The 144,179-nt window shown below is 41.0% G+C and overlaps 2 protein-coding genes across 2 annotated transcripts in view; both read left to right on the top strand.

The window, feature by feature from the left end:
* Positions 1-43,053, top strand: part of LOC120531864 (acetylcholine receptor subunit alpha) — a 68,303-nt gene extending 25,250 nt beyond the window's left edge. Inside the window, exons 2-9 of the mRNA XM_039757674.1 lie at positions 4,471-4,613; positions 4,936-4,980; positions 9,848-9,957; positions 10,067-10,262; positions 14,889-15,126; positions 17,119-17,342; positions 32,196-32,435; positions 42,183-43,053. Coding sequence (XP_039613608.1) covers positions 4,471-4,613; positions 4,936-4,980; positions 9,848-9,957; positions 10,067-10,262; positions 14,889-15,126; positions 17,119-17,342; positions 32,196-32,435; positions 42,183-42,314 — 1,328 coding nt within the window. The 3' untranslated portion in view covers positions 42,315-43,053. The remainder of the gene's footprint in view (positions 1-4,470; positions 4,614-4,935; positions 4,981-9,847; positions 9,958-10,066; positions 10,263-14,888; positions 15,127-17,118; positions 17,343-32,195; positions 32,436-42,182) is intronic.
* Positions 43,054-66,971: 23,918 nt separating this feature from the next.
* On the top strand, positions 66,972-142,105 carry LOC120531863 (acetylcholine receptor subunit alpha-like). Its single transcript, XM_039757673.1, has 9 exons — positions 66,972-67,153; positions 106,875-107,017; positions 108,968-109,012; positions 113,133-113,242; positions 113,352-113,547; positions 117,787-118,024; positions 120,531-120,754; positions 132,765-133,004; positions 141,235-142,105. Exons 1-9 carry the CDS (start codon positions 67,093-67,095, stop codon positions 141,364-141,366), a joined length of 1,389 nt encoding a protein of 462 aa, XP_039613607.1. The 5' UTR covers positions 66,972-67,092; the 3' UTR covers positions 141,367-142,105.
* Positions 142,106-144,179: the final 2,074 nt, after the last annotated feature.

The following is a 144,179-nucleotide window of genomic DNA, read 5'->3' as shown; positions in this document are numbered from 1 at the left end:
ATAACTCTAATGCAACATGAAACATAATTTACTTTGAATGTAAAATAGGTAGTACTACTATGCATATGTAACAATTCCCTTGAAAATAGTCTGTTTAAATAGTACATCCGCATCCCCATACGCGAGCGGCAGAGCCGCAAAGTGGCTAGCACATAGCGTCCGCCCGGGGGTAGACTAGACTTCAATTTCTGTGCACTGTCTTTTGTTGTCGATTTAATCTTAAATGGGTACATTTGCCAGTTTTTGCCCATCAATTTCACTTAATCCCCCAAAACTTTTTCAGAAAGGTTTGCAAATTTAGTAAAGATCAAAAACTGAATCTCTCCTTTATGTAAGCATTCAGACCCTTCCTTCAGTACTTCATAAAAACCCTTTTGTCAGCAAATACCAGCTTCAGGTCTTTCTGGCTAAGTCTCTACAAGCTTTGCACACCTGGATTTAGGCAGTTTATTCCATTCTTCCTAGCAGATCCTCTTAAGCTCTGCTTGATTGGATGGGAAGTGTCGGTAAACTGCCGTCTTCAGCTCTCCTCACAGATGTTCTGTGGGGTTTAAGTCAGCGCTTTGGTTGGGCCACTCATGGACAGTCTTCAGACTTGTCCTTGACACCACTCCGGCATTATCTTGACTGTATGCTTTGGGTCATTGTCATACTGAAAGGCGAACCGTCACCCCAGCAGATTTTCTTCAAGGACTTCTCTGTATTTGCCTACATTTATGCTTCCCTCATTTATAAACAGTCTCCCTGTCTCTGCACCCCCATAGCCTGATGCTGCCACCACCATGCTTCCTCTTAGAGATGGAGTTAAGCAGTGCCTGGTCTGCACCAGCCATAGTGTTTAAAGTTCTGCCCAAAGAGTTCAATTTTTGCCACAACAGACAAAAGTTTGGCAAACTCTTAAGTGGGCTGCCACGTGCGTCTGAATAATGGAGTGCTGCTGAGATGGCTGGCATTCCGACAGGTTCTTCCATATCAGCAGAGGACGTTCTTAACTCTGTTAGAGTGACCATTGGGTTCTTGGTCACCTCCCTAACAAAGGTCCTTCGTGCCTGGTTGGCTGGATAGCCAGCTCCAGGAAGAGTCCTACTTCTCCCAAACTTCTTCCATTTTCACAATTACTGAGCACACTGTGCTGATGATGATATTGTAATGGACATTGGGAAGCATCCCTCTTGAAGATCAAGAATTCAGATCTTGTCTCACCATCAGATTTGTCTATATGACTAATAAAAACATCATTAAGGCAATCTTAGTTCCGTGGAGCAGATGTACAAGTGTCACTTGGTCACCATATAATGTATATTATTCAGTAGTATTGTCATGTATTCAGAGTGTAGTCAGAGGCGGCCTTAGGTGTGTGTGGGGCCTTCGGCTGACCAACCCCACGCGGGGCCGTCAAACGCTGTTACTTGTATGTGTGGACTGTACAAACTTGTGTGTGAATTAAAAAAAAATAATGCTAACCTACACCGGATTTTTTCATTACAGTATTCAGCTAAATTTGTGCAAGACAACATGTGGACGTTATCAAAATATAATGATATAATCTATTTAAAAAGTGCAATTCATAATTCATGACAATACCACGACAGTGCGAAATGCAATGCGGTGTCATGTGGAAATTAGCAGAGCCTTTTGTAGAAAACGTACCCAAATTGCAAGTATACTCTGAATCTTGATATGCACGATGTCATCGTCATCACTCACGTTGATGTCATGTCGGCCGGTTACGTTTTTGTGCATTAATATTCTGACATGTTTTTGGCCTACAAATAAAATGTGAGTTTCAGTGTTTCGATAGGAAGTGTGAAATTAACGTGGAGGTATCATCATGAAATCTCTTACTAGTTTCCAGGTTCAGAGCTGAAAATCCACTTTTCTTGCCTTCCAATTGGAAAAGTCATTGATGACATCTTCATCGTCTAATCTGGATGCGATGTCTTTTTCTATAGATAGGAGAAGCGAACCCAGCGACTAATGAACTAGACATATTTTAGGAAGGGCGACCCTTTTCGAGCGATGAAGGTGGACTATGGAATGTTTTCAAAAATGTATGTGGACGGAATTTGACCTTGAAGAGGAATTTTAAAAGGGTTTCTCTTAGAAGCATCTCAAATATATATATACACTGGAGAATATAACTTGACAAATCAGCTCGACCGGGACACGTATACCTCAAAAGCGGGGCCCCCCTTAGGCCCGGGGCCTAGTGTGGTTGCCCCGCTTGCCACCCCTAAATGCCGCTCTTGAGTGTAATGAAATTGTTTCTTGCATGCTGTGTGTCAGAAGAGCCAGGCTTGTATTCTTCAAAGTCTGACTGCACTCTGATTTGATCCATGATCAGATGATCTCTGCAAATGTTTCCTGAAATTTTACAGTATGAAAGCATTTAGAGGCCTACAGAGAGACCAAGTGTCTTTCTAATCAGTATACAAGCACAACATCTTAAATTAAAAGTATGAATGGCTAGGAAGGAGAAGACGTGTATGAAAGACTTGATTCTTATATTGTGTTCTCATCTGCCCAGTGTCACACAGACTGGCGTTCCTTGCTTTGCTCTGCTTAACAGGCAGCTGCCAGACACTCATAACTCCAGCTCAAGTGTCAGCTCTCTCCTCAATGAAGGCCTCTCTTTGGGTGTCGGCATCTTATCTGATAAGACTGATCAATCATCCAGAAGTGTCTCCATGATGCAGCAGTTCAACATTTGCTTAGTGAAAAAGGGGCTGTAAATTATTGAATGGCAACATTGAGGGCCTAAACTTTGCTCGGATTAACAGAACAGACAAACGAACATCTTTCTTTCTTTCTTTCTTTCTTTCTTTCTTTCTTTCTTTCCTCATAACTCATCCCCTGTAGCTCTGAATCAGCCCAGTCGCCCTTCTCTAGACATTTTCCAGTACTGCTGTGTCCTTTTTGTAGCCTGGAGACCCAAACTGCACACATAATTCCAGATGAGGCTTCACCAGTGTGTTACAAAGCTTGAGCAGAACCTCCTGTGACTTGTACTCCACACATCAAGGCGCTATATAACCTGACAGTCTGTTAGCCTTCTTAAAGGCTTCTGAATGCTGTCAGGACGTCGATAGCTTAGAGTCCACTATGATTCCTAAATCCTTCTCATTAGCTGGACTCTCGATTTTCTGACCGCCCATTGTGTATTCAAACCTCAAATTTTTACTTCCTATGTGTAATTCTTTACATTTACTGACATTAAATTTCATCTGCCAGAAATCTGCCCAAGCCTGTATGCTGTCCAAGTCCTTCTGTGATGATATAACGGATTCCAAATTATTTGCTAATCCACTTATCTTGGTATCATCTGTAATCTTAACCAGCCTGTTACTTATATTCCTGTCTAAATCATTTATAAATATTTAAAATAGCAGCAGCCCCAGCACTGACCCCTGCTGGACCCCACTCTTAACATCGGCCAATTCTGATGAGGTTCCTCTCACCATCACCCTCTTCTTCCTGTGTCTGAGCCAATTCTGCCCCCACCTACACACCACACCCTGTTTTTTTAGTTTGATGCCTACCTCTCATGTGGCACCTCATCAAATACTTTCTGAAAGTCAAGATAAATAACATCATGTGCTCCACTCAGTTTGTATCCTTTTGTTGCCTCGTCATAGAATTCCAGCATGTTAGTAGAACATGACCTCCCTCTTCTGAGCCCATGCTGAGTGTTCCTAATAACTCCTGTCCTTGCAAGGTGTTGCTCAATCTTAGGCTTAATAATTCCTAACATCGCTAACATCAGGCTCTGTCAGGAAAAGGCAATTGAAATGAATCAGAATGAATGTAGTTGCAGCCATTAAGATGCTCACAAAGTCTCCCATCTGTCAGCTGAGGTACTGTCCGTGCTCAGACCGTTTTCTTCCCCAGGTGCTGTTGGGATGTGCTGAAGTGTGCTAAAGTCTGGAGGGTCACAATTCAAAGTCCCAGGGTTGAGCAAGACAGCAGTCGTGGTGCTCCAGCATGTCCAGGGTCTCGTGGTTGTTTATTTGGGTCGGGGTTTTGACGGTTTCCCCTCTCCCATTTTAGCGTTGCTTTTTTTAGACCGTAGGCATAAATCACAACAAGTGACAGAGTGTCGTAAACATGAGCCACTCATTCAGTCCCATCGACGTCCATGTGCTTAACATCAGGAAGACACTTTTAATTAAAGATCCCACAAAGGAAATGAGAGTCGGATCTGATCATGGATCACTTGAAATCTCTTCAATTCTTGTTTGCAAGATGTACATCTTTTGCTTATTTCCTTTGAAATATAAAATAAACTTTAACTGGATGCTGAAATATTAGGGAATGACATTTTTGATGACACTAGAAATTCAGTTTCATTTTGGAGCCGACCCCAATGGGAACTATCCTGAACACCAGAAGTCACCTTAATGAGTTTGGGAGTGCCATCAGGACACTCAAGTGGTCTACACTGACTACGTGTATTTGCTTCATCTTTTGTAGGCTTGGCTTGGTGTTCAGATCATGAGACTCGACTGGTGAAGGAACTGTTCAAGGGCTACAACAAAGTGGTCCGGCCAGTTGAAGACCACCGCCATGCAGTTGTGGTAACAGTTGGCCTGCAGCTCATACAGCTTATTAGCGTGGTAAGTTATCCTTTGTGAGGACCTGACATTTTTTTCCATAATGTTAATTGGGCAGCACAGTAGCTTGGTGCTTAGCACTGCTGCCTCAGGAATCCAGTCTTGCATTGCTGTCTGAATGGAGTGTCTAAGTTTCCCCCCCTGTTTGTGTGGGTTTTCCTTCAAGTTCTTCCTCATCTGCAAAGACGTGCAGGTTTGGTTGATTGGTGACTATAAATTTCCTGTGTTGTACCCAACACGCAAAAATGAATTTATATGGACTTGTTTATGAAATCATATATTCAGTGTGTAGGTAATTCAACCTTTCAAAATGCTCTTCTGACAGGATGAAGTGAATCAGATTGTAACGACCAACGTGAGGCTGAAGCAGGTAATGTTCCTTTTTCTTAATTTTGTTTTTATCTTTTATTGAATTTATTAAAACCATATAACGTTCCATGAAATCAAGTCATACTTAACAAAGCTTAATTCAAACCATGAGAAAGAGAGGAAGGCCAACAGCCACACTGTTGAGAGTAGTAAAGAGAGAAAGGAGTCTTTTACACCAACAACATTTATTTCTATAGCACATTTTCATACAAATAATGTTAACTCAAAGTGCTTTACATGATGAAGAAAGAAAAAAAAAAATAAGATTAGGCAGTACTTAGTAACAATCAATAAAGTAAGGTCCGATGGCCAGGGAGGACAGAAAAAAACAAGAAAAAAAAAAACAAAATCTGCAGGAGTTCTGAGGCTACGAGACCACCCAGCCCTCCACTAGGCATTCAACCTAACATCAGTGATCTCAATCAGTCTTCATGGTTTTCAGGCTTCACATGGATTACTTTGATGTGGACCTCTAGCCTTCAATCCATCAATGTAGGGACTACTTGGTGCCCTGATTAGGTGGTAGTGGCACAGATCGCCACCACAGAAAAACCAGAAAAAGAACAGAAGAGAGAGAGTAGGGGTTAGTACATGGAGCTACGAAAAAAATAATTCAGTGCATATATAGAATATCAGGGTTAAACTAAAATGAAGTTATGAGAAAGCCATATTACAATAATGCGTTCTTAGCAGTTTTTTAAAGTGCTTCACCATATTAGCCTGGTGAATTTCTATCGATCAGCTATTCCAGATTTGAGGTGCATAACAACAGATGGCCGCCTCACCAGTTTAGTTTAGTTTAGTTCTTGGAATTCTAAAGAGACCCTCATTTGAAGATCTAAGGTTACGATTTGGAGTGTAAGGTGAGAATAATTCTGAGATATAGGATGGTGCAGATTTTTGAAGGCTTTGTAAACCATTAGCAGGATTTTAAAGTCAATTCTAAATGGCACAGGCAACCAATGTAGTGACATGAAAACTGGTGTGATGTACTTGGATTTTCTTTTCCTATTTAAGATTCTAGCAGCTTCATTCTGCACTTGTTGCAACCGATTGATGTCTTTTTTGGGTGGTCCTGAGAGGAGTGCGTTACAGTAATCTAGTCGACTGAAAACAAAAGTGTGAACTTATTTTTCAGCATCCTGCAAAGTTATAAGGGGTCTAATTTTTGTTATATTTCTTAAGTGAAAAAAAGGCTGTCCTAGTAATCTGATTAATATGTGATTTACAATTTAATATAAATGTTTATTTTAAAATGTTATTGATTAGATCCGGCTAGGTTTTAAAAAAGTTTTGCACAGGTGCTCTAAGTGAGAATTTGATTGTTTCCAATTTCAAATAACATATAACATCAGTTACCCACTGACTTAAAAGTGGTGAGTTAGGGTTTTTCCAGCTGAGCGAGATAAGTCTACATGCTAATAGTGCAGTAAAGGCCATTACAGTTTGTTTGTCCTTCTCCACTTTAAGCGCCACTGTGAGCCCACCAAACAACAGCTGTTAATGGGTTAGAAGGGATTGGAACATCAAAGCTGTCTGAGAGGCATTTAAAGATTTTGGTCCAGAATGATGTTAATTTGGTGCAGGCCCAAAATATGTGACCCCGGTGAGGCTGGAGTTAGATTGAAACGTTTGCAGGTTGAATCTTGCCCTGGAAACATTTTGGACAATTTTAAATGAGAAAGATGTGCTCAATAAAAGAATTTAAGTTGAATAATCAAATATTTTGCTCATATGGAGCTCAAGTGAATTCTGTGCATTGCTGCCTTCCACTCCGTTTCGGAAGTAAGAGATCCATTTCCCACTGTAATCTGGAATCCTTAAAAAGAAGGGACTTCAAAATGTTTTTTATATATTATAGAAATGCTGTCGAGTCCCCAAGACTGGTCAATATCCCTTCTAGAATGGAAATAGGTGGAAGGTGAGGAAAATTGGGCAGATTTTGTTTAGCAAAGTTTCTAATTTGAAGATAGTGGAAAAATTGTGTTAATGGGATATTAAATTTGGAGTGTAATCTTTCATAGGATACAAAGACATTATTTATATACCAGTAACGGCTCACTGCATGATAACGTGCAGTGAATACACTTGACTTATAGTTTTCATCCTCTTTCTCTGTACGTTTACCATTCGTCTTCTCAGAGGTTGATGTGCTTGGTGCTTCCTGAGCGGCTATTCTTTTCTCCACCCTTGCGGCCCGCTTCTTCTCTTCTTTCATCGGCATCTTTTAACGTTGAAACTGATTAAGTCAGTGTTGCAATTACTTAGTACATTTTCTTAAATTTTTCACTTAAGCTGGTACTTAAGTCTTTAATCTGCCTCAAGAATGATTTAAAATATGAAGAGGTAGGGGAAGTGACGGCGAAGGTGGTAGGGGTGAGAAGCGTGCCTGTACTCTCTGCTGGCCACTGCACAGAGTTGATTCTACAATAAAATAAAATAAAAAGAGGAATAACCTTGGAGGTCAATCATCACCCCAAAAGCGGATAGCAGACATCACGTAGTACCAAAAGTCAGGTCAATAAGTCAAACGGTTTGTGAGCTACAGGTGATTTAAAATCCTGGACAGACAAATGGACAGCCACGGTAGCGTATTGTATAGAAAGACAAATGTTCATTAAACTAGACCTCCAATGTTAGGTGCTTTATAGGGAGCAGAGGCAGAGTCAAAGCTTTAATAATCTTAGAAGTCCAGAACATACCTAGTGGGTAGGTGGGGTATTATGTTTCTACTTATAATATGACTTATATTTCTCAGGGGTAATGGCCTGCATATGCATTTCGTTGGACTACATCCTAATTTTTTGAGCTACTGTATGTCACTCAAAACTGCCAGTTATTTTTATAACAACAACAACAACATTTATTTATATAGCACATTTTCATACAAACAGTAGCTCAAAGTGCTTTACATATTAAAGAATAGAAAAATAAAAGACAGAATAATAAAACAAAATAAATCAACATTAATTAACATCGAATAAGAATAAGGTTCAATGGCCAGGGGGGACAGAAAAAACAAAAAAACTCCAGACGGCTGGAGAAAAAATAAAATCTGTAGGGATTCCAGACCATGAGACCGCCCAGTCCCCTCTGGGCATTCTACCTAACATAAATGAAACAGTCCTCTTTGGATTTAGGGTTCTCACGGAAAGGCTTGATGAAGATGGTCACGTAGAATTCTGCCTTTTAATCCGTCCATCATTGTTGGAGCATCATGAAGCTTTGAGCACCACCACAAAGAAACCGGAAAAAGAAACAGAAGAGAGAGTAGGGGTCAGTACGGATTTTAGAGCCACCATGAATAGTTATTATGAGGAAATTGAACATATTGAGTATCAGGATTAAGTTAAATTAAGTTAAATTGAAGTTACAGAAAGGCCATGTTAAAGTAATATGTTTTCAGCAGTGTTTTAAACTGCTCTACTGTATCAGCCTGGCAAATTCCTATTGGTAGGCTATTCCAGATTTTAGGTGCATAGCAGCAGAAGGCCGCCTCACCACTTCTTTTAAATTTTGTTCTTGGAATTCTAAGGAGACACTCATTTGAGAATCTGAGGTTATGACCTTTACACAAATATTGTGTTTATAGAACATTTTTTAGTGCTATACTGTGCCCGCTGCAGAGAACAAAATTGGTATTCCAGTAGGATGCCCCAGACCTGCAGCCATGGTCATCTTCCTGTTACCTGGAATTTGATAGCCATGAAACTGAGATGGACTAGTGCAACAAAACAAGAAAGGATGGTGTAAAAAAATGGTTTAGTATATTTTATTCCAAATTAAACAGGCAGTGTCCATTAAATAAGTGAAGTGCAATCCATTTTTCAATAAATAAAGAATCCAATAAATATTCAATAAAAGCAAGTGCTCATTGGGAGTTAAACTCTATCTAATAAATAATCCAAATAAATGGATTAATAATGAAGTCGATAAAACAGAAGTAAAATCGGGTTCTTTCCTCCTCGTCTCTCATGTGCTTCACTGCATCTCTCTTTTGTCCTCTCCGCAGTGAGGCTGGGGCACCGGCAAGTGCAGTCATCCATTAAACGGCTTTTGGCCCAGCCACCTCAGCTGGTTATCACCGGGATACACAAAGCTTGTATCCATTGTCCCACCACATCTCTTAACATCCTTACAATGATCTGCAAAGCCTTTGGCTGGTCCTGCTACTTCAGTGCTCAGCAGGAGCGACTCGCTCATGGACTGCCTTTCTTTTTGCTCATCATGGAGCATCCTGTCAACTGCCTTGCCTCCTATCAACCACACCATCTCACACTCCCAGTTGCACTCTTTGTCGATTCCAATCTTTCACACTTCAGTTTCTTCCAGCTCTCTTTTTTTTCCCTTCCTTTCTTCCCTCCTCTCTGTCCTACCTAGACTCCTTATGAACTCGGGGGTGCAGGTGCCTTGCTTAATGACCCGTGGAGTTTTAATGCAAAGTTGAGAGCTTAGCAATCAGCCAGTTTCCCCACAGCACACCCCTTATATGACATGCACTTACACCTACCCAATCTGAACTGCACTGTGTATATTTAAAAATCCAACACCTCCATGTACCATTGTATGGCATGGACCATGTAGTGCCTCGATAGACATTTAAGCTTGGCTAACACATCAGGTAAGATATTTAACTACAAAGTAAAATTAATTTTGCATAAGGTCAAGTATAGTTACATAATGTATTCATAATAAACTGTGGATTTATGACCTAATAAGTCAGTTGTCCTAGCAGCTGCAACTGGTATGAATAAGTAAACAGTCAATGTTCCCGAGACCATGCTTACTAAGAATATCATTGATTCTTATTGATCTATCAACTTCTGTCTCCACCATCATGTTTGCTGTAATAATCTTTCTTTCTCCAGCAATGGGTTGATGTCAATTTAAAGTGGAATCCAGATGAGTATGGGGGGATAAAAAAGATCAGGATCCCTTCAACCGATATTTGGCGCCCAGATCTCGTCCTCTACAACAAGTAGGTGAAAATGAATGTGCAGCTGAACAACTACTGCAAACAGGCGAGCCATATGGTCATTTTCTTATACAAGTCCTCATTTAAATCCTGTTTAAATACTGTTTTGCAGTGCCGACGGTGACTTTGCCATTGTGCATGAAACCAAAGTACTTCTGGAACACAGTGGGAAGATCACCTGGACCCCTCCTGCTATTTTTAAAAGCTACTGTGAGATTATTGTGACACACTTCCCATTTGACCTGCAGAATTGCAGCATGAAGCTGGGTACCTGGACGTATGATGGCACGTGTGTCGTTATCAACCCGGTAAGGAAATGTGGGGACTAATCACTTGTCTGTATGTCCTTATAGCTCAGTAATTCAACAGTGTTTTGTCTTGGTAGAGTAATATATATTGCTCTACTTTCCTCTATTGTATTATTAATATGTAGCCTCTGTCAGAACGTCTCAAATCTCACAGACTTAATACTGCTTATAAGGTATTATCTATACTAATAAAAGGCAAAGCCCTCACTGACTGACTGACTGACTGACTGACTGACTGACTGACTGACTGACTCACTCACTCACTCACTCACTCACTCATCACTAATTCTCCAACTTCCCGTAGGTAAGGTAGAAGGCTGAAATTTGGCAGGCTCATTCCTTACAGCTTACTTACAAAAGTTAAGCAGGTTTCATTTCGAAATTCTACACTTAATGGTCATAACGGTCGACAACGTCCACCATGTTGAACTTTCTTATTTATGGCTCCATCTTTATGAAATTTGGTAGGTGGCTTCCCTGCGCTAACCAAAACCAATGTACGTACTTATTTCGGAGGGATGATGCCACTGTCGGCCGCCATATTGAACTTTTCAACGGTCTTTGTTACATATGGGCCCATCTTCAAGAAATTTGGTACGCGGGTTCCCAACACTAACTGAATCCTACTTACGTACATATATACGTCCATAGCCTGCAGCTCGGTCACCATGTGAGGCGACGTTGGGTCCCCCATCCCAATGCCTCCCACGTTGTTGGCTGCCTGCCTATATAAGGCCGTCCGTCTCTCCGGTCTCTACATTCCCTTCATTGCTTTGCCACGGGATTCACATCTCCCTGCTGATAACTACAGCCTTTTTATTTAATCCACGGCTTCTCCACTGTTTTATTGTTCGTTTATTACGATTATACTGTAGTTATTGTGTAGGTATTTTACACTTACTTTACATTGTTCAGGTACCCATTTCCTTTATAATTCCAACCGTACCCCCATTAACATGTCTATCGAGGTGATCACCATCAATCAAAGAACTGTCACTTACCGAGTGGTTTCCATGCCCGGAGATGGCACCTATCTTTTCCATTCTCTTTGTTACATATTGCACGGCCATATCAGGCTCACTCTTGATATCCGGAAGAACATTGTGTCTTATGTATTGAATGACTGGGACAGGTTCAAGGTGTGGACTGATGACGGTACAGGAGATAATTATATTACACAGGAGCACTATAAGAGTGAAATGCTTAAGCCCTTCACCTATGTTTCTGCATGTGAGTTGATGGCTGCCGCTGAACTGTTCGGTTGTCGCTTTCAAGTGTACCGAAATGGGCAAATATTTTACACCTTTCAACAACCGCCAATGCCTCTTAAACATCTTAGATTCACAGTTGACGATTTCAGTAGTGGACACTTTGATGTTTATGAATGTTTAAACTCTCAAAAGCTGGATGTGAAGTTAGCGATGAAACCGGTTGTATGCCTACAACGCTTGACTGATGCCGAATGTCACTTCAACACAAGTCCTGCAAATACTGTCGTAATTGAAACAAACCATGAAACTCAAACCGATTATGACAGCAGCAATCCAAGCTGTGAGATTTGAAACAAGATTACTTTTCACATGGCCAACTGCACGTTGCATGCTCAAGAGTAAGCTCAGCGCACAGCTTGGTCATATTAAAACCGGAGGGCTGAACTCAAAATGTGGTATACAAAGAGATCCTTAACAAATAATTTTTGGTATATTTTCCCTCAGTTTAATAAGGTTTAATTTTCTTCTTAATACAAATGTTAAGGCAGTACTTTGCTCCTGCGAAGCGCAGGTATTTTGCTAGTAGTATATAACTTCTCCCCACCTTCCCTCCTACATCTATAACCTCAGGCAATTAGGTGTAGTAAAAGACAAACAGTAACAATTAAGTTACAATTTAAATAATATATTATTGATAATATTCATAAATAATAACAATGTGCAAAGTACATTTGATTATTGGCAACCATACAACCTGATTAAATGGTGATGTGTAGTTTCAACCCCTACAGCCAATACGGTGTTGTGATACTTAAAGGCTTCTGATGCAAGCCAATTCCAAACAGCCATACTTCAGAGCAGTGGGGCACAGAATACCTTCACATCTGCCATCCCCCAAAACCATTTGTTGAGGTAATGCTTGGCAGTTAGGCAACTGGCTTTGTGTGGGGGATAAGAGAGAGACTCCAGCATAGAAACATTTGTTTCAAGCACTTCCCCCAACTCTGTCGTAAAATTAACTTTCCTGACTTAGTTTTGCCCAAATTACAAATAAAGACATACAAAATATTTATCAACTTATATGCAAAATCTCACATCACAACAAACAGGTTTAAGATGAAGATGTGCAGGCTTGTTGTTTGTTTGTCATGCATCCTTCTTCAAATTTAGAACATCTCACGGGAGGCCCCACACACTATAAAACAAAGAATTCTGCAGCAGACCACCACAGGCTGTCCTTCATTGCAAAATTCTTCCCCTTGGTGAACTTTTATTTAGTGACAATATCTGTGCATTATTAGTGAAGTGCCACGAGGAGGGACAGGTATTCATAGTTGCTCCCATTGGTGGGTTTTGTTGGTGAAAGTTTAGTTTGGTCTGCATGCCAACTGCATGTACTCCTTCAACTAATTAATTAAACAAAGCGTTTAATATTTCCTCTGGCCAGCTTTTCGAGTCCTCTGTTTTCTATTATTTAATTGATTTTTGCATATTGAACTCTCCTTTGGTATCAATAAAATTATCTAGCTAGCTAGCTAACTATTATATAGTGCCTTTCATGTCTAGTTAATAATTTGTTATTAGGTTTATTTTTCGTGTTTTGTTGTACATTTTAAGGCCTTTCTACTCATCCAGGATGTTAGCAGCAGAGATGCATGAATGTAATCAAATATTTCAATGCATTGGTATAGTATTGTTAATTCAAATATTTGGGGAGGCACCATATCTGTAATTGAAAATGTGAATAGTCCTTTGATTTATTTTAAACCATTATTGTTGTTATTCATATGTAGGGGGACACCAAATCAATATCCCAGCAATTCTAATAACGTTTACTCTAAACTATTAATAAGGCACTAAAGAAAACTTTTTTTTATTTGATTTTATTAAAATCACACAACATTCCATACAAATAAATCAATTTCTACAAACATAAGATCAAAAAACAAATCAACCCCCACCTCGGAGAAAGAGAGCTAAGCCAGCAAAGTAAAAGAAGCTAGAAAAATAAGTAAGTAGATGAATTAATAAGTGAATAATGATAAATAAAAAGGAGAAAAGGGAAGAGAATCTGCTTCCTCAGTAATGTAAAAGCTTATTCTAAAATGTTATTGATCAGATCCTGCCAGGTTTTGAAAATGTTCTGCACAGATCCTCTAAGTGAGAATTAGATTTTTTCCCTACATTGGTTCCATGTTCTGAGTGAGTGAAGCACAATTGGGTTGTTAGTATATTGGAGATAACTTGCCTTTATTGGAGTACAAAGAAAGGAATATAAAGACGTTGTGGAGGATGGCCGGCCGTTTATCCCGGCCAATACCCTCAAGCCGCCAGGTGGAGCCCTCCTTTCAGCATGGAGGTCCCCAGAAGACATGGACAATGGAGTTTTTATGCACAGCCCTGCTGGATGCCATGGGGGCCACTAGGGGACGCTGTAGGGAGGAGTAATGGATATTTTCACTACGCCCCGGAAGCACACGTGGACAAGAGGAATGACGTGCTTCCGGGGTGAATAATAGAAATTGTACCTGACCCGAAAGTGATTGAGAGTCACATGGACTGGGGATTAGGAACACTTCCGGGTCAGGAGATATAAAAGGACTGTGGGAGCTCTCAGACGGTGAGCTGATCTGGATGGAAGTGTGGCAACGCGTCTGGGATCTGGAGGATTGTTTATTAGTGATTATTGTGGTTGTTTATGAGTATTGTGGAGGAGAGGGTGTTTTGTACACTGTGGCTGAAGAATAAAGTCAATTTGAGGAATTTTACCTGGTGTCTGGAGTCGTGGACAGGGGTTCAAGGGAGCGAGAGCGGCCCCTATCTACCACAACGTACTGCTGGGTTTTATTTCTATTGCTGACCAAGCCAATGTATGTTTGTCTATTTTTGTAATTGTCCAGGTTTTTATGGCTGGTATGTTTGCTGCCCAGTAATAAAACTGAAAGTTAGGTAGAGCCATGCCACCTTCTGCCTTGGGTCTTTGTAGGGACACTCTTTGGATACGTGGATGTTTTGAATTCCAAATAAATTAGGTTATGGTTGAATCTAATTTCTTAAAAAATGATTTATTTATGTATATTGGAATGTTTTGAAATAAAAATAAAAGCATAGGAAGGATATTCATCTTAACAATGTTAATTCTTCCAGCTAAAGTGAGATGAAGGGTTGACCATCTATGCAAGTCTTGCTTAATTTTTTCCATACATACAGCGAAATTTTGTTGATAGAGAGCTTTATGTCTACTTGTAATGTTTACCCCTAGATATTTAGACTGATTTGCGATGATAAAAAGGGAAGAAAACTGTGTTTTAATAGGCTGCCATGTTTTTTTGCAGGTCACACTAGGTTATTTATTTAACTGTGAATTGTATCAAAATATACTGTTATTTTATTTTGCACATTTTAATTTTATTAGGAAAACGACCGTCCAGACTTAAGCAACTTCATGGAAAGCGGAGAGTGGGTTATGAAAGACTATCGCAGCTGGAAGCACTGGGTCTATTACTCCTGCTGCCCTGACACGCCATATCTGGACATCACCTACCACTTCCTCATGCTGCGCCTACCTCTCTACTTCATTGTTAACGTCATTATTCCCTGTCTGCTTTTTTCCTTCTTGACTGGACTGGTGTTTTATCTTCCTACTGACTCAGGTGTGTGGGTTGAGTTGGATTTTTTTTTTTTTTTTTGGTCTGTTAATGTACTTATTTTTAACATATTATGTAGGCACTACTTGGTGCAAAAACAGTAAATGTCACTTGTTTTTGCTGGAAGCCATTCTGTTCATCCATCTTTAAAAATCCTCTTTTTCCATTATTTGGCATATTTCTTCAAATAGTTTTTTTAATGCTTTGAAAGGATTCTCTGGCATTTAATATCATAAATAGACACAAAGTTTAGCATAGTTACCACCAAGTTCCAACGACCTACGCTTAAATCTCTTTGGAGTTTGCATGTTCCTCTTTTTCTATTTGTCCCCCAAAAATTATCCAGTTTTCTCCCACTTGGTAAAAACCTGAACATTGGGCTGGCTGGCAGTTCTACTTTGAGAGTGAGTGTGGGTGTGTTTGTGTGAGTGCAGCCAACAGTGGAATTGCATCACACCTGGCATCAGTTCCTGTATTTCATCTGATGCTGCCTCAATAAATCCTGGTTCCCTGTGACCCTATAATGGAATAATAAGATTAGAAAATGCATGAATGCACCGTATAACGTCTGGTTTCCTTCATTAATAAGATGAAGTTTGGTGCAAATTAAAAAAATGACAACATTAAAGAGTACGTACCTCTCTGATATCTGGGCTGCTTATAGCAATTGCCTGAGCTTGTGTTGATACAGCAAACAATTTTTATGTGGTACAGTGAATGTATCAGTGATAACAGGAAAGAGGAATAATCTCTGACCAAACCTGAAGTCAAAACGATTAATTTTATGCCTCCTCCTTCCCTCGGCCTGCAGCCTCTCTCTTCGCTTTGCACTTGCTGCAGGAGAACTCTGATACTTAGTGTGATGAGAGAAATCGCAAAATCAACCAGAATGTTCAAGCAAATTATAGACAAAAACCCGATCTAAATCTGTTAAATAGTTCTCTCGTGAAAAGCAGACAGACATACAGACCTGACTCAAGTGGAGGCTAGCTTGTCAGTGAGGAGGGCCCAGCCCAGCTCCCTACTCCTGAGGTCCCGCCCTCCACCTGCCCTCGGACCGCCTCTCTTTTTTTTTTGATTCGCACTTATTAATCAATACTACAAGCGAACTGTAATTCTTAGCGTGATGGGAGAAGTCGCAAAATCAACCGGTATGTTCAAGCAAATTATAGAAAAAAACCCAATCTAAATCTGTTAAATATTTCTCTCGTGAAAAGCAAACTGACATACAGACCCGACTCAAATGGAGGCTGGTGTGTGAGGGAGGAAGGCCCAGCCCAGCTCCCTATACCTGAGTTCCCGCCTCCCCCTCCTCTCGGCCCGCCTCCCTCTTTCTTCGATTCAAACTTATTAATTGCTGCTGCAAGAGAACTCTGATAACGTAGGATGATGAGAGAAGTCACAGTCAACCAGAATGTTCAAGCAAATTCTAGATAAAAACCTGATCTAAATCCGTTAAATTGTTCTCTTGTGAAAGGTGGACAGACATACAGACCCGACTCAAGTGGACGCGGGCATGTGAGTGAGGAGGGCCCAACCTGGCTCCCTACTCCTGACGTCCTGCCTCCCCTCCCCTTGGGCCACCTCCCCCTCCCCATGGCCCGCCCACCTTTCTTCAGATCATACTTACTAATTGCTGCTGCAAGCGAACCGGAATGTTCAAGCAAATTATAGTTAAAAACCCGATCTAAATCCGTTAAATAGTTCTCTCATGAAAAGCGGACAGACATATAAACAGATGTTGGATTTTATATATAGATTTGTATCTGCTAAGGAAAAAAAGAAAAAAACTGTTGGCAGTTACATGAAGAATAACTGAAGTTACTGATAAATGAACTCCTTCAAAATACAATTTCTGCAATAGCCATCACTAGTCACCTCCCACAAAAATAAATCCATTTCTTTTCTTAATAAAGCTCATTAGAAAAATGCTTAGTCCCCTTTGTGTCTCTTTATGGCGGGCAGACTGATAATGAGCCTCTCTTCTTGTTCCTGTAGGTGAGAAGATGACTCTGAGCATCTCGGTCTTGCTGTCCCTGACTGTCTTCCTCCTGGTTATTGTGGAGCTCATCCCCTCCACATCCAGCGCCGTGCCCCTAATTGGCAAATATATGCTCTTCACCATGGTATTTGTCATCACATCCATCATCATTACAGTGATCGTGATTAACACCCACCATCGCTCTCCCAGCACACACACCATGCCCCATTGGGTGCGCAAGGTGAGTTTAGCTATGTGTGGAAGAGGTAGGTTGATGTGGGCTGCTGCTTGGGTTTAATCTTTTCATTCAAGAAATCCTTCCCCTTTGTGGTTAAGTTGTTTTTGATGTATTACTGGATGGCACAGTGGTTAGCACTGTGGATCCAGCATCCAGGGGTCAATTAGTGCAGCTAATCATTGTCAGCGGTGAGTTTGCATTTTCTCCCTGTTGGTTTGGGTTTCTCCTGCATCCAAAAGATGTGTTCTTTCTGGAAAATTACTGATTCCAAATTGACCTCTGGTGAGTATGAGTGTATTTGAGTATGACTGGCACCCTCTCTAGGATAGTTTACTGCCTAGTGCCTAATACCTCCGACACCCTAAATTGTTATATGATGTTGTTGAGTCTTCTGGCTTACTGGCAATGCCTGGTTACTCTGTGGATGTTGTTTGTACTTTTAATTTCTTCTCTACCCCCTTGACATGTTTCATATTAGGTTGATTTTTGACTCAAAATCAAGGATCCTCAATCACAGTCCTGGAGGGCCGCAGTGGATGAAGGTTTTTATTCCAACTAGTTTCCCAATTAGAAAGCAGTCCATGCTGATAATGAGACTTGGTATTGAACTATTTAGCTTGTTAATGCTTGCATTCATCCAAGAGAAATTTTAATTGCACTGTAGAGTTTCCTTCTGTGAGAACATTATCCAAGTGTTTTGTGGACCAGAACAGATTTAAACTTAATGGTCCTTCCAATTCCCCTCTCATTCATTTCTAAACATTTGTTATCACTGACACATAATGGTAAGCCCGTGAGCTGGAGAGCTGCAGGTTTATTGGTTATCTGCATCTCCTTATTAACTAATGTCTGATTAAGAAAACAGGCAACAATTAAAACTTAAATGCAACTGCTAAAATCCAAAACTGGCAATTAAAGATTGTGAATTGTAACAGGCAAGAGAACTAAAATTAAGCCCAAAAACTTATTGCTTTAGTAGTAAATAAATGGGTACTACTTAAGTTGGTTAAAGTAAAACCTGCAGCCATAGCAGACCTCCAGGACTGTAATTGAGGACCTCTGATTTACAATGTAACTAAAATTTGTCTTTGATGAATTACTGCACTAACAAAGCATAGAGTTAAACACCAACTATCATTATCAGCAAGGACTGAGTTCTAATTTGGACACTGGCTGAAATGAAAACCTGTAGCCACTGCTGCCCTCCAGGACCGTGATTGAGGGCCACTGCTCTAAATTGACCCTGTGTGAGTGATTCTGGGTGTGTACAGCATCCAGTTAAGCTTGACTTCCTCATAATGCTGCTAAAACTTTCTAGCCCTGAAAGTGGATTAAGCAGGTTTAATAAAGAATTAATGAACAGACAACCAGCTCTGTTTTTCATTTCATATTAATAAACAGCAATAACTAAGAGTCCTGCCTCTAATCTAACACTATGATGTGTTGGGTATTGTCTTGGTTGTTGTAAAGCACTTTGAGCTACATCCTTTGTGTGAAAATATGTTAGAGAAATATAAAAAAATGCTTTTTAAAAACCATGCATATATTAAGTTAAAAAGTATACTAAAAATATAAAAGATAAGTCTGGGTGCTTTTGCTAAGATATTAAGAAGTGTTTTTTGAATGTTGATTGATGAAAAGCGCCCACGCTTTTATTTTACAAGTGATCTATGACAGACTTAGTTTTTACTTTTTAGTACACTTTTTAATTTAATATAAGCGTGATTTTTAAAAAGTATTTTTATATATTTATTGCAATAAATACAGACAACACGGTCAAAGGTTTGGGGTGTTTAGCCCCGTATACTGTAAAGTAAGGGTCAAAATAATTCAAGTAAATCATTAGACACACAAGGATGGGTGGACGAACAATTTATGGAGACGGACCGGAAATTAAAAAGAGGGATGGTGGGAAAGACGTGGTGATGGATGGATAACTGACGTCATCAAATGGGGACCAGAGGGTAGAAAGGGACCCGGAAGTGTTGCGGTTCTTATGGCGGCATTGCTTTGTCTTTTCTCAAGAAATAGAAAGAGAGAGGTTAGTACCCTGCCATTGTCCCCTGGCATGACTTGTTGCGTTGCACGTCGGGTCCTTAAGCTGCTCCCCAAGCGCTCGTGCATGACAATGTATAATTTTCAACTTTTAAGTCGTGGGTTTGTTTAAGTATAATTTTGTAATCAATATTTTAACGCTTCCTTTAATATTTCTATCCGTTACTAGTGCCATCTATTGGTGAAATCTTTAACTGTTCTTCATATGAAAATTTCATTTCTTAATTAACATGGATTAATCGATCAATTAGTGAAAATGATTATTGATTCATGTATTATCATTGGAAGTGAGTCTTCTTCTTCTTTCGGCCGTTTCCGTTAGGGATTGCCACAGCGGATCCTCTTCTTCCATATCTGTCTATCCTCTGCATCTTGTTATGTCATCAGAAGTGAGTAAGTGGGCAAAATTTCAAGTCATTTGGACAATAGGAAGTGAGTTAAATACTGATTACAAGATTTGTACCAGACAACGGACAGGTGAAATTAAAATAAGCGTGGTAAAAAATCTTAGTGGTGGTGGCGGCAGTGACTATGATTGTGTTCCATTTACCTCAGAAGTGTGATATTGGAGCTGGGAATGACGTAACGTAACCGAGTCGACCATGTTCCAGTAAAACGTTCAGAAAACCAATATGGACAACTCCAGAAAAACCTTTGTTGTGCTTGTTCTTTCGGAATACAAGCAACTGCTGAACAACGTATTACACTGTACTTTTTGCACCCAAACACAAAAGCAACATGTCCACAGATGGAAGTGGGAACAGTGCTGTGTGTATGTAAGATTTAACGAGACACAAATAAAAGTGCTAATAAACAGTATAACACTACAGTTTTTATTAAAGTACATCGTGCACCGCCATGGCCAAAAGTTTTGACAATGACCCAAGCATTTGTTTTCACAACGTTTGCTGCTTCAGTGTTTTTAGATCTTTTTGTCAGATGGCATACTGAAGTAGAATCACAAGCATTTCAGAAGTTTCAATGGCTTTTGTTGACAGTTACATGAGGTTTATGCAGAGAGACCATATTTGCAGTGTTGGCCCTTCTTTCTTTTTCAAGATCTCTACATTTCGCCCTGGCATTCTTGCAATCAACGTCTGGGCCAAATCCTGACTGATGGCAGCCCATTATTGCATCATCAATGCTTGGAGTTTGTCAGAATTGGTGGGTTTTTGTTTGTCCACCCACCTCTTGAGGATTGACCACAAGTTCTCAAAGGGATTAAGATCTGAGGAGTTTCCTCCAAAAATTTTGATGATTTGTTCCCCGTGCCACTTAGTTCTCACTTTTGCCTTATGGCCCAGTGCTCCATCATGCTGGAAAAGGCATTGTAGGTCACCAAACTGTCCTTGTTTGGTTGGGAAAAGTTGCTCTCAGAGGTGGCACAACTTTTTTAGATTTAGTTATTTTACATCCAATTACCCACAAACTCACCTACCATTAAAAAAAGGCAGTGAAGTACAAAACAGTCAAAAATGAGAGAAACAGTAGTGCCTACCTTGACTTTTAATGATTGTTTAACTTGGCACACGTAAACAGAGACACAGAGTGCATCATCACCATTATCAGAATAAGAGTCTCTGGTACAACAGGATCACAGGCGAATTCCATGTTTGATGATTTAGTTTGGAGAAGAAATCAAAGGGATGAATGGCTGATGAATTTCTTTAAATATAACGTAAATATGTTAACCATTGTGACAGACAGGCAGCCAGAAAGCAGCAGGTTTTGTTGGCTGCTCTTTTAACATCTCATTCAGATATAATACTTTTCTCAGAGACACCTTATTCCATTTCTTCCTCTCTCTCTCTAACCAGAATATTCTATCAGGTTCTTGATAATTTTAAAGATGTTGTATTTGACCTTTAGCTCTCATGTTTTTGTTTTTTTTTTTGCAATTTGTCTCAGGATGTGTGTGCATTTCAAAAGGGCCTTGTCTGACACTTCACATAGCAAATGATAGCCCTAGTGCACACTGAAATATGTGAATAAGTACAAGCTAAATCTATGATGGAATATGTAAATATAGCAAACAAAATCAAATCACAAAGAAGTAAGGTAACTCCATACTTTGTTGACTGTTGTTTTTTGTTACACCCCAGGCTCTTAATGAGAAGTCAGTTGATGCTGATGAAGTACTTAATTGCTCGAGCAACAGTTTAATGCTTCATTTTAGTTGTCATGCTTTTAACATTTCCCACCTTTAATTGTAGTAGTAGGGCGCTGTGCTATGTCATCCATTATGGATGCAATGAGAAGTCGAGCAAAATGAAACTTTTTAATGGCTAACTGAACCGATTTACAATGTGCAAACTCTCGAGGCAACTAAGGCGACTTCTTCAAGTAGGTTGTGATCTGACTGAAGAAGGAGCCTTAGTTGCCTCGAAAGTTTGCACATTGTAATCGGTTCAGTTAGCCATTAAAGAGTGTTGTTTTGCTTGAATTCTCATTGCATTCACCCTTAATTGCTTATTTTAGTCTTGAAAAGCTGCATTCACTGTTTTGAATTGCTCCTTATTGGCAATTCGATGCAAATGACAAAGGAAACCAGCAGTCCTCCACCTAACATGTCTCCGTTTACAGCTGTGTGCATTCATCATGAGCTACCTGATTTAATAATATTGGAAGGAAACTGAACAGAAAAAAGGGAAGGATTAAGAGTTCTTTATTCATTTAGGGCTTCAAATCATTTGGATGATATAATTTAAAAGGAACAAAAAATCTGCAAAAATGATCTGACATGGCAGAGTTAAAACACAAAAAAGCCATGAAATTACATAAGATCTGTTATTGGTGAGGATTAGTTTGTAATTAAGCAACTGGGTTGAACAAAAACCTGCAGTCACTGGGGCCCTCCAGGACCAACATTGCGCACCACTAATATAAAGCATAACTCTCAGTGGTAATGATTATCAATTGTATTTGCTGCACTGGGTATTGTACCAGTATGATTTTGATCTTTTTTTTCCAACCTAGACACACTTTTTTTTTTTTTACTTTTTTTTTAAATATTATTTATTTTATTAAAATCAACATTCCATACAAGCGAGTCTCAAGTTTAACAAAACTAGGTCGGAAACAAATCAACCCCCCCGAACCATGAGAAAGAGAGCTAAGTCAGCAGAGTAGAACTTTAATAATAGTAAAAATATGTAGATAAGTAAATGAATAAAAATAAATAGAATAATATAAAAAAGGAGAAGAAAAAGAGGTGAGAGAATCTGCTTACTCAATTTAAATGCTTATTCTAAAATGTTATTGATCAGATTCTGCCAGGTTTTGAAAAAGTTTTATACAGATCTTCTAAGTGAGAATTAGATTTTTTCAAGTTTTATCTATTTGTTTATTTATTTATTTGATTTGATTGATTTTATTAAAATAATTATCATTCCATACAAATAAATCAAGTTTTACAATAATAGGTTTGAAGCAAATCAACCCACACCCCTGAGAAAGAGAGCAAAGCCAGCAGAGTAAAACTTTATGTTAGTAAAAATAAGTAAATAGATAAATTAATAAATGAATAAAGATAAATGGAGTAAAAGAGGGGAGAGAACCTGCTTCCTCAATTTAAATACTTATTCTAAAATGTTATTGATCAGATCCTGCTAGGGTTTGAAAAAGTTTTGCACAGATCCTCTTCCAGTTTCAAATAATATATAACATCAGTTACCCACTGACTTAGAATAGCAGAGTTAGGATTCTTCCAGTTGAGCAAGATAAGTCTACGTGCTAACAGTGAAGTAAAGGCCATTACAGTTTGTTTGTCCTTGTGCTAGCTGCAGCCCCTGATTATGCAGGTAAGTGCATTTTCTCTTCGACATTGGTTGATTTGTGAGATTCACAGTATGGGTTAGCATCCTCGCCTTTGTATTTTGTTTTCCTGGCAGATGGAAACACCTTAAGGCTACGTCCTGACTGATGCTGCTGGGCTAGATTTGGCTCTTTTCAGTCTTAAGGCTAGCACTTTGCTTCTCTGACCACACAATTAAACCTTTAAAGTTAACTGAGATAAAGGAACACTCCCTTAGCTCAGGTAGTCAATTGGGTTTGATTTCAGGGGATTGTCGGGCGTGTGTGGGATCTCTGTTTCACCTTCTAACCGGGAAGTCAGAACATTGTAGAGATTTTAAAAATTAAATTGCCAAAAGTCCATATTAACTTTCACTTTCTCTGCCTGCGGTTCAGATGTGGAGACTGTTTTTAAAGAAATAACACAAACAAGCTTGCAACTATAAAAAGATTGATACAATTCATTCATAACATAAGAATAACAGACAGTATATGCAAGTACAGTATATACAGACAAAGGACAATAACAATACAAAATATAAATTTGTGCTAGCTTAGTCTGATTTTTTCTCTCCTATATAGAAAGATCAGATGATTTTGAAATCTTTTAGTTAATGTGGTCAAGATGGATAAGTTATTTAGCTAGTGTGAACACTTGGTGGCACTGTTGCCCCTTTAAACTCAACAAACACTCAGACACAAGGTAAAAGCACTGAGAAGTATTCATTCTTTTTCTTCTCCAAAACAGTGCCCTAAGCACCACAGCCACAATAAACAGGCAAATAAACACCACAAAGCACAGTATTATTCTTCTTTCTCTCGCTGTTTCTCCTCCACACCTCCCAGAATGCTTTGTCCACCTCCACCTGACTCCTGCTCGCTTGCTGAGTTTCTAACAGCCCTTTAACACTAGAATTACCAAAGCCTACGAAAAAACTTGTAATCCCGGCCCAGCTTAAATCCTTTCGCACCTGTCCATCAGCATCCTTTATGTTGTAAATGTGTCGATCAGCAGAAGCAGCAAGCAGCCAGCAATTCCAACGCAGAAAGGGCAGAAAGTTCTCTCGGCTCAAGTCTGTTTACCTGTATGTGAGGTGCCTGGAGTTGTATGTGGTAAATAATATATCGTTATTTGGAATACATACATTTCATGTGTGTTCTGTGTCTACAACAATCTATGTAAATACATCGTTAAAACAGAAACGTTTTTATGTTTTAGTAATAATTGACAAAATGTAGACATGAATTGTATAATGTGTGAAGCCTGAAGTCCAAATATCAAATATACTTCTACCTTTTGTGAAAGTGTTTAACAAAAGAAGTGCGCTTTTATACAAGAATATAACTGCAGAGAAAGAATTTGCATTAGGGTGTGAGATTGACACGCTTTTCATACAACCGCTTTTGTGGTGTAGCGGTAAGAACTATTGACTCGTATACAAGACAATCGCGGTTCAGTTCCAGATGCCTCCACTATGAGTAGTGAGCTGCTCTTATTCTTACTATTATAGAGTAAAAACATACATTTGATTTGAGTCTGTAACAGCCGGTGTAAATTTATGGTACTTGTAAAAGTTTTTTTTTTTTTCTTAATTCAGTTTTATTCTCCCAGTCACGTTCACGCTCCCGCCGATCTGTCACTGTTAGTTTTTAAATAAAGACATGCTATAACAGAGATGAACTCAGATGAGGATGAGGGTTTTTCTAAAGGCATGCTATAACAGAGATGAACTCGGATGAGGGTTCTTCATCGGAGAAAGAGAACAGAAGACCTCCCCGCAAGAAACGTCCACTCATATATAAGTACAACGCCTTTACACCTGGTGCAGCTGCATTGTTCTCCAAGATAAACACTGAGCACTGAGAACCTTCTTTATAGCTGCTCTCGTGGTGCAATAGCAGACATTTACGAAACAATTGATTTTCTCTTTTTTAAGAGCACACTGTTAAAATGTTTAAGGGACCTGAGCTGACCAACATTCCTGAGACCTTCATCTTTCTTTATTTTCAGATATTGTGAGATGGACACCAGTTGTTTTATCTTATTTTTAATCTCATTATTGTTTGGCTGGTAATTCAGGAAAAATAAACAAATAAGGGGTCTGAGTCTTGCCTGAAGATCTTGCCTGAAGAAGGGGCCTGAGTTGCCTCGAAAGCTTGCATATTGTAATCTTTTTAGTTAGCCAATAAAAGGTGTCATTTTGCTTGGCTCTTCTCTACATTCATAATGGCTAACACGGTACAAAACCCTAGTACAACGAAAATGTAAAAATGCGGAAACTTTTTGAATGTCCCTCGTATAAAAGGAAAAATAGCACTAAAGTTTGAAAAGACACAAGTTATCTTTATATATAAAATCCTCTGTATGTCTGTCTGTCCGCTTTTCATGAGAGAACTACTTAATGGATTTAGATTGTTTTTTTCTAGAATTTTCTTGAACATTCTGGTTGATTTTGCGACTTCTCTCATTGCGCTAAGTATCATAGTTCACTTGCAGGAGCAATGTATTCGCGCTAATTGAGAGATACGCAGCAGGCCGAGGGAAAGGGGAAGCATGACATCAGTAGTGGGCCCTCCTCACTGTCCAGTTTCACGACTATGTGGACGGAGCTGCGGGGGACGACTAGTAACAATATAAACATTGAAATGCTAAAATGTAATAAGATACTGTGGTCGACAGCAGTCTTGTCCTCGCTTTCTCAGGTACTCATCTGGTTCCCTTTTTCCAGATGCCAGTGCTAAATCATAGCAGTGGGTGTGCATGTTTGTATGCGTAAGATGGTGCTTGTTATGGCTTTATTACTCTGGCTCCTCACATTTGATGGATTGTCTTCTTAATATTTATTATATGAGGGCATATTAAATTTTCTTTTTGGAATTTTACAGTTAACACATTTCAGTCCTTCTAGTCTTAAAATCTCCTATATTGAAGTCACTGCACCTAGTACTTAAGCTTGTGGCAGCACTGAATTACTCCTCCCTGAGCGGTTTAGAATTAAAAAAAAGCAGAACTCTTAAATCTGGTTAAAAGATTATGCAAATTCAAAACGCTGAAGTGGCTAATCGGACTGATGCACACGTTGACTTTTCATTTAATCCATTTGGTTGATGATATTGAGAACATTTCTTGCACGTGATTGACCCCTACTGCCTAAATTTGTAATTGCATGTCAGTGTCACTAGTAAAGGAAAAGACACACAGCATAAACTTTCAAACTCATCTAATGCAATTCCCACATATAAACGGAGAAAACTGGGGGTATTCATACAGACACTAGAAGAACATGGAAGAGTAATACAGACAGTGACTGGATGAGACATCCAGTCCTGTGACAATGGGTAGATGAGGTATCGGTACTAACCACTCCTCGTCTCACTAAGTAATTAATTTAACTGCTGATTAACCATGTTCAGTTTAACTAAAGATTCAGTAATTGTCTTATCTGTTCGTCATGTGAATGTTACAAGGAGTCTGTGCCCATGTGGTAGTAATAGTAAGATAGTGGGAATCGTAAAGAGTAAAGTTTTATCATTTTAACTAATATTCTGTGTGCACCTGGAATGGTTCTGGTGCCACTGCACTGCATGCTGGGAGTACTGCCAGGACACATGGAAAATGGTACTGCCCTCCCTCAGCAATGCCCTCTGGTGGCACCCATAATATTCATGGTATGAGAGACAGGCAAAGTCCATTTAATAATAACGCAACAAAAAATTTACTTTCTTTACAAAATAAACAGGTGTTCAATGGTATAAGGACAAAGTAAAGAAATAAGTAGTAGTTATTGATAGCTCTTTGCTAAAGTCTGTCATTAGAGCTAAGTCCTGTAGTGGGTTTGATTCTAGACAGAGATGCCATGGTCTGTGAACGTACATCTTTAAACCGTTGGGACCAGAAAGGGCAGGGCATCCCAGAGGGAAGGAGGAGGTCAGATTTATTTGCCCTCATGGGGCATCTTCTTGGAATTTCAGAGGGAAGAGACAAGACTGTTAATGACAGTGCCTTCTCTCACCGTGAAGTGGTATCACATACTTGAGCTATACAGGTAAGGTGATCCACAGATGCACATGTGTGACAAATGTATAAAATTTATACACATACACACTCACCGGCCACTTCTTTAGGTACACCTGCTTAACTGCTTGTTAAAGCAAATAAATTATCAGCCAATTGCATGTCAGCAAATCAATGCATATAGGCATGTAGACCTTGTCAAGACGACCTGCAGAAGTTCAAACTGAGCATCGGAACGGGGAAGAAAGGGGATATAAACTATGGATGTTGGTGCCACACGGGCTGGTCTGAGTATTTCAGAAGCTGCTGATCTACTGGGATTTTCACACACAACCATCTCTAAGGTTTACAGAGAGGGGTCTGAAAAAAAAAGAAAATATCAGTGAGTGGCAATTGTCTAAGTAGAAATGCCTTGTTGATGCCAGAGGTCAGAGTAGAATGGCCAGACTGGTTTGAGCTGACAAAAAGACGACAGCAACTCAAATACTAAGGTATGCAAAGGAGCAGATCTGAACACACATCACGTCGAACCTTGAAGCAGGTGGGCTACAGCAGCAGGAGACCACCCTGGGTGCCAATCCTGTCAGCTAAACAGGCAATTGAGGCTGCAGTTCAGATGGGATCACCCAAAATTGGACAACAGAAGATTGGAAAAACACCTGGTCTGATGAATCTCAATTTCTGCTGCGACATTTAGATGGTAGGGTCAGAATGTGGAGTGGGGAGCCAGGCAGGGCCCTCCTCACTCACCCAGTAGCCTCCATTTAAGTCACTGTATTTCGCGCCACGTTTTGGAGCGTACCTTGCCTCCGCTTGCTATCGATACCTGTTTATTGATTTTTAAAGTATGTCCTGTTTCATTACTATGCAGGCGGAGCCGCAGCAGTTGGCTAGTCTTGATATTAAAATAACCAGCTCAGCTGGAAGGGCCATGTGGTCATGTTGTACAACAGCATTGTGATACATGCTTAATGTGTTTCCTTTGCATGCTTAATGTGTTTCCTTTGCTTCATAGAGCAAATAGTGAAGACTGAGCAACAAATGGGATTCTTTTATCTTCATGAAATCAACAGAGACATTGTAACCTTCACAAATCTATCACACATGAAGTGTCACAAATTGTAACCCCACAAAACTCTTGACATTACATGAATACAACTTCAGGTGCAAACAGAACAGTCCCAAGACTGGGCACCATGTTATTACTTATACACAGATTCACACTTGCCATTATAAAACCATCAGTTTATCTAACATGCATGTCTTTGGTGTTATGATTACAGTTTATAATTTATTTAATTACTTTTGTGACCATATATATTCAATCAATCAACACTTATTTATATAGCACATTTTCATACAAAAAAATGTAGCTCAAAGTGCTTTACAAAATGAATAGAAAAATAGAAGACAATAAAAAATAAACATAAGTCAACATTAATTAACATAGAATTAGTAAGGTCCGATGGCCAGGGTGGACAGAAAAAACAAAAAAAATAAAACTCCAAATGCTGGAGAAAAAAATAATAAAATCTGTTGGGAAAATATATATTTATTTATTTACCTATATACTCACATATAAGTCAGGTCTTGAAACCTGAAAAATCAATCATAAAATCAGAGCCCGACTTATATGCCCGTTCAAAAATATGATACTTAAATTGTTCTGTTTTTTTTTTTGTTTTTTTTTTTTTACATCTTGCCTCCTCCAATCTGGCACCAGTTTCTCAGATGCAAGCCCAGACACTCGGACTCCTCGCTCAGTCTCTCGAGCGCCCCGATCAGAGCCCCCATTGACTCCGGGAAGATCACAGCATCGTCAGTAAAGTCAAGATCCGTGAAAATTTCTTCGCCAACAAATGCCCCACAGCCGCTAAACCCCATGACCTTGCCCAACACCCAGTCCATACAAGCATTGAAGATAGTAGGAGCAGAACACACCGCTGACGAACCCCAGAATCAACTGGGAAAAACGCAGAGGCTCTGCCTCCACTCTGCACAGCACTCACAGTACCAGTGTACAGGCCGACCATGATATCCAGCAACCTCGTGGGGATCCCATGAACCCTCAGGATTTCCCCACAGAGTTGAAAGCTGTATGAAAATTGACAAAGGCTGCAAAGAAACTCTGCTGATATTCGCGTTTCCTTAAGTGTTGAAGTGTTTGTGGGCCAGGTGTGCATGTAACAGGAATGTTAAAAGTCACCTTTAGTTTAAAAACATAAAAAGATGAATGTGAAAGGGCTGAAAAATCCCAGTGCTACATGACAATGTCTCCTGTGTGGATTTGTGTGAGAATGAAAGATTTACTAACAGCAACGTGTACCATGACAAAATAGCCGTGATGGAAATAAAGTGCAGGTGTTTCATGCAATAAATTTAATAAGACATTTAAGATTGCATCACACAGCAGAATACGTAGATCCTCAACAATTTCCTTTACATGCCAGTAAAAATAGCAGTCTTTTGTCACATTTGCTCACTTCTTTTAGATTGTTTCTTCAAAGTTCTGCATAGTAGGAATAATTATTTGTTTTTATTCGAATACAAAAGACAAGGATTGATATTTTATAAATAAAGGGACAAGTAAGAGAAATGTTGCTGAATATTTAAGAAAATCGGATGTAAAACAGAAGACAGAGATGACAAGCACAAGTGTCTGCCGTTAGATTTATTTAATAATAAAATACTGTATGCAAAGGATTGGTACATATTTTCATTCATAAAAAGTTATACAGAAACATGTATGCTATGAAAACTAGGGGGCACCACAAGCACACCAACACAGTCCCGGGTTCAAATAAAGGTGTGTTTTATTACAATTATCTTCTATACACAAGCACCAAAACTAGTTGTCTTTTCTCTCTTTCTCCTCCTCTCCTCTCTCTACCACACTGCTCTCCTCCAGTTGGGTGTTGCTTTCCTTCCTCCCAGCTCTGACTCGGCTGGACAAGGCAAAGCTGTCCCTTTTATTAAGGACCTGGGGGTATTTCTGGTGCCACGACTTTGTCCGTTGGAAGCACTTCCGGGTCATACGGAAGTCCCCAATAGCTCCCTGTAGTGCCTACATTGCTACCGGACTACAATTCCTGGCATTCCTTACTGGTGTTCAAACAGACATTGACATCCAAGGCTGCTGCCATCTAGCTTCCTGGGGGATTAAACAGCCCTTTGAGACAGTTCTTCCCTGTCCTTACCTTACATCCCAGCCAGAGATGGTATTGTAAGTATATCCAATCCATCCACCTGGGGCTTCCCTTCTGGGCAAGGAACCTTCCTACTTCTGGTCGGGATGCCTATCCATTCCGTATGGCACTTACAATGCATAATGGTAATAACATTCAAATATATACCGTATATACTCGCATATACGCGTAAGTCGGGCCTTGAAACGCAAAAAATGAATCATTAAATCAGACCACGACTTGTACGCCTGTTCAACAATGTGACACTTAAATTGTTTTGGTTTTTTTTTGTTGTTTTTTTTTTTGTTTTTTTTTTACATCTTCTTGCCTCCTCCAATCTCACATCAGTTTCTCAGACACATCAAATTTTATTGCAGCAGCGCATTTACCAATTTCTTTCACCACTTCAATGACTTTTAATTTAAAACCAGCTTCATATTTTCTTCTGATCGAACGCCCCATCGCAGATAAGGGATGCTCTTACAATAAAGGTGTATGAGGATGTGAGTTACAAAAAACACAAAATAATGCAAACGTCGTCTTTGGAATAGTTCGGGTATTACCGTGTGGTCACGTAGGCACAGTACAGAGAGAGAGTGAGGTTAGGAGCACACACTGAAACAGCGCATTGCCACACCCACATAGAAAAAAGGCCGGGTGCTCCGTGGTGACTCTCTCAGGTGGGCGTTAGCATATTGTAATCTCTTGGACCAATAGCGTGAGGTTTCCACATTTGACTTATACGACTGACCTTATAAAATACCAGAAATTATACAGTAAAGTTAAGCCCCGACTTATCCACGGGAGAACTTATCTGCGAGTATATTCGGTAATATTGTACTTTGTTCAAAATACCGTATTTAAATGAATATTCTTTGCAACCTGTAAGAAAGTCCTGTGCTGTTGCTTACACTGCTCTAATGTAGGGGTTTATGCCAAATGTAGGAAAACGTTTTCATTTTGTTGGGTTCGTGGATGGTTTACAAAAGCCAACGCTGATAGTTTAGGCTTGTTTCTGCAGTTAATTTTCATTTGCTGGTGCAAGAGATCAAGATTACAAAATGCATTGCAGGATCAAATCCTACTCTGTGAACTTTTGAAAATAGCTATTTTGCAATTTAAGGTTTAACTGCTGATTACAAAGTGCTTTAGCTGTGAAAATGTTTTTTCAACAATCGCTTAATAAACTAGATTAAACATCCCCAATCTTCACAGGCTACGTTTGAACAAACCTCACAACACAAGGAATAGGTGAACACAGAAATGGAATTCTGACGTCTTAAGTGATGCCACTCTGTAAAGTAGCAGGCAAAATGAGCTGACATATAATTTCATAGCATCTGAATTACTCAAAATATAGACTATTAAAAATGGCAACCATTTTTTCAGTTCTGGGCAAACAAAAGTTGATGCCTGCTTGCCGAGCTTAACAGCCACTTTTGAAAGTTAGGCGTCTATGGCTGAAACCAAGCCTGGGTGGGTCATCTGTCTGTCATTAGGCACACGAATGGCCAATTTACAGCCACCAATTAGCTTAAAACTCCCATCATTGGGATTTTAGAGGTAAACTGGAGTATTGTGCAGACATGGGGAGAACAGAGACTGAGTAAGAACTTCAGCTCGGGACTCTGTGCTATTATACCTCCAGTTCTTCCTCTCATTCACGTTCATAAATCTCCTTGTCACATGTTCTCAACTGCACCCCTTCATGTAACAAACCTGCAGAAAATCTGTGGCATAAAGTGGTAGGGACAGTAGGCTGCTAGAAAGATTCAGACATTTTGTTGTTCTCACTATTCTATCTTACAGATTTTTATCGATACCATTCCAAACATTATGTTCTTCTCCACAATGAAGCGGCCTTCCAGAGACAAACATGATAAGCACATTTTCACGAAGGATATTGACATCTCTGATATTTCCGGGAAGCCCAGTCCTGCCTCAGTTACTTTCCAGTCACCAATAACCAAAAACCCTGATGTGAAAAGTGCAATTGAAGGTGTCAAGTACATCGCTGAGACAATGAAGTCTGACCAGGAGTCCAACAATGTAAGTATTATCCCCTTCCCCTTGTTTCTTTTCAGTTATTTGCATACTTATACTTTTAAGTTTTTAAATTAAAAACAGGCTTTTGTGCATGTCACTAAAATGTACCTCCACGGCACTAGAAAACGTTTATCTAAGCAGTTCAGGTGAGATGAATCCAGCTTGCCCTTAACAGCCTGTCTAGCATTTCTGCACGCTTAGTAGAATGTCATGTTCTTGAGATTGTGGATTGTTTTAAATGTATAGCATGATTTATCGTTAATAAAAATGCACAAATCTTGATGCCCAAAAATCATGGATGAATAAGATGACGAGTGAGTTAAATTTTAATAATTTGTTAATAAACATAAAAAATTAAAAAAATGAGAAAACAAATAAGTTTATTGATTTTGTGTTAAATAGCTGCATCATTCTTGCGTATCACCCTTTAAATTGCCAGGATATCTGCTTTAAACACGTGTCTAAATATGGAGGATTCAGAAAGTCTTCAGACCCCTTTTGCTTTTTTCACATTTTATTAAAGTGCAGCCTTAGGCTAAATTTTTTTAATTCATTTGTTTCCCCTCATCAAGCACAACTCAATACCCCAGAATGACAAAGTGAAATTAGGATTTAGGAATTTTTGCAAATCTATTAAAATCAAAAAAATTTTAAAAAACCTGAAACATCACTTTGACACAATTGTTCAGAGCATTTGCTACAACACTTTAAATCTGGATCAGGTGTATCATATTCTGTTAATCATCCTTGAGGTGTTTCTACATCTTGTTTGGAGTCTGACATGTGGTCCCACAGGTCAATTGAATGGATGTGATTGGGAAAGGTACACAACCTGTCTATAGAAGGTCCCACAGTTGGGCAAGAACAAAGTCATGAGGTTGAAAGAGTTCCCTGCAGAGCTTAAAGGCAGAATTGTGTCAAAACACAGATATGGGAAAAGCTACAAAACACTTCCTGCAGCATTAAAGATTCACAAGAGGACAGTGGACTTCATAATTCTTAAAAGGAAGAAGTCTGGGACAATCAAAACTCTTCCACGAGCTGGCCGCTGGGCTAAACGTTCACCTTCCAATGGGACACAAAGCAGAGACGACACAGGAGAGGCTTAGGGACAACTCTGTGAATGTCTTTGAGTTGCCCAGTCAGAGCTTCGACTTAAACCCAATCAAATATTTCAGGACAGACCTGAAAACAGATATAAGAAGGTCTGTAGAGAAGAATGGCAGAAAATCCATTAATCTGTCTGTGTGAGGCATGTCACATCAGACCCAAGAACACTCCAGGCCGGAATGGCTGCCAAAGGGACTCCAATGAAGTACTGAGTAAAGCCTCCGAGCACTTGTGACAGTGGAATATTTCAGTTGTTTATTTTTAACAAATTTTCAAAAATTTCTAAAGTTGTATTTTCACTTTATCATGCTGGGATATTGGCCTTCAAATATCATATTGTTAGTCTGTTAGGATGGTCTAATGAAACACCAGATCTCAAGAAGTATTTCCTTTGCAAGTGAGAGCAGAGAATTTAGGAGCATGATAGGTAAGGATTTCCATGGTGAAGGAGATCAGGACAATACCACGATAGGCTCTCAATTTCAATTTCTTGTAGTAGTAGTAGTTTATTTATATAGCGCACTTCACAGACAAAAGATCACAGAGTACTGAACAGAAATACAATACAAATACAAAAGTTAAAACAAAACATAAACCAAACCAATAAAAATAATATTAGCTTAGTGTATTCGACAACAAGAATGCCCTGTTGCCCAAATCTAAGAGTCCAACAAGCTGTATAGTGTTAGAGCAGGCTGGTTAGGTACTCAGGAGCTTGTCCACACAAAGCTCTGAAAGTAAGTACCAAAACTTTAAAATGAATACTATAAAACAATGGGAGCCATAGCAGTGTGTGCAGAATGGGAGTGATGAGATCACGACTTAGGAGTCTGATGGCTGCATTTTGGACTAACTGAAGATGTGAGAGAAAAGACTTGCTCAATCCCATATAGAGAGCATTACAGTAATCAAGTCGTGAGGAAATAAACAAATGAAGAAGCATATTCAATTCTGACTTTGAAACAGCATTTCTTAGTTTAGAAAGATTTCTTAAATGAAAGAAACACGAGTGGCTGACTGATCTTACATATGAATCAAGTGTCAAGGACTGGTCAAAAATAACCCCAAGGTTACGTAAACTCGATTTAATAACAGGAGAGACGGAAGGTAATTTTAATATAATCTCAGAATGAAGAACAGGAGGAGCAACAATTTGTACCTCAGTCTTTTCTGAATTCAGCTGCAGGTAACTACTGCTGAGCCAGCCGTTAACCTGAGACAGACAATCAACCAAAATGACCAAAGTATTAATTTGGTTAGGTTTAAATGAAAAATAAAGCTGTTAATCATCTTCATGGAAATGATATGAGATATCCTTCAAAGAGTTAAGAATCTGTGATAGGGAAAGAATATAAAGGGTGGCGCACGAAAAAACGAACCGTCTCCGAACAGCTGGCTCGAGCTATTATATAGGCGGGTGCCGTTGCGATTGCGGAGCCTCGTTGTTGCAACGGGGTCAGCAGCCCCAACTGTGCATTAGTAAAGAAGCTGCGAGCCAGTGGGTACAGACCTGTGTGAAAGAGATCCAAAAGATGTATTCTCTGCAACAGATGATTGGAATAGTGGAGGCGTATGTGTCTACCGGTTTTTTAAGGAAACGCGGGAAATTTTCACACAGAAGTTTCCTGGCGTAAACCTACCAGCAAAGAGCAGTATTCATGAGTGGCGTAAGACTGGGTCAGTTGCAAACTGCAAAAAGAATCGGGCCCCGTTTCTCGTTTCTTGTACAGGCTAAGAAACGTACGTGGACGTTGGAGTCTGAGATGGTTCGGCTTTTTTAGTGTTAAACCTTTTCGATTGTTTTACTTTTACTTTGAAATAATCTCTGCTTCTCACTACTTTAAATCTTTGCACATTAGACAACTTTACTCATGTATTCTGAAGAGTGAATAGTTTTGACACCTCCAGAGTTGATATCTACCTAATCTCACAGAGCCAGACATATAGCGCATATGTGACAACTCTGTGTTTTTTGCTTGAAAGATGGTGGGACGATTCAGTTTGAAAAGTTCTAACACAATCCCCTGCCTTTTGAAGATGTAGCTCAGAGTAGGGTTAGGGATTAAAACCACAAAGCATTACAGTGCACTTGTTAACCTGGTCCAAGAGACAGCAGGCCTGGGATCATGATGGAAACTCCCAAATGTGGCTGAAAAGTCTCTTCAGAAGACCCCTGTTAAACGTATAAATGTGTGCTGAGAATGTGTGTTATAAACAATTTTTAAACATGACACCTGCTACAAAGGTAAAACCAGTGTATACTTTGCCATTCAACAAAATCGCTGGCTAGTGGTAAAAGTGAACAACATGGTTACCGCTGGCTGTCTGTCGCTGTCAGCTATGACAATACTGTTGCACTCAATCAATGCATTTACATACACACACATAATCAGGTTATGGTGAATAAACCCAGTTAAGGCAGAAAGCTGGTTTCTTAATAATCTGCATTTACATATGCAAGTGATCTTCTGGGGCCTCATATATAACGCCGTGTGTAGAACTCGCACTATAACATGGCGTAAGCACAAAAGCCGAAATGTGCTTACGCACAGAAAAATCCAGATGCTTGAATCTGTGCGTACTCCAACTTCCACGTTCTTCCGCTACATAAATCCCGACCAGTGTGAAAACTAACGCTCGTGCACACGCATTATGTAACGCCCCAAATCCTCCCAGAATTACACCTATTTGAATATGCAAATCAATATAAATCGCCCTTAAGCGCAGCCTTCTGTGAAAAGACAATGGGAAAAGCACGGGGAAAATATTAAGAATTTCAGCGAATACCAAGTGGAGGCAAAGGAAAAACATACTATTTGTTCAAATAAACCGTGGTATAATCAACAAAAGGAAGTTGATCGAGTGACATAGCGTGTTGGAGAAACTTGAAAGCTCACATTCACAAATCGCACAGTGCGGAAATAAAAAAGAAGTCACATATCAAAGTCACCGTGAAAAGCCGAGTTGTAAGCCCACTGTCTGAGTGTCATATGAAAGCTTATTAGGGTACAGAGAAAAAAGGCACACAGTGAGGAAAAAGCACGAAATGTCAACTTCAATCTCGACATTTCCACTTTAATCACGTAGTTTATTTTGTCATTAAAGTAGAACATCATAAACTTCATCTTAAAATCGTTTAATTAACCAGTTTCTCAAAACACATCGTAATTAAAGTAGCACGTAAATGCTTTGTTTTGTATTTGATCTTCTATGTGCTCTATGTGTGTGAATCACTACTTGCTTTTTAAACCGGCTCTCTTCCTCCAACTGGACACAGAATCAATTACATTCGTAATATTACAGTTCTCTGAATAACTAAAATACTGAGATGTATACGTGATATCATTTTCATGATGATAGGAGATAAAGCACGTTATTAAACATGTGTTTCACTTCGATGAAATAATTTATTGCAGCAGTACAATCAGGGGTGGCTCTAGGCTTGTGGTGGCACTGGGAAGAGGAAGAATCGGTGGCTCCTTCGCCCGCCCGTCAGTAAGGTAGCTTATGCACAGTGGATGGCTGCATAGCCGCCTCGTGCTCATGACACAAGCATTTAACTTTTGCCGAAATTTGTCGCTGTGTTTTTAGCTGTGTTGTTATTTTCTCTTTCTGTTTTATATTCAATATATATTGGCATAGCCGTCACTGCAGTCAGTGCTTTTCTTTCCTCAAGTAACCGATCGCCACACAATCAGCTCTGTAATAGACGTTAAGCCATCTGTAAGCTTAGTGCCGATTCTTCCAAACGTTTAAAGAACATTGAAATGTCTTCGTAGTACATGTTTAATTATTCTATCCTTAACGACACTCACAGTGAAGAATATAGATTACTTAAATGAAGTTAAAGTTGTATCTGTATAATTTAATAAACATATTTTGCTGAATTTCACCTTATAAATGATATCGTTTCTGTTTCTGAACCGCGAGGTCCGTACAGGAAAGGCTTTAAAACATTTTGCAGTGGCTGAGACAGCGTGTCCTTGAAGCTGTATACCGATAATTCCCTTTCCGATCAGCTGCTGCTGTGATTCACACTCAGATACAGTGATATAAATACTCTGAGTGGTGCAGTGAGAGGAATATTGAAAAAGATGATCCGCTGTGGCAACTCCTAACAAGAGGAGCTGAAAGAAGAAGAAGAAGAAGAAGAAGAAGTGAGAGTAACAACGCTAAAGCAGTTATGGTATTTGGAATACTATGGCTGTTCCCTCTACCATTATATTGTTACAAGTTAATTACAATCAGATGCATTACACTAATAAACAATATGCGGTTAGTTTCGGTGTATTTATAAAGCAAAATAGGAAACAGGAAAATAAGGTGTAACCACACAGGAACAGTAGCACTGCTTTGACGCTGGGTGCCACCAGTCTGCAAAACCGAGCGGAGAACTTGCGTACGACAAGGTATGAGGTACCGTGGAAAAGTGCGTGGATTTACGCCAAGTGTAGGTTTTATACATCGCGATTTGAACGTGGAAAAGTTCTTACGCAACATTTCTGTGCGTACGCACCGTTTATACATGAGGCCCCTGGAGTTTTCCTTTGCAAAACATAGTCGTTGTTAAACTGCACAAAAAAAGTCATAATTGTCCACCATGAATCCGAAAATAAGCAAGACGCCTATGACAATTTCCTTTTTTTGGTCAAATTGATGCTTTTTTTTAAGTTTCTGTTAGAAGATTGCACACATCAAACTCTTTTCTGTTTGGCTGTGCGACTGAACCCTGAAAAGAACCAGCATACCGGTATGTGTGCTTCTTGCCTTACACCCAGTGCTTCCGCGATAATAACAACCCAGGTATTTTTACTACAGTAAGATATGTGTTAGGTTACTTGTTAACTTTAAAAAGTAATCAGACTACGTAACGCGTGTTACTTTAATTCTGTTATCCAACTGCTCTGGAGATTGTGTTGCAGAATTTAGCTCTGTGCGTTCACCTCATCCACATAAATTTAGCAATTTCTGAAATACTGAGACAGATTATTTCAGCCAAGAGAATGAATAATGTGATCGCCCAAACATTTTCCTCTAGCAATGTATTTTATGGACAATTCTCTCCATGGCTGCTTGAAAGAGCATGCGAAGCAAATGCGTGCGTAGGCTGACAGAGTACAACGGGCCTGCACAGACTACAACATCCTTAACAGTAACCTGGCTATGGGTATACGTGGTCACATGATCAAATTATTTACAGAGAAATGTACCTCAGGTTTCTCAAAGACTAATAACCAGATTTCTTTAACCGGAAGTAAGAGTTTTAATGGCATTTTAGAAATCATGTTTCTATGAATAATTGTGTTATTGAGGCACATATAAACACGTTAACATTGTGGTCAAAAACAAATGGCAGCTACATCTTTAAAAATTGAGCTGTAAAATATGAAGTCAAACTGGTGGTGTTCCTGCCTTGCAGTTAATGATTTCTGGTATAGGTAGTTGTCGACTTATAACCTATGCATCTTGCGACCATTCGATTTACGTCTGCTAATGCATATCATGGGCAAATGACAGTTTTCGCCACGCCAGCTCCGTATGCCATGACTCATTCATCTTGATCTCAGTTTCTTACCTGCAGTGGTTTTCGACTATGTTACAATTACAGGAAAAAAGGCAATTGATCTTGACACAGAAATGAAGGTGATCAAGCAGTATGAGGGACAAAAGAAAGATAATGCAATCGCACAGGACTTTAAGCTATCCCACTATAATCGGTGTTCACCGCACACAATGTACTGCTGTGTCCTGGCTTTGGATCCATTTAACCTTCAAAGCTGCTCTGTTCTGCCCCGCCACAAAGTGCTAATGAAACTACGTTGAAGTCCTTTATCTGTTAATATTTATTATTAACAGCCTGAAATGTTTAAACAAAAAACATACGAGTTCTTAAACTCTGCCGCTAGAATTTCTCCTCTCACAGCTAACACAATGAACACTGGGAGAGACTCTCACTCAGGATGACGTAACATAACACAGACAAAGAAAGGATTCATGAAGCTGTTAAAGGTTCGGCACCCAAGCAGGCAACAGTAATAAACAAAATAATAAAAAAAATAAAAAAATAATTAAAAAAAAATTATACAAAATCTACACAATGTGCAAAGAATGATGATAAAAAAGGAAATAAAACAAACAAGGGACATACGGTCAGGTTTAAATGCATATACCTGTCTGTCTTACATCAAGATCGACTTACGCCCAGTCCATCAGATCCGAATATGGTTGTAAGTCAAGGACTACCTGTACAGGCTCCAGCTCACCCAGGACCCTGCCCTGTATAAGCCAGGTTCAGATAATAGATTTATTATTGACTAAAAGCTGTGCCATCACACGCATTTAAAAGGAAAAGAAGGTCAATTCTTATAGAAGAGCCAAAGGAGATGTCACTTTCAGTCTTCAGTGTACCCGAAAGAGTAAATGTGCCAAACGACACTAATGTGGTTCCAGCAAAACCATGAATGAGGCTGCATAGCACCCAGCATCCCACTGCATGTCTAAGTAAGCTAATATTACTAATTGAAAATGGCAGACATGCCATACTTGAATATGGCTGTAGTGTTTTAACGTACACTTTATCTTATAGACCACAGTGCCTCTCTAAATTCTGTTTGCTGTTGTTTTGCCATGTAGTGATGCGGTCATTTTGACCATTGCAAGATATATACAGGATGAGTCAAAACCATGTTAACATTTGAATGACAAAAACAATTTATTCACAAAACATACTTCATATGTGCAAGATGATTTACAGGAATGGCTCAACCTGTTTGCCATCATGTTCAACACACTTACCATATGTGGCACATACATTGTATATAAGTATATATACTGCTCAAAAGAATTAAAGGAACACTTTTTAATCAGAGTATAGCATAAAGTCAATGAAACTTATGGGATATTAATCTGGTCAGTTAAGTAGCAGAGGGTGTTTATGAAATTAACAACAGATGCACTAGAGGGGCAACAATGAGATGACCCCCAAAACAGGAATGGTTTAACAGGTGGAGGCCACTGACATTTTTCCCTCCTCATCTTTTCTGACTGTTTCTTCACTAGTTTTGCATTTGGCTACAGTCAGTGTCACTACTGGTAGCATGAGGCGATACCTGGACCCTACAGAGGTTGCACAGGTAGTCCAACTTCTCCAGGATGGCACATCTATACGTGTCATTGCCAGAAGGTTTGCTGTGTCTCCCTGCACAGTCTCAAGGGCATGGAGGAGATTCTAGGAGACAAGCAGTTACTCTAGGAGAGCTGGAGAGGGCCATAGAAGGTCCATAACCCATCAGCAGGACCAGTATCTGCTCCTTTGGGCAAGGAGGAACAGGATGAGCACTGCCAGAGCCCTACAAAATGACCTCCAGCAGGCCACTGGTGTGAATGTCTCTGACCAAACAATCAGAAACAGACTTCATGAGGGTTGCCTGAGGGCCCAAATGTCTACTGCACCCTGTGTTCACTGCACAGCACCGGGGAGCTCAATTGGCATTTGCCATAGAATACCAGAATTGGCAGGTTCGCCACTGGCATCCTGTGCTTTTCACAGATGAGAGCAGGTTCAACCTGAGTATATGTGAAAGACGTGAAAGGGTCAGGAGAAGCCGTGGAGAATATTATGCTGCCTGTAACATCGTTTAGCATGACTGGTTTGGTGGTGGGTCAGTGATGATCTTGGAGGCATATCCATGGAGCGACTCACAGACCTCTACAGGCTAGACAACGGCATCTTGACTGCCATTAGGTATCAGGATGAAATCCTTGGACCCATTGTCAGACCCTACGCTGGTGCAGTAGGTCCTGGTTTCCTCCTAATGCATGACAATGCCCGGCCTCATGTGGCAAGAGTATGCAGGCAGTACCTGGAGGATGAAGGAATTGAAACAATTGAATGGCCTTCACGATCCCCTGACTTAAACCCAATAGAACATCTGTGGGACATTATGTTTCGGTCCATTAGGCGCCGCCAGGTTGCTCCTCAGACTGTACAACAGCTCAGGGATGCCCTCATACAGATCTGGGAGGAAATGCCACAAGACACCATCCGTCGTCTCATTAGGAGTATGCCCCGACGTAAAGCATGCATACAAGCTCGTGGGGGCCACACAAGATGCTGAAAAGCATTTTGAGTAGCAGAAATTAAGTTTTTGAAAAAATGGACTAACCTGCCACAACTTCATTTCACTATGATTTTAGGGTGTCTATACAATTGAGCCCTCTGTTGGCAGAAAACTTTTATTTCCATTAAAAGACTTGGCATCCTTTTGTTCCTAAGACATTGCCCTGTCGTTATTTGTATAGATATCCAACTTCATATTGAGATCTGATGTATCTAATGTGTTTCTTTAAAGTGTTCCTTTAATTTTTGTGAGCAGTGTACATAGCAGTATCATTAGTGTTAACATAATTTTGACTCACCCTGTAAACTAGTCAGTAAGCTTCAGGTAATAAGCTCTTGAATTGGCTTCTTGTTTGTAACATTTGCCCAGTGTGGTTTGGATAGACTCTGCTTAACACCACAGCCATGAAGTGGACTGGTACAGGTGATGAATCAATGACTGGATGTCTATGCCGGTAGTTATTTTTTTTTATTTTTTTTTTTATGATATTGTCTTTTAAAATTTCGTTTCTTTCCTACAGGCAGCTGAAGAGTGGAAATTTGTGGCAATGGTCATTGATCACATCTTGCTTTGTGTCTTCATGCTTGTTTGTATCATTGGCACATTGGGCGTCTTTGCTGGGCGCATCATTGAGCTGAATATGCAAGAATAAAGAGTTTCTTTTGGCTGGTGGGGGGGTTCCCTGGTTCCCTTTGTTTTATGGCTGAATTATTGTGAAGTTTTGAAAAGTTTGGAAAGTCAACCTTTTAAAATAATATGCTTATATTAAATAAAGTACAACATTATTACAGCAGAGTATGAGAATAATGTGCCAGCACAGAGGTTATCTGTCAGTTCTGGGTACAATGGGGAATCCTAGTGTAGAAGCGCTGATATTTAAACTTAATTACAATACCCCCTGTTTCTAATATTTGGTTATATTAGGATGAGTTTATTCTCTTTCTCAGAGCCACTTTACAGCCTTTCCTCTTTTATGAAAATCACAATTTTCATCAGATTTTAAATTATCGCCTACAAAAGATGGGAGAGGTGTGTCTGATTGTATTCTCCATGGGTTCCAAAATTTAGAACCTACTACTTACAGAAGGTAGCAATGATGACAAATGAAGGATTTATATAATACAATATTTTCTAAAATTGCATTAGTGAGCTCCACCAGTGCCACATTAATAGTGCCATTCTGTAAGAAAGAGGGCAGCATGAACCATTTTAACTAAATTAGTGATTTATCTTATAGATTGAAAAACAGCAGACAGTTGGAGCAGCTATTGTGAAATATATAACGTGTAATGTTTTTGATATCCATTTTTTAAGGTATTGTTTTTGTATGATACTGAATATGTTGTTGTATATAACATCTGAAGGAGAAATAAAGTTCTACTTCTCTTCGACAGACTGACTGATTCCTCCATTTACAGTGCCACAATTCACACTGCATGTCAGAGCAAAAACCGAGCCATGAAGCCTGAGGAACTCTCTGTAGACCTCTGCAATCAAATTGTGGTGAGACACAGGGGGTCAGGGGGATCAAATTATTTCTAAAGCTTTTGAGTGTTCTCTGGGACACAGTGGCTTCAATAATCGCGGGATAGAGGATGTTTGGAACAGTGAGGACCAGCATAGCAAAGACGCTATATAAATAAAGTGTATTATTATTATTATTATCCTCAGAGTTGGCAGTCAAGACAACCTGAGTAATGAGGCAAGAATGGCCTTGACCACGGATCAAGAGCTTCAGAGGTCCTCTGCTTAGATGGCAGAGCCTGATAGAAGGACAAACATCTCAACAGCACTCCATCAGTCAGTCAGTTTATTGTAGTGTGGAGTTTACCAAACAGCATTTAAAGTACTCTAATAGCAGGATGAAAAAAGATTCTGTGGTTGTTGGGACAAAAATTAAATATTTTGGACAGAACTCCAAGCACTATGTCTTGTGAAGATCTGGCACTGCTAATCACCTGCAGAATACCATTCCTACTGTGAAGCATGGTGGTGGCAACATCAAGCTATGGGAGTGCAGCGGCAGGGAGACCTAGTCAGAGTTGAGATAAGGACAAATACAGAGAACCTGGAAGAAAACCTGCATGCAACCACAGACTGGGCAATGGTTTACATTTCTTTACCGCAGTGACCCAAACAGTACAGCCATTACAATCCTAGAACAGCGTTGGGACAAGTCTCTTGACTGTCCTTGAGTGGCCCAGACTCAAACCCCATGGAACCTGCGTGGAGAGACCTGAAGATGGCAGTTTGCACACACTCTCATCCAATCTAATGGAGCTTGAGAGAATCTACCAGGAAGGATGGGATCACCTGCCTAAATCCAGGTATGCAAAGCTTGTAATGACTTGGCCAACAAGGTTCAAAGTGGGAACTGCTGCCAAAGGGGCTACAAATTAAGGTCTGAATACCTGTATGAAGTAGAGATTTCAGTTTTTGGTTTTAATAATTTTGCAAACATTTCTGTAAACATGTCTTTATTTTGTCATGATGGGCTATTGAGTGTAGATTAATGGGCAAAAAATGGTAATTTGTCCATTTAAAATGAAATTTACAACACAATAAAGCATACACTGTGTACTGAATTGCATGCACTGCAAGTAGCTCGCCAAAGGGTTAATGAATCCTACATAAATTTGAAAACTTGATTAGTCAAATTAGGGTTGGGCGATCTTTCCAAAAAAATCGTATCACGATCCACAATCTGAATTGCAATCTATCTTTTTAATGTGGCAAACACTTAAAATAATATCCGGACTCAAACTCGTCAAGAACTAAGTAACACTTTAAATATCAAAGTTTAATTCAATTGTTCTCTCGTTCGCTAGCTAAGCGGAGTTGAGGTACACATCCCGAAGCTGGCAAGTGAGTGAGGAAGGCCCCTCCCCTCGGCCCATTGTGTGGATCTCGGATTCACGCAAATAAATCGGAACCACGCGCGAACTATCATACATAGCGACATGAGAGAAATCGCAAAATCAACCGGAATGTTCAAGTAAATTATAGAAAAAAAATCCAATCTAAATCCGTTTAGTTCTCTTATGAAAAGCGGACAGACATACAGGCAATGAGACATTGGATTTTATTTATTAGTAAACCTTCAAAATAAAGTGCAGTTAAAGTCTCAACAGCATTCTCAGCATTGTGCCAGATAACTGTAAGAATCTTCACCAAGCAGCTCTGAAAATGTCTGCTCTGTTTGGGTCTCCATACCTCTGTGACGTGTCTGACGTGAATGTCATCAACAACAACATTTATTTATATAGCACATTTTCATACAAAAAGTAGCTGAAAGTGCTTTACATAATGAAGAAAAGAAAAATAAAGGAAGAAATTAAAATAAGACAACATTAGTTAACATAGAAAAGGAGTAAGGTCCGATGACCAGGGTGGACAGAGAAAACAAAAAAAAAAAACTCCAGACGGCTGGAGAAAAAAATTAAAATCTGCAGGGGTTCCAGGCCACGGGACCGCCCAGTCCCCTCTGGGCATTCTACCTAACATAAATGAAACAGTCCTCTTTGTAGTTAGGGTTCTCACGGAGTCACTTGATGTTGATGGTCATACAGACTTCTGGCTTTTAATCCATCCATCATTGTTGGAACATCACGGTGCTTTGAGTAGATGGTGGTGGAAAAGGAAACAGAAGAGAGAGTAGGGGTTATGAAGTCAAAGTTCAGAACACGACTGACAGACGAACATTTAAATGACTCCATACGACTGAACCTCAGTGGCTCCACTCCACCAGACACCTGCCTCTCTTGTTGACTCCATGCAGTGCCAGTCATCTGACTAATTCAACTAACACATTACACATGCACCTGGACTTGTGAATAAAGTGACATATGACAAAATGACACATAAATAAGGAATATCTGTGTATTTGGAATTGCATTGTTTTGTTTTGACAGCATTCATGTTTTAATTCAATAGTGTGAGATACACTAGAAAATGCATGCAGACATACAAAATGCACTTGCAGGTGAACTAAATATTTTTTTGTGATGTTTTAATGCAAAATGTGAGTTGTGGATACCAACATTTTGTAAATGTTCAGGTAAAACAAGCTTATTCAGTTTGTTTGGGTTGAAATAAGTTATGAGAATAAACATTAGAAAACATGAGTAGCTTCTCAGTTTTTTTCATTTTCTAAAAGTAACTCTCGGGGTAAAAAGGTTGGAGACCCCTGCTGTATACCATGGGCGTTGAACTATGGTCCTGGAGGGCTGCAGTGGCTGCAAGTTTTCATTCTAACCCTCTTCTTCATTAGTGACCAGTTTTGTTTGCCAATTCACTTATTTTGCCTTCGTTTTAATTAACTTGACTTAGGCCCCATAGTTGTTTCTTTTTCGTTAATTAGCATCCAAACAATAATGAGAAACAAAACAAAGCGCACATGACCTGCTCACCTGAAAATAAAGAAAGGTGATGGTCTCAGTAAGGCTGATCTCCCAGGTCACTAAACCATTTGTCAAGTAAAAAAATAGAAAAATCAACAGTTTTGGAAATGTCTGCTGTGGCAGAATGAGAGCAGCAACAAGTCGTGGAATTAAATAACAGGCTTAATTAACAGCGAGAAGCAGCTTCTCATTAAGAGACAGGTTGGAGTTTGAAGTCTCAGTTCAGAGGGTCATCTGTTGGCTCGTTTCACGTCTTTTTTTTGTTTGGCTTCCATTTAATGAAGAAAAGGAATAAATTCAGAGGACTGAATCCTTAAAAATGCGGCTATTAAAATGAAGGGAAAAGAAATGAATTAGCATTGAAAACTGGACACTAATTAGGAAAAATGTTAGAATGTAAACCTGCAGCCACTGCGGCCCTCCAGTCCCGGAGTTCAACACCCCTGCTGTATACTGAAACACATACATTTTACAGTGCTGCTTGGCAGAACATTTACAGCATAAATCACACAAATTCATAACCTTTCATAATGTTTCGGCTGTTACAAGTCTGTTAGAGTCAATGCAGTAAATGAGATATGACATCAACATACAGTACATTGTATGTGTTTAGTATATGATGTATAAGACAAAATCTCATTGTACTGTGCAGTGTACACATTTCATTATATTAGAACATTAAAACAAGTGTGACAAGAACAGACCTTACAGCCCAACAAGCTCATCCATCCGTTCGCTGAGGATTATCTAAAACATCAGGTTGAGTATAGAAGGTCCGTAAAGTCCTACTATCTGCTAAACAGCTTGGTAATTTATTCCATTTGCCTGTGTTCTTTGAAGAAAATTTTCTAATGTTTCTGCGAAATCTACCCTTAACAAGTTTCTTACTGTGTCTCTGTGGTCATGTTGAAGAATTTATTTTAAAGTTCCAGCTTTGATCTACTGGAATAATTCCTTTCATACTTTTAAATGCTTCAATCATGCCACCTTTAATTTCCATTTTCTTTAACTCGACATCAGCTACTTATAGCTCATACCTCTAAATCAGCCCAGTGGCTCTCCTCTGTACTTCCTCTAGTGTTGCAATGTCTTTTTTTTTTTGTAATATGGAGAGCAAAGCCTCACACAATACTCCAGGTGAGATCTAACTAGTGAGTTATAAAGCTCAGACATAACCCCTCTTGACTAACCCAAACACATTCATAGCACAAATTAGGTGAGGATCTAATATGAAGGGTATTGGCTCTGCATGGCCTCACAGTGTTTAGCGCTGTTACCAACCTGAGGTCAAATTCAATTCCTGGTGGTTGGTCATGTGTGATTTGTGCAATGGTGATGGAGAGGTTGACAGACGAGATTAGACAGGAGTCCCCGTGGACTATGATGTTTGCTGATGACATTGTGATCCGTAGCGTTAGTAGGGAGCAGGTTGAGGAGGCCCTGGAGAGGTGGAGATATGCTCTAGAGAGGAGAGGAATGAAGGTCAGTAGGAACAAGACAGATTACGTGTGTGAATGAGAGGGAGGTTGGTGGAATGGTGAGGATGCAGGGAGTAGAGTTGGCGAAGATGGATGAGTTTAAATACTTGGAATTAACAGTAGCGAGTAATGGCCAGAAAGCAAGACACAGCTGGAGGTGGCAAATTAAAAGATTTTAAGATTTGCATTGGGTGTGACGAGGATGGACAGGATTAGAAATGAGGACATTAGAGGGTCCGCTCAGGTTGGACGGTTGGGAGATAAATTCAGAGAGGTGAGATTGCATTGGTTTGGACATGTGCAGAGGAGAGATGCTGGGATATTGGGAGAAGGATGCTAAGGATAGATCTGCCAGGTAAGAGGAGAAGAGGAAGGCCTTAGAGAAGGTTTATGCATGTGGTGAGAGAGGACATGCAGGTGATGGGTGTAAGAGAACAAGATGCAGAGGACAGAAAGATATGGAAGAAAATGATCCGCTATGGTGACCCCTAACTAAGCATCCAAAAGAAGAAGATGATTATCATGTATGGTTTGCACATTCTCCCAAGTCTATATCTTGTTACAGTGGTCTAACAGCTGTGGTTGATCACCAGGCAGCGCTGCACATGTTCATTTGAGCAAATGTCTTTGGTGCTTTCAACAGTTTACTGAAATCTTTGTCTTAGAAGGTTATCTTCTGGTGTAGTACGGCAGCGTAAAAAAATCAACGAAATATTTGTGTTATTTCTTTATAATTTTTATTTTTTAAAAGTATTTTATTATTTCACAATAATTACTGCATTATTTTGCAGCCAGAATTTTGCAGTTATTATTTTCCAAAAGTATTTCAATATTTTGCAATAATCATTGTGTTATTTCGTAAAAGAGTTGCAATATTTTACCATTCTTTTCCAAAAGTACTGCATTATTTCACAATAATTGTTGTGTTGTCTTGCAAAAGAATGCAAAAGAATGTCAATATCTTGCAGTCATTATTATTTCCTCAAAGTATTGCATTCTTTCACACTCATTAGTGCATTATTTTGCAAAAGAATTTCAAAATTTTGTATTCATTATTGTTAATTCCTAAAAGTATTGCATTATTTCACAATAATCATTTTGTTATTTTGTAAAAGAATTTCAGTATTTTACAGTTATCATTAATTTGCAAAAGTACTGCATGATTTCACAGTAATTATTGTGTTATTTTTGCAAGATATTGCAAGAATTCTTTTTTAATCATTATTTCCTAAAAGTATTACATTATTTCAGTTATTTTGCAAAAGAATTTCAATATTTTACAATAATTATTATAATTTTGCAAGGCTATTGTCTGCTGCTCTCATATCATTCCCAGTCAGTTTCGGTTTCAGCTATTTCAGAGTTTTGGTTTCAGCTATTGATCGAGAGATTAAGCAAGCATGTAGCTTACAATTAAATAATAAAAACTGAACAAATGTTATAACAATCATGTTCATTTCATTATTTCTCAAAGACACTGACTTTTGGGGTCGATAATAACATCATGCAGGCAGTGTGGTGTAATAGTTTAGGCTTTGGACTTCAAACTCTGAGGTGTGGGTTCAAATCCCACTGCTGACACCACAGTGTGACTCTGAGCAAGTCAATTAGAAAAACAAATGGAAATGGAACCAATTGTATCATTATTTTCGTAAATCATCCTTGGAGATAGGCATCAGCCAAAGAAGTAAACGTAAATGTGCTCTGACAGTCTGGTGACAGATGTTGAAGAGGAGGTTGATACATCAGCTGATTACAGTTCACAATCGCAGAGCCAATCAGCAAAGAGTGTGCTGCATGTAATCTGGTTATACAAACCTACACGTAACACAGGTTTTGTTTTAGTCTTATTATTTGCTATAGATATTTTGGAACAGTGTGATTTGGTGGCCCAATGAATTGTATTCATACCACAAATCTGCAAGAGCTCAGGTCGGAGATGGAAAAAGGGAATGGATGTTATTTACATCCCAGCACGCGAAGGACTAAATGTGTTTTGTTAGTTGAGAAGTATTACTGACACATTTCCAGTGTTAAACAGGTAATCGTATGCAGTTTAGCACACTCACTGATACAATCAATCCACAAATGCACACGGAGCACATGCAGACCCCATACAGACCCTGGTGGTGTGAGTCAGGAATGACAGCTCTGCGCTACCACTCTGTATATATTACAGTTTTTCTCGATTGGTTTGGCTCATTTCTTGAAACAGAAATTACATTCTTAAAACTATAAGATCATTTGGCCAAACAGTCTTACAGTTCTGCGCAACATTACAGCTCACTAGCAAAAGGTCATATCTTTCCCAAAACTGTTCATACATGCTTCAAAATAGATTCCTTTCCCATATAAAGAGTCAGTACCATCAAAATGTCAAAGATCTTTCTCAATTGCGTTGGCTCATTTGCATTCACTTAGTGCGTTTTTCCAAAATAACCTGGATGGTTTAGCACAACACCATGGATCACCTGCAAAAGCTCGTATCTCTCCCAAAATAGTTTACCCATGTGTCAAAACTAAATTCCTTTCCCATTTAAATAGTTAGTGCCCCCAAAATGCATCGTCCCTTTGGCATCGTGTAAGCACTGCAAGTCAAAATGCCTAGATGTTTTGTCACTATGGCAGAGGTCTAGCCAACAGAATACAATTATGTATAAAACTGAAAAAAAAAGGATTTTACAGTAAGAGCAGCCTCCAAAGTTTGACATCAGACACACTGCACTCCTACTTCCAAGGAAATTGTAATCATTTTTATTGACACACATTAAGTAACTTCCATACATTAGAGCACATAAAAATGTATACAGTATTCTGTACATGTACGAAATATAAACACAAACAAAAAACAAGAAAAATTATATCTAGCCTACAGTAGGGCTTACAGTAAATAAAGTTTCACAACTAAGGTAACTTTCACTGGTTGTTGTCGTCACCGTCCCTCTCCTGGCCACCATCCTCATCCTCCTGGCCATCCACGCTGCTCTCTGTTTGGCCATAGATTCTCATCCACATCGCAGCGGATATTTTCCCTTGCGATGCAGCGAGGAAGAAACGGCGCAATGTCTCAACCATCCCCTACACTGATCCCCTGTAATGTCCTCACATGCAGCATCCATTGCATGGAGCAGGGATCTCTGGTCTTGAGCCTGATGTTCATAGACTTTCCACCTCCAAGCGGAAAAAATTCCTCAATGGGATTAAGGAAAGGAGAGTATGGTGGTAGTAGCTCCATGAGCATCCTTGGATGGGTGGTGAACCAGGCCCTGATGAGCGGCCCACGGTGGAAATTTACATTGTCCCACACGATCACATAGTGTGGTAGGTGAGGCCCTTCGAGACCTCTCTCATTTTCTGGGACCAGATGTGTATAAAGACGGTCCAAGAAAATGAGGAGTTTGAGTGTTATATGGGCCTAAACTGGGGATGTGTGTGGCCACACCATTCTCAGATATGGCAGGACACATTGTTAAATTGCCCCTCGCTGGCCTGGGACATCCACCGTGGCCCGCTGACCAATGATGTTACGGCCACGCTCTGCGGCCCTTGGCCAGGTTGAAACCAGCCTCATTGACAAATACAAGGATGTCATTATTCTCTACAATAGAGTAAAAAAAAATCAAATCAGTCATATAGAGGAGTCATACACAACAGAAATAGAAAATTACATGGGATTGTTCTATGTTCTCCTCCACAAGTTCAATATAGCCTGCTACTGGCCACTACTCCAGTGGTTCCAAACCTGGGGTACAGGCCTATGCAGAGGCACTGCAGGGAGTATTTGACACAAAGAGGGAGAAACACTGTTGCAGTTTTAGGCAAAATGCTGTAGTCAGATAAAGCTGGATTCTAAAGGTAAAGAGGATACTGAAAACCAAACAAATTGGGAACCACTGCTTACTGTAATGTTACTATAATAGACAACCAATAACTGACTTACATGCACATACTGGTACCGCAGCTCTTTCACTCTGTCAGAATTCCTCTCAAATGGTACCCTGTAAATCTGCTTCATGGTCATCTGATGCTTCTTCAATACCCGGTCTATTGTGGAGATGCTGATAGAGTTGACATTTTGGAATATGGCATTGTCTTGAAGGATTGCATCACGGATCTGTCTCAAAGTGAGAGCATTATTTGCAATCACCATGTTACAGATCTCTTGTTCTTGTTGTTCATTGAGAAGTTTTCTTCTGCCACCCATGTGAGGTTGTCGTCCAATCCTAGACGTAGAAGTCAAAGGACAACACTGTATGACAATTCGTAATGTATGCCGTATTTGTTACAGAATGAGTTACTGTACTGTAACATCATATTGCAACATCACATTGAGGTAATATATTACAGTACTGTGGGCCTACACACACACACACGGAATGAAGAGTTTATACATGTCTTGCTTTACAGTATGCACAGTACTGTATACTGTAATGACTCCATCATTGACTGAGTACATACCTGTTTTCCCTGCGAAAGGTTTGGATGATGGAGGAGACAGTAGAGCGAGGCACATTAGGCTGCACTCGGCCCAGCCTCTGCCATTGTCAGGCGATGGTTAACCACATGGTCTACAATTGTGGCCCGAATCTCATCCGGGACAGCATGGTGTCTTCGTGCTCCTCGGCCTCTTCCCCCTATTCCACCACCACGCATCCTCACTCCTCCTCCTCCTCTTCTTCTTCTTCTTCCTCTTCCTCTTCCTCCTCCTCCTCCTCCTCCTCTTCTTCTTCCTCGAGCAGGAGGTTGCCCTTCTTGATTTACTTGGTGAGGTACCTCCATGTTCAAATGGTACTGGCCCTAGCCAAGCTCTATATATACACGTTTGGCAGCATTCACAACAATAGACAGCACCTGTCAGGTAACTAAACAAACTGTTTGGTTGGTCATCTGAGATGTGGGAAACTCCTCCTTCGTTGGTCAAGTTCTATGGTCATCTGAGATGTGGGAAACTCCTCCTTCGTTGGTCAAGTTCTAATTTCACCTGATTGTCAATTACTGTCATGAATTTATCAAATGTTCCAAGAAATTCATATATGGTGTTCATGGTATTATGTTCTTGACTAATTTTGACAATTGAACAGACTATTGTGCATATGATGACTTACACGATGAAATCATGCTGACATGTTTTGGAGAGAACAACCATTAGACTGAGAATCAACTAATCAGTTTAGATCAGCAAGATCTATTTATTTGGAAAATGTGCTAAATGTGGGCTTATTGTGCTAACTGCAGGCTACTTGTACTTAACCATTTGCAAAGATGCACTGAGACACTTGAGACATGTACTAAGGCATTTGCAATTTGATGAAATCAATGAGAAATGCCATTCTGTTGTGAACATTTGCAAGGTGGTTTGGAGATCTGTCTGTTATTTTGAGAATGTCATCTCGGTTTCAAGAAATGAGCCAAACCAATCGAGAAAAACTGTAAAACACATGTGCTAAACTTTAACCAGATTAATTACATTTACTTTTAATCTGGTTAATCTACAGCATTTGTTCATCCTTTAATTACAATAGCTGAAATAGAGGAGACTGAAAATGATTGGCTCAATAATATGACAGCAAAATAACACAAGAAGTATTGTGAAATAATGTGATACTTTTGTGAAATAACACAATTATAATAGGCTTCCATAGATTAGTGTGTCCATAGAAAAGAGCATATTTTAGAATTCCAACTATTCACTTTCCAAAAAGTGAAGCAGTATAAAAAGATATATGAATGCCCTTAAAGAAAGAAAGATACTCACATTGTAGTGGACCACCTTCTAGTCGTAAATATCAGATCTTTGTAGGCATACGGCCCGGTGCTTGATCACAGTGCTAATGGTACATGACATCATTTGGAGTTGAACCAAAGTGATGAACTGAAACAGAAACGGCCATGTAGGGGGAAATAAAACTGGGCAAGGGATCACCAGACTGAAAAATGAAGATGCTGGTAGACTTGGCTGTTTGACCTGCAAATCTTAACACCATGGGAAAAGTGAGCATAATGACAAGACACAAATGCGGTCCTCCTGCATCATCAAAGTTTCTCTCAAGAGGACAGATGTTTCCAGTTGTGCCCTTTGTCAGGCACAAACAAACAGGCAAGGTTTAGGGCTGGAAATGCATCAGTCAGCCACAGAAATTGAGCGCAGCAAATGACAAATTCATGAAGCTTACTTCCTGTTTTAAATCAGAAGATATCCAGCCCTGCTATCAGTGCAAAACGGGCAGAAACCACTGTGACTGTGGTACGTCTATCTTCAGTCCAGAGTAGACTTATCAGAAGTGGTCTTCAAGGAAGAGTTGTGACCAAAAAAACATTCTATTGAGGTAGAAATAAACTCAAATGACTCACCAACACACAAAAACACTGAGTCTAGGGTGCAGGAAAATGGCAGCAGGTGCCCTGGAGTGATGAGTCAAAACCTGAAATTTGTGGCTCCTACAGAAAGCAGTTTGTCCACTAGGACTAGGGGGGTGCGATACACAGACGAATGTCTGCAGGTAAATGTGATGCATGATGGAGGAACCCTGCGGGTTCGGTGTTGCATTCCTGCAAACGGAGTTGGTGATTTGATCAAAACTGATGACCCCTCTACTGCTGAGAAATGCAGATTTTTATCCATCATGTTGTATCATCAATGGAGGAGGCGTCACATAAATCCCAATGTCATCCTGCAATTCTGTGGTGTAGGAATAACCACTGACATGGCTATAATCATCGAGGACTATCAGCAGTGAAAAGAGGAATATATGGGAATATATGGAGTGTAAAGGCACAAGAGACAAAAGAAAGAGGCCTGGAGCACCACAGGCAGGCAAACCCTGTATATTAAATGGTGGGCAAAAAGTGTTAAAAAAAAACCATTGTTAAGTGAAAAAGGTTGAGTTGCCCTGAAAGTTCAGTCCTCCTACCCAAGATGGTGGCATTTCTTATGAAGGATTCTGGGAGGAAGAGGTGGATCCAGGTGATCTGACCCCGGCAGTGACATCATGGGTGGAAATACATCAGTCTTTCCTTTCTACAGAAGGGAAAGGAGAAGAGAGATCATTGTATGCTGTCTTGAAAGGGAATTGTATTCACAAAAACCCTTGAGCTGCTCCCCAAGCGCACGCATCTGACCGTGGTCACTATGTACAGTATATGTGTGTATACTGTATATACTAATAAAAGGCAAAGCCCTCACTGACTGATTCACTGACTCACTCATCACTAGTTCTCCAACTTCCCGTGTAAGTGGAAGGCTGAAATTTGGCAGGCTCATTCCTTACAGCTTACTTACAAAAGTTAGGCAGGTTTCACTTCAAAATTCTACGCGTAACGGTCGTAACTGGAACCTACTTTCGTTCATATACTCTAATAGCCTGCAGCTCGGTCGCCGTGTGAGGTAGAGTTGCGTCTCGCATCATCACGCCTCCCATGTAATTGAGTGCCTGCCCATATAAGGTAAATATTCGTGGGTGAAGGACTGTGCTTAGCATATTCATAAGTGCAGCTACTGTGGAAACCCTCCCTCAGCAAAAGTGCAAGAGAAGCTTTTAAGTGCTGGGTCTGAGCTAAAATTAAATAAAGCTGTGGACATCGCAAGATCACACAAGATATTCGCGAAATACAAGTTTAATGAGAAGACGCAGTGTATAAAGCCTCAATGCTAAAGACCTGGCGAAGTCATGCCTTCTCTGCTAGCCTAAAAAAAATCTGAATCACAAACTGATGTTAATTATATTTTGTCCATGAATACTTATTAAATAATTCCAAATAGTCTGTCCGCTTCCTTTCATAGCTTTTTCAATGGTTGTGCTGCTTCCAGACATGTATTTTCGTATTAAAGCATTTAACCAATCACATTTGAGCCATCATTTGTTGCCAGGCAGAGAGGCCTTCACAATCCGTTGTGCAGGCACTCTAACACAGAATAAATGTCGATTAAACTGTTGCTTCAACCAATCAGATTTTGAGTTGGTGTCAGTAGGGCCCTCCAGCAGGCGTAAGGCAACGTCACCGTATTCAGACCCATTTATTGGATAGAAGCCGATATGAGGAACTCTACGAGGCCACTGAACGCACCGCAGACGCTCTGAGCGCAAGATCCTCGTGCCCACTGCCACCAACTCCATGGCAGGATTCTGGACAATATTATTTGCCAGACAGAGACCAGATTTCAAGACCACGAAAACCTGATGTTTGTCACGCTCCTCGACCCCTGAATACAAGAAAGATTTCCCGCATGTAGCCTTCTCCAGTTTAACACAAGGGCCATGGAGCAGTTTTGGATCTGTCTCGGCTAAAAACAGAAATGACTGTAATGTATGCCATGGATGATTTTGCAAGAAAATCTGCCACTGATCTCTTTGACTTCCTTCATTAGAAAAATTTGAATAAGAGCATGGGGCAGCTGTTCACATTGGTATATTTGGCGGTGAACATTCCCGTGTCCACTGCTTCTGTTGAGCGAACATTTTCAGCCCTAAAGTGAATTAAAACTTATGCCAGAAATACGACAGGGCAGGTTCGACTTTCAGCATTAGCTTCGATGGCGATAGAAAGGGACTTTTTGATGGAACTGAAGTGCCCGGATAATCTGTACGACAGAATAATTGAACTGTTTTTAAGGAAAGAGAGGAGGATGGATTTTGTTTACAAATAATTCGAATTTTTAGTGAGTAAAATGTTGCGATTTTCCTAAATAATATTGAGTTATTATTGATGTTTTTTATGTGTGTCGTGGCTGTAGCTGCAGTAGAAAGGAACTTGTTCACCCCTGGTTTGTCTATTCAATAAAGACATTTATTGTGGCTACAGGAGTTATCTAGCAGCGGCTCTTTTTACTGTATTTCTGCATATTAAGATGGTTTTTATAACCATAAATTAGTTTTTGAGGTGCGGGTTGATTCAGACGGAGCACTACTGAAGGCCTAGATTTGAAATGCACAGTCCACCACTGGACCAGATGATACGTAAATTTGATGAACATTACAACCCGAAAATAAACGAAACTGTAGAGAGGTTCAGATTATACTTCTCCCAGTGCGTCTCTCTAAATGCTCCGTGCGGGAACATTATCATAAGGCTTAACAATCTTATTGTTACACCTTCTATGTGCACCGAACCGTCCTTATTACGAAGTCTTCCTTGCTTTACTGCTGGCTGCTTCTTTCCATTCACCTTTCTAGCTCTTTATTTAAATAGTTTTCCTTCTCACTTTTCCACTTCTTCGCTGTCTTCTCCCTTTTCGTTCAAAATACGCGCCTCCTTGCCTTTTTACAGTCAGCTCCCCTTACGTCACACAATGGTACTTTTAGCACAAGTTAATACCGGGAATGCCTGTTAAACATCTTACATTCACGAGTAGCCATTTGCGTAGTGAACACTTCAATGAATAAAACGTGTTATCTTTACAATGGTTGACAAACACGGAATGTAACTTCATAACAACACGTCCTCCAAATACGAACCTGATTGAAAGAAATAATGATAATCAAATCCTTGATGACAGCAACACTCATAACAGTGACAAAACAATTACATTGACAATCAGGTTAGATTATTTTTAAAATGTTTCCTTTTCTTTTTCATAACTTCTTTAACACACTACTTCTCCGCTGCGAAGCGCTGGTCTTTTGCTAGTGTATATATATGTATGTGTGGAAACAAGCCTGGACACCAACACAGACAGACACAGGAAGTCCCGAACACACACGTCTATTTACAGTCCCGCACAAAACCCAGTGCCCCTGCACCAAACATCTCTCTAAAGTCCTCTCACTGGTCCTTCCTCCACCACCTCTGCTCCACGGTCCTGAGCTTTGTCTTCTTCCTCCCAATTCCTGCTCTTGACTGGAGGAAGGCGGCCTCTTTTATATCCACTCGGATGTGCTCCAGGTGCCCTGACGATCTTTCTGCGGCACTTCCTTGTGTGGTGGAAGTGCCACACGAGCACCCAGAAGCACTCCGGGTGTCCCTGGTATTCCTTCCGGCAGCACTCCCTGGTGTTGCGGAAGTGCTGCCATCCAGGACTCCTCAGGGAGGTATAAGCCCCTGCTCGGTGCTTCTAGGTGTCCCGGCCAGGCATAAGCCCCCAGCCATCTGCCACAGTGTGTATATATATATATATATGTGTGTGTGTGTGTGTATATATATATATATATATGTATATACTGTATATATACAGGTCCTTCTCAAAAAATTTGCATATTGTGATAAAGTTCATTATTTTCTGTAATGTACTGATAAACATTAGACTTTCATATATTTTAGATTCATTACACACAACTGAAGTAGTTCAAGCCTTTTATTGTTTTAATATTGATGATTTTGGCATACAGCTCATGACAACCCAAAATTCCTATCTCAAAAAATTAGCATTTCATGAAAAGGTTCTCTAAACGAGCTATTAACCTAATCATCTTAATCAGCTAATTAACTCTAAACACCTGCAAAAGATTCCTGAGGCTTTTAAAAACTCCCAGCCTGGTTCATTACTCAAAACCGCAATCATGGGTAAGACTGCTGACCTGACTGCTGTCCAGAAGGCCATCATTGACACCCTCAAGCAAGAGGGTAAGACACAGAAAGAAATTTCTGAACGAATAAGCTGTTCCCAGAGTGTTGTATCAAGGCACCTCAGTGGGAAGTCTGTGGGAAGGAAAAAGTGTGGCAGAAAACGATGCACAATGAGAAGAGGTGACCGGACCCTAAAGAAGATTGTGGAGAAGGACCGATTCCGGACCTTGGGGGACCTGCAGAAGCAGTGGACTGAGTCTGGAGTAGAAACATCCATAGCCACCGTTTACAGGCGTGTGCAGGAAATGGGCTACAGGTGCCGCATTCCCCAGGTCAAGCCACTTTTGAACCAGAAACAGCGGCAGAAGCGCCTGACCTGGGCTACAGAGAAGCAGCACTGGACTGTTGCTCAGTGGTCCAAAGTACTTTTTTCGGATGAAAGCACATTTTGCATGTCATTCGGAAATCAAGATGCCAGAGTCTGGAAGAAGACTGGGGAGAGGGAAATGCCAAAATGCCTGAAGTCCGGTGTCAAGTACCCTCAGTCAGTGATGGTCTGGGGTGCCATGTCAGCTGCTGGTGTTGGTCCACTGTGTTTTATCAAGGGCAGGGTCAATGCAGCTAGCTATCAGGAGATTTTGGAGCACTTCATGCTTAAGCTTTATGGAGGTGAAGATTTCATTTTTCAGCACGACCTGGCACCTGCTCACAGTGCCAAAACCACTGGTAAATGGTTTACTGACCATGGTATTACTGTGCTCAATTGGACTGCCAACTCTCCTGACCTGAACCCCATAGAGAATCTGGGGGATATTGTGAAGAGAAAGTTGACAGACACAAGACCCAACACTCTGGATAAGCTTAAGGCCGCTATCGAGCATCCTGGGCCTCCATAACACCTCAGCAGTGCCACAGGCTGATTGCCTCCATGCCACGCCGCATTGAAGCAGTCATTTCTGCAAAAGGATTCCCAACCAAGTATTGAGTGCATGACTGAACATAATTATTTGAAGGTTGACTTTTTTTGTATTAAAAACACTTTTCTTTTATGCTAATTTTTGAGATAGGAATTTTGGGTTTTCATGAGCTATATGCCAAAATCATCAATATTACAGTTTTTCTCGATTGGTTTGGCTCATTTCTTGAAACCGAGATGACATTCTCAAAACCATAAGGTCATTTGGCCAAACAGTCTTACAGTGCTGCCCAACATTATAGCTCACTAGCAAAACAAATATCTTACCCCAAACTCTTCGTCCATGCTTCAAAAGCAGATTCCTTTCCCATATAAAAGGTCAGTACAGTCAGAATAGCACAGATCCTTCTCAATTGCCTTGGCACATGTGCATTCATTTAGTGCTTTTGTCAGAATACCCTGGATGGTTTAGCACAACACCATGGATCCCCTGCAAAAGCTCATATCTCTCCCAAAAGAGTTTATCCATGTGTCAAAACTAAATATCCTTCCCATATAAATAGTCAATGCCCCCAAAATGCATTATACCTTTGGCATTGTTTAAGCACTGCAAGTCAAAATGCTTAGACGTTTTGTCACTGAGGCACAGGTCTAGCAACAGAATACCACTATGAATAAAACCAAAAGATTTTACAGTAAAATCAGCCTCCAATAAACCACTCATGCTCAAGGAAACTGTAAACATTTTTATTTGTACAAAGAAATGTTAACATTAGAGAACATACTGTGAAAAGAAAACATATACAAGATTCTGTAAATGTGAACAGTTATAAACACAAACAAAAAAAACCAAAAAAACTCTAGCCCACCATACTGTAAATAAAGTCTCAGAACTATAATACAGTAATATTTTCAGTGGTCGCCATTGTCACCCTCTCTTTCCTGGCCACCATCCTCATCCTCCTGGCTTAGACGCGCTGCTCTCTGTCAGGCCATAAATTCTCATCCACATCGCAACGGATATTTTCTCGTGCGATGCAGCGAGGGAAGAAACGGCGTGAATGTCTCAACCATCCCCTACATTGATCCCCTGTGATGTCCTCACATGCAGCATCCATTGCATGCAGCAGGGCCCTCTGGTCTTGAGCCTGATGCTCATACACCCTCCACCTCCAAGCTGAAAAAACTCCTCAATTGGATTCAGGAAAGGAGAGTAAGGTGGAAGAAACTCCATTAGCATCCGGGATGGGTGGTGAACCAGGTTCTGATGCGTGGGCCACGGTGGAAGTTCACATTATCCCACACAATGACATAATGTGGTAGCTGAGGTCCTTCTACACCTCTCTCATTTTCTGGGATCAGATCAGTATAAAGGTGGTCCAAAAAATTGAGGAGCTTTTGTGTATTGTAGGGCCCTAAACTGGGAATGTGTGTGGCCACACCTCTTTCTGATATAGCGGCACACATTGTTATATTTGCTCCTCGCTGGCCTGGGACATCCACAGTGGCTCGGTGGCCAATGATGTTACGGCCACGCCTTCGACCTTTGGCCAGGTTGAAGCCAGCTTCATCAACGAACACTAGGATGTGAGGGGTTTCGTTGCCTTCTAATGCCATAATTCTCTACAATAGAATAGAAATAAATCTAATCAGTCAAGTAGAGACAGATACTGCAGGGAGGATCTAAAGTACTGTACAAACAGGGAGTGGGAAACTGAAGACAATTTCTAGGAAAAATGCTCTAGTCACACAAAGCTGGATTCTGAAGGTGAAAAGGATAACGCAAAACAAAAAAACAGTGGTAACCATGTCTTACTGTAATAGTGTTACAATGATAGACAACCAGTAGTTGACTTACATGCATATACTGGTACCGCAGCCCTTTCACTCTGTCAGAGTTTCTCTCAAATGGTACCCTGTAAATCTGTTTCATGGTCATCTGATGTTTCTTCAATACCGGTCTATTGTGGAGATGCTGATAGAGTTTATATTTTGGAACATTACATTGTCTAGCAGGATTGCATTACGAATCTGTCTCAGTGTGATGGCATTATTTGCAATGACCATGTTGCATATTTCTTGTTCTTGTTGTTCATTTAGACGTTTTCTTCTGCCACCCACTTGAGGCTGTCGTCCAATCCTAGACATACAAGTCAAAGGTCAACACTAAATTTGTTACAAAATGAGTTACCACTGTAATTGTACTGCTGTCTTATGGTACTAGAAGTGTGATGCACTGCACAGTGACTGGAATACTATTCACAGTATTTTCTCCATTTTTGTCTTTGTCATTTTATAGTATCATATAACATCACATGACGATATTACAGTACTCTAGGCCTACACACACACCAACACTGAATAGTTCAATAGCATAGTTCTGTACCTGTTTTCCCTGCAAAAGGTTTGGATGATGGAGGAGACTGTAGACCGAGGCACATTAGGCTGCACTCGGCGACCTGCCTCTGCCATTGTGAGGCGATGGTTTATGACGTGGTCAATAAGGGTGGCCCGGATTTCATCTGGGACATCATGGTGCCTCCGTGCTCCTCGGCCTCTTCCCCCTATTCCTCCACGCATTCTCACTCCTCCTCTCCCTCTTCTTCTTCCTCCTCTTCCTCGAGCAGGAAGTTGCTGTTGTACTTGGCGAGGTGCTTCCATGTTCACACTGCAAATTAAACTGGCCCCGCGCCAAGCTCTGTCTATATACTTTTGGCAGCAGTCATAATCATAGACAACACCTGTCAGGTATCTGAACAACCTGTTTGATTGGTCATCTGAGATGTGGGAAACTGCTCCTTCGTTAGTTCTAATTTCACCTGATTGATTGTCAAGTACTGTCATAACTTTATCAAATGTTCCAAGATATTCTTTCATGGTATTATATCTTTGACTAATTTTGACAGTTGAACAGACAATTGTGCATATGATGACTTACACAATGAAACCATGCTGATATGTTTTGGAGTGAGTGACCATTTCACTGAAAAATCAACTAATCAGTTTAGATCGGCAAGATCTATTTATTTGGAAAATGTGCTAAATGTGGGCTCATTGTGCTAACTGTAGCTACTTGTACATAATCATTTGAAAAGAAGCACAGAGTCACTTGAGACATGTACTAAAGCATTTGCAATTTGATTAAACCAATGAAAAATGACATTCTGTTGTGAACAATTGCAAGGTGGTTTGGAGATTTGTCCATGTTATTTTGAGAATGTCATCTCGGTTTCAGGAAATGAGCCAAACCAATCGAGAAAAATTGTAAAACAATAAAAGACGAACTACTTCAGTTGTGTGTAATGAATCTAAAATATATGAAAGTCTAATGTTTATCAGTACATTACAGAAAATAATGAACTTTTATCACAATATGCTAATTTTTCGAGAAGGACCTGTATATATATATGTATATACTGTATATATGTATATACAGTGAGTACGGAAAGTTTTCAGACCCCCCCACATACCGCTTAGAATTAAGGCCAAAAAGTTCTATCTTGGTCTCTTCAGACCAGAGAATCTTATTTCTCACCATCTCAGAGTCCTTCAGGTGTCTTAGCAAACTCCATGCTGACTGTCATGTGTCTTGCCTCTCCTCAGTGTGTGGAGACAACCAGGCACTGCTCATCACTTGTCCAATACAGTCCCCACAGTGAAGCATGGCGGTGGCAGCATCATGCTGTATGGGTGTTTTTCAGCTGCAGGGACAAGATGACTGGTTGCAATCGAGGGAAAGATGAATGTGGCCAAGTACAGGGATATCCTGGACAAAAACCTTCTCCAGAGTGCTAAGGACCTCAGACTGGGCCGAAGGTTTACCTTCCAACAAGACAATGACCCTAAGCACGCAGCTAAAATAGCGAAGGAGTGGCTTCACAACAACTCTGTGACTGTGCTTGAATGGCCCAGCCAGAGCCCTGACTTAAACCCAATTGAGCATCTCTGGAGAGACCTAAAAATGGCTGTCCACCAACGTTTACCATCCAACCTGACAGAACTGGAGAGGATCTGCAAGGAGGAATGGCAGAGGATCCCCAAATCCAGGTGTGAAAAACTTGTATCTTTCCCAAGAAGACTCATGGCTGTATTAGCTCAAAAGGGTGCTTCTGCTAAATACTGAGCAAAGGGTCTGAATACTTAGGACCATGTGATATTTCAGTTTTTCTTTTTTAATAAATCTGCAACAATTTCAAAAATTCTTTTTTTTTTGTCTGTCAATATGGGGTGCTGTGTGTACATTAATGAGGAAAAAAATTAATTTAAATGATTTTAGCAAATGGCTGCAATATAACGAAGAGTGAAAAATTGAAGGGGGTCTGAATACTTTCCATACCCACCGTATATATATATATATATATATATATATATATATATATATATATATATATATATATATATATATATATATATAAATGTAATGACCATTAAAGGCAAACAATTTTTTTTTCTTCTTTTTATGGTAAATAACATTTAAAAACTGTCAAGTTGTGAACTGCCGTAAGACATCGGGATGGGCAAGGGAAGAAATGATTGGCAAGATTCGACACTTCCACGTGATTTGGTAGGTCAGCCTTGTAAAACCGCCAGCAAACAGGCGCGCTGACGTCTGTAGGTTCACCTTTTTCTTCTGCCTTATAAACAGAGTACTGACACTTCTCACTTCGACTGCTGTCTTCATCAACGAGGAGGGGACAGTTGGTGTTTTCAGCCGTGTCCATCCCACTTTTAGTAAACTGAATTGACGAGTAGGCAACAATGCTTAGCTAGCACAATTTAGCTAATTCCACAGACACAGCCTCGCCACGCGTATTGAATTGGCCTGCATACTTCCTGCTCCTTGCACCCTTCCTAAAATCAGTGGTACTAGGGTGTTGTACCGTGTTATCCATTATGAATGTAGTGAGAAGTTAAGCAAAATTACCTCTATAATTGGCTAACTAAAAAGATCACAATATACAACACTTGAGGCAACTCAGGCCCCTTCTTCAGTGTACAGTCTTGTCCCCCTTTCTCTTCTCTCCATACAACTGAGAATATAAGTATAATACCCAGTCATGTCAGTGGAAGAAATTCTCAGATGATTCTGCACTTATGGAGTGTATTGCTAAGGGGGAATGAGACAAAGGAGTGGAAAACTTTGTTTCTTGTTGCAGTATTAGGGTGTTGTATCTTGTTAGCCATTATGGACGTAGTGAGAAGTCAAGCCAAGTGTCCCCTTTTATTGGCTAACTGTAATGTTTTTGTAAGCTTTCTAAAGTCGGCATAAAGCAGTTTGAGGTACATTGACATGTACTAAAATAACCTTTTTTTGGTAATGCTGATATAGTACTGTTTTAAAAATTTGGTAGCCCAGCGCTGTTTTTTATCACTGGTATATAATCCCGTGTAACGCTAGCCCGGCCTTTCCAATCTGAGGACTTTTCCCTTTGAGCAGTGGTGAGCAGAGTTGGTCCTGGTTGGCTGCCATAGCACCCTGTTTCTGTTCTAACCCATTAAGAAGCCAGTCCTTGCTGGTTCAAGAGACTCTCCTATTTAATTTTATCACTTGTTTGTGTGTTCATTCTGCTACTTTTGGTTCATAAATTTTGGACTAAATGAGATGAGTAATTCTCTTTCTTTTCCTCTTTGTTTCTTTCCAAATGTCTTATGCGATGTCTTGTAGGAGTTGGTATCCCTTTTGTCATTTGCTTTCTCATTGTCAGTTGGCAGCCAGTTAAGAAAACAAGTAAAACAAATGATGAATGCAGCTGTTAAAAGTCTAAAAGAAGCACTGGACACAAGGCAGGAATAATTCCTGGAGAAGAGCACCTGTCCATTGCAGACTGAGCACACACAATGTAACAATCAGGTCAGGTCAGGTTGGGGGGTATGCACCGGGTACACTGTGCTGTCGCACCCACCACACGACAAAACAGCTCAGGATCCTGGTTGGACATGCAGTATAGTCCCACCCTCTGGAAATGACCCTCTATCCACCGCAGCCAGGTGTTATGTGGGCGTCCCCTTGTGGTATAGTGGGTCCACGGCTCAGAAGGAAAGGCCTGTTTTTAAATAAATGTCGCACTCGTGGCTTAAAGAGGCGGTGTGGTAGTGTGGCCAGAGCGGTTCTTGGGCGCTTTGTGAGGCGGGTGTTTCCTCACTTAAGTGCACAGGTGAGGAATCAGCAACATCCGTAACAGATGCCAGGAACTGCTCATCGCTGCACCTGAACCACGTCTCCATTGTATATAGTAAGAGCTCGAGTGCGGCGGGGGAAGAAAGACAAAAAGGATTGGAGTGAACGGAGGTTAAGAGGAGAAAGAAGATGCTGGAAGCAAAAGAGCCGGAGAGAGAGCGAGAGTTAGGGAGAGAGAGAGAGGAGGGAAAGAGAGAGAGGGGGAGAGCGAGGGAGAGAGGGTTAGGGAGAGAGAAAGGAAGAGGGTTAGAGAGATAGGGAGAGCGAGAGGGTGAGAAAGATAGGTAGAGGGTGAGGGGGGGAGAGAGGGTGAGAGCGAGACAGAGAGAGGGAGAGGGCGAGCGAGAGAGCAGACTCACTGGTGTTGGCAGACAGCTGGGAGAAGTGAGCTCTAGTCGGTCCTGCTGAGCGCTTGTGATGAGCAGGAGTGACCAGCCGGTGGTTGGCTTGCCGCATAAGTTCACAGAAGTCTGGGACTTTGAGGTTAAAGCCCCAGCGTGAGCGCCCTGGTTGCTCAGGAGCCAAACAGAACCATGGACTGAAAGGCTTACAGCTGCAGGTAGGGCGACTCCCCTGATGCAGGTCACACAAGGGAGAAGCAGGGGAGCCACCAGTAGAAAGAAGGCAGCGGGTTTTTGTTTTTAAAAGGATTGCTTCCAGCCATTGTTTTAACCTCGGTTTTGAAAGGATCTCTTTTGGATTTTAACCTCCCCTTTTTCACTGGTTTTTAACAGTTTGTTTATTTGTTGACATTTTTGATTGCACTACACTTTAGACACTGTTTGTTTTTGATTGTTTTTAATAAAAGCGCATCTGCACTTTGCACTATCCCCTTGCTTTGTTGAGTCCTCACTGTCCAGATCATGAGGTTACATTACCGACGGTGTTGGGCTCAAAGAGGTCACTGGATAGCGTAATGAATGTCACTGCCGATGTATCGGATTTTGGACTGCCGGAGGAAACCAGAGCACCCGGTGAAAACTGGAGACACGGAGAACATGCAAACCCCCACACAGAGAGCACCCAGGATGTGAACCACGACCTTCTTACTGTGAGGCTGCCCATTAACTAAAATGAGAGGAGAGCAGGCTCAAGAATTTGTACTACCTCAGATTAGAGAGAGAGGGTTGGGAGTACACGCTGATACAGTGCATTGTCGCACCCACCACATGACAAACCACCTCAGGAAGCCCAGATTAGGACCCAAGTGGAGCCATGCAACGGGTGACACCTCAGCACCACACTAGTTCAGATGGAGTGGAGTGACTCGAGTGCCAATTCTGCCACCAACCCCCAGGTTTTTCTCTGCAGGTTGGACGGCCTACATGCAGGGCTGGATGCAGGTTAACGTCATACCCAGGATAGAGCAATTGCAGGTTAAGGGCTTTGCTCAAGGGCCCAACGGAGTAGAGTCACTTTTGGCGTTTACGGGATTCAAACTGGCAGCCTTCCGATTACCAATGCAGATCCCTAGCCCCAGAGCCACCACTCCACTAAAATGAGGAAGACAGAAAAATGCAGATGGAGCCATAATCGCTTCAGCAACAATAAATGGCATCCAACTGAGCAGTTGGGTTGGAACAAAAACCTGCAGCCACCCCACCATGACCATCCTGCCTTAAGCTGCCCTCGGTGCCCCTCTGCTTTAGATGACTTGCTGCATTTCCTCATGCGATATTGGATGGTCATTGTATATCCTTTCACATGACATTTGTGTCCGAGCTGTAACAGCAGCTGCCCACCCCTGACTCCCCAAGCCCCCATTTCTGCCACCTATGCCTGACCATCACTCCGAGTTATTTAAAGCAAGGGGTCATGCCAGCCTCCTCGGCCGTGTGGTGTTGATAAAGCGTAAGCCTTCGCTGAAACGTCTCTTGTGGCAGATGTTCCTTGGATTTACTGCTTCTTAGAGTCAAACCAGCAGACCCCTGATGACCGTTGGACGTTACTGACGAGCCATGACTGCGGTGTCTCAAAGTTTCTTTTGCAAGTGTCTGCCACTTTTTCTCTCATTATTAGGTAGGACTTTTAAACCTTAACATATGATTATCATTCTATGATTATCTTTACCTTTATAGCACCTTGCAAGGCTGGATTATGGCCGGCTTCATTTGTAATTTTTCCCTGGGTGTATTCTGTTCATTTTTTTTTCTAGGAAAATTAGATTATTAGCCGAATAACAAATTATTGAGAAAATGAACTCTGTGTGCAAAGTCACCAAGGGCAAGGGGGGTCTTTAACCACCTAGTTTGAGGAGGGGACAAAAACCTGGACAAATTAAAGATGTGAGCTGTAGTATCAGCCATCCACTTTCTGAGTCGGCTTTATCTGCCACAGAGTTTGGGGGAAGTTGAATCTAACCTGGCAGCTTAGGGCAAAAAGCAACCCTAGATGGGGGCACTGGCCCATCACAGGCTGTAATGTTAAGTACTTTTGTAGAAAAAACATGTATGCACTCTTGTGTTTTAGAAAGTAGCTGAGGGTACTTCCTACCCTTGTCCAGAAAGCGTTACTCTGTTGTTAAAATAATGATAGCTGCTGAGAGATGGGTACAAATGTCAGCTTCGGCTTATGAATAATTCTGCTTGTGGCGGCCAGTGAAACGGAAACAGCACCGAGTAATTGGAACTGTCAAATGGGAAATCTGAAAGGCCTTACAGGACGTTTGTCTGGTCAAAGACTCGTGAATGTAAAAAGCCATCTGCCTTGGTCACCCGGGCCTTCAGTCCTCCTTCCTTCAAGGTCGTCAAAGGTTTGAAACGAGAAACCAACATTCTGATGCCCTCTGCAATGGAAATAGTCCATGCCTATCATCTATGAAATATCTGAATTAGTCTGTCTGAGCGTCTGCCAGCATTAAAGCAACAGCAATTGGTGACAGCAGAACGTAGGAAAAATAAATCCACATGGCTCTCCGTGTTAAGAAAAAGAAAGATGGTATTTAAAACCTTCAGTAATTATGCGAAAAAGAAAGATGGTATTTAAAACCTTCAGTAATTATGCTTAGCTGCTCTACTTTGACTCTGATACCCCTCGGGTATATCACTGACATGTTGACCCTTGTGCTGTCTTCACACATTAGAGCAAAACAAGTGGAACTTTATTGTATCTGGCCTCTTTCTAGTCAAAACATACCTTATGGCCAAACGTGTGTGTACCCCCCTCCGAATGATTGAGCTCAGGTGTTAACAGGTGTGTAGGATTTAGACCTAGCCGGGCAGTCTCCATTGACAAACACTCACTAAATGTGGCACTGTCATAGGATAGCACCTTTGCCATAAGTCCATATGTGAAATTTCTGCTCTGCTAGTTCTGCAGTGGTCAACTGTAGGTGTGCTGTTATTGTGAACGAAGGCATTGAGGAACAGCAGAGCTGCCATGAAGTGCTAGATCATGCAGAGCGGGGCTGTTGTGTGTTGACGCATGTCAAATGGCCTCTTCCTCTGGGTCATCTCTTCACAGCACGACCTTCAACTACAAGAACTGAGCCTTCATGAAGTGGGTTTCTGTGGCCGAGGCCAACCAGGTCTTCTCATCCACTATCAGCATCTTATCTCACAAATGATCTTTTGGTTGAATGGGCACTCGTTCCAACAGACGTGCTCCAAAGTCTTTTGGAAAGAAGTGTGGAAGCTGTTATAATTGCTGCACAACTGGGGTAACTCCATATTAACTCTTTTCAGGTAGATGTCGACTTTTGGGTTGAGGGCAGATGATGACTAAAGTTGACATGCATGGGTAGAAGGTGATAATCAGCTGTAAACATTGACAAAACTCACCATTACTTTATAGGTAGGCCGTCCTTGCTGGGTGGAACGTTGAATCCCTGCATGTGAGTGAGTAGCGTAAAAAGTGCCTAGAATGGCATCAACATCTGGCAAGAGAGCAAAGTGAACGCGCAAAGCAAAACAACTCAGTGGATGACGTCTTACGTATATTTTATTATTTTGAATTGGACTCTGACTTGTCTGACTCCAGTTTTGGTGTAGGTGATCCGGAGATCGAGATCTAAAATGAAAGTGAAGTACGGGCATCAAGCTGTGCTGATTGGTCTGCAGCTGATCTGCTGACGCCACCCACATGCACCGGCTGACACTGAGATGCCTAACATGCTGAAATAAAGCACTGCATGCAGCAACAGATGTTTTACATATATATGAAAAACTATTGCTTTGTATGCTTTTCAGAAAATTTGAGTTTTTTGGAAAAATATTCAGTATGGAAGCCAAAAAAAGGACATACAATATTGTAATTTTTTTAAATTGTTTCCTCGAGATAACAGATTAATTTAATCAAGATCTCAAAAAAACAAAGTTCGTTTTCTTGAGATAACGGAATAATTTTATCGCGATCTCGAGAAAACGAAACTTAACCTTTGCTCCTGACATCAGACTCGCTTAGATTGCGACACCTATACAGCGGAAGCCTTGCTAACTGTCTTCTTAAATGACAGACACTAACATTATTTTCTAAACTAAGGTATAAACATATTTCAGCCTGCGTCAGCCCTTGATTGAACAAAAATGTGACATGCTGATCAATACAGTTCTGCTGTCCTGCCATTTCAAACAGGAAGTGGCTGCAGTAAGCTAAACATTAAACGTTAGACACAATTATTTCATAATTTCGAGAAGACAAGATCTTTTGTTTTATCGAGATCTCGATAAAATTATTCCATTATCTCGAGAAAAAAAAGTTTGTTTTCTCAAGATCTTGATAAAATGAGTCCAGTATCTCGAGGAAAAATTAAAAAAAATAACGATATTGCACATCCTCTCTCGGCTTCCATAATTAAGCCCTGGGAGAAAAGGAAAAAAAAAGCCCTAAAAGATTTAATAACCATTTACAAGTTCATATGTGTGGTGGTCTGGTGTCCACAAATTTTTGGCTATATGCAGTGGTGGGTACGGAAAGTATTCAGACCCCTTCAATTTTTTACTCTTTGTTATATTGCAGCCATTTGCTAAAATCATTTAAATTATTTTTTTTTCCTCATTAATGTACACACAGCACCCCATATTGACAGACAAAAAAAAAATATTTTTGAAATTGTTGCAGATTTATTAAAAAAGAAAAACAAATATCACATGGTCCTAAGTATTCAGACCCTTTGCTGTGACACTCATATATTTAACTCGGGTGCTTTCCATTTCTTCTGATCATCCTTGAGATCGCCTTCATTTGAGTCCAGCTGTGTTTGATTCTACTGATTGGACTTGATTAGGAAAGCCACACACCTGTCTATATAAGACCTTACAGCTCACAATGCATGTCAGAGCAAATGAGAATCATGAGGTCAAAGGAACTGCCTGAAGAGCTCAGAGACAAAATTCTGGCAAGGCACAGATCTGGCCAAGGTTACAAAAAAAATTCTGCTGCACTTAAGGTTCCGAAGAGCACAGTGGCCTCCATAATCTTTAAATGGAAGACGTTTGGGACAACCAGAACCCTTCCTAGAGCTGTCCATCCGGCCAAGCTGAGCTACCGGGGGAGAAGAGCCTTGGTGAGAGAGGTAAAGAAGAACCCAAAGTTCACTTTGGCTGAGCTCCAGAGATGCAGTCAGGAGATGGGAGAAAGTTGTAGAAAGTCAACCATCACTGCAGCCCTCCACCAGTCAGGGCTTTATGGCAGAGTGGCCTGTCGGAAGCCTCTCCTCAGTGCAAGACACATGACAGCCCGCATGGAGTTTGCTAAAAGACACCTGAAGGACTCTTGAGATGGTGAGAAATGATTCTCTCTTTTTGGCCTTAATTCTAAGCGGTATGTGTGGAGACAACCAGGCACTGCTCATCACTTGTCCAATACAGTCCCCACAGTGAAGCATGGCGGTGGCAGCATCATGCTGTGGGGGTGTTTTTCAGCTGCAGGGACAGGACGACTGGTTGCAATCGAGGGAAAGATGAATGTGGCCAAGTACAGGGATATCCTGGACAAAAACCTTTTCCAGAGTGCTAAGGACCTCAGACAGGGCCGAAGGTTTGCCTTCCAACAAGACAATGACCCTAAGCACGCAGCTAAAATAATGAAGGAGTAGCTTCACAACAACTCTGTGACTGTTCTTGAATGGCCCAGCCAGAGCCCTGACTTAAACCCAATTGAGCACCTCTGGAGAGACCTAAAAATGGCTGTCCACCAACGTTTATACCATCCAACCTGACAGAACTGGAGAGGATCTGCAAGGAGGAATGGCAGAGGATCCCCAAATCCAGGTGTGAAAAACTTGTTGCATCTTCCCAAGAAGACTCATGGCTGTATTAGCTCAAAAGGGGGCTTCTACTAACTACTGAGCAAAGGGTCTGAATACTTAGAACCATGTGATTTTTCAGTTTTTCTTTTTTAATAAATCTGCTACAATTTCAAAAATTCTTTTATTTGTCTGTCAATATGTGGTGCTGTGTGTACATTAATGAGGAAAACAATTAAATGATTTTAGCAAATGGCTGCAATATAACGAGTGAAAAATTGAAGGGGGCCTAAATACTTTCCGTACCCACTGTATGTCTATTAAATAATGAGACTGTGATTCCACCTAGTAAACAAAGCAGTCAGAACCAGTTATAACTGCATGCGTGGTGACCTTGAACATGTCTGAATCTGCATGACAAGCAGCAACACACTATGACGTTCAGTTGATTGTGAGTCACCATTTAGTTTGGCTGTTTGGTGGTGTTTTCTGCAGTGTGCCAAAAAAATGCTAAGTTTAAAAGTTGACCAACGTGTCAATTTGAAATTTTTATTAAAATTGCACAAAACACCAACAGAATGTTTTCAAATGCTTACTACAGCTTATGGGAATGACTGCCTGTCCCATGCGCGTGTGTTTGAGTGGCACAAAAGATTCAGCGAGGGATGTGAGAATGTCGTAGATGATGAATGCCATGGACCAAGAAAGCTCATCAAAACAAGTCAAAATTCAAAGCCATGCTCATTGTGTTTTTTGATATCAAGGGTGTCATTTTGGAAGAATGGGTTCCAGGAGGCACAACAGTTAACTAACATTAGATAGTGTTGCAGTAGGGGGCAGTAGTGCTCCCTTGAACCCTCAGGTACCACGCCAAACACCTGGTAAAATTGCCACAATGATTATATTTATTATAATAATGTGCACCAAACACCCTCCACTCCACTATATTCATAAATCACAATTACAATAACCAATCAATAATAATCACAATCCTCCACTCCCAGACGCGTTGCCCTCCTACCACCCAGCTCAGCTCAGTGTCTGGGAGTTCTCAGAGTCCTTTATTCCTCCTGACCCGGAAGTCTTTCTGCCCAACAGTTCCACAAGTCCTTACTCCTTCCGGGTCAGGGTAAAACAGTACTTTTCTTCACCCCGGAAGCCCGTCGCTCTTCCTGTGACGAACTTCCGGGTCATGGTGCCCAAATGAGTCCATTGGCCTCTCGACAGCGACTCCCAGTGGCCCCCAAGGTATCCAGCAGGGCTGTGTATAAAAACTACATAGTCCATGAGGCCCTGCTGGAATTCGGGGCCCGTATATGCTCTCGGGAGAGCTCCTCCTAGCGGCCAGGGGGTGAGGACCGGAGTAAAATGCCGGCAATCCACCACAATAGATAGATACTTTATTAATCCCAAGGGGAAGTTCACATAATCCAGCAGCAGTATACTGATACAATAATCCATGTCAAGTAGTAAAAATAGTAAAAAGTGTCCAGGGAGCGATTCCACATAAAAGAAAGTGGTAGAAGTGATCAGTGAAATAGAGAAAGAAATAGAAAAAAAGGTAAAAAGATAAAGTCATACACTGAGCTGCTGGAATGGCTGCCACTCGCATGCTGCGCCAGAAATAATAATAACTATTCATGGTGGCTCTAAAATCTGTACTAACCCCTACTCTCTCTTCTGTTTCCTTTTCCGCTTGCGCCACCACCATCTACTCAAAGCACGGTGATGTTCCAACAATGATGGATGGATTAAAAGCCAGAAGTCTGTATGACCATCAACATCAAGTGACTCCGTGAGAACCCTAACTACAAAGAGGACTGTTTCATTTATGTTAGGTAGAATGCCCAGAGGGGACTGGGTGGTCCCGTGGCCTGGAACCCCTGCAGATTTTATTTTTTTTTCTCCAGCAGTCTGGAGTTTTTTTCTGTTTTTTCTGTCCACCCTGGCCATCGGACCTTACTCCTTTTCTATGTTAACTAATGTTGTCTTATTTTAATTTCTTATTTTGTGTTTTATTTTTCTTTTCATTATGTAAATCACTTTGAGCTACTTTTTGTATAAAAATGTGCTATATAAATAAATGTTGTTGTTATTATAAGGAAGTTTTGATAAAGCTAAGAGAAAAAGTCAGAACAAAAACGGCCGCAACTGTCGGAAAATGGTTTCATTCTTCACCAGGACAATGTGCCTGCTCGCTCAGCACTTTCTGTAAAGCAGTTTTTGACCAACAAGCACATTACTACACTTGGACATCCTACATATTTGCCTGATTTAGCACCATGTGACTGTTATCTTTGCCCAAAAGTGAAATCAGTGCTTAAAGGGACACGTTTTGAGTCAGTTGATGCTGTAAAGAAGAAAATGGCGGATGTGTTAAAACAGCTGACAGAAATTGATTTGCTCCATGCCTTCGACCAGTGGAAAACAAGACTGCAGCAATGTATTAGTGCAAGTGGGGAGTATATTGAAGGGGACAAGCATTAAATTTGTAATACATACTGTATAAATAAGGGTGAGTTATTTAATCAGTCTTGTTATTTAATAGACACCCCTCGTAGTGTGCATACAACAAATGTGTCTGTCCAGTATGTTTTTTTTTATTTTATTTTAACAGTTGGAGCATGGGTAACGTAAGGGACTCGTTCAGGGTCATGTGTTGGGGTGGGGTGATGGTAGGAGCAAATCCAACCAGCGCTTTAGAGCCCAGTGTTGCAGTCCCACTGCCTGCAAGGAGAACTAGGAACGAGTCACCTTTTATTATACGGGTTTTCATTCCTGTGGTGCACCATGAGATACGTGTGTTATGACTTTATAAATGGTCGTTATTGACACCGATATTGAAGAGAATTTTATTGTATTGCCATGTACTTATTACTTATTAATGATATTAGAAATAACATAGTACATCTCCCCAACACTGTGGAACCTCCTAAGCCCCAGTACTCCGTTATAAACAAATTAAACTCTTTCACTAGGATAGATTTACCTGATTTACATAAAATTATTTTTCAACTGTGACCCTCCACTTGTGTCCTTGACCCAATACCAACAAGGTTTTTCGAGGAAGTATCGGGCGTGCTAATTGATAATATTCTTGACATAATAAGTTCGTCATTAAATACGGGGGTCTTCCCAGACTGTCTTAAGACTGCTATAGTTAAACCCCTACTCAAGAAAAGTAATCTTGACCCCTCTGCTTTTGAACATTTTAGACCATCTCTAACCTGCCCTTCTTAAGTAAGATTCTAGAGAAGGCAGTCATTATGCAGTTAAATGACCACCTCAATAAACCTGCTATTCTTGATAAATTTCAGTCAGGTTTTAGAACAAATCACAGCACAGAAACTGCACTCGTTAAAGTAGTAAATGACTTGCGGGTAAATGCAGACAGAGGCCATTTATCTGTTCTCATCCTTCTCGATCCGAGTGCCGCATTTGACACCATTGATCACAATATTCTTAGAAATCGCCTTAGTCAATGGGTGGGCCTCTCTGGCAGTGTCTTAAATTGGTTTGAATCCTACCTGGCAGGGAGAAAGTTGTTTGTTAGTTGTGGTAATTACAACTCAAAGACACATGATATCCGATATGGTGTTCCACAAGGCTCTATCCTGGGTCCGCTGCTCTTCTCAATCTACATGCTTCCGTTAGTTCAGATTATCTCAGGTGACAACGTGAGCTACCACAGCTATGCTGATGACACACAGCTGTACTTATCAATAGCACCTGATGACTCCGACTCTCTCGATTCACTAACACAATGTCTGACTGGCATCTCAGAATGGATGAATAGTCATTTTCTCAAGCTAAATAAAGAGAAAACTGAAATTTTAGTAATTGGCAATAATGGATACAATGAGGTTATCAGAAATAAACTGGATACATTAGGATTAAAAGTTTAGACGGAAGTAAAAAACTTAGGGGTAACTGTTGACTGTAACCTGAATTTTAAATTGCATATTCATTAGACCACTAGGACAGCATTTTTTCACTTAAGAAACATAGCTAAAGTTAGACCTCTTATATCATTGAAAGATGCTGAGAAATGAGTTCACGCTTTTGTTTTGAGTCGACTAGATTACTGTAATGCACTCCTCTCAGGACCACCCAAAAAAGACATAAATCATTTGTAACGAGCGCAGAATGCAGCTGCTAGAATCCTAACTAGGAAAAGAAAATCCAAACACATTTCTTCAATTTAATGTCACTACACTGGTTACCTGTGTCATTCAGAATTGACTTTAAAATTCTGCTTATGGTTTATAAAGCCTTAAATAATCTGCTCCATCTTATATATTGGAGTGTCTGACATCTTATATTCCAAATCGTAACCTCAGATCTTCAAATGAGGGTCTCCTTAGAATTCCAAGAGCAAAACTTAAAAGAAGTGGTGATGCGGGCGGCCTTCTACTGTTATGCACCTAAAATCTGGAATAGCCTGCCAATAGGAATTCGCAAGGCTGATACAGTAGAGCAGTTTAAACAACTGCTAAAAACACATTACTTTAACATGGCCTTGTCATAACTTCAACTTAATTTAATCCTGATACTCTGTATGTTCAATTCATCATAATAACTATTCATGGTGGCTCTAAAATCCATACTGACCCCTACTCTCTCTTCTGTTTCTTTTTCCGTTTTTTTTGTGGTGGCGGTCTGCGTCACCACCACCTACTCAAAGCATCATGATGCTCCAACCTTGATGGACTAAAAGCCAGAAGTCTACATGACCATCATCACCAAGTCCTTCCGTGAGAACCCTAAATACAAAGAGGACTGTTGCATTTATGTTAGGTAGAATGCCTAGAGGGGGCTGGGTGGTCTTGTGACCTCAGAGCCCCTGCAGATTTTATTTTTTTCTCCAGCCGTCTGGAGTTTTTTTTGTTTTTTCTGTCCATCCTGGCCATTGGACCTTACTCTTATTCTATGTTAATTAATGTTGACTTATTTTATTTTCTTACTGTGTCTTTTATTTTTCTATTCTTCATCATGTAAAGCACTTTGAGCTACATTTTTTTGTATGAAAAGGTGCTATAGAAATAAATGTTGTTGTTGTTGTTTTCAATTTTTTCACCCCTTTAAACATTTTTGGAAACTCTTTTCTGTGAGGTTTCGTTGGATATTATCAGTTTGGCTCTCTAGTTTAATGACAGGCCTGGTTAGTTTACAGGTAGCACTTTATTTGTCCCAAGAGGGAAGTTTAGCTTTTTAGCAGAAACTCGGGAATTATTATAAACAACTCTAATTTACACAAGAATTACAAAAAAAATGAAAAGTACCTTTGGGTAAAGGTAAGAGAGTCCTCACAATGAGGCCTTATAAAGGTGTGTGGCTGTAAATATGATGAAGCTCCAGTCACGTCTCTTTATACACCTCTGCTGAATAACTGATTGTGTAAAAGTCCTCTGAGCTAGTGTGTCAGATAGAGCAGTGCTCCCCCAACTTGGTCCTGGGGACACCCTGTGGCTGCAGGTTTTTGTTCCAACCAACTTCTGTTTTTCGTTGGACTCTTAGCCTAATTAAGTGAGTCGTTATTTCCCAGTTTCTGTGTTTTGGAATCAATGTAGAAATTACAAACTTAAGTTTGGTTGATTTTTATTAAAATGTAATAAGCATTTATATGGGGAATATGTTGTTTTTTTAACTCATTAACAGTACTTAGGAGAGACGGTAGTGGAGTTTTTTAACCAGATTGTTTAATGGAATCTTGGAAAGTGAGAGGATGTGTACTGGTGCCGATATTTAAAAATAAGGGGGATGTGCAGGACTGTAATAACTACAGGGGGATAAAATTGATGAGTCACAGCATGAAGTTATGGGAAAGAGTAGTGGAAGCTCCTGCGGGGGGCTGGTGCCCTGCCTGGGGTTTGTTTCCTGCCTTGCTCCCTGTGTTGGCTGGGATTGGCTCCAGCAGACCGCCGTGACCCTGTAGTTATGATATAGTGGGTTGGATAATGGATGGATGAATAGTGGAAGCTCGGTTAAAAAGTGAGGTGATGATTAGTGAGCAGCAGGATGGTTTCATGCCAAGAAAGAGCACCACAGATGCAATGTTTGCTCTAAAGATGTTGATGGAGAAGTTTAGAGAAGGCCAGTAGGAGTTGCATTGCGTCTTTGTGGACCTGGAGAAAGCAAATGATAGGGTGACTTGAGAGGAGTTGTGGTATTGTATGAGGAAGTCGGGAGTGGCAGAGAAGTACGTAAGAGTTGTGCAGGATATGTATTAGGGAAGTGTGACAGTGGTGAGGTCTGTGGTTGGAGTGATGGATGCATTCAATGTGGAGGTGGGATTACATCAGGAATCGTCTCTGAGCCCCTTCTTATTTGCAGTGGTGATGAACAGGTTGACAGATAAGATTAGACAGGAGTCCCTGTGGACTATGATGTTTGCTGATGACATTGTGATCTTTAGCGATAGTAGGGAGCAGGTTGAGGAGACCCTGAAGAGGTGGAGATCTGCTCTGGAGAGGAGAGGAATGAAGGTCAGTAGGAACAAGACAGAATACATGTGTGTGAATGAGAGGGAGGTCAGAGGAATGGTGGGGATGACAGGAGTAGAGTTGGCAAATGTGGATGAGTTTAAATACTTGGGATGAACAGTACAGAGTAATGGGGATTGTGGAAGAGAAGTGAAGAAGAGAGTGCAGGCAGGGTGGAATAGGTGGAGAAGAGTGTCAGGAGTGATTTGTGACAGACGGGTATCAGCAAGAGTGAAGGGGAAGGTCTACAGGACGGTAGTGAGACCAGCTATGTCATATGGGCTGGAGACGGTGGCACTGACCAGAAAGCAGGAGACAGAGCTGGAGGTGGCAGAGTTAAAGATGCTAAGATTTGCATTGGGTGTGACGAGGATGGACAGGATTAGAAATGAGGACATTAGAGGGTCAGCTCAGGTTGGACGGTTGGGAGATAAAATCAGAGAGGCGAGATTGCATTGGTTTGGACATGTGCAGAGGAGAGATGCATGCTGGGCATATTGGGTGTATTTATATTATTTTATATTTATAACATATTGGATGTTAAGGATAGAGCTGTCAGGCAAGAGGAGAAGAGGAAGGCCTAAGAGGAGGTTAATGGATGTGGTGAGAGAGATCATGCAGGTGATGGGTGTGACAGAACAAGATGCAGAGGACAGAAAGATATGGAAGAAGATGATCCGCTGTGGCGACCCCTAACGGGAGTAGCCAAAATTTAGAAAAAGAAGGATAAGATTACTTTCATGATGAAATGTGTTAAAGCATGCATGTTACATTTGACACATAAATCATTAACTTCATGTAAATAATTAATACTGTTAATAATTACACATGTGGGGGCAGCACAGTGGCAGAGCGGTAGCGCTACTGCCTTGCAGGATGGAGTCACGTCCCTGGTGTTCCCTGCCTGGAGTTTGCATGTTTTCCTGGTGGATTTCCACAGTGTGGTCTGTCCATGAGGTGTTTGCAGATTTTACATATACTCGTGCCTTTAACATTTGAGATTAATTTCTTTTGTTTTAACAGTTGGCACACGGACGGGTGATGTGACTTGCTCCCGGTGACACAGTGTCAGTATTAAACCCACAATTCAAAGCCTTCACCACTACGCCATACCCATTCCATCTTGGGTGTTGTGCTGTAAGATGTGTAGGTGGGCTAACTGGAAGTGTGTGAGTCTTATTATCAGCCAGTAAATTGTCCCAAGGTCCATTCGTGCTTAAGCACCCAAATCTGCCAGCTTTCAGTAACAGGGAAGGTCGTCCAAAGTTAAAAGGATTACATCCTGTGCGTTCAAAATATTTATCAGGGAGATTTAACTCATCTTGATTAAAAATGCTTCTTCTTATATCAAGATTAAGGATGCAGATCTCGAGAGGCACCTTCTGACAGAGTAAGCTGAACCGCCATTTTCAATCAAATTACTTCAAACATAGTGACCTGGGACGGTGTATGCAGTGACAAATGTAAACACGGCTTTCACAGTGACGTGGTGGTGCCAAAGTTAGCTCTAGAGGCCCGCCTTTGAGTCGTGGTGGGTTTCAATTTTTAGCCTGTGCCTGTGGGTGGTCTTTCTGCAGGCAATGACTCAGCTTTGGAATGGCCAATAGGGGGAGGCAGCTTGATGGCCGACTTCTCCAGAACCAGAACAAATCCAAATCTTCTTATGGGATATCATCTACTGTTGTATTCTACTCTGCTCTTGTAATATTTCTATTGTCTTGAGGATTACTTGTGTTATGTTCTGTGTATTGTATTGTAAACTGCTCAAAAAAATTAATGGAACACTTTGATAAGCACATCAGATCTCATTGGGAAAAAAATCCTGCTGGCTATCTCTACTGGTATGGACTAGTATGGTAAATATGTTAGGAACAAAAGGATATCGTTTGATGGAAATGAAAATAATCAACCTACAGAGGGCTGAATTCAAAGACACGAAAATAATCAACCTACAGAGGGCTGAATTCAAAGACACCCTGAAAATCAAAGAGAAAAAATGATGTGGCAGGTAGGCCGGCTAGTCCATTTGGCCAAAATTTCATTGCAGCAACTCCAAGTAATACTCAGTAATTTGTATGGCCCCCATGTGCTTGTATGCATGCCTGACAACATCATAATGAAGAGATGAATGGTGTCCTGGGGGATCTCCTCCCAGATCTGGACCAGGGCATCACTGAGCTCCTAGACAGTCTGATGTGTCTGATAGACAGAAACATAATGTCCCACCCAGAGATGTTCTATTGGATTGAGGTCAGGTGAGTGAGCGGGGGGGTTGGGGTCAATCAATGGGGTCAATTCCTTCATCCTCTCGCCACATGAGGCGGGGCATTGTCATGGACCAGGAGGAACCCAGGAGCCACTGTACCAGCATAGGGTCTGACGATGGGTCCAAGGATTTCATCCCGATACCTAATGGCAGTAAAGGTGCCATTGTCTAGCCTGTAGAAGTCTGTGAGTCCCTTCATGGATATGTCTCCCCAGACCATCACTGATCCACCACCAAACCAGTTATGCTGAACGATGTCACAGGCAGCATGACGTTCTCCACGGCTTCTCCAGACCCTCTCACGTCTGTCACATGTGCTCAGGGTGAACCTGCTCTTATCTGTGAAAAGCACAGGGTGCCTGCCAGTGGTGGACCTGACAATTTTGGTATTCTATGGCAAATACCAATCGTGCTCCACGGTGCTGGGCATGCAGTGAGCACAGGGCCCACTAGAGGACATCAGGCTCTCAGGCCACCCTCATAAAGTCTGTTTCTGATTGTTTGGTCAGAGACATTCACACCGGTGGCCTGCCTGCTAGAGGTCATTTTGTAGGCTCTGCCAGTGCTCATCCTGTTCCTCCTTGCCCAAAGGAGCAGATACTGGTCAGTCCTGCTGATGGGTTAAGGACTTTCTACAAGCGGCCCTGTCAAGTGCCTCTCGAGTAACTGCCTGTCTGTCTCCTGGAATCTCCTCAATGCTCTTGAGACTGTGCTGGGAGACACATCAAACCTTATGGCAATGCCACGTATTAATGTGCCATCCTGGAGAAGATGGACTACCTGTGCCAGCTCTTTAGGGTCCTGGTATGGCCTCATGCTACCAGTAGTGACACTGACCACAGACAAATGCAAAATGAGTGACAAAACAGATGAGGAGGGAAAAATGTCAGTGGCCTCCCTCCACCTGTTAAACCATTCATTCCTGTTTTGGGGGTCATCTCATTGTTGCCCCTCTAGTGCACCAAAGCAGCTGAAACCGATGAACAAGCCCCTCTGCCACTTCACTGACCAGATCAATAGCCCATAAGTGTCATTGACGTGATGCTATACTCGGATTACAAAGTGGTCCTTTCATTTGTTTGAGCAGCATAGTTACCCCCTTTTTTAAACCTACTGTACGCCCAACCTGCCTTTCCCAAGGTTTCTTCCATTTTTTTTCCCTACAAAGGATTTTTTCTGGGAGTTTTTCCTTGTCTTCTTAGAGAATCGAGGCTGGGGGGCTTTCAAGAGGCAGGGCTTGTTAAAGCCCATTGCAGCACTCCTTGTGTGATTCTGGGCTACACAAAAATAAATTGTATTGTTTTCTAGCTTTCCTCAGAAAATGTAAGGAATTACATGCACGAGGTAAAACTGTGAGATCTGAGTACATAAAGGGAGGCTTGAAACTTGCATTGTGAAGGGAATTAGTAGAGTGAGCTGATAATTTACAATGAATTCTTCCAACAAGAACACGGGGGGCACAGTTAGAAACTCATTAAGTACCAATTTCTCGCAAACATTGGACACCTTTTCTTCCCAGAGAGCCATAGACACATAAAATAAGTTACCACGCATTTTGGTAGACAATTGGACTTTGGGGACCTTCAGAACTTGACTTTCAGAAGAATTAAGTGGATAGGACTGGCAAGCTTTGTGGGGTTGAAAGACCTGCTCTTGTTAATTTGTTCTAATGTGGTAATGAAAGCAAATCTAGAGCTGCTGGTGGCTTGCAGGGGCCTGTGAAGCTGGCAGCTTAGCTTGGCAAAGTTAGAATCAAATCTTGTAAGTTTATTTACCGTATATACTCGTGTTTAATTTCTCCTGCAGACAAGTTGGAGCTTGATTTTACCATATAATTTCCTGTATTTTATTCGTATAAGTCGAATGCGGAAAACTCACGTTGTTGGTTCAAGAGATTGTGATATGCTAATGCCCTCCTGAGAGAGGAACCACAGACCACACTGCCTTTTTGTTTCTATGTATTGTGCTTATGTGACCACACAGTAATACCCACATTATTGCGAAGCAACGTTTACTCTGATTTGTGTTTTTTGTATCTCACACCCTCATATACCTTTATTGCATCTCATTATGGGGTTACTTCAGACAGACTCAGGCAATGATGAGAAAACATCACAACAAAAGGCTGCTTTACAAGAGTTCTGAAATAATGGAGTAATGTAAAACTGTCCAGGATGATTTCACACAGAAAGCCTTAAAGTTAAAATAAATGCAAAAAAAGGGACAGATTTGGACAATTAAAACACCAGGAGTTTATAACATTTGAAGTTTGAATTAATTTGACTCGTCTGTTACATGCTACTGTTCAGTATGTTTTTTTTACCCAGCTAATGATGCAAATATAAATCTTACAAAAAATGTTACTTAGTGGTTCACCAGCAAACCAGGTTTTAAATTCATGTTAGAGAAACAGCTTTAAAGAGTTTGCTTAAATATCCTGAATTACCTTGGCATTCACCAGTTTAACATTAGTCAGTCAGTCATTTTCACCCCGCTATATCTTAACACAGGGTCACGGGGTTCTGCTGGAGCCAATCCCAGCCAGGGAGGAAACCGGAGCACCCGCAGGAAACTCACGCAGACACTGGGAGAAAATGCAAACTCCACGCAGGGCAGACCTGGGAAGTGAACCCGGGTCTCCTAACTGCGAGGCAGCAGCGCTACCACTGCCCCAATTTAACATTACTTATGTAATAATGTTTTGACTTTTTATTTTTAGTACTGACTTTAGGCAGTATTTTTTACTTACTGGAGAGAAAATATCCCCGCAAGATTCTAACACCAACTTGTTACACTAGCGGAATGCTCAAATCTGTCAAACTTAAAAATGCTTTTATATATATATATATATATATATATATATATATATATATATATATATTTATATATTTATATATATATATATATGGGAGTCCTCGGGTTACAATGTCTCGACATACAACGTTTCGTGTTTACAACGCTCACTCCCATAAAAACTTAAAAGAATTGAGACATGAGAAGGAAAAAAGGTAAGGATTTTTTTTACACTCATTTTTTCTGTTACTACAGTATAGTATATTTATGACCTTTTTCTGTGGCTTGGTTGTGTTTTTATGTTCTAGATTATCCATCCATTATCCGACCCCCTATATCCTAACTGCAGGGTCATGGGGGTCTGCGGGAGCAAATCCCAGCCAACACAGGGCACAAGGCAGCAAACAAAGCCCAGGCAGGGTGCCAGCCCACTGCAGTAAGCTATATTGTTAATAATTAAACATGCCAGGACACGGTGCCGCAGCGCTAGCTAGTAGCTTGTGCTCCGTTCACAGATTGTCCCTGCCTCGTGCTGTATTCTTCCTTGTGCTGACGCGACACTGGAAGGATAGATGGATAGAATAATAAAACATGTACTATAAAGATATTTCATTGTTCCATAAAAGTTCTGAAAAACCCCATGTAGGGCGCTAGCCCACCCCAGGGCACACACACACACACACACCAAGCACACACTAGGGATCGCCAATACACCTTTGGACTGTGGGAGGAAACCCATGCAGACATGGGGAGAACATGCAGGGAGAACCTGGGAAGCGAACCCAGCGAACTGCGCCACCATACCGCCCTTGTTCTAGATCAGTGTTTCTCAACCTTTAATTATTTGCGACCCGAGTTTTCATAACAGTTTTAATCGTGCTCCTTTTTTTGAAAGGAGCCCACTAATACCAATGTGTTCTTTTTTAATTAATGATATATCATAGATGCATATTTTATTATACCTACTTAACTTTTATCGACATTTATGTACTCTCTATTTATTTTTCTAGTATCAGAATGTAGTTTAAGTTATTTTGTTTTGGTTTCAATAGATGTATTTTTCATATTTTTGATTCTTGCCTTCTTTTTTTCACATCGTGCCCCCCCTTTTTTGTTACTTCGTGCCCCCCTAGGGAGCCCACCCCACAGTTTGAGAACCACTGTCCTAGATTATGATTTTGCAAATGTGTTAGCATAGGTAAGTGACTTAGACTAGAGTGTGTTTCGATTTACACCAAAATTAAGGTTACATCACTGTGGTAGGAACGGAACTGTGTCGTAACCCGAGGAACACCCTTAATATATAGTGATATATGGCCGGCCGTTCATCCCGGCCAATACCCCCCAGGCCGCCAGATAGAGACCTCCCTGTAGCATGGAGGTGCCCCGAAGGCCAGCCGGGAATCTTGGACATTGGAGTTTTTATCCACAACTCTGCTGGATACCATGGGGGCTGCTAGAGGACGCTCCTGGGAGGAACAAGGAGTATTTTCCGTACAACCCGGAAGTGCATCCTAGTCACATGGACAGAGGAAATGACGTGCTTCTGGGTTGAAGAAAAAGAAGTTTTTATCGGACCCGGAAGTGTTCCTAGTCACATGGTCAGAGAGAGCGAAACACTTCCGGGTCAATGACTATAAAGGATTGTGGGAAACCCAGAGGGTTGAGTTGAGCTGGGTGGAAGGGTGGCAAGGCGTCTGGGAGTAGGAGGATTGATTATTGATTTAGTATTGTGTTTATTTAATGAGTATTATGGAGAGGAGGGTGTTTTGTGCACTGTGTATTAATAAAAAGTCATATATTTGGACTGTTACCTGGTGTTTGGTGTTTGATCTGAGGGTTCAAGAGGATGATAGCGCCCTCTATCTGTCACAATATATATATATATATATATACACCATATATACTCGCATTTAATTTCTCCTGCAGATAAGTTGGAGTTTGATTTTACAGTATAATTTCCGGTATTTTATAATGTAGGTCATATAAGTCGAATGTGGAAAACTCACGCTATTGGTCTAAGACAGTGATGGCAAACCATTTAGAAACCAAGTGCCCAAACTGCAATCCAAAACCCACTTATTTATCGCAAAGTGCCAACATGGCAATTTAACCTGAATACCACCTAAAACTGAACACCAGCATAACCAAGGAGCTGGTGGTGGATTTTAGGAGGCCCAGGCCGCTCATGGACCCCGTGATCATCAGAGGTGAGTGTGTGCAGAGGGTACAGACCTATAAATACCTGGGAGTGCAGCTGGATGATAAATTGGACTGGACTGCCAATACTGATGCTCTGTCTGTCTATCTATCTACTGAGCTTTTAGTTTAGAAAAGCAACTCATACATTAACATCTTTTGTCTTAAAAGAAAAACATAATAACAGAGCTTTCAATGATACAAACAACTTTTTGTTGAAAGGTAAAAGTTTGCATTCGGTATGCTTTTGAACAATTAATGTGCTTTTTGCTGTTGTATGCATGCTGATAATTTGTCTAACCTTGGCTCATACTTTGTAAGTCTGAGAGCAACACATGCAGCACTCAGGTCATCTGTTAGTCTGTTTCTGGTGTCAGAGTTGATTTAATTCAAAGCTGAAAACAGCTGCGCACAAGCATAAGATGTTCCAAACAAAGTAAGGAAAGCAATTTCAAGTGCCTTCATTGACTTAAGATTATTTGGCTGGAGAATTCCACACTTTAAGTATTTCATTTTCATAACTAACTGTGCTGTCCTTTGTCATCCCTTCGATCCTCTCAAGTGTTTCACGCAGGTCTTCCCTATTAAGCCCCGCTCCCAAAGCTTCCATTATATATTACGGGGTTGTGGATCAGGTGTGCCGATTAGCAACTCCCGGCAATAATTACAGATGCGGACGACTCCTCACCTGTGCGCTTAAGCGAGGACTGCCCGCATAACAAAGCTCCCGGAAACCGCTCCGGCCACTCTACCATAACCCCTTTAAGTCGCGAGTGCGGCAATTATCTGTTAAAACTGGCCTTTTCAATTTTGAGCTGTGGACCCGCTATACCACATCCCCTCCAACCCCACCACGGGAATCACAGACTCAAAAGGCTGCAGTCCGTGCCGCACCCTCAAGCAGCATGTGTGCCGCCCGCCTTACCCGAGACAGGAGAGGAAGGAAGCGCACCCATTGGGCTGCTGGGCAGAGGGGCGGGTGATGTGAGAAAAGTCCTCCGGCGCGCGTGAAGAGGGGGAGCGGTGAAGGGAGCAGCCCGGCCCCGCATTCCTATGGCTTTATAGTAACAAACTCTGTGCTCGGGTGACGGCGCGCGTGCCCACTGAGAGGGCTCTGAGTGCCCCCTTTGGCACGCGTGCCATAGGTTCACCACCACTGGTCTAAGAGATTATGATATGCTAACACGCCCACCTGAGAGAGTAACCACGGACCACACGGCCTTTTTTTTTCTATGTATTGTGCCTACGTGACCACACAGTAATACCCGAACATTTCCGAAGCAACGTTTACACTGTTTTGTGTATTTTGTATCTCACACCCTCATACCACCTTTATTGTTAGAGTATCCCTTATCTACGAAGGAGCGTTCAATCAGAAGAAAATATGAAGCTGGTTTTAAATTAAAAGTCGTTGAAGTGACGAAAGAAATTGCTAACTCTGCTGCTGCAACAATATTCGATGTGTCTGAGAAACTGCTGCGATATTGGAGGAGGCAAGAAGATGTGAAAAAATAAGTAAGTGCCATATTTTTGAATGGGCGTATAAGTCGGGGTCTGATTTTATGATCAGACCCAATTTATACACGAGTATATACACTTAAGTATAACGATCACTGTTTGTAATGACGGCTCCCAAAGTATCGGCAATGAATGGAGTACAGAACAAGGGTATATGTAGTGTCTTTATTAGTTAAATTGGGGGCTCCCAACCTGGTGAGATGGCTTTTCAGGGGATCTGACAAAGAGGAAGACTGTGTCACGATTGACTGAAATTGAGTCAGCTGCGTTGTTCGACTTTATTGAGGTGCAATCAGTGTATTACAGTGTGCCGTCATTTGCAGATCACTTATTAGTCAGTGCTCCTGTTCTGTGGTATGAAAACAATCGAGCGTTGTGCCCGCAATTGTCACCTGTGAATGAGCTGCTGGTTGGAGCATTTGTAAAGGCAAGTAAGTCAGTGGAATTTGGGCCAATGGTACGTAGAGAAGGTGGAGGTCTAGTTTTGATTTCATTTAAGGTTTGATTGAGACTTTTGTTGGGGGCTAAAATGGATGCAACACCTTCGGCTTATGCTGCTGTTAACCCGTGTGGCTCATTAGGTTTTGAACTGCAGTGCAGGTGTTATTGGGGAACAAATGTTTCATGAATTAGCTGCACACCCGCACCTGTTGCTTCACCGGGGGGTCTCCAAACCCTTCAATCAGTGATCGTGTGCCATTTCCTTGCTGTGTGTTTGATGTTTCCCCCAGTCCTCAGATCATTAATCAAATGTCTAAGCTTTACGAGATACACGTTTACAGGATTACTGAGATTTAAGAAGGTGCATTGCTGTTTATAAAAAAGTGAAAATCTTACATTTTTATGTTCAGTTTGTTCACCCGCAGTACAGTATTTGGCTCAAAAGTTAGAAATTGGACTTCTTCATCTTCAATTGTCATTATTTTGTAGGGGGTGTGAACAGAAACATTTGTTTGGTTTAGAAACGGATTCTGCAATTAACTGTGAGCTTCGCAGTCTCACTGAGATGGCACAGATAGTGAACCAGCAGAAGGGAGGAAAGGCTGCAGGGGTCTGTGTTATGCAGGGTGAACTTCTCAGGGTGGTGGTAAGGCTGTCGTCCTGGCATGACAAGCAATCTTTGCTTCCATCTGGGTGACTGGTGCCATCCCAACTGACTGGAAAATGGAACTTGTCGTCCCTATCTGGAAGGGGAACTACAGGGGACATGACACTGCTCTCGTGCCGGGTAAGGTTCTTGCTATGGTTATCCTCAATGGGATCCGTGATCACTTACTCACCTACCAGTGACCGGAGCAAACTTGTTTTACACCTAAGGGAGCACTTGCCCTGTGGTCTGTGTTTGGATCCCAATGCCCCAGTGCAGTGACAGTGCAATCCTGTGGATGAGATGTTAAAATGAGCTCCTGACTCTCTCATAGGTCATTGAAGATCCCTGGACACCCTTCATAAACAGTAGGGTGTATCTGAATGTCCAGGCTGAATTTCCCACCATGGCCTAGTCATTCTGGCCCCCTAATCATCCCCTGTCTCTAGCAGGCTCTCTGTCAACCCTTCACCACCTAACAGCTCCTGTGTGGTGAGCGTACTGGTGCAAAAATGGCTGCCATCGCATCATCCAGGTGGATGCTGCACATAAGTGGTGGATAAAGCGGCTCATCATGCACTGAAACACTTTGACTAGTGAGAAAGGCGCTGTACAAATGGAAAGGCTTATTGTTGTTGTTATCACACAAACTTTGTTTCATGCTTTCATTTTGTCTTATATTGATTATTGCATTTCTCTCTTCATCGGCCTTCCTGCAAAGTCTTTACAAAAGCCGCAGCACAGTATATTCAGAGCTCTGCAGCTGGAGCTCTCACTTATATGAAGCGTTGTGCTCTCATCACCTCCTTTCTCTTTCAGCCACATTTGTTACCAGTTCAGTCCCGTATCAAGTTCAGAATCTTGCTCCACACTTTCAAAGTCCTGCTCCTCTTTACTTTTGGAACTCTAGATCTTTTAACTCCTCTTCTCATTCTCTCAGGTCTTCTAGTCGTAATCTACTTGCTGTCTCGCACACCAGACTTTCTACCTTTGGGAGGCCCTTCAGTGCCATGACTCCGAAACTCTAGAATTCTCTTACCTGATTTCATTGTGCCTGATCTTCCCTCTCTAATTTCAAATCTGTTTTAAAGACTTTTCTCTTCAATGAACATTTCTCATTTTCCTCCACTGCTTATTTTTTTGTAAAGATACCTTGGGATTGTTAAAGGCGCTAGATAAACATTATACTTCTGCGGGTGGTGTACAGGAATGGACATTAAAGGGTGGAAAGGATTTTTCATCAGAATAATTTAAAATCATCCATCTTAATAAAAAGACAGGTTGTCTGTGTGTCTGTATCTGTCTTTCCAGCAGATGGCACATCACAAACATTTGTAGGAATAAAATGCATGGCATTTATCATTCAGACAGATGGTGCCTCACAAACATTAACAGGGCTCTTAGAAATCTCATGACAAATGGCATATAACAAAGAAATTTGCATTTCCTTTGTAATTCCAACAGATGGTGCACCACAAACATTTGTAGTCATGCAGTTTATAACTGCAAGTGCTTGAATTTTTCATTCCAACAGATGGTGCACCACAGACATTTGTAGTAGTGCAGTTTATTAACTGCAGATTTTTGCATTTGTCATTCCAGTGGATGGTGCATCACAGTGCATTTTCTTACTACATACATTACAACATACATCCGATAGATGGTGCACTGCAAATGTTAATGCTGAAGTCTACATTGATTACTTAGTTTTCACCCCACTGTAGACTGGTAATACAGTTAGTGTGTAGTAAAATACTAAGGTCTGTCCGCCTGTCACATGATTACTTATAAATTACTGGGGCTGGAACCTTGATCTTGGTCTTATTCAAAAGCTTATGACCTGACGTGTTCAAGAAATTTAAAAAAGAAAATTAAGGTTGCAAATAAGCAATTTGTGGTTGTCTGTTTATTATGGAAAAGTGAGCACAAAACAAAGTGATATGGTGGAAAGAAAAAGAACATCTGATGAGTATCAAGCACATCACAGAAGGTGATTAAGTGGCGCAGAATGAGAAGGAATATGCAGACAAGACACTGAACCACCATACTGACGAGCGAGAAGTAATCCTGAATAGAGCAATTGAGCAGCAGGCAAACATGCTGGCTGGATGGCATGCAAGACAAAGTCTGGGAAATGGAGAGAAAGAGACAGAAATGGGTGGCGACAGTCAAAGATCATCAGATCTACCCACTTGTGTGGTGACTCTTAATAAAAACATAAGAAGTATCAACAGCTCCTTATCTTTAACTTGTGTAGTGGGGTGAGACATCAGGCAGTGTGAGTACCAAAATAGTTGGGGTGCCAACCAGACAAAAAGTTTAATCAGAGAAAATAAAAGAAAAACAAACACGTACACGATGGTGCTGCAATAAACATTTGGCTAAGAGCCTCTTAATGCCCCCTAGTGGCATTCCTAGGAATGACTGGAGTTGTGTCTGACAATCAGACTCTCAGGACCAAATGAGAGATCACCTTCTGGGAACGTCTCCCTTTTATATCAGCTGGGCGGGAAGGGGTAGGGCTCGTCTGGCTCTGTTGCCCTCAGTGGGCGGTTTCTTGGTGCTGTGAGGGGAAAAAGAACACCAGACTGTTGGCAACAGCGCCCCCTTTCATCTTGGGGTGGTAGCACATACCTTGGGTGAGCCTGGAAGGAAGGCCCTGTGGTGTGAATGCATTACAGCTGGTTTTTATTTTAGAGGTGTGGGTCCTTGTGTTTCACTAGTATTTTAGTGGAGTTGTGGCCTCCACTAGTTGGTCATCTCGATTTACTTGTACAAGTAGCAGGGTCTTCCTGTAAAATAGAACAGTGCTTATTTTAAACTGTGTAAATTAATAATCAACACTTTGGAGATTTAGTTTTTCAGAATGGGGGAAATCTCGGCAGAATGGCTTGCTGAATCGGGATTGTGACTGCAGTACCTGGCAGCCCTGAGCTGAATAGATGGACAGACAGACGGATGGGGTTAAAGCTGTTGGCGTAAGCCTAATTTGGCACGCTGCTGCATAGCTGGTTCTTTGAAGGTCCATGGATTGCATTCAGACATGTGCTGCAGCTGTTCGGACAGTTGACACATCCTGTCAGAATATAGCTGGATTTCTGTGAGAAGTGCACTTCTTAAAATAAAACTGCCTTCAATTGTTATGGGAAAGACAACTGTAGCAAATGGAGTGTCCGCTTGATAGCTTCCCGAAAGTTAGTGGCTGTGCTGTACTGAAGAATATTCTAGAGTTTAGCTGAACAAACGGACTGACGAATTCAGGGTCAGCTTTTTGAAGTGAAGTAAAGACCATCATGGGGTAATTCATATTGTGCCACATTTAAAAAAACAACAATTTATTTCTTGTAGAGTTCAGAATTACACCTGGAATGTGTCTCAATGGGCTTTAACAGGCCCCCTGTTTTTTGACAGCCACCCAGCCTGGAATAATAAGAAGTAAGTAAAAAATCTTGTAGGAAAAAAAAAAGTAAGAAATCTTGGGAAGAGCAATTCAGAGAAAGACCCCCTTTCAGGTATACAGTATTGGACATGCAGTGGGTGTCAAAAAATGGAGTCAATACAACACACAAATCAGAACAGAAGTCATCCTCTTCATAGAGCTAGACGGCGGGTCTGTCACGGCCACCTCAGGAATACAATACAAAAGAGTGACATGACAACTCTCAAGGCAAAATGTAAGAATAGCTTATACCACTCATTAAATTGAGAACCGTCATATAAGAGGATACAGATTTGTGTTTCTGGAGTTAATGGAAGCACAATCTGCTACACTTTTCCCACATGAGCCTGTCCAAAGCCGAGATCCTCCCCAAGGTTTGGCAGTGGCCTTCAGAAGTAGAGAGGCGGCCTTCTGTGAGGGTCTCTGTTAAGTGCTCTGTCACACTCTCGGTTAGCTGTTTCTGTGGCCAGCGTCTTCAGTTAGCACCACAGCCACCTGAGAAACGTGTCTGGAGCAAAGACATTACAATGTGATACAACTCTGCCCATTACCACGTCTGCTTAATGCAGTTCAGCGTTGTACAGTGTCAGAAACTCCACACAGATTCATAGCAAGGTTAGGGACAGCCACCCGTATATTTGGTATCCTGGCTGCAAAGTCACAAAATGTTATACAGCACTGCGGTGCACAAAACTGAGTCCAGAACAGAACTGAGGAAATAAGGAAAAGGTGGAGGCCTTTAAAGGGAAACACAGGAAGTGAAGTCAGAGGGGTCGGGCTCATAAGGGTCTTCAGCCATAGGCTCGAGCCTGGGAGTGACATCAAAGGGGCTGGAGCCGACAAGAAGGTCTTCCTCCATAGGCTCCGACCCGGAAGTGATGTCAACAGGGCCAAGTGGAGTCGCCCGTGGATGGTCTGCAGAAAAGTGAGAAAGAGAGTCAGTGCACTCTGCCACATCCCGGTCTGATTCGGAATTGCCCTTAATCAAGCCCTTTAGCTGCCTCCCATGCCCATGTGTGTGACAACAGATTGGGACCTGTTGGGTATAAAACAAGAACCCATCCCTTTACGGGGCGCTAGTTCATCATAATTTGATACAGAAATACATTGTCATCTTTTTACTGCAGGCTACCCTAGCATCTATTTTTCAAGTATAGATATTGCCTTTGTGGAATTAAAGATAATAGACACATATCGTGGAAATCATTTATTGAACAAAGGAGATCTTCATATGCCGTTCATATTAAAACATTTACAGTTTCCTGTTAGAATAGCTTTTACAAAGACAATTTACAAATCTCAGAGCCAAACATTCAAAAAAGTCGTTTTATTTAATAGAAAGAAAGAAGCAAAATTCAATCATGGGCACTTATATGTTGCGTTGTCACGATGAAAGTCCAAACACAGAATCAAAATTCAGCGCAATATTGTTGAAAATTTAATTCCAAGAAATATTTTTCAATGAAGTTTTACAGTATAAGTCAGTCAGTCATTTTCCAACCCACTATATCCTAACTACAGGGTCACAGGGGTCTGCTGGAGCCAATCCCAGCCAGCACAGTGTGCAAGGCAGGACAAACCCCGGGCAGGGCACCAGCCCATCGCAGGACACACCCCCACACACCAAGCACATACTAGGGACAATTTAGGATCGCCAATGCACCTAACCTACATGTCTTTGGACTGTGGGAGGAAACCCATGCAGACACAGGGAGAACATGAAAACTCCACACAGGGAGGACCCGGGAAGCGAACCAGAGTCTCCTAACTGCGAGGCAGCAGCGCTACCCACCGTGCAGCCCCTACAGTAAAGTATAAGTTTAAAAAGTATTTGTGTGTTAATTTCAAAGCCAAAGAGAACAAAATTGTATTACTCAACGAATAACTCTAATGCATCATGAAACATAATTTACTTTGAAATTATTACACTTTACTTTTTTTTACTATGGTTAATTACTCGCTGCAATGTAAAATAGGTAGTACTACTATGCATATGTAACAATTCCCATGAAAATAATAGTCTGTTTAAATTGTACATCCGCATCCCCATACGCGAGTGGCAGAGCCGCAAGGTGGCTAGCGCATAGTGCCCGCCCGGGGGTAGACTAGTGAAGCAAGCAGGGGGCAAAGCCCCCTAGTAGTATAATAAAGTTAAACGGTCTCCCGTATATTTCTGCAGTATATATACCTGTAATGTTAAATGTTAACAAAAGAATAATTCATCTCTTTGCAGTGGATTCAAAAAGTATTGAGACCCCTTCACTTTCTGTGCACTGTCTTTTGTTGTTGATTTAATCTTAAATGGGTACATTTGCCAGTTTTTGCCCATCAATTTCACTTAATCCCACAACTCTTTTTTAGAAAGGTTTGCAAATTTAGTAAAGATCAAAAACTGAATCTCTCCTTTATGTAAGCATTCAGACCCTTCCTTCAGTACTTAATAAAAATCCTTTTGGCAGCAAATACCAGCTTCAGGTCTTTCTGGCTAAGTCTCTACAAGCTTTGCACACCTGGATTTAGGCAGTTTATTCCATTCTTCCTAGCAGATCCTATTAAGCTCTGCTTAATTGGATGGGAAGTGTCGGTAAACTGCCGTCTTCAGCTCTCCTCACAGATGTTCTATGGGGTTTAAGTCAGCGCTTTGGTTGGGCCACTCAAGGACAGTCTTCAGACTTGTCCTTGACACCACTCTGGCATTATCTTGACTGTATGCTTTGGGTCGTTGTCATACTGAAAGGTGAACCGTCACCCCAGCAGATTTTCTTCAAGGACTTTTCTGTATTTGCCTACATTTATCCTCCCCTCATTTCTAAAACAGTCTCCCTGTATCTGCACCCCCATAGCCAGATGCTGCCACCACCATGCTTCCTCTTAGAGATGGAGTTAAGCAGTGCCTGGTCTGCACCAGCCATAGTGTTTAAAGTTCTGCCCAAACGGTTCAATTTTTGTCACAACAGACAAAAGTTTGGCAAACTCTTAAGTGGGCTGCCACGTGCGTCTGAATGATGGAGTGCTGCTGAGATGGCTGGCATTCCGACAGGTTCTTCCATATCAGCAGAGGACGTTCTTAACTCTGTTAGAGTGACCATTGGGTTCTTGGTCACCTCCCTAACAAAGGTCCTTCGTGCCTGGTTGGCTGGATAGCCAGCTCCAGGAAGAGTCCTACTTCTCCCAAACTTCTTCCATTTTCACAATTACTGAGCACACTGTGCTGATGATGATATTGTAATGGACATTGGGAAGCATCCCTCTTGAAGATCAAGAATTCAGATCTTGTCTCACCATCAGATTTGTCTATATGACTAATAAAAACATCATTAAGGCAATCTTAGTTCCGTGGAGCAGATGTCACTTGGTCACCATATAATGTATATTATTCAGTAGTATTGTCATGTATTCAGAGTGTAGTCAGAGGCGGCCTTAGTGGTGTGTGGGGCCTTCGGCTGACCAACCCCATGCGGGGCCGTCAAACGCTGTTACTTGTATGTGTGGACTGTACAAACTTGTGTGTGAATTAAAAAAAAAAATAATGCTAACCTACACCGGATTTTTTCATTACAGTATTCAGCTAAATTTTTGCAACCCAACACGCGGACTTTATTAAAATCTAACGATATAATCTATTTAAAAAGTGTAATTCATAATTCATGACAATACCATGACAGTGCGAAATGCAATGCGGTGTCATGTGGAAATTAGCAGAGCCTCTTGTAGAAAACGTACCCAAATTGCAAGTATACTCTGAATCTTGATATGCACGATGTCATCGTCATCACTCACGTTGATGTCATGTCGGCCGGTTACGTTTTTGTGCATTAATATTCTGATATGTTTTTGGCCTACAAATAAAATGTGAGTTTCAGTGTTTCGATAGGAAGTGTGAAATTAACGTGCCGTTATCGTCATGAAATCTCTTACTGGTTTCCAGGTTCAGAGCCGAAAATCCACTTTTCTTGCCTTCCGATTGGAAAAGTCGTTGATGACATCTTCGTCGTCTAATCTGGATGCAATGTCTTTTTCTATAGATAGGAGAAGCGAACCCAGCGACTAATGAACTAGACCTATTTTAGGAAGGGCGACCCTTTTCGAGCGATGAAGGTGGACTATGGAATGTTTTCAAAAATGTATGTGGACGGAATTTGACCTTGAAGAGGAATTTTAAAAGGGTTCCTCTTAGAAGCATCTCAAATATATATATACACTGGAGAATATAACTTGACAAATCAGCTCGACCGGGACACGTATACCTCAAAAGCGGGGCCCCCCTTAGGCCCGGGGCCTAGTGTGGTTGCCCCGCTTGCCACCCCTAAATGCCGCTCTTGAGTGTAATGAAATTGTTTCTTGCATGCTGTGTGTCAGAAGAGCCAGGCTTGTAATCTTCAAAGTCTGACTGCACTCTGATTTGATCCATGATCAGATGATCTCTGCAAATGTTTCCTGAAATTTTACAGTATGAAAGCATTTAGAGGCCTACAGAGAGACCAAGTGTCTTTCTAATCAGTATACAAGCACAACATCTTAAATTAAAAGTATGAATGGCTAGGAAGGAGAAGACGTGTATGAAAGACTTGATTCTTATATTGTGTTCACATCTGCCCAGTGTCACACAGACTGGCGTTCCTTGCTTTGCTCTGCTTAACAGGCAGCTGCCAGACACTCATAACTCCAGCTCAAGTGTCAGCTCTCTCCTCAATGCCTCTTTTTGGGTGTCGGCATCTTATCTGATAAGACTGATCAATCATCCGGAGGTGTCTTTCTGTTTCTTTCTTTCTTTCTTTCTTTCTTTCTTTCTTTCTTTCTTTCTTTGTTTCTTTCTTTACTGTAACCAAGATATCCCTCTTCTATTTTTCTCAAAGCTTATTCAAATTTTTTATTTGTATTAATTTGAAAATGCTTTATCACCAGTCTTAGCGTACATTGTGGTATGCACTTTTATGGACAATTCCTTCTTTCGATGTTTGGATCTGTACTCATGTACTCTTACAAAATGAAAGTAAATATAAAGTATTCACTCATGGGAAGTAAAAATGATAGATTTAAATACACAATTGAAGGCTTGAAAATTGACAGTATACCTCATGAGTAGGATTTAGGAGTCGTAGAGGATGCCTTGCTGTTTGGAGTACAAGTCACGGGAGGTTCTGCTCAAGCTTTATAACACACTGGTGAGGCTTCATCTGGAGTCCTGTGTGTAGTTTGGGTCTCCAGGCTACAAAAAGTACATAACAGCACTAGAAAATGTCCAGAGAAGAGCGACTAGGCTGATTCAGGACTACAGGGGATGAGTTATGAGAAAAGATTAAAAGAGCTGAACCTTTACAGTTAAACAAAAGAAGATTAAGAGGAGACCTGACTGAAGTGTTTAAAATGATGAAGGGAATTAGTCCAGTGGATCGAGACGGTGACTTTAAAACGAGGTCATCAAGAACACGGGGACACAGCTGGAAACTTGTGAAGGGGAAATTTCACTCAAACATTAGGAAGTTTGTCTTTAGACAGAGAACCACAGACACTTGGAATAAGTGACCAAGTAGTGTGGTAGACAGTTAGGACTTCAGGGACCTTCAAAACTCGATGTTATTTTGGAGGGATTAAATGGATGGAGTTGACAAGCTTTGTTGGGCTGAGTGGCCTTTCCTCAGCCAAACTTTTTTTTAAAAAGAGGGGACTGGGCGGTCTCTTGGTCTGGAATCCCTACAGATTTTATTTTTTTTCTCCAGCCGTCTGGAGTTTTTTTTCTGTCCACCCTGGCCATCGGACCTTACTTATTCTATGTTAATTAATGTTGACTTATTTGTATTTTTTATTGTGTCTTTTATTTTTCTATTCTTCATTTTGTAAAGCACTTTGAGCTATATTTTTTGTATGAAAATGTGCTATATAAATGTTGCTGTTGTTGTTGAAAGTAGTGATTGGAGTGGATTTCAATGGGCATGTTGGTGAAGGGAACAGTGGAGACGAGGAGGTGATGGGTAGCTATGGTGTCAAGGAGATGAATGAAGAAGGCCAGAGGATAGTGGATTTTGCCAAAAGGATGGATATGGCTGTGGTGAATACGTTATTTGAAGAAGAGGGAGGAACATAGGGTTACGTACAAGAGTGGAGGATGATGCACACAAGTAGATTATATCCTATGCAGAAGAGTTGATCTGAAGGAGATTGAAGACTGCAAAGTGGTGGCAGGGGAAAGTGTAGTTAAGCAGCATAGGATGGTGGTCTGTAGGATGATGTTGGACATCAAGAGGAGGAAGAGAGTGAGTGCAGAGCCAAGGATCAAGTGTGGAAAGTTGAAAAAGGAAGACTGCAAGGTTGAGTTTAGTGAGGAGAGGCGAGACAGGCACTGGATGGCAGTGAAGAGTTACCAGACAGCTGGGAAACTACAGCAGATGTAGTAAGGGTGACAGCCAGAAGGGTGCTTGGCGTGACATCTGGAAAGAGAAAGGAGGAAAAGGAAACCTGGTGGTGAAATGAGGAAGTACAGGAGAGTATACAGAGGAAGAGGATGGCGAAGAAGAAGTGGGATAGTCAGAGAGATGCAGAAAGTAGACAAGAGTACAAGGAGATAAGGCGCAAGGTGAAGAGAGAGGTGGCGAAGGCTAAAGAAAAGACTTATGATGAGTTGTGTAAGAGGCTGAACACTAAGGAGGCGGAAAAGGACCTGCGGGCTAGAAAAAGGGACCAAGCTGGGAAAAGATGTGCAGCAGGTGAGGGTGATAAAGGATAAAGAAACATACTCACAAGTGAGGAGAGTGTGTTGAGCAGATGGAAAGAGTACTTAGAGAGGCTTATGAATGAAGAGAACGAGAGAAGAGGTTGGGAAGTAAGGACAGCTATGAAGAGGATGAAAAATGAAAAGGTCGTTGGTCCAGATGACATACCTATGGAAGCATGGAGGTGTCTAGGAGAGATGGCAGTGGAGTTTTTAACCAGATTGTTTAATGGAATCTTGGAAAGTGAGAGGATGCCTGAGGAGTGGAGAAGAAATGTACTGGTGCTGATATCTATACAAATAAAAGGCAAAGCCCTCACTGACTGACTCACTCATTCACTCATCACTAATTCTCCAACTTCCCATGTAGGTAGAAGGCTGAAATTTGGCAGGCTCATTCCTTACAGATTACTTACAAAAGTTAAGCAGGTTTCATTTCAAAATTCTACGCATAACGGTCATAACTGAATCCTACTTACGTACATATATACATCCATAGCCTGCAGCTTGGTCACCGAGTGAGGTGGAGTTGCGTCCCCATCCCCATGCCTCCCACGTTGTTGGCTGCCTGCCTATACAAGGCCGTCCGTCAGCAGCAATCCAAGCTGTGAAAAAACAGTGTAAAGGAGGCGTGTCAGCTGTCATGGTACATTTTCTGATGCAGCTAGACGGAAACAACTTTGTGACGCTGCGGCCAAATACTTGCAGAAAAATCCATAAGTTAATAGACACACTGTCACTAAATACTCGCGGGCTAATCCACAAGTTCATAAAGACGCTGTCGCTAAATACTCACAAGCAATTCCACAAGTTCATAGAGACGCTGCTGCTAAATATTCGTAGGCAAATCCACAAGTTAATACCGGGAATGCCTGTTAAACATCTTAGATTCACGAGTAGCGATTTGGGTGGTGATATGTCTATCGAGGTGATCACCATCGATCAAAGAACTGTCACTTACCGAGTGGTTTCCATGCCCAGAGATGGCACCTATCTTTTCCATTCTCTTTGTTACATATTGCACAGCCATATCAGGCTCAATCTTGATATCCGGAGGAACATTCTGTCTTATGTATTGAATGACTGGGATAGGTTCAAGGTGTGGACTGATGACGGTACAGGAGATAATTATTCTACACAGGAGCACTAGAAGAGTGAAATGATTAAGCCCTTCACCTATGGATCTGCATGTGAGTTGATGGCTGCCGCTGAATTGTTCGGTTGTCGCTTTCAAGTGTACCGAAATGGCCAAACATTTTACACCAGGCATGTCAAACACACGGCCCGCGGGCATGACAGATCCTAGTTAGCACTAAACTTGTACAAAATGATTACTATCGTTTGTAATTGAATCATTCTGCATCCTCGGCGTTACTTATTGACTTTTCTTTCTTCCGCCTTCTGACAAAAGTGCATTTCCCCATGGCATTACGGTACCGGAAACGTTATCTGTTAGTATAGTTGCAGCTGCGGTGTCAGCTCCTTGATATCCTAGGCATGACACTGCCCCCCCTTGACCAAAGTTAATTTAGCCGCGATGTCACAACTGAAGTGCTAGGCTGCAGCAGCCTGACGGGCTACACTACTGGCTTGGCTGCTGAGATTGGCCACTGGGCATAACTGATCATCACAAGTAGTAATAGCTTGGATATTTTCATGTAATGGAGCAGGAGATGGTCAGGCGGATCGGTGCGGCGTACGCAGTGATGTGGGCTCTGCATCAGTCTTTCGTGGTGAAAACGGAGCTGAGCCATTAGGCAAAGCTCTCAATTTACCGGTCGATCTACATTCCTACCCTCACCTATGGTCATGAGCTGTGGGAAGCGACCGAAAGAATGAGATCGCGAATACAAGCGGCTGAAATGAGTTTCCTCCGCAGAGTGTCTGGGCTTTCCCTTTGTAAAGGACACATGATGCTTCAGCAGGGCTTGAATCACAGCGTTTGCATGACTTTTATTTTGACAAGTTATTTGGTGTCTTTAGTTTGCATAATTAATTGTGCAGTTTTGCCGGGAATAGGAAAGGAAAATGGTGACATATGGGGTTAACAATCAAGCACCTCGCTGAAAAGTGAACAAGGTATTAATTTCTCTGTGTTATATGTAAAACAAAGGTTACGAATGTTTATGTTAAGTTATTTACATTCTTTTTATTTTGTACTTTGCCTTTTATAGCACTTACGGTCTGTTTATGGAACAAGGTCACGGAAACGATAATAAAATTCATAAATCATCAGTCTGAGAGTTGACCATCACTTAGGTGGGGTCGCTACACCCTTAAAGATAGGGTGAGAAGCTCAGTCATCTGAGAGGAACTGCTCCTCCACATCGAGAGGATTCAGATGAGGTGGCTCAGGCATCGGATCAGGAGGCCTCCTGGACGCCTCCCTGGTGAGGGGAAGACCCAGGACACACTGGAGGAACTATGTTTCTCGGCTGCCCTGGGAACGCCTCAGGATTCCCCCGGGAGAGCTAGTAGAAGTGGCTGGGGAGAGGGAATTCTGGGCATCTCTGCTCAAGCTGTTGCTCCCGCAACCCAATCTCGGATAAGCGGAAGAGGATGGATGTTTTTTTGCTCTAGTTTTAGGTAATTTTGTGCTAGTATTGTAACGAACAGTTAGTGCAGACTACAGCTGAAGATCTGAAGTGGATACGAGAAGTTGGTGAGTTGCTTATTAATATTTTTTTGTGATTCTGAGTTTGTGTAATTAGTGTAGGTCAGGGGGCTTTTTGCATATCGGCTTATTTTACAATATAAACTTTGAAGTAAAGTAAAATTAGATTTTTGGAGGATTTGCTTTCCAACTTGAATTACTGAGTAATGAATTCAGTGAGCATTTTCGTGATTTCAGTTCACACGAACAGGACTTTGCGCTGTTTACGTCACTATACTTTTATAACGTTGAGAATGCGCCTGAGAATATCCAAATGGAATTGATTGAACTGCAGTCAGATTCTATTCTGAAGGCAAAATACAACGAAGTTGGTGTGCCAGGCTTGTATGCTTACCTGTCACCCTCATATGTGCAGATCCGTAAGTTGGCATCGAGAGTACTGTCTATGTTCGGAAGCACTTACCTTTGTGAGCAATTGTTTTTGTTAATGAAAGCTACCAAAACCCCACATCGCTCAAGACTTACTGTCGAGCATCTTTCATCCCTCATAAAAGTTGCAGCTGCACAAAATTTCAAGCCCGATATTGACAAACTGGTTACTAACAAGAGATGTCAAGTGTGAGGACAAAAGAAATAAATCTCACACTGTAAGACTCCTATATAAGGATCTAGCTAAGAGGCTAAGACTCTAATTGTACGCTGTTGTACGGAGATTGTATGGAAATAAATTGCTTTTCTTTAAACTTTAAGTGTTACATTTTTTAAAGTTTTCAGTATTGGAAAAAAAGCTACAGAAACTTTGTATAATAGTATTTGTTACAGTGTTGCCCACTGACACACGCATGGCAGTCGAAGCGGCCCACCAATGGTAGTGAGTTTGACATGCCTATTTTACACCTTTCGACAACCGTCAATGCCTCTTAAACATCTTAGATTCACAGGTGACGATTTCAGTAGTGGACACTTTGATGTTTATGAATGTTTAAACTCTTAAAAGCTGGATGCAAAGATATTGATGAAGCCGGTTGTATGCTTACAACGCTTGACTGATGCCGAATGTCACTTCAGCACAAGTCCTACAAATACTAACGTAATTGAAACAAACCATGAAACTCAAACCGATTATGACAGCAGCAATCCAAGCTGTGAGAAAACAGTAAAAAAGAGACATGTCAGACGTCGTTTTACATTTTCTGATGCAGCTAGACGGAAACAACTTTGTGACGCTGTCGCCAAATACTCGCAGAAAAATCCACAAGTTAATACCGGGAATGCCTGTTAAACATTTTAGATTCACGAGTAGCGATTTGGGTAGTGAACACTTCGATGAATGAAACCTGTTATCTTTACAACGGTTAACAAACATGGAATGTAACTTGAACACAACATATCCTCCAAATACGAACCTGATTGAAAGAAATAATGATAATCAAATCCTTGATGACAGCAACACTCATAACAGTGACAATACAATTACATTGACAATCATGTTACGTTATTTTTAAAATGTTTCCTTTTCTTTTTCATAACTTCTTTAACACACTACTTCTCGCTGCGAAGCGCTTGGTATTCTGCTAGTTTAAGAATAAATGGGATGTGCAGGACTGCAGTAACTATAGGGGGATAAAATTGATGAGCCACAGCAAGAAGTTATGGGAAAAAGTAATGGAAGTTCAGTTAAGAAGTGAGGTGATGATTAGTGAGCAGCAGGATGGTTTCATTCCAAGAAAGAGCACCACAGATGTGATGTTTGCTCTAAGGGTGTTGATGGAGAAGTTTAGAGAAGGACAGTAGGAGTTGCATTGCGTCTTTGTGGACCTGGAGAAAGCAAACGACAGGGTGACTCGAGAGGAGCTGTGGTATTGTATGAGGAAGTCGGGAGTGGCAGAGAAGTACGTAAGAGTTGTACAGGATATGTACGAAGGAAAGTGTGACAGTGGTGAGGTCTGGTGTAGGAGTGATGGAGGTGGGATTACATCAGGGATTGGCTCTGAGCCCTTTCTTATTTGTAATGGTGATGGACAGGTTGACAGATGAGATTAGACAGGAGTCCCTGTGGACTGTGATGTTTGCTGATGACATTGTGATCTGTAGAGATAGTAGGGAGCAGGTTGAGGAGTCCCTGGAGAGGTGGAGATCTGCTCTAGAGAGGAGAGCAATGAAGGTCAGTAGGACCACCAAGACAGAATACATCTGTGTAAATGAGAGGGAGGTCAGTGGAATGGTGAGGATGAAGGGAGTAGAGTTGGCGAAGGTGGATGAGTTTAAATACTTGGGATCAACCGTACAGAGTAACGGGGACTGTGGAAGAGAGGTGAAGAAGAGTGCAGGCAGGGTGGAATGAGTGGAGAAGAGTGTCAGGAGTGATTTGTGACAGACAGGTATCAGCAAGAGTGAAAGGGAAGGTCTACAGGACGGTTGTGAGACCAGCTATGTAATATGGGCTGGAGACTGTGGCACTGACCAGAAAGCAGGAGACAGAGCTGGAGGTGGTAGAGTTAAAGGTGTTGAGATTTGCATTGGGTGTGATGAGGATGGACAGGATTAAAAATGAGGACATTAGAGGGTCAGCTCAGGTTGGGACGGTTGGGAGACAAAGTCAGAGAGGCGAGATTGCGTTGGTATGGACATGTGCAGAGGAGAGATGCTGGGTATATTGGGAGAAGGATACTAAAGATAGCTGGCAGGGAAGAGGAAAAGAGGAAGGCCTAAGAGAAGGTTTATGGATGTGGTGAGAGAGGACATGCAGGTGATGAGTGTGACAGAGCAAGATGCAGAGGACAGAAAGATATGGAAGAAGATGATCCGCTGTGGCAACCCCTAAAGAAGAAGAATGTTTCATAAAATAATTGTTTTATTATTATTTTGTACTTATTATTTATTTTGGCTACATCATCAATACTTTCTTGTTTATAGTTTTTGGATATAGCCACCATTTTGAGCATTTGTTTTCATGGTGGTTGCCATGTTGTTTTTGGGAGTAGTGCTGTGTTGTTTCGAATTGACATCAATCAGGAAGATGCCTCACATGACGAGTTTTAAAGATTCTGCAGAAATTCACTTCCTCATCCAAGTTGCAGATTCAAAACATTTTTCAAATTGCTCATTCAAACTCGTTTTACTATACAATCTCTGTTTGTTTTTTGAGTATGATTTTGGTCTCTCATTTTGACCTTGATGCCCACTCTTTATGATCTCCTGGTACTGTATTGGCCTCTTTTTGGTTTTGATATTTTCTACTGGTTTAGTCTCAAGACCCACTCAGCTTGCAGACATTACACCAGTAACCAAACAAGATGGTGCCAGGGAAAGACGCAATTCATTTTTAACATTAGTAAAACCACTCCAAAGAAAAAAACTAGTCTTAAAATTGGAATTTGTGACTGCTATAAAACTTATAACAAAGTAAAACAATCGTGACATCTCTATATATAATCTTTATTTGGATCTTGATCTTTGTTTGTCCGCGAATGAATTAGGAGAAGCAGCACTAGATGGCAGTAGAGAGACAGCTAAAACATAGGCATTGCATTAAGAATCTCCTCCAGGCTTATACTACTGAAGACTGTAGTACGCCAGTCACACCTCAAAACACAGACATTCAAACTAAACAAATTGTTGTGCTTTAAATTAACTAAAGAGATCTTCATTTAGATCTTGATCTTTGTTTGTCCGCGAATTCCACACATGCGTAGACCACCTTCCAGTTTAGTACGTTGTTGTTACTCACGGATGTCAACAATGTGCCGGAATAACGAAAGGGGTGGTGGACAGTGTTACGCTGGTTAGCTCCTGAGGCCTGGTTAGAGAATGAGATTGCCGAAGATAAAAGGTGCGTGCCTACGTAACATATGAATGAAAGAAAGACAGTGGGTAAAATGAATAACAATGTAACAGCTCGTTCCGGAAATTATTATTGTTACGTTGTAGCCGGTGAGTGCTGCGCGTCTCACAGTTGTACCGTGGCTTGCTCACATGTCAGTGAAGTGATCCCTATTTATGCTTTAAAGAGCCTGGATACCTATGTGTCCCCCTTTTATAATTGCCTATATATTGCCTTACTCTTTGGATTGCCACAAAGCAACCTGTGAGATTGGAAAAAGGTTGAGAAGACATCGTGAGAGGAAACGATAGCGTCGTGAAAACGAGACGGACTGTGAACGGACAGAAGCAGAAATGCTCCTACACCACCACATAATTACTATTTGGACAGTGATTCCGAGTAGGCCGTTCCTATTGAATCAATATCCAAGGGTTTTCTTTTGTAATTTTGTTTCCCTTATAAAAAATCATAATGCTGTGCGACGAAGGGCCCAGTTCACCACTGGCAGCCGCGTTTAAACAGGGAGCCCTTCACAGACAACTTTAACACGCGCAACATAGTTGGGCGCACATGGCTAGTAAATTATATTTTTGCAGTTTGTTTATATTAAATCATCAATATTCAGGGTACAATGAACATTAGAACACTCTAGATGAGAACAGGCCATTCAGCCCAACAAAGCTCACCAGTCCTATCCACTTATGTCTTCCAAAAAAACACTAACTTGAGTTTTGAAAATCCCTGAAGTCCTACTGTCTACCACACTACTTGGTCTCTTATTCCAAGTGTCTATTGTTCTTTGTGAAAGAAAATCCTCCTAACGTTTGTGCGAAATTTCCCCTTCACAAGTTTCCAATTGTGTCCCCGTGTTCTTGATGAACTCATTTTAAATTCACCGTCTCGATCCACTGGACTAATTCCCTTCATGATTTTAAACACTTCAGTCAGGTTTCCTCTTCATCTTCTTTTGTTTAAACTGTAAAGGCTCAGCTCTTTTAATCTTTCCTCATAACTCATTCCCTGTAGCCCTAAATCAGCCTAGTCGTTCTTCTCTGGACCTTCTCTTGTGCTGCTTTGTCCTTTTTGTAGCCTGGAGACCCAAACTGCACACAGGACTCCAGATGAGGCCTCACCAGTGTGTTATAAAGCTTGAGCAGAACCTCCTGTGACTTGTACTCCACACAACAAGGCGCTATATAACCTGACATTCTGTTAGCCTTCTTAATGGCTCCTGAACACTGTCTGGAAGTTGATAGCTTAGAGTCCACTCGGATTCCTAAATCCTTCTCATTAGGTGTACGGTCAATTTTCAGACCTCCCTCTGTGTATTCAAGCCTCACATTTTCATTTCTTACATGTAATATTTTGCATTTACTAACATTAAATTTCATCTGCCCAAGCCTGTATGCTGTCCAAGTCCTTCTGTGATGATATAACGGATTCCAAATTATTTGCTAATCCACTTATCTTGGTATCATCAGCAAACTTAACCAAGTTGTTACTTATATTCTTATCTAAATCATTTATATTTGTTAAAAGTAGCAGCAGGCCCAGCACTGACCTTTGCCGGTCACCACTCTTAACATCGGCCAGTTCTGATGAGGTTCCTCTCACCATCACCCTCTTCTTCCTGTGTCTGAGCCAATTCTGCCCCCACCTACACACCACACCCTGTTTTTTTAGTTTGATGCCTACCTCTTATGTGGCACCTCATCAAATACTTTCTGAAAGTCAAGATAAATAACATCATGTGCTCCACTCAGTTTGTATCCTTTTGTTGCCTCATCATAGAATTCCAGAGAGTTAGTAAGACACGACCTCCCTCTTCTGAGCCCATGCTGAGTGTTCCTAATAACTCCTGTCCTTGCAAGGTGTTGCTCAATCTTAGGCTTAATAATTCCTAACATCGCTAACATCAGGCTCTGTCAGGAAAAGGCAATTGAAATGAATCAGAATGAATGTAGTTGCAGCCATTAAGATGCTCACAAAGTCTCCCATCGGTCAGCTGAGGTACTGTCCGTGCTCAGGCCATTCTCTTCCCCAGGTGCTGTTGGGGTGTGCTGAAGTGTGCTAAAGTCTGGAGGGACACAATTCAAAGTCCCAGGGTTGAGCAAGACAGCAGTCGTGGTGCTCCAGCATGTCCAGGGTCTAGTGGTTGTTTATTTTGGTCGGGGTTTTGACGGTTTCCCCTCTCCCATTTTGGCGTTGCTTTTTTTAGGCCTTAGGCATAAATCACAACAAGTGACAGAGTGTCGTAAACATGAGCCGCTCGTTCACTCCCATCGACGTCCATGTGCTTAACATCAGGAAGACACTTTAATTAAAGATGCCACAAAGGAAATGAGAGTCGGATCTGATCATGGATCACTTGAAAATCTCTTCAGTTCTTGTTTGTAAGATGTACATCTTTTGCTTATTTCCTTTGAAATATAAAATAAACTTTGACTGGATGCTGAAATATTAGGGAATGACATTTTTGATGACACTAGAAATTCAGTTTCATTTTGGAGCTGACCCCAATGGGAACTATCCTGAACACCAGAAGTCACCTTAATGAGTTTGGGAGTGCCATCAGGACACTCAAGTGGTCTACACTGACTACGTGTATTTGCTTCATCTTTTGTAGGCTTGGCTTGGTGTTCAGAACATGAGACTCGACTGGTGAAGGAACTGTTCAAGGGCTACAACAAAGTGGTCCGGCCAGTTGAAGACCACCGCCATGCAGTCGTGGTAACGGTTGGCCTGCAGCTCATACAGCTTATTAGCGTGGTAAGTTACAGTGCATCCGGAAAGTATTCACAGCGCATCACTTTTTCCACATTTTGTTATGATACAGCCTTATTCCAAAATGGATTAAATTCATTTTTACCCTCAGAATTCTACACACAACACCCAATAATGACAACGTGAAAAAAGTTTACTTGAAGTTTTTGCAAATTTATTAAAAATAAAAAAACTTGAGAAATCCCATGTACATAAATATTCACAGCCTTTGCTCAATACTTTGTCGATGCACCTTTGGCAGCAATTACAGCCTCAAGTCTTTTTGAATATGATGCCACAAGCTTGGCACACCTATCCTTGGCCAGTTTTGCCCATTCCTCTTTGCAGCACCTCTCAAGCTCCATCAGGTTGGATGGGAAGCGTCGGTGCACAGCCATTTTAAGATCTCTCCAGAGATGTTCAATCAGATTCAAGTCTGGGCTCTGGTTGGGCCACTCAAGGACATTCACAGAGTTGTCCTGAAGCCACTCCTTTGATATCTTGTGCTTAGGGTTGTTGTCCTGCTGAAAGATGAACCGTCGCCCCAGTCTGAGGTCAAGAGCGCTCTGGAGCAGGTTTTCATCCAGGATGTCTCTGGTACATTGCTGCAGTCATCTTTCCCTTTATCCTGACTAGTCTCCCAGTTCCTGCCGCTGAAAAACATCCCCACAGCATGATGCTGTTACCACCATGTTTCACTGTAGGGATGGTATTGGCCTGGGGATGAGCGGTGCCTGGTTTCCTCCAAACGTGATGCCAGGCATTCACACCAAAGAGTGCAATCTTTGTCTCATCAGACCAGAGAATTTTGTTTCTCATGGTCTGAGAGTCCTTCAGGTGTCTTTTGGCAAACTCCAGGAAGGCTGCCATGTGCCTTTTACTAAGGAGTGCCTTCTGTCTGGCCACTCTACCATGCAGGCCTGATTGGTGGATTGCTGCAGAGATGGTTGTCCTTCTGGAAGGTTCTCCTCTCTCCACAGAGGACCTCTGGAGCTCTGACAGAGTGACCATCGGGTTCTTGGTCACCTCCCTGACTAAGGCCCTTCTCCCTCAATCGCTCAGTTTAGATGGCCGGGCAGCTCTAGGAAGAGTCCTGGTTGTTTTGAACTTCTTCCACTTATGGATGATGGAGGCCACTGTGCTCATTGGGACCTTCAAAGCAGCAGAAATGTTTCTGTAACCTTCCCCTGATTTGTGCCTCAAGACAATCCTGTCTTGGAGGTCTACAGACAATTCCTTTGACTTCATGCTTGGTTTGTGCTCTGACATGAACTGTCAACTGTGGGACCTTCTATAGACAGGTGTGTGCCTTTCCAAATCATGTCACATCAACTGACTTTACCACAGGTGGACTCCAATTAAACATCTCAAGGATGATCAGGGGAAACAGGATGCACCTGAGCTCAATTTAGAGCTTCATGGCAAAGGCTGTGAATACTTATGGACATGTGCTTTCTCAGGTTTTTTTATTTTTAATAAATTTACAAAAACCTCAAGTAAACTTTTTTCACGTTGTCATTATTGGGTGTTGTGTGTAGAATTCTGAGGAAAAAAATGAATTTAATCCATTTTGGAATAAGGCTGTAACATAACAAAAGGTGGAAAAAGTGATGAGCTGTGAATACTTTCCGGATGCACTGTATCCTTTGTGAGGTCCTGACATTTTTTTCCATAATGCTAATTGGGCAGCACAGTAGCTTGGTGCTTAGCACTGCTGCCTCATGAATCCAGTCTTGCATTGCTGTCTGAATGGAGTGTCTAAGTTTCCCCCCCTGTTTGTGTGGGTTTTCCTTCAAGTTCTTCCTCATCTGCAAAGACGTGCAGGTTTGGTTGATTGGTGACTCTAAATTTCCTGTGTTGCACCCAACACCCAAAAATGAGTTTATGTGGACTTGATCATGAAATCATATATTCAGTGTGTAGGTAATTCAACCTTTCAAAATGCTCTTCTGACAGGATGAAGTGAATCAGATTGTAACGACCAACGTGAGGCTGAAGCAGGTAATGTTCATTTTTCTTAATTTTGTTTTTATCTTTTATTGAATTTATTAAAAGCATATAACATTCCATGAAATCAAGTCATACTTAACAAAACTAAATTCAAATCTTGAGAAAGAGAGGAAGGCCAACAGCCACACTGTTGAGAGTAGTAAAGAGAGAAAGGAGTCTTTTACACCAACAACATTTATTTCTATAGCACATTTTCATACAAATAATGTTAACTCGAAGTGCTTTACAAGATGAAGAAAGAAAAAAAAATAAGATTAGGGAATACTAAGTAACAATGAATAAAATAAGGTCCGATGACCAGGGAGGACAGAAAAAAACAAGAAAAAAAAAACAAAATCTGCAGGAGTTCTGAGGCTACGAGACCACCCAGCCCTCCACTAGGCATTCAACCTAACATCAGTGATCTCAATCAGTCTTCATGGTTTTCAGGCTTCACATGGATTACTTTGATGTGGACCTCTAGCCTTCAATCCATCAATGTAGGGACTACTTGGTGCCCTGATTAGGTGGTAGTGGCACAGATCGCCACCACAGAAAACCAGAAAAAGAACAGAAGAGAGAGAGTAGGGGTTAGTACATGGAGCTACGAAAAAAATAATTCAGTGCATATATAGAATATCAGGGTTAAACTAAAATGACGTTATGAGAAAGCCATGTTACAATGATGCGTTCTTAGCAGTTTTTTAAAGTGCTTCACCATATTAGCCTGGTGAATTTCTATCGATCAGCTATTCCAGATTTGAGGTGCATAACAGCAGATGGCCGCCTCACCACTTCTTTTAAGTTTAGTTCTTGAAATTCTAAGGAGACCCTCATTTGAAGATCTAAGGTTACGATTTGGAGTGTAAGGTGAGAATAATTCGGAGATATAGGATGGTGCAGATTATTGAAGGCTTTGTAAACCATTAGCAGGATTTTAAAGTCAATTCTAAATGGCACAGGCAACCAATGTAGTGACATGAAAACTGGTGTGATGTACTTGGATTTTCTTTTCCTATTTAAGATTCTAGCAGCTTAATTCTGCACTCGTTGCAACCGATTGATGTCTTTTTTGGGTGGTCCTGAGAGGAGTGCGTTACAGTAATCTAGTCGACTGAAAACAAAAGTGTGAACTTATTTTTCAGCACCTTGCAAAGTTATAAGGGGTCTAATTTTTGTTATATTTCTTAAGTGAAAAAAGGCTGTCCTAGTAACCTGATTAATATGTGATTTACAATTTAATATAAATGTTTATTTTAAAATGTTATTGATTAGATCCGGCTAGGTTTTAAAAAAGTTTTGCACAGGTGCTCTAAGTGAGAATTTGATTTTTTTCCAATTTCAAATAACATATAACATCAGTTACCCACTGACTTAAAAGAGGTGAGTTAGGATTTTTCCAGCTGAGCGAGATAAGTCTACATGCTAATAGTGAAGTAAAGGCCATTACAGTTTGTTTGTCCTTCTCCACTTTAAGCCCCACTGTGAGCCCACCAAACAACAGCTGTTAATGGGTTAGAAGGGATTGGAACATCAAAGCTGTCTGAGAGGCATTTTTAAAGATTTTGGTCCAGAATGATGTTAATTTGGTGCAGGCCCAAAATATGTGACCCCGGTGAGGCTGGAGCTCGATTGCAACGTTTGCAGGTTGAATCTTGCCCTGGAAACATTTTGGACAATTTTATATGAAAGAGATGTGCTCAATAAAAGATTTCAAGTTGAATAAATATTTTGCCCATATGGAGCTCAAGTGAATTCTGTGCATTGCTGAAGTAAGAGATCCATTTCCCACTGTAATCTGGGATCCTTAAAAAGAAGGGACTTCAAAATGTTTTTATATATTATAGAAATGCTGTTGAGTCCCCAAGACTGGTCAATATCCCTTCTAGAATGGAAATAGGTGGAAGGTGAGGAAACCTGGGCAGATTTTGTTTAGCAAAGTTTCTAATTTGGAGATAGTGGAAAAATTGTGTTGATGGGAGATTAAATTTGGAGTGTAATCTTTCATAGAATAAAAAGACATTATTTATATACCAGTTACGGCGCACTGCATGATAACGTGCAGTGAATACACTTCACTTATAGTTTTCATCCTCTTTCTCTGTACTTTTACCATGCGTTTTCTCAGAGGTTGATATGCTTGGTGCTTCCTGAGCGGCTATTCTTTTCTCCACCCTTGCGGCCCGCTTCTTCTCTTCTTTCGTCGGTATCTTTTTGCGTTAAAACCGATCAAGCCAATGTTGCAATTACTTAATACATTTTCTTTAATTTTTCACTTAAGTCTTCAATCTGCCTCAAGAATGATTTAAAATATGAAGAGGTAGGGGAAGCAACGGCGAAGGTGGTAGGGATAAGAAGCGTGCCTGTACTCCCTGCTGGCCACTGCTGAGAGTTGATTCTACAATAACATAAAATAAAAAGAGGAATAACCTTGGAGGTTAATCATCACCCCAAAAGCGGATACCAGACATCACGTAGTATATGTGTACCAAAAGTCAGGTCAATAAGTCAAACGGTTTGTGAGCTACAGGTGATTTAAAATCCTGTACAGACAAATGGACAGCCACGGTAGCATATTGTATAGAAAGACAAATGTTCATTAAACTAGACCTCCAATGTTAGGTGCTTTATAGGGAGCAGAGGCAGAGTCAAAGCTTTAATAATCTTAGAAGTCCAGAACATACCTAGTGGGTAGGTGGAGTATTATGTTTCTACTTATAATATGACTTATATTTCTCAGGGGTAATGGCCTGCATATGCATTTCGTTGGACTACATCCTAATTTTTTGAGCTACTGTATGTCACTCAAAACTGCCAGTTATTTTTATGACCTTTACACGAATATTGTGTTTATAGAACATTTTTTTAGTGCTATACTGTGCCCGCTGCAGAGAACAAAATTGGTATTCCAGTATGATGCCCCAGACCTGCAGCCATGGTCATCTTCCTGTTTCCTGTAATTTTATAGCCATGAAACTGAGATGGACTAGTGCAACAAAACAAGAAAGGATGGTGTAAAAAATTGCTTAGTATATTTTATTCCAAATTAAACAGGCAGTGTCCATTAAATAAGTGCAGTGCAATCCATTTTTCAATAAATAAAGAATCCAATAAATATTCAATAAAAGCAAGTGCTCATTGGGAGTTAAACTCTATCTAATAAATAATCTAAATAAATAGATTAATAATGAAGTCGATAACACAGAAGTAAAATCGGGTTCTTTCCTCCTCGTCTCTCATGTGCTTCACTGCATCTCTCTTTTGTCCTCTCCGCAGTGAGGCTGGGGCACCGGCAAGTGCAGTCATCCATTAAACGGCTTTTGGCCCAGCCACCTCAGCTGGTTATCACCGGGATACACAAAGCTTGTATCCATTGTCCCACCACATCTCTTAACATCCTTACAATGATCTGCAAAGCCTTTTGCTGGTCCTGCTACTTTAGTGCTCAGCAGGAGCGACTCGCTCATGGACTGCCTTTCTTTTTGCTCATCATGGAGCATCCTGTCAACTGCCTTGCCTCCTATCAACCACACCATCTCACACTCCCAGTTGCACTCTTTGTCGATTCCAATCTTTCACACTTCAGTTTCTTCCAGCTCTCTTTTTTTTCCCTTCCTTTCTTCCCTCCTCTCTGTCCTACCTAGACTCCTAATGAACTCGGGGGTGCAGGTGCCTTGCTTAATGACCCGTGGAGTTTTAATGCAAAGTTGAGAGCTTAGCAATCAGCCAGTTTCCCCACAGCACACCCCTTATATGACATGCACTTACACCTACCCAATCTGAACTGCACTGTGTATATTTAAAAATCCAACACCTCCATGTACCATTGTATGGCATGGACCATGTAGTGCCTCGATAGACATTTAAGCTTGGCTAACACATCAGGTAAGATATTTAACTACAAAGTAAAATTAATTTTGCATAAGGTCAAGTATAGTTACATAATGTATTCATAATAAACTGTGGATTTATGACCTAATAAGTCAGTTGTCCTAGCAGCTGCAACTGGTATGAATAAGTAAACAGTCAATGTTCCCGAGACCATGCTTACTAAGAATATCATTGATTCTTATTGATCTATCAACTTCTGTCTCCACCATCATGTTTGCTGTAATAATCTTTCTTTCTCCAGCAATGGGTTGATGTCAATTTAAAGTGGAATCCAGATGAGTATGGGGGGATAAAAAAGATCAGGATCCCTTCAACCAATATTTGGCGCCCAGATCTCGTCCTCTACAACAAGTAGGTGAAAATGAATGTGCAGCTGAACAACTACTGCAAACAGGCGAGCCATATGGTCATTTTCTTATACAAGTCCTCATTTAAATCCTGTTTAAATACTGTTTTGCAGTGCTGACGGTGACTTTGCCATTGTGCATGAAACCAAAGTACTTCTGGAACACAGTGGGAAGATCACCTGGACCCCTCCTGCTATTTTTAAAAGCTACTGTGAGATTATCGTGACGCACTTCCCATTTGACCTGCAGAATTGCAGCATGAAGCTGGGTACCTGGACGTATGATGGCAATTGTGTCGTTATTAACCTGGTAAGGAAATGTGGGGACTAATCACTTGTCTGTATGTCCTTATAGCTCAGTAATTCAACAGTGTTTTGTCTTGGTAGAGTAATATATATTGCTCTACTTTCCTCTATTGTATTATTAATATGTAGCCTCTGTCAGAACGTCTCAAATCTCACAGACTTAATACTGCTTATAAGGTATTATAGTATACTAGCGAAGCCCCGCCGTAGCATACGGCGGTGTAAGAATAAGAACGGAAAACAGTGAGAAAGGAATTCAGTATAACAAAGGCTTAAGAAACCACCATCGCAGTATAACGAAAATAGCAAGGAGCGAAACCAATGCCAATGGTCGAGAGAGTATCTTCCTGCAGCAGGCTACGGAAAACATAGACATATATAGATAGACGCCGCATTCACTGTGTTGCCCAGTCGACACGATAAGTCAGTGCGTCCGCCCTATTGTGAGTGGTAAAAGTGCCATTTAAACTAATACAGGTAGACGTGGAAACCGGGTTTTCTGATGAAAAAACAATAACGTTTTAAACAATATTGTTTACATACAACAGATTTTAGGCGAATTGTTTACATGCAATTATTTATATCCATTTATACACTAAATGCGTGCATATCCCATGGTCTCAGAGTTGGTGGGCAGGGCTCTGTGAGTTGGCAATTGGGGCTCTCTGTCTTGCGTGCGGTGTAAAGTCAACGTGGCTCAGAGGTGCATGTGGACTTTTGCACAGGCAGCGACTGAGGCTGTGTTTGGTGAGTTGTTGCATGCCTCGAGAGCGACGCTGGACTCGGGAGGACGGTTACAGTTGGCGGGCGGGGCTCTGTCGAGCGTATCCCATGGTCTTAGAGTTGGCGGGCGGGGCTCTGTTTTGCTTGCGCTCACTGTCTTGCGTGCCCTCAGTGAATTATATATATAGATAACTTCTCCCACCTTCCCTCCTACATCTATAACCTCAGGCAATTAGGTTTATTAAAAGACAAACAGGAGTTAAGTTACAATTTAAATAATGTATTATTGATAATATTCATAAATAATAACAATGTGCAAAGTACATTTGATTATTCCAACCATACAACCTGATTAAATGGTGATGTGTAGTTTCAGGCGGCACACAGACTTGTTAGTTAATTAAAAATGTCCAGTTAAGGCATCATTTGTGGTCAGCTTTCTTCAGAACAGGCCGCATGCCTGTTTTAATATGGCTGCCAAGCTGAGCTCTTCATTGTGTTGTTCTTGTCAGTTCATGGTGTGAGATGCTTCTTCATCAGATATTAGTAGAAAAGAGAGTGAGCTTAACCAAGCAAATTTTATAGATGTTCTGTTCAACCCCTACAGCCAATACGGTGTCGTGATACTTAAAGGCTTCTGATACAAGCCAATTCCAAACAGCCATACTTTGGAATAATGGGGCACAGAATACCTTCACGCCTGCCATCCTCCAAAACCATTTGTTGAGGTAAAGCTTGGCAGTTAGGCAACTGATTTTGTGTGGGGGATAAGAGAGAGACTCCAGCAGAGAAGCATTTGTTTCAAGCACTTCCCCCAACTCGTAAAATTAACTTTCTTGACTTAGTTTTTCCTAAATTACAAATAAAGGCATACAAAATATTTATCGACTTATATGCAAAATCTCATATCACAACAAACAGGTTTAAGATGAAGATGTGCAGGCTTGTCGTTTGTTTGTCATGCATCCTTCTTCAAATTGAGAACATCTCACGGGAGGCCCCACACACTAGAAAACAAAGAATTCTGCAGCAGACCACCACAGGCTGTCCTTCATTGCAAAATTCTTCCCTTTGGTGAACTTTTATTTAGTGACAATATCTGTGCATTATTAGTGAAGTGCCACGAGGAAGGACAGGTATTCATAGTTGCTCCCAATGGTGGGTTTTGTTGGTGAAAGTTTAGTTTGGTCTGCAGGCCAACTCCATGTACACCTTCAACTAATTATTTAAAAAAGCATTTAATATTTCCTCTGGCCAGCTTTTCAAGTCCTCTGTTTTCTATTGATTAATTGATTATTGCATATTGAACTCTCCTTTGGCATCAATAAAATTATCTAGCTAGCTAGCTATCTATTATATAGTGCCTTTCATGTCTAGTTAATAATTAGTTATTAGGTTTATTTTTTGCATTTTGTTGCACATTTTAATGCCTTTCTACTCATTCAGGATGTTAGCAGCAGAGATGCACGAATGTAATCAAATATTTCAATGCATTGCTATAGTATTGTTAATTCAAATATTTGGGGAGGCACCATATCTGTAATTGAAAATGTGAATAGTCCTTTGATTTATTTTAAACCATTATTGTTGTTATTCATATGTAGGGGGACACCAAATCAAATATCCCAGCAATTCTAATAACACTCACTCTTAACTATTAATAAGGCACTAAAGAAAACTGTTTTTTTAATTTGCTTTTATTGATTTTATTAAAATCACACAACATTCCATACAAATAAATCAATTTCTACAAACATAAGATCAAAAAACAAATCAACCCCCACCCCGGAGAAAGAAAGCTAAGCCAGCAAAGTAAAACTTAAAGCTAGAAAAATAAGTAAGTATATGAATTAATAAGTGAATAATGATAAATAAAAAGGGAGAAAAGGGGAGAGAATCTGCTTCCTCAGTAATATAAAAGCTTATTCTAAAATGTTATTGATCAGATCCTGCCAGGTTTTGAAAATGTTCTGCACAGATCCTCTAAGTGAGAATTTGAGTTTTTCCAGTTTCAAATCGTATAACACATCAGTTACCCATTGGTTTAGAATAGCAGAGTTAGGATTCTTCCAGTTGAGCGAGATAAGTGTACGTGCTAATAGTGTAGTAAAGGCGATTACAGTTTGTTTGTCCTTCTCCTCTTTAAGCCCCTCTATGAGCCCACCAAACAAAGCTGTTAATGGATCAGGAGGAATTGTGAAACCAAGGCTGTCTAAAAGGCATTTAAAGATTTTGGTCCAAAATGATGTTAATTTGGTGCAGGCCCAAAACATGAGACCCAATGAGGCTGGAACTCGATTGCAGCGTTTGCAGGTTGGATCTTGCCCTGGAAACATTTTGGACAATTTTAAACGAGACAGATGTGCTCGATATATAATTTTAAGTTGAATAATTCTATGGTTTGCGCATATGGAGCTCGAGTGAATCCTCTGCATTGCTACCTTTCACTCCTTTTCTGAAAGATTGAGTGAGAGATCTTTTTCCCACTGCACTCTTGGATCTTTGAAAGGGAGGGACTGTAAAATAGTTTTATATATTACAGAAGTGCTGTCTGAATCCTCAAGACTGATAAATATTTTTTCCGGCACAGAGGTAGGTTCTGTTTAACAAAGTTTCTGATTTGAAGATAGTGAAAGAAATGTGTTGTTGGAAAGTTAAATTTGGAGTGTAATTGTTCATAGGATGCAAAAACGTTGTCTATTTACACACATCTAAGTGATTTAATCTCAAATGTTTTCCAGACATTAAAAACTGCATATGTTTGAGAGGGTGGAAAAAGGTGGTTCTCGTGCAGAGGTGCCACAGTTAAAAGCTTCTTTGTCATAAAATATTTCCGACATTGGTTCCATATTCTGAGTGAGTGAAGCACAATTGGGTTGTTAGTATATTGGAGATAACTCGCCTTTATTGGGCTACAAAGCAAGGAATATAAAGACGTACTGCTGGATTTTTTTTCTATTGCAGACCAAGCCTATGTGTGTTTGCCTATTTTTGTCATTGTACAGGTTTTTATAGCTTGTTTATTTGCTGCTTAGTAATAAAACTGAAAGTTAGGTAGAGCCATGCCACCTTCTGCCTTAGGTCTTTGTAGGGTTGCTCTGTGGATACGTGGATGTTTTGAATTCCAAATAAATTAGGTTATGGTTGAATCTAATTTCTTAAAAAATGATTTATTTATGTATATTGGAATGTTTTGAAATAAAAATAAAAGCATAGGAAGGATATTCATCTTAACAATGTTAATTCTTCCAGCTAAAGTGAGATGAAGGGTTGACCATCTATGCAAGTCTTGCTTAAATCTTTCCATACAGACAGCGAAATTTTGTTGATAGAGAACTTTATGTCTACTTGTAATGTTTACCCCTAGATATTTAAACTGATCTGCGGTGATAAAATGGGAAGAAAACTGTGTTTTGAAAGGCCGCCAGGTTTTTTTGCAGGTCACACTAGGTTATTTATTTAACTGTGAATTGAATCAAAATATACTGTTATTTTATTTTGCACATTTTAATTTTATCAGGAAAACGACCGTCCAGACTTAAGCAACTTCATGGAAAGCGGAGAGTGGGTTATGAAAGACTATCGCGGCTGGAAGCACTGGGTCAATTACTCCTGCTGCCCTGACACGCCATATCTGGACATCACCTACCACTTCCTCATGCTGCGCCTACCTCTCTACTTCATTGTTAACGTCATTATTCCCTGTCTGCTTTTTTCCTTCTTGACTGGACTGGTGTTTTACCTTCCTACTGACTCAGGTGTGTAGGTTGAGTTGGATTTGATTTTTTTTTGGTCTATTATATTAATGTGCTTATTTTTAACATATTACGTAGGCACTACTTGGTGCAGAAACAGTAAATGTCACTTGTTTTTGCTGGAAGCCATTCTGTTCATCCATCTTTAAAAATCCTCTTTTTCCATTACAGTGGACCCTTGACTTACAAACTCAATTTGTTCGCGAGGGCTGGTTGTAACTCAAGTTGGTTGTAAGTCAAGACTATTTTTCCCATAAGAAATAATGGAAATACCCATAATGCATTCCGAACCTCCCACAGCAACACTTACTTAACCTTTTCATAATAAAAAGGGGATGTATAATGTGTATAATTTACCAAAAAAAAACAATAATTTTTCTAATGTACTAACCAAAAAGTTATAAAAAGTGCCTAGCCTACCAGAAACAACAATTTCACACTGTACTCACCATTCAAGTTGACATCTTTGGCTTGCAGCAAGGGAGGAGGAGGAGAATGAAATGGAAGGTGGTTATTGTTCGGAAGGAGCTTCCTTATACAAATCTTTTCTTTGTAAAATTGTCGAGATGGTGAAATTTCGACATGCTGTACATATTAGTGAGATCAGTCACACGAACACCACTCTCATATTTCCACACAATTTCCTTCTTCGTTTCGATTGCGATTGCTTTCTTTACCTTCGTCGCCTTCTCTTTCTTCCTTAGCAATTATCAAAATAAATTATATAAATCACTGCAGTGACCGAAATTACGTCCAAAAACACGTGTATCTGGGCTCCATCTGACGCTTACGAACGCTCTCGGCTGTTTGTTTACAATCACATAAGCGGATACACGTGACCGCATTCGGGTCGTAACGCAAGATGTTGGTCGTAATTCAAAACAAAAATTTTGGTCGTGAAGCAAATTGTTTGCATGTCAGGCCGGTGGTATATCAAGGGTCGACTGTATTTGGCATATTTCTTCAAATAATTTTTTTAATGCTTTGAAAGGATTCTCTGGCATTTAATATCATAAGTATACACAAAGTTTAGCTTAGTTACCACCAAGTTCCAACGACCTACGCTTGAATCTCTTTGGAGTTTGCTTGTTCCTCTTTTTCTGTTTGTCCCCCAAAAATGATCCAGTTTTCTCCCACTTGGTAAAAACCTGAACATTGGGCTGGCTGGCCATTCTACTTTGAGAGTGAGTGTGGGTGTGTTTGTGTGAGTGCAGCCAACAGTGGAATTGTATCACACCTGGCATCAGTTCCTGTATTTCATCTGATGCTGCCACTATAAATCCTGGTTCCCTGTGACTCTATAATGGAATAATAAGATTAGAAAATGCATGAATGCACCGTATAACATCTGGTTTCCTTCATTAATAAGATGAAGTTTGGTGCAAATTAAAAAAATGACAACATTAAAGAGTACGTACCTCTCTGATATCTGGGCTGCTTATAGCAATTGCCTGAGCTTGTGTTGATACAGCAAACAATTTTTATGTGGTACAGTGAATGTATCAGTGATAACAGGAAAGAGGAATAATCTCTGACCAAATCTGAAGTCAAAACGATTAATTTTATGCCTCCTCCTTCCCTCGGCCTGCAGCCTCTCTCTTCGCTTTGCACTTGTAAATCGCTGCTGCAAGAGAACTCTGATACTTAGCGTGATGAGAGAAATCGCAAAATCAACCAGAATGTTCAAGCAAATTATAGAAAAAAACCCGATCTAAATCTGTTAAATATTTCTCTCGTGAAAAGCAGACAGACATACAGACCTGACTCAAGTGGAGGCTAGCGTGTGAGTAAGGAGAGCCCAGCCCGGCTCCCTACTCCTGAGGTCCCGCCTCCACCTGCCCTCAGCCCGCCTCCCTCTTTCTTCGATTCACACTTATTAATTGCTGCTGTAAGAGAACTCTGATACGTAGGATGATGAGAGAAGTCACAAAGTCAACCGGAATGTTCAAGCAAATTATAGATAAAAACCCGATCTAAATCCGTTAAATTGTTCTCTCGTGAAAGGTGGACAGACATACAGACCCAACTCAAGTGGACGCTGGCATGTGAGTGAGGAGGGCCCAGCCTGGCTCCCTACTCCTGACGTCCTGCCTCCCCCTCCCCATGGCCCGTCCACCTTTCTTCAGATCGTACTTATTAATCGCTGCTGCAAGCGAACTGGAATGTTCAAGCAAATTATTGATAAAAACCCGATCTAAATCCTTTAAGTAGTTCTCTCATGAAAAGCGGACAGACATATAAACAGATGTTGGATTTTATATATAGAGAGATTAGCACCTGCTAAGGTAAAAAAGAAAAAAACTGTTGGCAGTTACATGAAGACTAACTGAAGTTACTGATAAATGAACTCCTTCAAAATACAAACTCTGCAATAGCCATCACTAGTCACCTCCCACAAAAATAAATCCATTTCTTTTCTTAATAAAGCTCATTAGAAAAATGCTTAGTTACCTTTGTGGCTCTTTGTGGCGGGCAGACTGATAATGAGCCTCTCTTCTTGTTCCTGTAGGTGAGAAGATGACTCTGAGCATCTCTGTCTTGCTGTCCCTGACTGTATTCCTCTTGGTTATTGTGGAGCTCATCCCCTCCACATCCAGCGCCGTGCCCCTAATTGGCAAATATATGCTCTTCACCATGGTATTTGTCATCACATCCATTATCATTACAGTGATCGTGATTAACACCCACCATCGCTCTCCCAGCACACATACCATGCCCCATTGGGTGCGCAAGGTGAGTTCAGCTATGAGGGGAAGGGGTAGGTTGATGTGGGCTGCTGCTTGGGTTTAATGTGTCTTTTCTTTCAAGAAATCCTTCCCCTTTGTGGTTAAGTTGTTTTTGATATATTACTGGGTGGCACAGTGGTTAGCACTGTGGATCCAGCATCCAGGGGTCAATTAGTGCAGCTAATCATTGTCAGCAGTGAGTTTGCATTTTCTCCCTTTTGGTTTGGGTTTCTCCTGCATCCAAAAGATGTGTTCTTTCTGGAAAATTCCTGATTCCAAATTGGCCTCTGGTGAATATGAATGTGTTTGAGTATGACTGGCACCCTCTCTAGGATAGTTTACTGCCTAGTGCCTAATACCTCTGACACCCTAAATTGTTATGTGATGTTGTTGAGTCTTCTGGCTTACTGGCAATGCCTGGTTACTCTGTGGATGTTGTTTGTACTTTTAATTTCTTCCCCTTGACATGTTTCATATTAGGTTGATTTTTGACTCTAAATCAAGGATCCTCAATCACAGTCCTGGGGCCTCATGTATAAATGGTGCGTACGCACAGAAATGTTGTGTAAGAACCTTTCCACGTTCAAATTGTGATGTATAAAACCTACACTTGGCATAAAGCTGTGCACTTTTCCACGGTAGCTCATACCTTGTCGTACGCAAGTTCTGTGCTCGGTTTTGCAGACTGGCGGCACCCAGCGTCAAAGCAGTGCTACTCTTCCTGTGTAGTTACTCCTTATTTTCCTGATACGGCTTTATAAATACACTGAAACTAACCGCATATTGTTTATTAGTGTAATGCATCTGATTGTAATTAACTTATAACAATATAATGGTCCAGGGAATAGCCATAGTATTCCAAATACCATAACTGCTTTAACGTTGCTACTCTCACTGCACCTTCTTCTTCTTCTTTCAGCTGCTCCAGTTAGGAGTTGCCACAGCGGATCATCTTTTTCCATATTACTCTCACCGCACCACTTGTAGTATTTATATCACTGTATCTGAGTGTGAATCACAGCGGAAAGAGAATTATCGGGATACAGAATCAAGCATATGCTACCTCAGCCAAGGCAAAACGTTTCAAAGCCTTTCCTGTACGGACCTTGCGGTTCAGAAACAGTTTCATCCCAAGAACTATAAACGCACTCAATCAATTGCACCTTGTAGAACTGTTTGTACTTATAAGTAAAATTACCTCACTGTAAACTTGCACTACAGTTATAATTTTACACAACCTGAGCCACTTTATAAAGTGTGTATTTACATATGATGACGATATATTTTTAAGATGAAATGCAGCAAAATATGTTTATTATATTATACTGGTAAAACTTTAACTTCATTTAAATAATCTATATTCTTCACTGGGACTGGCGTGAAGGATAGAATAATTAAACATGTACTACGAAGATAGTTCAATGTTCCTTTTTTCCAAACGTTTTGAAGAATCGGCGCTCTAAGCTTACAGATGGATTAACGTCTATTACAGTGCTGATTGTGTGGCGATCAGTTACTTGGGGAAAGAAAAGCAAGGACTGCAGGGGCGGCCACGCCAATATATATTGAATATAAAACAGAAAGAGAAAATAACGACAAAGCTAAAAACGTAGCGGCAAATTTCGACAAAAGTTAAACGCTTGTGTCATGAGCACGAGGCGGCTATGCAGTGTTCGCAACAGACGTGGCCATCCACAGTGCATTAGATACCATATTGACATTGGCGGGCGAAGGGGTCACCGATTCTTTTTCTGCCCAGGGCCGCCACAAGCCTAGAGCCGCCCATGAGTACTGCTGCAATAAATAATTTCATCGAAGGTCGCACACAATCACTGCGCCATGAAACCCATGTTTAATAACGTGCTTTAACTATCATCATGAAAATGATACCACGTATACATCTCAGTATTTTAGTTATTCAGAGAGCTGTAATATCACAAATGTAATGGATTCTGTGTCCAGTCGGAGGAAGAGAGCTGGTTTAAGAAGCAAGTATTGATTCACACACATAGAGCACATAGAAGATCACATACAAAACAAAGCATTTAACATGCTACTTTAATTACGATGTGATTTGAGAAACTGGTTAATTAAACGATTTTAAGATGACGTTTATGATGTTCTACTTTAATGACAAAATAAACTACATGATTAAATTGGAAATTTCGAGATTGAAGTTGATATTTCATGCTTTTTTCCCACTGTGTGCCTATTTTTTTTTTGTCTGTAGCCTAATAAGCTTTCATATGACACTCAGACGGTGGGCTATGACTCGCCTTTTCACAGCGACTTTGATATCTGAGCTTTCAAGTTTCTCCAACACGCTATGTCACTCGATCAACTTCCTTTTGTTGATTATACCATGGTTTAATTAAACAAATAGTATGTTTTTCCTTTGCCTCCACTTGGTATTCGCTGAAATTCTTATACGGGAAACCCCATGCTTTTCCCATAGTCTTTTCACAGAAGGCTGAGCTTAAGGGCGATTTATATTGATTTGCATATTCAAAGAGGCGTAATTCTGGGAGGAGTTGGGGCGGGGTCATAAGGCGTGTGCACGAGCGTTAGTTTTCACGCTGACCGGGATTTATGTTGAGGAAGAACGTGGAAGTTGGAGTACGCACAGATTCCTGCATCTGGATTTTTCTGTGCGTCAGAACATTTCGGCTTTTGTGCTTACGTAATGTTTTAGTGCGAATTCTACGCACGGCGTTATGCATGAGTGCAGGTTTTTATTCCAACTAGTTTCCCAATTAGAAAGCAGTCCATGCTTATAAAGAGACTTGGTATTGAACTATTTAGCTTGTTTATGCTTGCATTCATCCAAGAGAAATTTGAATTGCACTGTAGAGTTTCCTTCTGTGAGAACATTATCCAAGTGTTTTGTGGACCAGAACAGATTTAAACTTAATGGTCCTTCCAAATTCCCTCTCCTTCATTTCTAAACATTTTTTATCACTGACACTTAATGGTAAACCCGTGAGCTGGAGGGCTGTAGGCTTATTGGTTATCTGCATCTCATTATTAACTAATGTCTGATTAAGAAAACAGGCAACAATTAAAACTTAAATGCAACTGCTAAAATCTAAAACAGGCAATTAAGGATTTTGAATGGTAACAGGCAAGAGAACTAAAATTAAGCACAAAAAACTTATTGCTTTAGTAGTAAATAAATGGGTACTACTTAAGAAGTTGGTTAAAGTGAAAACCTGCAGCCATAGCAGACCTCCAGAACTGTAATTAAGGACCTCTGATCTACAATGTAACTAAAATTTAACTATCATTATCAGCAAGGACTAAGTTCTAATTAGCACACTGGCTGGAGTGAAAACCTGTAGCCACTGCGGCCCTCCAGGACCATGATTGAGGGCCACTGCTCTAAATTGACCCTGTGTGAGCGATTCTGGGTGTGTGCAGGAGTGTGGCCAACATCCAGTTAAGCTTGACTTCCTCATAATGCTGCTGAAACTTTCTAGCCCTGAAAGTGGATTAAGCAGGTTTAATAAAGAATTAATGAACAGACAACCAGCTCTGTTTTTCATTTCATATTAATAAACAGCAATAACTAAGGGTCCTGCTTCAAATCTAACACTATTATGTGTTGGGTATTGTATTGTCTTGGTTGTTGTAAAGCACTTTGAGCTACATCCTTTGTGTGAAAATATGTTATAGAAATATTAAAAAATGCTTTTTAAAAACCATGCATATATTAAGTTAAAAAGTGTACTAAAAATGTAAAAAATAAGTCGGGGCGCTTTTGCTAAGATATTAAGAAGTGTTTTTTGAATGTTGATTGATGAAAAGCGCCCACGCTTTTATTTTAAAAGTGATGTATGACAGACTTATTTTTAACTTTTTAGTACACTTTTTAACTTAATATAGGTGTGGTTTTTAAAAAGTATTTTTTTATATATATTGCAATAAATACAGACAACACGGTGAAAGGTTTGGGGTGTTTAGCCCCGTATACTGTAAAGTAAGGGTCAAAATAATTCAAGTAAATCATTAGACACACAAGGATGGGTGGACGGACAATTTTTGGAGGCGGACCGGAAATTAAAAAGTGGGATGGTGGGAAAGACGTGGTTATGCATGGATAACTGACGTCATCAAACGGGGACCAGAGGGTTGAACGGGACCCGGAAGTGTTGCGGTTCTTTGAGTCGTCCGGGCAGAATTATGGCGGTGTTGCTTCATCATTTCTGAAGAAAAAGAAAGAGATTAGTACCCCGCCGTTGTCCCCTGGCACGACTTGTTGCGTTGCACGTCGGGTCCTTAAGCTGCTCCCCAAGCGCTAGTGCGTGACATGACCCCCCCTTCAGCCCAGACCCACTGGGTCAGGCGGCCCGAACCGAGAGGTCATGAACCCAGGAGAGAGAATCAGCGTTGGCTTGGAGGTTACCCCGGCGATAAGTGACAGTGAACTTGTATGGCTGCAAGTCCAAACACCACCTAGTGACCTGGGGGTTCGAGTCCCTGTGAAGAGCCATCCATTGGAGAGTGGCGTGGTCTGTCACCAGGATGCCCAACAGGTAGTACCACAGGTGAGTTATCGCCCACTTGATGGCCAGGGCTTCACGTTCCACCACTGTATAACTTGTCTCCCCGTCAAACAGTTTCCAGCTCAGGTAAATCATGGGGTGCTCGACACCATCGATGCTTTGGCTCAGCACGGCACCTAGACCTGTGTCCGAAGCATCAGTCTGGAGTAGAAAGGAAACAGAAAAATCAGGAGTTCTCAAAACAGGTGCCGTTGTGAGGGCCATTTTTAAGTCACTGAATGCCTGTTCCGTCACAGTGTTCCACACCACATGCAAAGGGGCCCTTTTCTTTTTTAAATCTGTCAAGGGGGCACCCCTCTCAGAAAACCGAGGTATAAAACGGCGATAGTAACTCACTAGTCCTAAGAAAACTTGCACTTGCTTCTTGACTATCGGACGGGGCCATTCCAGGATGTCTTTTATTTTGGAACACTGTGGCTTCACTAGTCCTCCTCCTACCAAGTAGCCCTAATATTTGGATTCGTTCAACCCGAAATAACATTTCTGGGGATTGATACGCAGCCTGGCTTTTGCTAGTGTCAGGAGGACAGCGTATACCTGCAGCACATGTTCCTCCCAGGTGCCGGAAAAGATGACCGTATCATCCAGGTAGGTGGCACAATAGGACTGATGGGGCCTTAGTACTCTGTCTACCAGACGCTGGAAAGTTGCTGGTGCCCCGTGCAGCCCAAATGGAAGGACCTTGTATTGCCAATGCCCTCTAGGGGTGCTAAAGGCTGTCAAGAATAGTCAGATAACAGGCCGTCCCCAGCCTCTCGAGGAGCTCATCCACTTGGGGCATAGGGTAGGCATCAAACTTGGAGATCTGATTAAGACATCTAAAGTCATTACAGAACCTCCACGACCCGTCTGGCTTACTAATGAGGATGATAGGACTGGACCAGGGGCTATGGCTTTCTTCAATGATGTCCATGTCCAACATCCGCTGTACCTCTAGCTCCACCTCAGCATGTTTTGCCACCGGGAGATGATAGGGGCATTCCCTGACTACCACCCTCGGGTCTGTCACGATTTTGTGCTGAATCAGTGAGGTCCAGCCTGGTGCTTCACTGACCACTTCCGGGACAGACAGGATTGCACCTTCGAGCTCCTGTCGCTGGTGGGCAGTCAGATTGTGGCTGAAGTCAAGTTTGGTTTTCTCTGAAAAAAGGGAGAGGGAGGGGCCGGAAGGAGGTGGTTCGTCCCTGTCTCTCCATGGCTTCAGTAAATTAACATGGTACACCCTCTTGCTCGGTCGCCAATTCGGTTGACGCACCAAATAGTCCACGCACCCTTTCCTCTCCTTAACCTCGTGTGGGCTTTGCCAGTGGGCCAGCAATTTGGAGTGGGAAGTGGGCACAGGCAACATTTCACAGTCTTCCGGCTGAAATTTGCGCAGGGAGGAGTTTCTGTGATAATTCAAGACCTGCGCTGCTTGAGCCTTGGACATGTGCTCTTTAAGGAGGGGTCGAATTTTCTCTAGTCTATTGCGTAACTGCGTGATATATTCTATGATGTTAGTGGAGGAAAGTGCCTCCCCTTCCCAACCTTCTTTTAAAACGTCCAAAATGCCCGGGAGTTGGTGTCCATACAGGAGTTCATAAGGGGAAAACCCCATGGAGGCCTGTGGCACCTCCCGGTAGGCGAAAAGCACTAGCGGTAAAAGTTGATCCCAGTTCCTACCGTCCACGCTGAGTACCTTGCGGAGCTTCTGTTTCAGGGTCTGGTTAAATCTTTCTACCATCCCGTCCTTCTGGGGATGGTATACTGACGTCCTGAGATACTTAATGCGTAGTAACTTGGCGACTTCCCTAAACATATCCGAAGTAAAGGGCGTACCTTAGTCCGTATGGACTTCTTTAGGTATACCCACTCGGGGAAAAAAGTCCTACTAGTTCACGTGCGATATTTTTTGAGTTAGCGGCTCGCAAGGAAACCGCTTCGGGATATTGAGTTGCATAGTCGACCATTACTAATATATATTTATGGCCTCACGTCGAAGATTGTAGGGGTCCTACCAGATCGACACCCATCCTCTCAAAGGGCACGTCTGCAAGGGGAATTGGGATGAGAGGAGCACGATCCATCCGGGGTATCTAACGTAGCTGACAGACTGGGCAAGACTGACAGAAATGTCGGACCTCCTCATTGATCCTTGGCCAGTAAAACCGAAGTTTCACTCTCTCTAGCGTTTTTTTGGCCCCAAGGTGGGCGCCTAGAAGGTGGGCATGAGCTAGCTTCTGTACCTCACCTTCGTGTTCCGCAACTCGATATAACAAGTGAAATCAGCTGACGATATGTCATCTACGGACACAATGGTATTCCGGGCAAACTTCAGGGAATCATCATTCTACTGTTGTCTTTTAAAGGACGCCGGTGTGGACCGAAACTGATACTCCACGCCAGCGATCAGGGGCAGTACCACTCCGACCCGGAACCTCCTCCGGTTGTACTTCCGGGGTGAGGTCTGTAGCCAAAAAGGGCTCCCCCGGACTGTCTATGTCATCAGTAGTTGCCGATGAGCACGGTGTGGGAGCAGCTGGAAGGGCCCCTTGCCCTTCCATAATCTGACCCAACTTAGTTTTCTGAGTGGTTACAGCTCTACCACAGTTACTTTTTGACCAGTCTTGTCCCAGTATAACCGGGAAGGGGGGCTCAGGCAACACAGCAACAAGCAGTTCTATAGGATGCCCCTCCCTGGTTATAAAACACTTTGCAGACCTGGTCTCTCCATGTACACAAGTAATGCTCGTTCAAAGAGTTACCCACTGTCACAGTAAAACATAACGGTGAGCAACAATGGTAGTGTTACTCCCGGAATCGAACAAAGCCACCACCGAGTGCTCATTTAACAACACCACTCCCGTATTTGTGACCGCCAGAGGATTAGACACAGCACAATACCTCTCTCCTGGGGTCCAGCGGCTCGAGGTTGAGGGGACAGGTGTTGAGGATATGCCCCACCTCAACAGGAAGTAGGCACCCTGTCCCTCGGTTTAGTCAGAGCCTCAGCTGTGGCAAAAAGCATTTCACTATGTTCTTGCAGTGTATGTGATAGTAAAGATCAAATCGAATCTAATCTAAGTGACTAAAGTACGAGCGATGCTCAAAATGTTTCCGCACTTTTTTTAATTCTATTTATTAAGAATTTCAAAAACAAACGGCATCACTTTTCTACATAGTCACCTTCGATTGCGATGCAATTTTCCCAGTGTCATACCAACTTTTTAATGCCCAGTTACTACTCTTCGTGCCTTCACTGTTTCCATCGAAAATATAAAAGTGTGTAAACCTTTTGAATGTCCCTCGTATAAAAGGAAAAATAGCACTAAAGTTTGAAAAGACACAAGTTATCTTTATATATAAAATCCAACGTCTGTATGTCTGTCCGCTTTTCACAAGAGAACTACTTAATAGATTTAGATTGTTTTTTTCTAGAATTTGCTTGAACATTCCGGTTTATTTTGCGACTTTTCTCATTGCGCTAAGTATCATAGTTCACTTGCAGGAGCAATGTATTCGCGCTAATTGAGAGACATGCAGCAGGCCGAGGGGAAGGGGAAGCATGACATCAATAGTGGGCCCTCCTCACTGTCCAGTTTCACGACTACGTGGGCGGAGCTGCGGGGGACGACTAGTAACAATATAAACATTGAAATGCTAAAATGTAATAAGATACTGTGGTCGACAGCAGTCTTGTCCTCGCTTTCTCAGGTACTCATCTGGTTCCCTTTTTCCAGATGCCAGTGCTAAATCATAGCAGTGGGTGTGCGTGTTTGTATGCGTAAGATGGTGCTTGTTATGGCTTTATTACTCTGGCTCCTCACATTTGATGGATTGTCTTCTTAATATTTATTATATGAGGGCATATTAAATTTTCTTTTTGGAATTTTACAGTTAACACATTTCAGTCCTTCTAGTCTTAAAATCTTCTATATTGAAGTCATTGCACCTAGTACTTAAGCTTGTGGCAGCACTGAATTACTCCTCCCTGAGCGGTTTAGAAATAAAAAAAAGCAGAACTCTTAAATCTGGTTAAAAGATTATGCAAATTCAAAAAGCTGAAGTGGCTAATCGGACTGATGCACACGTTGACTTTTCATTTAATCCATTTGGTTGATGATATTGAGAACATTTCTTGCACGTGATTGACACCTACTGCCTAAATTTGTAATTGCATGTCAATGTCACTAGTAAAGGAAAAGACACACAGCATAAACTTTCAAACTTGGCTAATCCAGTTCCTAGAGAATGAACCACATATAAACAGAGAAAACTGGGGGTATTCATACAGACACTGGAAGAACATGGAAACGTAATACAGTCAGTAGTCAGTCTGTGACAATGGGTAGATGAGGTATCGGTATTAACCACTTCATCACCTCAACTAAGTAATTAATTTAACTGCTGATTAACCATGTTCAGTTTAAATAAGAAATAAAGATTCAATAATTTCCTTACCTGTTTGTCATGATGGAGGTTACAAGGAGTCTGTGTCCATGTGGTAGTAACAGTAAGAAAGTGGGAATCGTAAAGAGTAAAGTTTATCATTTTAACTAATATTCTGTGTGCACCTGGAATGCTTCTGGTGCCACTGCACTGCATGCTGGGAGCACTGCCAGGACTCATGGAAAACTGTATTGTCCTCCCTCAGCAATGCACTCTGGTGGCACCCATATTATTCGTGGTATGAGAGACAGGCAGTCCATTTAATAATAACGCAACAAAAAATTGACTTTAACAAAATAAACAGGTGCTCGATGGTATAAGGACAAAGTAAAGAAATAAGTAGTAGTCATTGATAGCTCTTCGCTGAAGTCTGTCATTAGAGCTCTGTCCTGTAGTGGGTTTGATTCTTGACAGAGATGCTACAGTCTGTGAACGTACACCTTTAAAGTGTTGGGACCGGAAAGGGTGAGGCATCCCAGAGGGAAGGAGGAGGTCTGATTTATTTTCCCTCAAGGGGCATCTTCTTAGAACTTCAGAGGGAAGAGACAAGATTGTTAATGACAGCGCCCATTCTCACCGTGAAGTGGTATCACATACCTGAGCTATACAGGTAAGGTGATCCACAGATGCACATGTGTGACAAATATATAAAATTTATGCACATACACACTCACCGGCCACTTTTTTAGGTACACCTGCTCAACTGCTTGTTAAAGCAAATAAATAATCAGCCAATTGCATGTCAGCAAATCAGCGCATATAGGCATGTAGACCTTGTCAAGATGACCTGCAGAAGTTCAAACTGAGCATCAGAACTGGGAAGAAAGGGGATATAAACTGTGGATGTTGGTGCCACATGGGCTGGTCTGAGTATTTCAGAAACTGCTGATCTACTGGGATTTTCACACACAACCATCTCTAAGGTTTACAGAGAGGGGTCTGAAAAAAAGAAAATATCAGTGAGTGGCAATTGTCTAAGTAGAAATGCCTTGTTGATGCCAGAGGTCAGAGTAGAATGGCCAGACTGGTTTGAGCTGACAAAATGACGACAGCAATTCAAATACTAAGGTATGCAGAAGAGCAGCTCTGAACACACATCACGTCGAACCTTGAAGCAGGTGGGCTACAGCAGCAGGAGACCACCCCGGGTGCCAATCCTGTCAGCTAAGAACAGGCAACTGAGGCTGCAATTCGCATGGGCTCAGCCAAAATTGGACAACCGAAGATTGGCAAAACGCCTGGTCTGATGAATCTCAATTTCTGCTGCGACATTTAGATGGTAGGGTCAGAATGTGGAGTGGGGAGCCAGGCAGGGCCCTCCTCACTCACCCAGTAGCCTCCATTCAAGTCACTGTATCTCGTGCCACGTTTTGGAGCGTACCTTGCCTCCGCTTGCTATCGATACCTGTTTGTTTATTGATTTTTAAAGTCTGTCCTGTTTCATTACAATGCAGGCGGAGCTTAAATTTGTTTTTTTTACATCTTCATGCCTCCTCCAATCTCACATCAGTTTCTCAGACACATCGAATTTTGTTGCAGCAGCGCAGTTACCAATTTTCTTCGCTGCTTCAACGATGTTTAATTTCAAACCAGCTTCATATTTTCTTCTGATCGAACGCTCCATTGTAGATAAGGGATGCTCTTACGATAAAGTTGTATGAGGGTGTGAGATACAAAAAGCACAAATCAGTGTAAACATTGCTTCGGAATAGTTTGGGTATCACTGTGTGGTCACGTAGGCACAATAGAGACAGAGAGGTTAGGAGCACACGCCGATACAGCGTATTGCCACACCCACATAGAAAAAAAGGCCGTGTGCTCCGTGGTTGCTCTCTCAGGTAGGCGTTAGCATATCATAATCTCTTGGACCAATAGCGTGAGTTTTCTGTATTCGACTTATTCGACCGACATTATAAAATACCAGAAATTATACAGTAAAATTAAGCCCTGACTTATCCGCGGGAGAACTTTTCTGCGAGTATATACAGTAATATTGTACTTTGTTCAAAATACCGTATTTAAATGAATATTTATTGCAACCTGTAAGAAAGCCTTGTGCTGTTGCTTAAACTGCTCTAAAGTAGGGATTTGTGCCAAATGTAGGAAAACGTTTTCATCTTGTTGGGTTCGTGGATGGTTTACTAAAGCCAGCACTGGTAGTTTAGGCTTGTTTCTGCAGTTCATTTTCATTTGCTGGTGCTGAGTATTACAAGAAATCAAGATTACAAAATTAATTGCAGGATGAAATCCTACACAGTTAACTTTTAAGTTAATAAAGGATTTATTCTGTAAGTCTTTAGAAAAATAGCTATTTTGCAATTTAAGCCTTAGCTGCAGATTACAAAGTGTTTTAGCTATAAAAACGTTTTTTCAACAATCGCTCAATAAACTAGATTAAACATCCCCAATCTTCACAGGCTACGTTTGAACAAACCTCACAACACAAGGAATGGGTGAACACAGAGATGGAATTCTGACGTCTTAAGTGATGCCACTCTGTAAAGTAGCAGGCAGAGCAAACTGACATATAATTCCATAGCATCTGAACTACTCAGAATATAGGCTATTAAAAGTGGCAACCATTATTTCAGTTCTGGGCAAACAAAAGTTGATGCCTGCTTGCCAAACTTAACAGCCACTTTTGAAAGTTAGGTGTCTATGGCTGAAATCAAGCCTGGGTGGGTCATCTGTCTGTCACTGGGCACATGAATGGTCAATTTACAGCCACCATTTAGCTTAAAACTCCCATCATTGAGATTTTAGAGGAAATGTGGAGTATTGTGCAGACATGGGGAGAACAGAGACTGAGTAAGAACTTCAACTCGGGACTCTGTGCTATTATACCTCCAGTTCATTCTGTCATTCACGTTCATAAATCTCCTTGTCACATGTTCCCAACTGCACCTCTTCATGCAACAAACCTGCAGAAAAACTGTGGCATAAAGTGTTAGGGACAGCAGGCTGCTAGAAAGATTCAAACATTTTATTGTTCTCACTCTTCTTCTTTCATACTTTTCTATTTTGCAGATTTTTATCAATACCATTCCAAACATTATGTTCTTCTCCACAATGAAGCGGCCTTCCAGAGACAAACAGGATAAGCACATTTTCACGAAGGATATTGACATCTCTGATATTTCGGGGAAGCCCAGTCCTGCCTCAGTTACTTTCCAGTCACCAATAACCAAAAACCCTGATGTGAAAAGTGCAATTGAAGGTGTCAAGTACATCGCTGAGACAATGAAGTCTGACCAGGAGTCCAACAATGTAAGAATTATCCCCATCCTCTTGTCTCTTTTCAGTTATTTGCATGTTAATACTTTAGGTTTTTAAATTAAAAACAGGCTTTTGTGCATGTCACTAAAATGTACCTCCACCGCACTAGCAAACGTTTATCTAAGCAGTTCGGGTGATATGAACCCAGCTTGCCTTTAACAGCCTGTCTAGCATTTCTGCACGTTTAAAAAATGTCATGTTCTTGAGACTGTGGTGGGCTGGTGCCCTGCCCAGGGTTTGTTTCCTGCCTTGTGCCCTGTGTTGGCTGGGATTGGCTCCAGCAGACCCCCATGACCCTGTAGTTGGGATATAATGGGTGGGATAATAGACGGATGGATGGGATGTTCTTGAGAATGTGGATTGTTTTAAATGTATAGCACGATAACCAAAAGTATTTATCTTGATTATAAAAATGCAAGTGAGTTCAATTTTAATATTTTTTTAATGAACATTAAGAAATTCGAAAATGAGAAAACAAATATGTTTTTTGATTTTGTGTTAAATAAATAGCTTCATCATTCTCACATAACACCCCTTAAGTTGTCAGGATATCTGCTTTAAGCATGTGTGTAAATACGGAGGACTCAGAAAGTCTATTAGTGCAGCCTTAGGCTAAAATTTTTTAATTTTTTTTTCCCTCATCAAGCACAACTCAATACCTCAGAATGACAAAGTGAAAGTAGAATTATAGGAATTTTTGCAAATCTATTAAAAATAAAAATCAAAAAACCCGAAACATTACCTTGACACAAGTTTTCAGAGCATTTGCTACAACACTTTAAATCTGGCTTAGGTGTTTCTACACCTTGTTTGGAGTCTGACATGTGGTCCCACAGATCAGTTAAATGGATGTGATTGGGAAAGGCAAACAACCTGTCTATAGAAGGTCCCACAGTTGGGCAAAAATCAAGCCATGAGGTTGAAGAAGTTCCCTGCAGAGTTTGAGGTAGAATTGTGTCAAAGCACAGATCTGGGAAAAGCTACAAAACACTTCCTGCAGCATTAAAGATTCACAAGAGGAAGAAGTTTGGGACAATCACCACTCTTCCTAGAGCTGGCCGCTCAGTCAAAATGAGCAGTCGTGGGAGAAGCACCTTGGTAAGAGAGGTGACCAAGAAGCTGTTATTCAATCTGGCTGAACTTGAGAGATCCTGTGTGAAGGTGGAAGAAACCATAACTGTAACACTCCACTGATTTGGGCTTTTTGACAGGACGGCCAAAGAGAAGTCTGTTTAGTTAAAGACACATGGAGGCCTTCTAAGAATTTTTGAAAAGGCACCTTAAGGCCTCATTGGCTGCAAGAATCAAGATTCTCTGGTCTGACGAAACCAAAATTACCATCACATCTGGAGGAAGCCAGGCACTGTTCATTACCTGTGCCAGTACCATTCCAGTGGTGAAGCATGGTGATGGCAGCATCAGGGACAGGGAGACTAGTCAGGGCAGTGACGTGCGGTGAGGTTCATGGCTGGTGAGGTACGTACTTCTTCAGAGTCAGAGGTACAAATATATGAACCCAAAAGAGTTGCTTATTCATTATTTAATTGGCGGCCAGCATGCACATTGACTACTGGTTATGTTTCATATCTCATCAGCATTCTTTACACATACAGAGGTAAGGTACATGTTTGGCTGAGAAAGAACGTTACATTTATAGTAGCAAGAGAGAGCGGGGAGAGCACATTTGCTCCTCACCCTCCATGTGTCCTGAATTTGCCGTTGCAATTTCACAATTTATACTCATACAATACAAATGAAAGTATCGAGTGGTGTACAAAAAAGCAGAATTCAATTTTGACCTTAATTAAAATATTTAGTTGTTTTTAAAAGCTTTTAATTCTGACACTTTAATCAGTTTTAATGCAGGCTGTTCAACAATAGGATAGCAAGAAAAACAAAAAAATATTTTATTTAAGGTCAAAATTTCTTTTTTAAATATTGGATTGTTTTTTTCGTAGTCTGATCACATTTTTTATGAAATTGAAAACTGTTTATGGTCTTAACCTTTATTTGTAAATGAAGCCATTGCGCCTATCCTTCTTCACTGAAATCTCTGTCACTTTCTTGTAAAAGTAAACCTTATTTTCCTTTAGTTTTAAAAGTCTTAATCATCCATTTTGGCAGTCAGTAAGAACCAAAAAATAAAATCAAATGGACTGCTGCAGTGCACTTGACTTTCTGATGTTGCTAAATTATTGGCGCCTCTGTGTAGAAGAACAGCAGCAACGAGCACCTGTTGGGCTCACATGCGCCCCCTTCAGGGCAGCATGGTACTGCCCGCCTCACCTTGTGCCTTTTCACTGTGGTTTTATGTCTGATCAGCAAGACTAAATATGTCACACACATTCATTAAAGATATTAGCCAGACTGTGGAGAGTCAGGGTGTATAATAAACGTGTCTGCTAACATTGTATTGGCAACACACAGAGAGACAGCAACAGGCAGGCGCCAATCAACCCTGTGTGTGAGGGAGAGCGCACTCTGAGGTGAGGTGAAGCTTGTCGCTGCCGTACCTCACGTTTCTCCCCTGTATTTGATCAGGAAATACGCCAATTCAGCGATTTTGACTATAAAAATGATCAAAATTATTGGAATCATACAGAAAACAAATTTATAGCACAGACCAGTAGAAAAATTTATGTTATCATTTTTATTTATTTTTTTTTTTCATCATGACAGGTGAGGCTCTGCCTCGCCTAACCGGACGTCCACAAGTCAGGGTCGAAGAAAAGATGAACAGAGCAAAGTACAGAGATATCCATAATGAAAACCTACACGGAATGCTCTAGGTCAAACGTTCACCTTCCAATAGGACACAAAGCAGAGATGACACAGGAGTGGCTTAGGGACAACTCTGTGAATGTCTTTGAGTTGCTCAGTCAGTGCTTCGACTTAAACCCAATCAAATATCTCTGGAGAGACCTGAACACAGCCAAGAGGATCTGTAGAGAAGAATGGCAGAAAATCTACAAACCTAGGTGTATAAGGCTTGTCACGTCAGACCCAAGAACACTCCAGGCTGGAATGGCTGCCAAAGGGACTCTGAACACTTGTGTCAGTGGGATATTTCAGTTGTTTATTTTTAATACATTTTCAAAAATTTCTAAAGTTGTATTTTCACTTTGTCATGCTGGGGTATTGGCCTTCAAATATCATTTTGTTAGTCTGTTAGGATGGTCTAATGAGACACCGGATTTCAAGAAGTATTTCCTTTGCAAGTGAGAGCAGAGAATTTAGGGTCATGATAGGTAAGGATTTCCATGGTGAAGGAGATCAGGACAATACCACGATAGGCTTTAATATTTCAATTTCTTGCAGTAGTAGTAGTTTATTTATATAGCGCCCTTCACAAACAAAAGATCAAAGACTGCTGAACAGCAATATATTACAAATACAACAGTTACAACAAAACATAAACCAAACCAATAGAAATAATAAATAAACAGGAACTACTCAGCACTGATTAAACGCCTGTTTGAAAAGAAACATTTTCAGTTGTTTTTGAAAAGAATGAACGTACTCAGCTGCACACAGACTATAAGGCAGGATATTCCATAGTCTCGATGCCACAGACTGAAAGGCCCAGTCCCCACGGGTTTTTAGCCGAGGGACAGCTAGAAGGCCCTGTTGCCCAAATCTAAGAGTCTGACAAGCTGTATAGTGTTAGAGCAGGCAGGTTAGGTACTCAGGAGCTTGTCCATGCAAAGCTATCAAAGTAAGTTGCAAAACTTTAAAATGAATTCTATAAAACACTGGGAGCCAGTGCAGCATGTGCAGAATGGCAGTAATAAGATCACGAGTTAGGAGCCTGGAGGCTGCATTTTGGACTAACTGAAGATGTGAGAGAGAAGACTTGCTCAATCCCATATAGAAAGCATTACAGTAATCAAGTTGTGAGGAAATAAAAGAATGAGCAAGCATCTTCAATTCTGACTTTTAAACAGCATTTCTTAGTTTAGAAAGATTTCTTAAATGAAAGAAACACGAGCGGCTGACTGATCTTACATATGCATCAAGTGTCAGGGACTGGTCAAAAATAACCCCAAGGTTACGTAAACTCGATTTAATAACAGGAGAGACGGAAGGTAATTTTAAGCCAATCTCAGAATGAAGAACAGGAGGAGCAACAATTTGTACCTCAGTCTTTTCTGAATTCAGCTGCAGGTAACTACTGCTGAGCCAGCCGTTAACCTGAGACAGACAATCAACCAAAGTGACCAAAGTATTAATTTGGTTAGGTTTAAATGAAAAATAAAGCTGTTAATCATCTGCATAGAGATGATATGAGATATCTTTAAAAGAGTTAAGAATCTTTGATAGAGGAAGAATATAAAGGGTGGCGCACGAAAAAACACAAACTATCTCATCCGGCTGGCTCGAGCTGTTATACAGGTGGGTGCCGTCGCGATCGCGGAGACTCGTTGTCGCAACAGGGTCAGCAGCCCCAACTGTGCATTAGTAAAGAAGCTGCGAGCCAGTGGGTACAGACCTGTGTGAAAGAGATCCAAAAGATGTATTCTCTGCAACACATGATTGGAATAGTGGAGGCGTATGTGTCTACCGGTTATGGAAACGGGACATTTTCGCATAGAAGTTTTCTGGCGTAAACCTACTAGCAAAGAGCAGTATTCACGAGTTGGTGAAGAAGTGGCGTAAGACTGGGTCAGTTGCAAACTGCAAAAAGAATCGGGCCCCGTTGCTTGTTTCGTGCATGGGCTAAGAAACGTACGTCGACATTGGAGTCTGAGATGGTTTGGTTTTTTGTGCGCCTCCCTGTATAAAGAGAAAGGTACAGGTCTAAGAACAGAGCCCTGTGGCACTCCACATGTCAGAGGAGCAGAGTCAGATGAAAAACAAGCCACAACGACAGAGAAACGATGTCATAGGGAGTGATCATGTGTTTGTGGCAGCCACTAATTTAAGGCTTAGTTACAAGTTTAGGTTTGATGATGGAAGGGCTACGAAAACTAGTTTCTCTAGCAACTTCTTTACAGGTTTTGAAGTTTTATATTTGACTTTAAGTCTATTGATTATGAGTTCACTTTTTCATTCTGGTTTGCTTTGTCATTTGTCTTTTTTAGTGTTAAAACTCTTCGATTGTTTTACTTTTACTTTGAAATAATCTCTGCTTCTCACTACTTTAAATCTTTGCACATTAGACCACTTTACTCATGTATTCAGAAGAGTGAATAGTTTTGACACCTCCAGAGTTGATATCTACCTAATCTCACAGAGCCAGACATATAGCGCATATGTGACAACTCTCAGTGTTTTTTGCTTGAAAGATGGTGGGACGATTCAGTTTGAAAAGTTCTAACACAATCCCCTGCCTTTTGAAGGTGTAGCTCAGAGTAGGGTTAGGGATTTAAACCACAAAGCATTACAGTGCACTTGTTAACCTGGTCCAAGAGACAGCAGGCCTGAGATCATGATGGAAACTCCCAAATGTGGCTGAAAAGTCTCCTCAGAAGACCCCTGTTAAACGTATAAATGTGTGCTGAGAATGTGTGTTATAAACAATTTTTAAACATGACACCTGCTACAAAGGTAAAACCAGTGTATACTTTGCCATTCAACAAAATCGCTGGCTAGTGGTAAAAGTGAACAACATGGTTACCGCTGGCTGTCTGTCGCTGTCAGCTATGACAATACTGTTGCACTCAATCAATGCATTTACACACACGCACATAATCAGGTTATGGTGAATAAACCCAGTTAAGGCAGAAAGCTGGTTTCTTAATAATCTGCATTTACATATGCAAGTGATCTTCTGGAGTTTTCCTTTGCAAAACATAGTCGTTGTTAAACTGCACAAAAAAAAAGTCATAATTGTCCACCATGAATCTAAAAATAAGCAAGACGTCTATGATAATTTCCTTTTTTTGGTCAAATTGATGCTTTTTTTTAAGTTTCTGTTAGAAGATTGCACACATCAAACTCTTTTCTGTTTGGCTGTGCGACTGAACCCTGCAAAGAATCAGCATACTAGTATGTGTGCTTCTTGCCTTACACCCAGTGCTTCTGCGATAATAACAACCCAGGTATTTTTACTTCAGTAAGATATGTGTTAGGTTACTTGTTACTTTAAAAAGTAATCAGACTATGTAACACGTGTTACTTTTATTCTGTTATCCAACTGCTCTGGAGATTGTGTTGCAGAATTTAGCTCTGTGCGTTCACCTCATCCACATAAATTTAGCAATTTCTGAAATACTGAGACAGATTATTTCAGCCAAGAGAATGAATAATGTGATCGCCCAAACGTTCTCCTCTAGCAATGTATTTTATGGACAATTCTCTCCGTGGCTGCTTGAACGAGCATGCAAAGCAAATGCGTGCGTAGGCTGACAGAGTACAACGGGCCTGCACAGACTACAACATCCTTAACAGTAACCTGGCTATGGGTATACGTGGTCACATGATCAAATTATTTACAGAGGAATGTACCTCAGGTTTCTCAAAGACTAATAACCAGAATTCTTTAACTGGAATTAAGAGTTTTAATGGCATTTTAGAAATCAGGTTTCTATGAATAATTGTGTTATTGAGGCACATATAAACACGTTAACATTGTGGTCAAAAACAAATGGCAGCTACATCCTTAAAAATTGAGCTGTAAAATATGAAGTCAAACTGGTGGTGTTCCTGCCTTGCAGTTAATGATTTCTGGTATAGGTAGTTGTCGACTTATAACCTATGCATCTTGCGACCATTCGACTTACGTCTGCTAATGCATATCATGGGCAAATGACAGTTTTCGCTACGCCAGCTCCGTATGCCTTGACTCATTCATCTTGATCTCAGTTTCTTACCTGCAGTGGTTTTCGACTATGTTACAATTATAGGAAAAAAGGCAATTGATCTTGACACAGAAATGAAGGTGATCAAGCAGTATGAGGGACAAAAGAAAGATAATGCAATCGCACAGGACTTTAAGTTATCCCACTATAATCGGTGTTCACCACACACACTGTACTGCTGTGTCCTGGCTTTGGATCCATTTAACCTCCAAAGCTGCTTTGTTCTGACCCGCCACAAAGTGCTAATGAAACTACGTTGAAGTCCTTTATCTGTTAATATTTATTATTACAGCCTGAAATGTTTAAACAGAAAACATACGAGTTCTTAAACTCTGCCGCTAGAATTTTAGAACACTGGGAGAGGCTCTCACTCAGGATGACGTAACATAACACAGACAAAGAAAGGATTCATGAAGCTGTTAAAGGTTCGGCACCCAAGCAGGCAACAGTAATAAACAAAATAATAAAAAAAAAATGTAAAAAAAAAATGATACAAAATCTTTGCAATGCATATACCTGTCTGTCTTACATCAAGATCGACTTACGCCCAGTCCATCAGATCCGAATATGGTTGTAAGTCAAGGACTACCTGTACAGGCTCCAGCTCACCCGGGACCCTGCCCTGTATAAGCCAGGTTCAGATAATGGATTTATTATTGACTAAAACCTGTGCCATCACACGCATTTAAAAGGAAAAGAAGGTCAATTCTTATAGAAGAGCCAAAGGAGATGTCACTTTCAGTCTTCAGTGTACCCGAAAGAGTAAATGTGCCAAACGACACTAATGTGGTTCCAGCAAAACCATGGATGAGGCTGCATAGCACCCAGCATCCCACTGCATGTCTAAGTAAGCTAATATTACTATCTAACTGAAAATGGCAGACATGCCATACCTGAATATGGCTGTAGTGTTTTAACGTACACTTTATCTTATAGACCACAGTGCCTCTCTAAATTCTGTTTGCTGTTGTTTTGCCATGTAGTGATGCGGTCATTTTGACCATTGCAAGATATATACAGGATGAGTCAAAACTATGTTAACATTTGAATGGCAAAAACAATTTATTCACAAAACATACTTCATATGTGCAAGATGATTTACAGGAATGGCTCAACCTGTTTGCCATCATGTTCAACACACTTACCATATGTGGCACATACATTGTATATAAGTACTGTATATACATAGCAGTATCATTAGTGTTAACATAATTTTGACTCACCCTGTAAACTAGTCAGTAAGCTTCAGGTAATAAGCTCTTGAATTGGCTTCTTGTTTGCCCAGTGTGGTTTGGATAGACTCTGCTTAACACCACAGCCATGAAGTGGACTGGTACAGGTGATGAATCAATGACTGGATGTCTATGCCAGTAGTTTTTTTTTTTATGATATTGCCTTAAAATTTCGTTTCTTTCCTACAGGCAGCTGAAGAGTGGAAATTTGTGGCAATGGTCATTGATCACATCTTGCTTTGTGTCTTCATGCTTGTTTGTATCATTGGCACATTGGGCGTCTTTGCTGGGCGCATCATTGAGCTGAATATGCAAGAATAAAGAGTTTCTTTTGGCTGGTGGGGGGGATCCCTGGTTCCCTTTGTTTTATGGCTGAATTATTGTGAAGTTTTGAAAAGTTTGGAAAGTCAATCTTTTAAAATAATATGCTTATATTAAATAAAGTACAACATTATTACAGCAGAGTATGAGAATAATGTGCCAGCACAGAGGTTATCTGTCAGTTCTGGGTACAATGGGGAATCCTAGTGTAGAAGCGCTGATATTTAAACTTAATTACAATACCCCCTGTTTCTAATATTTGGTTATATTAGGATGAGTTTATTCTCTTCCTCAGAGCCACTTTACAGCCTTTCCTCTTTTATGAAAATCACAATTTTCATCAAATTTTAAATTACTGCCTACAAAAGATGGGAGTGGTGTGTCTGATTGTATTCTCCATGGGTTGCAAAATTTAGAACCTACTACTTACAGAAGGTAGCAATGATGACAAATGAAGGTTTTATATAATACAGTGTTTTCTAAAATTGCATTAGTGAGCTCCACCAGTGCCACATTAATAGTGCCATTCTGTAAGAAAGAGGGCAGCATGAACCATTTTAACTAAATTAGTGATTTATCTTATAGATTGAAAAACAGCAGACAGTTGGAGCAGCTATTGTGAAATATATAACGTGTAATGTTTTTGATATCCATTTTTTAAGGTATTGTTTTTGTATGATACTGAATATGTTGTTGTATATAACATCTGAAGGAGAAATAAAGTTCTACTTCTCTTCGACAGACTGACTGATTCCTCCATTTACAGTGCCAAAATTCACACTGCATGTCAGAGCAAAAACCGAGCCATGAAGCCTGAGGAACTCTCTGTAGACCTCTGCAATCAAATTGTGGTGAGACACAGGGGGTCAGGGGGATCAAATTATTTCTAAAGCTTTTGAGTGTTCTCTGGGACACAGTGGCTTCAATAATCGCGGGATAGAGGATGTTTGGAACAGTGAGGACCAGCATAGCAAAGACGCTATATAAATAAAGTGTATTATTATTATTATTATCCTCAGAGTTGGCAGTCAAGACAACCTGAGTAATGAGGTAAGAATGGCCTTGACCACGGATCAAGAGCTTCAGAGGTCCTCTGCTTAGATGGCAGAGCCTGATAGAAGGACAAACATCTCAACAGCACTCCATCAGTCAGTCAGTTTATTGTAGTGTGGAGTTTGCCAAACAGCATTTAAAGTACTCTAATAGCAGGATGAGAAAAGATTCTGTGGTTGATGGGACAAAAATTAAATATTTTGGACAGAACTCCAAGCACTATGTCTTGTGAAGATCTGGCACTGCTAATCACCTGCAGAATACCATTCCTACTGTGAAGCATGGTGGTGGCAACATCAAGCTATGGGAGTGCAGCGACAGGGAGACCTAGTCAGAGTTGAGATAAGGACAAATACAGAGAACCTGGAAGAAAACCTGCATGCAACCTCAGACTGGGGCAATGGTTTACATTTCTTTACCGCAGTGACCCAAACAGTACAGCCATTACAATCCTAGAACAGCATTGGGACAAGTCTCTTGACTGTCCTTGAGTGGCCCAGACTCAAACCCCATGGAACCTGCGTGGAGAGACCTGAAGATGGCAGTTTGCACACACTCTCATCCAATCTAATGGAGCTTGAGAGAATCTACCAGGAAGGATGGGATCACCTGCCTAAATCCAGGTATGCAAAGCTTGTAATGACTTGGCCAACAAGGTTCAAAGTGGGAACTGCTGCCAAAGGGGCTACAAATTAAGGTCTGAATACCTGTATGAAGTAGAGATTTCAGTTTTTGGTTTTAATAAATTTGCAAACATTTCTGTAAACATGTCTTTATTTTGTCATGATGGGCTATTGAGTGTAGATTAATGGGCAAAAAATGGTAATTTGTCCATTTAAAATGAAATTTACAACACAATAAAGCATACACTGTGTACTGAATTGCATGCATTGCATACTGAAATGTATATACTGTATACCAGGGGTCTCCAACAGGTGGCTCGCGAGCTACCGGTAGCTCACCATAGGGTTAATGAATCCTACATAAATTTGAAAACTTGATTAGTCAAATTAGGGTTGGGCGATCTTTCCAAAAAAATCGTATCACGATTCACAATCTGAATTGCAATCTTATCTTTTCAATGTGGCATACACTTAAGAGAATATCCGGACTGAAACTCATCAAGAACTAAGTAACACTTTAAATATCAAAGTTTAATTCAATTGTTCTCTCGTTCGCTAGCTAAGCAGAGTTGAGGTACACCTCCCGAAGCTGGCAAGTGAGTGAGGAAGCCCCCTCCCCTCGGCCCATTGTGTGGATCTTGGCTTCACGCAAATAAATCGGAACCGCACGCGAACTATAATACATAGCAACATGAGAGAAATCGCAAAATCAACTGGAATGTTCAAGTAAATTATGGAAAAAAAATCCAATCTAAATCCGTTAAGTAGTTCTCTTGTGAAAAGCGGACAGACATACAAGCAAAGAGACATTGGATTTTATTTATTAATAAACCTTCAAAATAAAGTGCAGTTAAAGTCATTCTCAGCATTGTGCCAGATAACTGTTAAGAATCTTCACCAAGCAGCTCTGAAAATGTCTGCTTTGTTTGGGTCTTCATACCTCTGTGACGTGTCTGACGTGAATGTCAACAACATTTATTTCTATAGCACATTTTCATACAAAAAGTAGCTCAAAGTGCTTTACATAATGAAGAAAAGAAAAATAAAGGACAAAATAAGAAATTAAAATAAGACAACGTTAGTTAACATAGAAAAGGAGTAAGGTCCGATGACCAGGGTGGACAGAAAAAACAGAAA

This window comes from Polypterus senegalus, chromosome 6, assembly GCF_016835505.1.
Source record: "Polypterus senegalus isolate Bchr_013 chromosome 6, ASM1683550v1, whole genome shotgun sequence".
Classification (NCBI taxonomy): domain Eukaryota; kingdom Metazoa; phylum Chordata; class Cladistia; order Polypteriformes; family Polypteridae; genus Polypterus; species Polypterus senegalus.
This window is presented reverse-complemented; position numbering and strand designations above follow the sequence as displayed.

Coding starts and splice junctions, on each gene's coding strand:
- LOC120531863 (XM_039757673.1), top strand. CDS start 67,093: ATGACTGCGGTGTCTCAAAGTTTCTTTTGCAAGTGTCTGCCACTTTTT. Junction 113,243..113,351: donor GATCTCGTCCTCTACAACAA/GTAGGTGAAAAT, acceptor ACTGTTTTGCAG/TGCTGACGGTGACTTTGCCA. Junction 120,755..132,764: donor TGCCCCATTGGGTGCGCAAG/GTGAGTTCAGCT, acceptor TCTATTTTGCAG/ATTTTTATCAATACCATTCC.